The 118,528-nt window shown below is 45.2% G+C and overlaps 5 protein-coding genes across 5 annotated transcripts; all 5 read right to left on the bottom strand.

The window, feature by feature from the left end:
- Window positions 1–22,900: 22,900 nt before the first annotated feature.
- LOC128306871 (phosphatidylinositol 4,5-bisphosphate 3-kinase catalytic subunit beta isoform) lies at window positions 22,901–29,607 on the bottom strand. The gene is made up of 4 exons (XM_053044504.1): window positions 29,274–29,607; window positions 23,535–26,507; window positions 23,304–23,423; window positions 22,901–23,208 (listed from the first exon to the last, which is right to left on the bottom strand). The coding sequence occupies exons 1-4, from the start codon at window positions 29,541–29,543 to the stop codon at window positions 23,080–23,082; spliced, it is 3,492 nt and encodes a 1,163-aa protein (XP_052900464.1). The 5' UTR covers window positions 29,544–29,607; the 3' UTR covers window positions 22,901–23,079.
- Window positions 29,608–48,362: 18,755 nt separating this feature from the next.
- Window positions 48,363–49,337, bottom strand: LOC128306613 (uncharacterized). The gene has a single exon (XM_053044172.1). The coding sequence runs from the start codon at window positions 49,335–49,337 to the stop codon at window positions 48,363–48,365; it is 975 nt and encodes a 324-aa protein (XP_052900132.1).
- Window positions 49,338–53,761: 4,424 nt separating this feature from the next.
- LOC128306868 (neurobeachin) lies at window positions 53,762–79,351 on the bottom strand. Its single transcript, XM_053044500.1, has 23 exons — window positions 79,184–79,351; window positions 77,128–77,359; window positions 76,852–77,048; window positions 76,501–76,622; window positions 76,171–76,417; window positions 75,953–76,099; window positions 75,559–75,876; window positions 74,709–74,849; window positions 74,472–74,608; window positions 74,327–74,396; window positions 74,115–74,258; window positions 72,347–72,933; window positions 69,118–72,223; window positions 68,853–69,024; window positions 66,337–67,086; window positions 65,389–65,498; window positions 64,260–64,514; window positions 58,571–61,493; window positions 57,839–58,179; window positions 57,666–57,762; window positions 57,388–57,584; window positions 57,136–57,287; window positions 53,762–57,072 (listed from the first exon to the last, which is right to left on the bottom strand). Exons 1-23 carry the CDS (start codon window positions 79,340–79,342, stop codon window positions 56,982–56,984), a joined length of 10,695 nt encoding a protein of 3,564 aa, XP_052900460.1. The 5' UTR covers window positions 79,343–79,351; the 3' UTR covers window positions 53,762–56,981.
- Window positions 79,352–82,713: 3,362 nt separating this feature from the next.
- Window positions 82,714–85,160, bottom strand: LOC128306874 (protein peste-like). The gene is made up of 3 exons (XM_053044509.1): window positions 85,050–85,160; window positions 83,980–84,151; window positions 82,714–83,918 (listed from the first exon to the last, which is right to left on the bottom strand). Exons 1-3 carry the CDS (start codon window positions 85,158–85,160, stop codon window positions 82,714–82,716), a joined length of 1,488 nt encoding a protein of 495 aa, XP_052900469.1.
- Window positions 85,161–86,545: 1,385 nt separating this feature from the next.
- Window positions 86,546–117,510, bottom strand: LOC128306870 (protein sevenless). Its single transcript, XM_053044502.1, has 14 exons — window positions 117,244–117,510; window positions 103,223–103,285; window positions 96,954–97,013; window positions 96,522–96,866; window positions 96,209–96,451; window positions 91,657–95,767; window positions 91,357–91,576; window positions 90,594–91,289; window positions 90,327–90,519; window positions 90,154–90,261; window positions 89,452–90,077; window positions 89,230–89,375; window positions 89,069–89,128; window positions 86,546–88,680 (listed from the first exon to the last, which is right to left on the bottom strand). Exons 1-14 carry the CDS (start codon window positions 117,508–117,510, stop codon window positions 88,223–88,225), a joined length of 7,596 nt encoding a protein of 2,531 aa, XP_052900462.1. The 3' UTR covers window positions 86,546–88,222.
- Between the last annotated feature and the right edge of the window lie 1,018 nt (window positions 117,511–118,528).

A 118,528-nucleotide genomic window follows, 5' to 3' on the forward strand; every position in this document is an offset into this window, starting at 1 on the left:
TCGGAAAATACCTGTAATGTCAGCCAAGTTGTTGAAAGAGTCATAACAAATGAATATTTGTTAAAAAAAAATAAAATTTTTATATTAAATAATTGTTCCCAAAAGAGCATTCTCTCAATTATCTCACATTATAACATTGACAACTGTCAATTGAAAATGTTCATTATAGTTTTGTACTTGAAACGCTAAAAAAATATTGCCTTTGCATGCAACAATTTTCATTCAGCTCGTCAACGAACGATTGTACTCATACTTCAGTGATTTCAGTTTCAGTGAAATCCCACTGCAACACAGATGAGATGTTTTCAGTTTTGTTTTACTGCTGCCTTCTCCTACCGACGGCTGTCAACAGCGGGGGAAAAAAAACGCTGGATAATTTAACCCTGGCAAGAGGAAAATGAATGATCTTACCGTTTCCCAACCATGCGGAGCCCATTGTGTGTGGTGCTCGAATGACCGTACCTATTATTTCGCTTTGAGCCAAATGCAAATAAAAAAAAAAGCTAACCCAAAAAAAAGCCCTACAGACGACGCGTTTTCTTTTGCGCCCTTGCAGTGGGTGTTGTTGGCGGAGGAGGCCGGACCGTAGAACTATGGGATGGAAACCGGGAGCTCACTCTATATTGTCGTACGGGTTGGACACGTGCGATCGAACTACCGTACGAAAGAGTGCGGGCGTACTCAAACCGGAAGGAGCGCACACACTGGGCACTGAGGGGGGGGGGGGGGGGGGGGGGGGGTACAGAGATGGAGAGGGAGCAAACGCGTTCTTTATTTCTGTGGCTCCGATGCGATGATCAAATATCCCCGCTGCCAGCAATCGGGTTGCGCCCATGGACAATCTTCGAATGCATTGCGCCCATCGTGCCCCGGAGGGTGCGTTACGGAGAGCGAGAAAGAAAGCTGCACCCGACAGCAAACAGCACACGCGAGACCCGAGAGCGTACAGAACGGAGAACAGCCAAACTGGCATTAGTGTGAGCGGAACGGTACGATGTGCCCTTCCCATTGCTCTCTTTTCTCACCCACTACTAGCCGCGTTGCACAACGGTTCGGTTTGGCTTTGTAGGGCCGGCGCGCACGATCCGTACCCCCGAAATGGGTATTATAGGATGCGCTCCCGCTCAGTCACACAAACCGGACCGAATCGTGCTGGCTCCGCTGGCCGCTCTTTTACGTCAACCACGCACACACACTGTTTGCTCTGCCGCATGCGGGTGGCAAACGTACCGCCCCGCGTCCCGCCGCGTTCCAGCACCGCATCGGCCATCTCGCTCGATGCCCGCGCATTCGCTCTTTCCCGCCCGCGTTCTGCAGTGTGCGCCCATTTTGTTTGTGGAATACTTTTCTGGGGGGTAGGAGAGAGGGGTTGAAGGGTTGAACGTAGTGGCATCCTCCTGCCCTAATGGTGAGCCTTATGGTGGTGATGATGATGGCGCTGGAAGTGTATGTCACGGAAATGAGCAGCGGAGGTGCACACACACACACACACCTGGCCCCATGCCACACAGCCATAGTGTACGGAGCGATACAGCATTTCCAGAAAATGCGCTCCGTGAAAAAGTGTTGTGAGCGCTGACGGACGCTCGGCTAGTCACAGTCGGCTGTTGTTCGCTTTCGGCACCGGACGCATCTGTCCGGAGCCGGACAAAACCCCGAGACTTCGTACGCGGCACACTACACACTTGCCTGCTCTGCTCGGTCGACACTTAGTCATCCTTTACTGCTGTGTGTGGGTGGATGAAGTTTCTAGTGATTGTGCATTTTGTCGTGCGTGTGTTTGTGTGATCTTTTTTTTTTGTGGTGGTTCTTCCTTTATTTTTTCTTCCGGACGCAATTAGGGCAATTCCCAGCGAATCGTGTTCCGGCAATTCGATCAACTTCGTGGTGTTGTCTAGCGTTTTCTGGTAAAGATCGATGCAGCTAGGAAAGCAGTGGGTAAACTTTCTGAACGTTTAATGCTAATTAGCTAAAGCGCCCTCCACACGAGAGAGCTCTCTGTAAGATAATGGTGGAACGCGTGTGTGTGCACCGATATGGCGACCGATTCCTGAAAGGCACGTACCTTGATTTCTTCAAAACTCCAACAAGAGCAAGGAAACTCAGGCAATCAATACTCTACACACAATTTTCCAGCACCAGCAGATATCAAAAAACCGTCCATACCGAACCTACCACCCGCGCTCAATCGTCCAAATGAGAGGTTCTTTGTTGTATCTTCTATCTTAACCTTCCGTAATGTGCAAAGCTGACTGCCGTCAACAGTTGTTTGATGGTTACGAGTCGTTCCGACCCTTGGCCAGCTGAGTCTTTCCCAGCCGGGAGATCGCTCTCTGACTCGGTGAGCGCTCGTAAGGTACAGCATCCCCCACAAGGATGATGTTCCAGGATGCAATTCCGATTGGAGTCCGCCACAAGCCTAGTAGAGATGCTAGTTAAATTTCGTGCACTGTTGGAAATGGTTTAAAGGTGGCTGAACAACAAAAAAAAAACGATATATCTGTGGCGTCTGTCTGGGGGACAAACTGTCGCCAAGTTGTCGCTTTCGTTAGTGATCCTAAGCGCAATTCTGCTCTTTGGGTAGCCTTTGGATGGGAGAGCGTGTGTAGACCGTAGAATTACTACAGAGGCACTGGTTGCGTTGAGAGAGAATTTAGAGTTACCGAATTCTTTGTCTGTTTTGTTTTGCTTCGATTATGCTACTAATCAGATAATACACCGTACCTGGGTTCTGAAGATGCTAGGCTATATAAACAGAGGGCACGTTTGAAGATAAACAGCAGCTGCTTGCGGGTTAGAACATTTTTTCCCCATCGCCACCTGGAGATATTTCTGGACGTTGCGAATCGAAACGGTAAACAACGGTCATACGGCACATACTTCGTAGCTGCTTCCCCCATGTGATACTAAATCGGTCGCACTCAGGTGATGCTTAGTCACACACCGTTACTGCAAGCAATTATTAGCATTTCAGAGCAACAGCGAACGTTGCATCACTCCCGGCAGTTGAAGCAAACGGTCTCTTCGGATTCGGAGCGCTACCTGCGTGTCTACGACCCTGATAACAATGGACCTCCCCACATGCGGCCAGCAATAAAGTGGTGCCAGATATTCACGGGGGCAAAACGATATCCACCAAGAAGACTCTACCAATCAACCACTCAAACAGCGGGAAACAAAGAAAACCCATCCCAATCCCGCCGCCCTCCATAACAAAACAAAAAGAACACCGAAAACTCCCAAGTAAGAAACAATAATCCATCCGCTGTGATGGTTCGCCTTGGGGGATGAGGTGTATATCATCTGTGTGCTCCAAAGCCCATGTCTCACTCTCTTGTTAAAGCGAAGGTCATCAAGCAGGCAAATCCCTATGGCCCAGAGTCATGCGATTCTTGCTTCTAGAGCGTCAGATCACTTTTACGGAGACAACACCGAACGTGACAATCTAGCAAAAAGCTGTAAATTACCATCGGTTGGTCTATCGATGGACAGGGGGGTGGGTGTGGGGGGGGGGGGGGGAAGGCAATTGTGAACCTCTTCCCTGCTGGAACAATTTTCCACCGAGGAGAGGTGGTGGTGACCTTTTTAAAAGTCTTATTTTCATCCCCTTATTGGGGTGCCCTCTTCCCCCGCGACTTCTCCAGCATGTTAGGGGAAGTGGTAAGACATGGCATGGCACACACAGAGACAACACCAATCGAATGTATGCGGGCCACCAAATGTACCAATTTTTATGTTCCTTTGTTTGAAATCTCGCACTTCGAAGCGCTGTCTGACTTCCCACCCCTTGGGGTTGGTCTTTGAATTGCCGTTACCCGTCGTGAAGTCGCTTCCCATCCTTCTTGCCACACGGCAACGCCACAATTTGATTGTCCATGTTCCGTTTTGTTGTTTTTTTTTTTTGGTGAGACTTAATTTAATGTTAGTGAACTGTGTGTATTTGTGTAGCATATCTTCCCCCCATTCTATCTTTCTCTCTCTCTCTGTTTAATACACTTACACACACACATATTCTGGGACACTTTCTTTGTCTTTCGAGCGACATCTTCCGTACCCGCAGTAGTACCCTTGCAAACGCCATAAAAAATACGTTAAGGGTTGGAATGGGGGAGGTTGGAACGAGCGCGTCTTATTAGTTCTCCATCATTTCAGATAATTTTCTCCACTGGTCCAATTCTCCACGCGCAACACATCATATATCTCCCCCTCCCCTACTATTCCCATATCCTTAGCAACAGTCGGGACCGGGTTTTGGACGCTAGATGGGGCAACCGTTTTTGATATCCACAGATAGCCCACAACACCACGCTACGATTGCCGGAGCGGACGTCAGCGATTTGGCAGCGGCACATATATTTAATAGTGTCCCGAAATAGAAACCTCCCCCCCCAGCGGTTTCGCTAAACAATTAGAGCACCAGAGCGCTCACCACGCTGCTGGACTTTTTTTTTGCGCGCGGTGCACATGGAGATTAAGAGGAAGTCGAACACCGGAATGGTCCGGAGGTTCCGGCGGCTGAATATAGATCGATCCGCACGCTCTACCGCCAGAGGGTGGCGTTGCTGGGTGCTTCCAGCCGGCGCTGCTTATATAACTGCCGGTGTGTTGGAACAGAGGCAAGCCGAAAGAGGGTAAAGTACGTGCTCGCGAATATAGCGATCGGGTGTCGAGGTTGGAGCGAATAATCCTCCCCTCGCACCGCAAAACCCACACTCCCACACGTGCACTCGCAGACATAAAGCGCCGATTGCATCAGACCACAAAAGCACTCATGGCCACAGCCGCTGGTTGCGGTTTTGCCGGGATTGGTGTAGCGTTCTACTGCACTAGGAACAGCAACACAACAATTCCCGGTGTCACGCGTCACGGCGGCGGAACTCTCGTTCTCGGAACTCCCGCGCCGTTGAGGTTCTAATCTATCTTCTTCGATGAGTAATGGCCGAAAACCTGACGGTCACCTTCCGCGTCCAATAGAACTCCATCTTTCATGCCAATCCTTCTCCGGACATGCAACATTTAGCAGCAACTGATCAGATACGTGGGAGTTGGTGTACGTGCTGGAGTACGGCAACCGTACTTGGAGTGGCGATGACTCGTTTGGTTGGAAGACTACACCCGAACAGTATTCGTATGACAGCGATGATGGTGTGTACCACCGCCGTTTGCTTTTTAATTGGCACTGGTACACAACTCTGCACCGAAACGAACACCTCACGGGATCGGTTTCCACTCCCACTTGAAAACATCAATCGTTTGCTTCCTCCCCAGAGACAAAGGGTGACGAAAGAACCCTTAAGAACGCGCTCTATCAGCACATCGTTCGAGTTCGGGCTGCAAATTCGGAATTGAACGTATAGCAATCGAAGTCTTCATTAAGGTTCTATTGCTAAGAATACAGTCATTGCAGGGCTGAAGCATTCGGAACCACACATGGAGTCACATATCTGTTATTTCATCTAAAATGTATCTGTATTGATATCGAAAACCCAGCTTCTGCTTGCCATATCCAACTAGATCTCATCATTGGGTGCAATACCGTTCATGCAATACAGTGCCGCGCGCTTCCACTGCAGGCCTCTCTGGATCTCTGCTCCAGACTCGATACAGCATGGGGCCCATACTCGCATGCAATCGTTTCAAACAAACGCGCACGGCGAGCGTTCTACAGGAAAGGGTTCAATCGAACATACCATTCCGTTTAACAACAACAACAAAAACCACACACACACCCACATAAGTCTCCCTTTTTTTTGCGGTATCATTTGACCGCTGCTGGGAGATGGCAAACCAGTTTTCTTTTGCCTTCAAAACTTGCCCACACCCCCGCACAAACAGGCACCCCCAAAGACAAACCACATCGCAAGGGAGTAAAGAGAATGAGAGAGAGAAAGAGATAGTGCGATGATTCTGTTGCGGGTGAAGAAATCTGGATCTGGCAAGGCATGCACGGGGTCTCGGAAACCAGGTCACTAGATCTCTGGTTGACTCTCATACCAAAACCCACCGATTTTTAAAGGTTGCCGATGGGTTCGTGCCCTTTTCCAACTCCCCCTAAAACAACCATTTACGGTAGCCATGTTTTTTTTCGTCTTAGAATTTCGGCATGAAGCGTATAGGGGGAGAGTGGCGTTGCGTACACAGAAATAGCGCACTGCCGCTGGAAAATGGATGCCTGTTGCACGAGAGGGGAAACGTTTAAAAATATCCCCACCACCACCCCGTCCAAATTTCCCAACTCTCGTTTCGCGTTTCCCTTTTTTGGGTTTTGGTGGGCAAAGTCGGGTAATTCCGCATTAGACTGGCACAAGAGATGCCGCACCGCACCTACATACTACAAAGGATGAGAAGTCGGGCATACTCTTTTGCATCATCCGAACGATGATGTCATGCGTACGCGCTCTGCCAACCAGATGTTGGTACTTGATGGTTTTTCTGCTCCCCACACATTTTCTTCCATGTAGGTTAACTACCGCACACCAAGCTGCAACTAAAACTCTATCACTCTCACTCACTCTCACCCCATCTCCGGCTCCACAAGTGTCCAGCAAAACTCCAAAGAGTTGCATTCCAAAATAGATTGTAAACATTAGCTTCTTAAAATGTGCGAGTTCCTCAGAAATAGCTTCTTGCAGGCGTTTTAGTTGCCGATTTAGCTCGTAAGTCGAGAGAGAGTCGTAATATATCCATCGCATCTTCAATATTGATACCGTTATACGTTAAGAGGTCTTTCTCGATAGAACAATCCAGTTAGACGAAGCAATCTTCACACTTGTACGCAAAACAGAAGAAAATAGCACTGCTCGCCCAGAGCACTACAAATTCTGCCCGGTATGCAAACACACCGCGCACCTTGGGTGTATTGTTTGGTTAGGAATTAGGAAAGCGGCAGCGGCATAAGGCAGTCACAAAGCTACCGTACACGGAATATTCTTTCGTGTCGACTTCCACCGCTTATCTTTCACCTCGTGTACCGTCCGGATGTATCTCCACCGTGGTAGTAACCGAAGCGCACCTTAGTTACGCACCGCTGACGCTATTGTACAACGCTGATGTGTGCGGAGCTTTTGGAAGTGGTGCAGTTCTTGGAGAACGAAACGGAAAAGAGAGCTCCAGTAAAGGCGCTTTGAAGAATTGTCTCAAACTTTTTTGTCTAACGCATTGGACGTACTGAATTCCAAGTCTATTGCTATTGGACATGTCTTAAATCATAAAAGCTAGAAAGAGGCTTTCGTTGGTGGCTAAAGTGTTCAAAACTCAGACACAGTAATGAGATATTTATTCTTATTCCCTATATTCTCTTGATTGTTGCCCAAGTGTCTAGGTTTCTATACTTATAATTCCTCAAGTATGAAGACTTTGAAAATCCTCTGTTATCAAACATTTTTATGACACTTTGTCTAAAACAAATACACTGGTGAGGTCAGAAAAATCCTTACACTGCCTAAATTAAGAAAAAAGGTATACCGATACCGAGACACCACCATACTGGGTGGGCTGGAAAAGTCCCTCGCCCGGATTGCGGTTTTGTCAAATATTCCATCCGTAAACCAATAATTTATTATACTTTTAACAAATTAAATAGAGAAAAAACGAAAAGAACTAGCATTATCATCACGATTACACTCATTTGGAGTGGTTTTAACCGTCTTTGGTATTTCAATAACATTTGGAATTCGTGTCCATCGAATGTCCTGCTGCGTTTCATCCAGCAAAAGGCAGGATTGCGTGATGTACCAGCCCGGCCCGGTTCTTAAACACACACAGGCACATCCCTTATTAGTCGTGCCAGACTGGGGATGATGTCTCGTGGGAGTTACATCGTACCGTATATGTTGCAATCAGCCTGACTGCCCGGGCTATCAGTCACTCCCTTTGAAAGCACACACAGCCACATGGTGGCCTTGTACAAGGGGCTTAATTGGAATGAAAAGTGAGTTGATTTTACTAGCGCTGCCTCAATCTGCCTCCTTCCCAAAAGCTTCAATATCAATTTAATTAGCTTACACGGCTGTTGGAGCGCATATCGAAACGAAAAGGGCTGACGGATGGTTGCAGGCAGAAGATTAGTCCGTAACGTTTCCTTTCGTTACGGGTATAAGCTCTATCCGTGTGTGTGTCGTAATCCGTGGTCCTTTTGCGTCCAACGAATTCGTGAAACACAAAACAATCCAAGTATGTCGAATTTTTATAGCTCACACCCCAAAACCTCAAATTCCTCACAAGATAACCTTACCAACAGCAGCGGGAATATTTTCTAGGTTCGAAATGAACAGCCTGATGTGACCCGTGGTTGAGCCCTAATTTAATTAGAAGTGCGTATCTCTTTGACATTTCTTACAGTCTCTACTATCTGCCATCAAGTCGCCACTTCTCGCACTGCCCCAATATCTTGATTGAAGGTTTCGTGTTCAAAGCAAACTGAAATAATGGGCTCGGAATGGGACTTGGCGCGAAGGTAAAACAAACAAGGTGCGCCACAACTATCTGTCCCACATATTACACACCTCGGTGTATGAAAATGTAGTCCCTCACAGCAGGGTAATACAGAGAATGAACTGTGTGCTGATGTACTACCATGCGATTGTAGTATGGCGTGATGTTCGAACGTCTAGACATGCAGGACAGCGAATGGTCTCAAAAGCGTCCACCTGACAGCGGTCAACATTGTGTCCGGCATCATGTTCTATTGCTGTAACTGAAGCGCACTATACCATCTATTACCGAGTGAATGATGGACTTGGACAAGCGGATGTACTCTTCTTCTCCACTCCAAGACTCACTCGGCTAAAACAAGTATCTCGCATCATTGCATGGGCGTAAAGACCATTGTATTTGACCACACCTGGAAATCGTGCAACACCGCAGGAGGAGAGAAAAGAAGTGTGCATATTAATGTCCTAATTAAATTATCGCACAGGAGATGGGGCGTTTATAGAGTGTCGTCCGCTTTCTGGAACCTTACAAAAAAAAACACACCCCACCGCAACAAGACGGAAGCCAATAAAACGAATTAGTTCAAGCACTTTGTTTTTGCTGCACGAAGAGCCCATACACAGCGTTAATACGCGGACAACATCATGCAGAGTTCCATCCTTCTTCTGTGGCAGAAGAGCGGTAATGATAGTGTGGAATCGCGATACAGCATGTCGGGGCACAGCTTGACAAGATGTTTTGAGGTCGAGGATATGGCAGAAGTATCTCTTTTGTAGGACGACAGCAGATCAAACAGATCGCTTATCGATTTCTACAGATACGATCGCAACGAGTTCTTGATATTGATCTGCAAATGCCGAGAGACTTGCTATTCTCCGAGTGCAGCGAGTAGGTTAGACTCGGAAGTTATTGCAAATACCTTACCACAGTTGGCTTTAACTAAAATAGACACTTCTTGACTCAACGCAGTGACTACACCATAGTTCTATAAGGTAGTGTTCATCTACATCTTCCAATACCCTGAATACCCGAAATATCAAAGTGTGTTTCCACCATTAAGATTCTATCTCTAAATGTGTGTGCTTTTTTTTCCCCTCTTTGCACCTACGCAACTGACCGTGTCCACGATTCAACCAAAAGCCGATCGCGGTCAGCTATTCTCGCCGGTTCAACCGGAAACGGAAACCCTTTGTGCTGTCAAGGTTTGGGTTTGGGGCGATGGTGTAGTGCCTGCATATTATTGTTGATGTATTTTTTGTCCCCTTCGCTGCTGTTTGTTACTCTTCTTCTCTTCTCCACACCACATCATTTTAAACACTCACACACACGCATTAGTGGGCCCCATTGTACTGCATTTCCACGGGCACAGTTGCAAGTTCGCCATCGGCTCGTTTGGGGGAGAATTGAAGACGACGTGGGTATGGGTGAGGATTTTAGCAATATACTCTCGTCTATTCTGACTAGTTATGCAACACTCGACAAACAAAGCAAAATGACGTGGCATTACAGAGCCCCAGCGGGGGGGGATTGTTGCTTATTTTAATTTTTTTTTACATCTAGCTGGATGACAAACCTTCCCCCGCGCCCAACATATAGCAACAGATGTAATCAAATCAGCAGGTAACACACATTGGCCACCATTGTGGAACGAATTATATTCGGTAGCGTCTGTTTGTTTGTCGCTCTTCTTTACCAACTTCTAGCGTCATTTACCACATGCAGTTGGTGAGCATATGGTGCCCTGGTTAGTGACAAAACCTCATTATAGTGGTTGAGCATATTTAGAGAGTAGAAAAAAAAGCGATGGGTTAATTGGACACACCTACGCGCACTCTTTGGCTATCTGTTCCACTCGCTATAGTACCGTCACATGGTTGTTGCACTTTGCTGTCATCTTTGCATTCTGGTACTCAACTCTTCGCGAAGCAGATAGAGGGACGTCTAACTTATCTGGCAAAAGCACTCTCCATTAATTCATGTTTTAATATGTCTGCTTCCAGACTGCAACAAGTACAGAAGACAAGGAAGGTAATCTGCAACTCGGTTAATCGAAGCAACAGATTGGTGGTAACAATCGATATCTACGTATCTACGCGAGAGCTATTAACAACGGATCGATTCATATACGGCTGATGTACGGTACGCCTCTATACAAAAGCTGCACTAGACGACGCGTTGTAGGAGATGAATCAACTGATTGAACCTCTATTAGTGTCGTATAGGTAAGATCCTAACCCTCGCACTCGGTCTCTCTCACAGACACTATCTCTCTGTTTCAGATCGCGCAATATAGATCAATTCTCGTTAATTAGCATACCTCAACGTATTTCCACACTCGTCCGAAAGGCTTCAAAAGAGTACCAGAGTAGAGTCGTCGAACAAATCCGCATAAGTATTTTCCCGTATCTTCAACAAGAGAAAACGATTCCTCTCGGCCCAGCCTGAAATTTGCTAAACCTGATGAGTTTGAAACCAAGGTGAGCAAATATTCAGGTGTGTCGACGAGCGGTCACAATCAACACAGACTAGAGCGCAGTGCAATGTGGCGAGTGGGATGCTTTTGCGATACTTGTGGTATTCTGAGAAGGTTTTAAGGTAATAGCGTCAGGTAATTGCATAGCTCAACGGTGTGATAATACAATTAACTCAGTTTTGTTGTCATTTCCCAACTTTTTTCTATTTCCAGGCTAATATCTCCCATTGGTTACCCAGCCGGTGCATGGTCTATTTCTCTCTCTCTCTTTGCAAAACGGTCACATTTGCAGGAAAAGTTATTACAAAACGATCAATATTGAGAAGTTCCTTTTATCGTTCCTGATGTCGGAATATGGCGCGTCAGCTGCAAGTAGGCAAGCCGCTTTATTACACCTTAACCACTCGATGTCCCTGGCTGGCAAGAGATGGTGTATGTGGGCCTGCGTAATATCGGCACCGCAAATAGCATTCCAATTTCCTATTTCCGGAACTCCCCAGTACCTATTGCTAGATCACCCATGCGGAAGAACCCAACTAAGCCATGGAAATGGGAGAGTTTCTATCAAGCGATGACATTACTGTGGGGATTGGCTTTGGGGAGCTTCAAGTAAACGCAGCAGTGTCACTGGAATTGTACCCAGCGCTAGGACCAACCTGATGCGGTGTAACCCGCTCAAGAACAGGTGCTTGGGAAGGTAGATGGTGGAGGTCGTTAGAAAAGTAATTTCCGTCCTCGCTTGCCGTATGTTAAGAATGTTATCTTGTTAGGCACATCAGCAATGTGCATCAACTGAAGCCAGATAGTTATACAGAACACGTAGACCCCTCACGGATAATTAAAATATTGGATAACGATTAGAAAATGGCACAGATATACAGCGTTAACAATGTGTTCAAGAATATCCTAGAACTTTCATCGAAGTTAAGATTAGGGCCCACATGTATCGCCACCCACGGTTTGCGTTTATAGATGACCTTTAGGTTGACACTATGCGTAAGCAAAATTAGATTAGTGAATGGCGTAATTAGATTAGAACAGCAAACCGATTTTATCATCCCAGCGTGAAGCGTGAAGAAGCGTTACCGTGCAATGGTGTGCTTACTTTCTAACAAGTGAGAAGTTGAGTCACACAATGTTATGTTATTACCCAGTCAAGATTATGTAAAGATTCGTTTATAGCAATGCGAAAAAGTGCACCAACCCGAGCCATTGAAGAGTCGTGGTCGTCCTAGCCGTCCCAGAGTAGTCTCAGCTAGACGTGTTTGCTGGTTGTATTGATCGTAGGGAAGTCACTGCTGTCACCAAAACCCGGTGACTATCACGCCGAATGTGTGTCGTTGCCGTATGGTGAAACTGCACTATTTCCCAGCCTATCGAGAACACCGCTGGATGCGCTTGATTGTTGATGGAAAAACTTTCGCAACACCGATCACTTCCCTGGCACTACAAACGAGCGGTGCCGAACAACTGGTTCTTCCTAGGTTCGTTAGGTTTGCTACCAACCGCACTATGATGCCTTTCACAACACCGTACAGTGTACACACACCGCAAACCTACGCGTAGTAACAAAACAGGTGTTTTATCACGACACAACAACACAAAACCGGGAATTGACAAAAAAACGCAACTACATCCGTAAAGATATGGAACCGTACGGATGCCAAACAAGCAGCACGCGCTTGGTAAGTTACAGAAGAACCACAAGGAAAGTCACAACCAGTTGGGTCCGCGTTCGGGGCACTAATAAGATGCAATGGGTGAACCGGGTTACTACGCGCCCTAGGGCGTCCCCGGTACACTTCAAACCCAAACGGACCGAAAAGTCCATTTCAGCGGACCCGGTTCACCCATTGTTCACCCGGAGCGGCCTCCTCTTCTCGTCATCGTATGTTCTTAATCTAATTATCTATGCACTGTCGAACCCCCCCTCCCGTAACAAACGCACACGCTCACACATATACATGTAGTGTGGCGACTCTCGTTTCAGTCAGCCCCCTCGGCGGGTGTCCATGTCCGCCACCGGCAATCCATGTTTAAGTCCATGCGAAAACCCTGCTGAGATCTCTGGTAATGGTAATGCAAAAAGAAGAAAAAAAAGCACAAACAAAAGAGGGAAGAGGCCGTTTCCTTCGTCAACAAAATACAAAAAAAAAACCCCCGCAACTTCCCCACCGAACAACGCACATATTGCTGTTGCGAAAAGTAACGCATTTTGGCATTACCCCAAAATGGCCGAACCGAAATCGAAGCCACAGTAAGTCCGTAACAAACGGCTAAGTGCGCGAGCGCACACCACCATCGGTAATTTACTAACTTTTCATTTGCTTAACGCCAGGCAGGCGCAAGCAGGTAGGTAGGTGGAAGGGGGCACAACTGGATGGTAAACTCAACAGAGATGCACACAGGCCATAATCTTCAAATATGGTTTTCTGGAGGAAATAATAATCGTGAGGTCCAGTCATCATCTCAACGACGAGTGCCCATCCCTCTCTCTCTTAGTCAGTCAGATGCGAAGACGAACGAGAGTTTTACAAACAATCTCACCCTTACGACGCCACAGGGTTGTTAATCAATTTAAACCACGCCAGCGAAGACTAAGGGGCCTAACGCTTTTTAACCCTGGACAACCTTTAAATTTTAATTATAATTAGACAATTCTGTGTGCGCGTGTATCCATGTGGGTACGGCATTAGAGACGGCAACAAAACAACTGCCCATCACAGAAACATCTGGCTCTACACATGTAGCGGGGTTTAGATGCTTTGAGATGATTTGTGATCCCAAGCACCGATCGAGAGGTTGTATGTGAAATTTGAAAATACAATAATTTGGGGAAAGAAATTTCCCAATGAACATTTCATCTATTTCGGTCTATCTCACATTATTGTTATAAAATCCTTTACATAGCTTTCCAATAATTAGCACAAGTGTTTTAAATATATTTATATAATGACACTGCGACACTCTTAATGTAATGGAAATTTGGTATAAGCATAAGGGAAATTAACCTATTTTGCGAAAGTAATAAACTCTTTTCTAAGCTGATTCGCGCTAGTGGGTAGTGAAATGGCTTGAGTTAGCTCCATGAAACTTGTGCCATTTGTCTGCAGACATCCGAACCTGGACCAACGCAACGCGTTTTGTGCCCAAAATCCAATCAGGCAGTTGCAAGGATTCTATAAACGGATTTACTGACACACGACACCTTGCGCGACAAGTGCCACCGTCGGGGTGGGGGTCGGGCTCACTCGCTCTGCAAGTGCTGCCACATTGCAATGGACGCACACGCACCAAACCTGATCAGGCCCGTGCGTGACAACGGGCAGGTAAAGTTGCACCTTTTGCTGTAAAGCGATCATTTACATGTTAGGCTGGTGTGTAACCAGAAACCTCACCACATCCCCCACAACTTGGCGAGCAAGACTCGTGCAGCATACGCAAACGAAATTCAATCAACTGCTGGTTTAATTCGTTTCTATACACTCCATTTGCGCTGATCAAAACGCTCCGCACCCGCAGCATGGCGAAGGGAGAATGAGCTAAACATTTAAATAACGGATCAATCGCAACAGGTAAGTGAGAGTGGTTTGCTTCGAAATGAGATCAATGTCAGGAGCAGGGATTCAGGAACTAATCAGGATTTGTCTGCGTTCTATCGGTTTTTGAAGGACGATCTATGGAATACAATTCAACTTAGACGTGGGGCGACGCCTTTAGTGCCTAATGCGATATTACCGGAAGAGTAGGAACTGTAGCTTCTGCAACATAGTGTACACGAATAGCGACAGGCTGGACTATGCTAACTTCAACAAAGATAAATTAGAGCTGAGTACTGAGGATTCGTGTTCTAAATGCTCTTATAGCCAATACCAGGAGTACATCCATGATTATGTACTGACTGAATTGCGACACTCGAAAAACTGGACCGTCTGAGAAACAAAGAGTTAGTTGACGGCGTCTACTTAGTTAAAGCTAGTTAAAGTGAGATAGATGATAAAGAGAAGCATCTCTCTCTCAAACTCCACGCCAGCTGATACAAAGTCCCATAAAAACGAGTCGTTTTCCGATTCCTGATACCAGGAGGTAACTTTCTTTCCCATCTTGCGTGCACATAGCCGATCCGCTCTCGCATGTTATCAGTGAGCGTGATAGCAGCAGCGTGGAATAAATTCGCCCATCACTATTGCATTGCATGCTATCAAACTCGTGAGAGCGATCGCTAGTGTAAATAAGGAAGATGGATGAAACGGAAGGCATCCTTCACATCTCCGATACCAAGTGCAAGTGAGTTGGATGAAATGGGAAGCATGATACCCAAGAGGTATGATTAAAAGAAGGATATACATTTAAACGCAGATCAAACAAAATCAGTCCCCAGTGGAGGATCAATCCTTTTGGAGGCCCAGGGCGGAATTTTTAATAAGGGCCCATAATTTTGCTACGGCATTATCGGTGTTAGGGAGATGTACTTCAAACATGATTTAACAACACCAGCAAAGTCTCGGAAAGAAAGCTCCCATGCGTACATCTCAGAGTTCTGTTGCGTAGCCCTGTAAACGGGCCTAGTAAGCTACTCTATATATCAACGTTTGTATGCGCTAAGGAGAACCATTACGCCACTACTTGGATCACATTTTCTACGATTTACGTACATTTACGATTCCTGATTAGTCCAGCGCCTGCTACGATTTTTCGCCTAAGGTACAGTTTTCAATCGGTGTACTTTACGGAAACATTCAGAGAAATTTCTTAGAAACCTGTTTCGCTCATGTTGAAGATTTAGGCGATGAACAACACAATTGTTTTCAGATTTGCGAAATCAGGAAAGCATGCTTTTCAAGAGGTGACACCTGCAGTGTGGAATAAATTTGCCTATCACTATTGCTATTGCATACTATCAAACCCGTGAGAGCGATCGCTAGTGTAAGGAAGATGGATGAAATGGAAAGCATCCTTCATCTTGCTCAAACTTTCCATTACCTGGTATGAAATTCCATACAAACCCGGCTGTTTTCAGATTGCCGATACCAGGAGAGCATCCACGGAAGAGGTAGCATCTAGTACAGCAATTTTGGTCGAAAACCGCCGAAAAGTATGCAATATTTAAACACTAACTTTCCCGTTGGTCGTGAAAAATTTCTTCGAAAACTACCAGTTTCCGAATTTAAAGTACCAGGAGAGCATGCACGGAAGAGGTAGCTCCTGGTACTGCGCCGTAAGGTATGCAATGTTTATACACTAACTTTGCAACCAACCTGCAACGCAATGCGCCGTAAGGTATGCAATGTTTATACACTAACCTTGCAACCAACTTGCAATGCAAGTTTGGTGCATGCAAGAAACTTGCAGCAAGATGGCGCCCAACTTCGTACTTGCATGCAACAAACTTGCATGCAAGCTTGCATGCAAACTTGCATGCAAATTCTTGCAAGCAAATTCTTGCATGCAAACTTGCATGCAAGTTTGTATGCAAGTTTGCATGCAAGTTTGTATACAAGTTCTTGCATGCAAACTTGCATACAAACTTGCATGCAAGTTCTTGCATACAAACTTGCATGCAAGTTCTTGCATGCAAACTTGCAAAATGTTTGTTGCATGCAAGTACGAAGTTGGGCGCCATCTTGCTGCAAGTTTCTTGCATGCACCAAACTTGCATTGCAAGTTGGTTGCAAGGTTAGTGTATAAACATTGCATACCTTACGGCGCATTGCGTTGCAAGTTGGTTGCAAAGTTAGTGTATAAACATTGCATACCTTACGGCGCAGTACCAGGAGCTACCTCTTCCGTGCATGCTCTCCTGGTACTTTAAATTCGGAAACTGGTAGTTTTCGAAGAAATTTTTCACGACCAACGGGAAAGTTAGTGTTTAAATATTGCATACTTTTCGGCGGTTTTCGACCAAAATTGCTGTACTAGGTGCTACCTCTTCCGTGGATGCTCTCCTGGTATTATACATTCGGAAACAGGTAGTTTTCGAAGAAATTTTTCTCGACCAACGGGAAAATTAGTGTCCTGGTCCTGGTACAATTTCGTTTATACTTTAAAGTCACTAAGTCGATATTCTTCTGTGCATTTAATTTATCACATCGAAACAAATGTTTTATATAACCAAGGAAGATATTTTTGATAAATTTTTTACCTTGTAAATTAATTTTTTTTGCTATAAATTAACTTTGTTGTTAAATTCCCAAAAATCGCACAATCGGAACAAATGTTTTGGGGCCCCAACACGGCGAGGCCCTAGGCGACCGCCTACTCCGCCTACCGTTTGATCCGCCGCTGTCAGTCCCAGCAAACATGGGCCAAAGAACCAGCGGAAAAATAAATGTACAAAAAATAAGTTGAAATTGAAACAAATTATACATTAAAAGTTTAGCTATCCGGCAATCCGGGTTTAACATAATAGCATAGGTTAGTTAAGGTTATGATGAAAGGTTTATATGATCATAAAAGAGACTATGACTATATTCAGCTCAGTTAGATTAAGCAAAGCTAAAATTGCCAAATATTAGATGGAGTGGTGACCCCGAAGAAGAACAACTCAATGCAGTTACAATAGCAGAACTCGGTCGGTGCATACGATCGGTCCTTGAGACCATTTTAAAAGCATTTTCATTTGCAGAATTTCCTCGACACACTGTACTTTTGAAAATGTAAACAAATTCAAGAAAATCACGGTACGAATATAATGAGAAAATGTTTCATTTGTATGATCAGTATTGGCACACGAGGATTCACAGCTGAAAGATGCATAGATGCATATTTGATTAATGGTTTCATTCTCTTAATTTGATGAAAATCCACAATGTCCACAATGAGACTCAGGTTGTTTCTTTTGTGAAAAGTACAATGATTTTATTTTTCAAGTTCAAAAACCGTTCGGTCCGTTATCGGTTTGTGTACCACGCAGGCACACACACACACACCACATACAATCATTCACTGACACCACAACAAAACATCCTCAACATTTTAGTGCTTAATCTCATTGTTTTTTTTTTTTGTTGTTGTTTCATTCCTGTCCTAGTAACTCTTTCTTTTGCAGTAATTATCATGATCACTTTTCCCTTCCCAGTTTCGTCTCGTATGCAGTTTCTCTAAGCTGTTGACATATGATTTACTCATTTATGGATGCACAATTGTGTGCTGTTTTGTGTGTATTTTCTTTTAGATTGGATAGTGTTAAATGATAGCACACTCTATATGCCTAAATACATTAATCCGCCTCGAATTAATCCATTCCCACTCTCTTCCCTCCCATTCCATTCCCTTCCTCCTTCTTTTCATGCTTTTCGTTTTCGCTGTGAGGGGGCGTAAGTGTCTTTGCTATATCTTGTTGTACTTAGCAATCACTTGAAATATTTTATACTTATACAGCGTTCCTGACTGCGTTTGCACCTCGTCTGTCTCTCGCACCCCACACAAACATGTGATGGAGGGGTATATGGGAGGAAGGGGAGGGCGTGGAAAGGGATCGGTTATATCCAATTAAGTTTGTATGGTTTTTTTTTTATAAATCGAACGTCTTTTCATCGTACAAATTCACCTCACATCTTCCATAAGCGTTTAATATTTAGCCATAATAGGATACGTCTTACGTGCTACGAGTAATATGTAATCTATAGCATTGTAGTTGTTACTTATCTGCGTTAAACATAATGTGATACCACTAGTAAACCTGCCCCATCACACGCTTACACACCTATACTTAAGCGCGCTGCTTGTAGTATGTTTGTCGCTTGTTTGTTTCTTTTTGTTTGCACACACGCACACAAGTACAGTCAATATTTATTCGTGTAGTTTAGCTTTTACGAGCACCGTTCGAAACCGCATTCCGGCAAAATCTTGTTCATTTTGTGTTTTTCACTTGACTTCACAGCCGATTCTAGTCCTTGCTGCTAGTATCGCTAGTGTAAACGCAGGTTTTGTTTTGTTTTGCTGATGGGTGGCTTGGTTGCATATGTGAGTGTTATGGGGGGGCTTGTAACAAAAGGTTTATCGTAATCATTTCTCGAGACCCCATCGGATTTAATAATTTCCTTTTTTAATTTTCAGCTTTCTTCAGTCCGTTTTCATCCGTTCCTGCACTAGACCACAAAGCATAATACGCGCTCCCACACACCCTTGTTATGCTGTACAAAAACAATCGCCATTTTAACCTTCATTTCAATGGGTGCACCGTTATACTTATACACCTTTTATACGAGATTTTACACTTTTCTGAGTTGAAATACGTATACAGCCGGTCAAAGCTGTAATAATGCTTCACATTTTGAGTAAAGATGCATCAGAATTGCTGGGAAATTCTATCCCATTCATCTACTAGCGTAGGTCATACATTTTGTATGCGAGTTTACACTTGCATGCGTTAAAATGAGGAAAAATTTGATTTTAACAGTAGCAATAACTAAAACATATGAAACCATTACAACGGATAAAACTGAAACGATGCACATTTCAACGCAGAAAAGGGCAAAACTTCCAAACACGGTTAGGTCGTTAAAGATGTAACGGGTACATCGATTATTGAATTGGCCTGCCAATCTAATATTGGTCCCGACACGCATACGGATCAACACCATCACATCACTCCATCTGAATTGGGGCCTACCACGCCTCCTCTGTCCATGTGGACAACCGAAAAGGACTTTATCGGCTTTCTCATGACGTGCCACCGGAGCCTGACGAGTCTAATACGCTGTACGAAAGTAAGTTCACCGTACAGCGCATAGAGCTCGTCGTCATTGTAGCGACTGCTCCATAGTCCATCCACACATACGGGGCCGAAAATCTTTATGAGCATCTTCCGCTCGTCAGTTTTGGCGTACATATTCCATGACTCAGAGGCGTATGTGAGTACTGGAACTATATAAGATCTGTATAGTTCCTGCTTCGTTCGTCGCGACAGTTTTTTTGAGTAAAGAAGTTTCCTCAGACTGTACGAAGACCAGCTGGCGTAACTGACCAAACAATGCTAATTTTGGACGACTTCGAAAGTGCGTTCACCTATTTGTACGTCATATATTGAATTAAAATTATATTTAAAAAAAAATTGGCAAAAAAATGGATTTTTGCTTACACGATAAAAACATATTCCTATAGCATATCGTTCTGGCATTCCTCAAATTTCACTAGCCGGTAGCTCTATATTCTATTCTAGATGTTATTTAAAATTAACATTGCAAAAAACATACACGGGAAGGTGGTCATTGAAATGAAGGTTAAAACGTTGGGCAGTTACGTTGCGTGAATTCAAAATGATCTTGTGAGAATGTAGGCTGTGATTGTATTGAGTCTTATACTGGGGCTGGTCTATCTCGGGTGGTTCCCGTTTTACCTGCATGCTTTGCGTTGCGTCGTCTCAACGTAACACCAGAAAGCGGATGCCTTACATTTTTACTGGGCTGTGTTCTATTTTTTTTTTGACTTTTTTCCCACACTTTGGGGTGGCACGGAAAGATCTATTGAGAGCCCGGCTACGTGTTAAAAATAAATCTTTTAAACCATTCTATGATCAAAAGGAATGGTAGGTTGTTTCCTTCTCGTACTACAAAACAAAAACAAATTGCTGCGGTTTCAAATTTTGTTTCTCCCCCACAGCAACAATAAGGTATTGGTAATCAAACATCTTCCACGCAACAAACGTGTGCCCTACAGGGGTGTGGTAATATTGGTCGTCCCATTTTTTTTTTTGCGTTCTTTGCTCTGCATTTTGCTCGAACTGTCTCTTTTTGTAATCGTTAATTGTAGGTTATTACTACCACCGGTGGCCAAGCTGTATATGATCTATATCGTACGTCAGGACGACTGTTTGTTTTGAAGTGACAAATATTCCTTCCGGATAAGTTTCCTTCCTCGTACGTAGTAAGACTGCCGGTAGTTGTAGATAATAGCAAGGAAAGCCAGAAATAATAGTTCAACCCACTCTTGAGGTTGCACAGCGCCACAAACGCTATTATCCCCTCTCCAGAGCGGATTGCGTGCCATGGATTACAACGAAACGACTCACAACGCACCAGACACATGTTGGTGAATGGCAAGACGGGTTGGGGGGGTCGTCTCACCATCGTGACCATTATATTGCCCTACGATACACATATATAGACCGGCAAAACCTGTACCGGGTTTTCTGGTTCTGGTTAATGTACATATAGATGAACCATACCACCAACGTCGCTTTTTGCGCATATCTCTCTCTCTCCATATATATATATAGAGCACTACCCATGATCGCTCCTCTCATCGTATCGATGATTACTATTCAATTGTATGCTATGCGCTTAATGTCCTTGCATTATTTTTCTTCTTCATGCTGTGACGTATGTGTTTGTTTTTCCAATGATCGTATACAGACAACCTAGTGTAGCTCTTAAATTAACAATTTAAAAAAAACACAAGCTTAACAGCTATTTCAATTTAAAAACATGCTACACACGCACCTAGATGTACATAAACAAAACAGTATAGATTTATCATTCGGAATACAGTACGTATTGGGTATTGAAGGGGGAGTGTATTTTAATGCGAATGTGTATGTGTGTGTGTGTGTGTGTGTGAGTGGGCGATAAAAAACACGTAGAGAATAGTACAAAAATGCTGCTATTCCTACATTAACTCTATTGAACGTAGAGTGAAACGGAAGGTAAAACAAGAATTGGATCATTAATTTGATGCTATTATTCGTAACACTATTGGAACAATTACAGACACATAAACACACACACACACACACAGCACAATGGAACAGAGATTGTGATGCTATAAATAAGTTGGAAGTCGTTGCTCCAGAAAGTATGCTCATACTACGGTTGTTTTAGCCGATGGCTAGTTACGTATGGATTTGTTTCTTGTGTATATGTTCCTGTCTGTCTGACTGATGAGGTTCTGCAATAACACAAAAGGAAGATAATGTGTGTGTGTGTGTGTGTGTGCGTGCATATGTTGTAGAACAACTTAGTCTAAACTAGATTAAAAACAAAACATCACCACCATACAGCTTGTCTATAACAGAAAGTAAAAACAAAAAAAAAAACTATTGCACGACAATTTTAACAATAAACCTTTTCTTCGTCTACCTCTGTTCACTAGTTTTTTTTTAATGATCGTGCCACATGTGTCACACACACCCCTTGCTTCTCGCAACACATGTGATCACTCTGGGGTTCTCTTTTCTCCAACGTGGCAAAAAGAAAACAAATCATAATCGACAATCATACGTGGCACATCCGCAAACACACACGCACACACACACACATGCACTAACTTGGTAATTTTGCATCTTTCAAATCCTTCACTAAATGTGCTCTCATGCACACAGTTCTATGTTTTGTGTATACACTATGTATACTCCGCGTAGGGAGGTTGTGAGTAAAAGCGTATGAAACAAATTGATCACAATTCGTGTTTACATGAACAGTGGAAAATTCAGTACTATTTAATATTGTTGCTGTCATTTGATAGTTCATATAGTCGGTTTGCCTTATTGGGGGGAAATAGGGAGTTTCGTTATTACTAATACTAGGCCCCATTACGCCATTCGCAGTATCTGCGTATATAGTCAGGCTTTAGTTTCATCCGTATATTGACGGTCCTAACCAGGTTAGTTGTACTGCGTAGTGTAAGCAAATGAATGAATGAAACGAAATGAACACCACTAGAGTACGATAATTCGCCAGTAATTTCAATTCGAAAATATGCACGATAGGGGTGTTAAAAGGAATAAAAAAAAGCCTAGAAATCGAAAGAAAAATTCACTGCACTAACGAAAAACTACCATATTCCTCCTCTTTTGCACGCAATTCAAGCGTCCCCTCTCATTACCTTCATCTTCCTTTTGTATTAACACTGCTTATCATTAATAGAAGTTCGCTTATGATATTATAAAGCTATATCGCACGCGCTGGTCGATACAAGAATACATGTGTTAGGAAAGGAATACAATTCAAAACGAACCCACCACCGCCCGACCGGGACACACATACATTGCCCGCCCCCCCACGCCCCCAACAATATACCACAGGTCGGAAAGTCTTGCACCTCTCTCGGCCAACACACTACTTTTCTCCCTCTCGCCGCCCCACTGCGGAGAGGGTTGTGAGAGGTTGGGTACACTTATGACTACACGTTTACCACTACATCGTTTGATGGTTGCGCCCGGCATGGGACTGCTGTCACTGGCGATTGTTCTTGGAGAAGTTGTGCGATGCCCAGTTGAGCGACGTTTTCCACGAGTTGGCAAGCGCTTCGCTGAACTTGTGCTTGAAATGTGTACGCGCTTCCTCCTCCGTTTTGTCCAAAACCTGCGCGGCGTAAGCGAAAAAGTTGATTAGATATAGGATGACAAGACACAGGGAAGGAGGACACAGGGTTCCCGGTGGGACTTCTAGTACGTTACCAGTGTTTCCCGCAGATAGTTGAGATCCTTCTCCGATGACAGTTCCGGCAGCCCGGTTGAAATCATCATCGAGAACAGCGACAGTATGAGACAGCCGTGCTGGCGCAGAATAAGAAACGCCTAAAAGAAGAAACAACCGTGTTAATTAACAATGGAAGCGAATTGAGAACTCGCCAGCGAAAGCAATGGTGAGCCGGTGTGTTAAGGAAAAAAAACCATCATTAGCCGTACATCTTCGCAGAGCTTCTGGAAATGGCAAAACTCCTGTGCCTCCCGATCCGTCCGCCCATTGTTGATCACGTACACGAAGTCGTGCGTCAGCACGAACGGTACGCGCTCCCGCCGGAAACCGAACTTCTCCTTGAAGTGGCCAAGGATGTGGCCGAAATCGATGTGGAACAGCTGGCCCGTCTTCTTCACCATAATGTTGTCCGAGTGCCGATCAGCAACACCCAGCACGTACGTCGCCACACAGTAACCGGCGCAGCTGAGCGTAAACTCCTGGATCGCCTTCGCCAGCAGCTCGTCCGTGTTGTTGTGCTCGCGCAACCATGCCAGCAGCGAACCCTTCTTAAACGGGGACGTCGCCGAAAACATGCCCCGCTCCTTCTGGATGTTTGCGATCGTTTCCGCACTCAGCACGACCTCGATCAACCCGAGCTTATGGTCGGTGCTGATGCAGCTGTACGGGTTCAGCCGGAAGTCGAGCCCGTGGCCCTTCCAGATCCGATCCATGATGCGCAACATCTGCAGCGTCAGCATGTCCTGGCGCAGGTCGTCACCGTTCTTGAATATCATGTGTATATCATCCCCGTTCGGGTCGGCGTTCTCGTACACCACCCACAGCGGGCGCATCTTCGAGTCCATCACCTTGCAGCGCTCCGTGCGGACGCTCTTGCACCGAAAGCTGGGATTTAGCGGACTGATTAGATCGCTCGTCAGGTGGCCCTCCTTCGCCAGCTGCTCCATCAGCAGTGCGCGCCCCTTCTCCTTGCTACCCTTCTTCACGTTGTCCGAGCAGATCTTCAGGTAGCGGAGGCACTGCATCTGCTTCAACAGTACGCCCACGTGTTCCGGGCTACCGAGCAGATACGCTTCCAGTATCAGCCCGAACCGCACCTGGACCGACGGCACCGACAGCTCCGACCGCAGATGCCAGAACAGATAGTGACCGATGTGTTGGTTGTGGAGGGCACGCTGCAACAGGAAGTACACCAGGTCACAGTTGAGGTACGACTCGTGCTTGAGTGCCTGTACCAGCTGCAGCAGATAGAGCAACAGCTCGTCGTCCTCGATCGTGCGCAAGCAGTCGACAGCGTACCGGCGTACGTATTTGTCAGCGTACGCGTAGTCGAGCAGCTCGAGGGCCCGTTCGACCAGCAGCTTCGGCCACTCCTGCAACAGCGACACAATCTCCGACACCTCGTCCCGATTGTTCCACTCGACGCAGTACAGCAGACAGGGCAGACCCTGCGGCATCTGCAGCATGCAGTCGCGCCGCTTCGCCCAGATCGCGTTACGATCCTGCTCGTGGATATCGTTCAACCGGTCGTTGTACATGTACGCGGACATGATCGCCTTGATCGAGCGCGTGTCTTCCGCACTTTCGCGATTCAGGTGCTCGTTCCGGTGGCTCAATTTGGCCGCGTGCGATAGCAGTTCCTCCTCGCCGGGATAGACGATGATGCGACCCTCCGGTCCGTACGGACCGAAGCTTAACAGCACCGGCACCATATTGTCCCCCCGGCTCGGGTTCGGCTCGACCGTCCCGAGCGGATGCAGAATGTCCTCGAACTGGGCGTCCTCCGCGTATTCCCACGTGTACAGCGTGACCGAGTCCGACTTGAGCTGGTTCTTGTAGTCGTACACCATCGTGTTTACCCAGGCGATGGGATTGATCAGCCCATCCTTGGTGCGGCGCGTCCGTATCCCGGTGCCCTTCGCCGTGCGCATGTTTTCATACACCACCAGACAGAGGCGTGCCATACGCGGCACATTGCTGACGCTGATATCGAGCAAGATCGTCTCGTTCCAGCTGGCAATGCCGCTGTGCACGGTGGCCATGCGCGTCCGCACCGTTTTGCACAGTGATTTGCCACCGTGAAACAGACCGAGCTGGACACCCAGCTCCTTTTCCGACTCGATGTTTAGGCCCCGGATCTCGTGCACCGTACACTGCAGCTTCGAATCCACCTCCCAGCTGGTGACGTACTTCACCTTCCGCAGCGTGTGCGACTGCTGCGACTGGCTGCTGTAGATGCTGCTGCCGGTGCTACCGCTACTGACATTGCTGTAGGCGCTGCTACTGTTTCCAGCCGCAATACTGTTGCTGTGCTTGCCACTACTGGCCGAACTCGATCCCGTCGACACCAGCGATATGGTCGACACCGACGCACTGGCGGTCGATACTAGTGCCGACGTGGTGTTGGTCGTGGAGGTCGTACTCGACCATTGCGTAAAATCATCCCGTGCATCGTAGATGTCGTTCTTGAACACCTCCACCGAACGGACCAGCCGCGGCACAAACGTGGGCGTTTCGTCACGCGACAGACAGTCCTGCACGTACTGGAAACTAACCATCGAATGTGCCCCGTATATATACTCCTCCCTGCCGCACACCTTCAGTATGAAGTCGGAACTGTTGTCCATCCGGGCCTTCAGCGAGATGCGCTTCTTCTCGAGTATCCGGTTCAGCACCTCGTCCGGCGTGGCCAGGCACGGTACCTTCACCGTCACCTGCATGTCGGTGCTGATTGCGACCATGCAAAAGTTGTAGTCACCGCTCGCGAGCCGTCGGCTGATCTGCTCCGGTACGTGCAAACCGCTCACCAGCTTCGCCGGATACTGGTAGGCGATCCGCTCCATGCGCGTCATCGCCGACCGCCTGCAACCGATCTCCTCGCTCAGCATGCTCATCTTCGCGCGGAAATCGTTCACCTCCGGGTTGACGAGCGTCTTCACCGGCAGCTTGCTGTCCAGCAGGATGCTGATGTTTTCCATCAGCTTCGTATTCTCCGACACGTTGCTCTTCTCGACGAAGCGCATTATGCCGAGGGCGGGCTGCACATCCATCAGCCGCGTCGCTTCATTTTCGTGCGTAGTGTTACAGTTCGTCCTTCCCGACGCCAGCGTGCTGAAGCAATACTTGTTCTTGTCCCCGAGATGGCAGTACAGCGGATAGCGTTCCGCTTCTTCCCAAACATCCTGCAAAAAATGGAGTCGACGATTAAATAAAACTGTTCACATTGATTTTGCTATTTTGTAGCATGAATATCATTGCCGAAATATTTAGCCCCGAAAATCTTAACTCCCGAGAACCGAATTTAATCCTTATTAAATTATCAAAGGATTTAAAACAAATTATTGGAATTTTAAACATTAGACACGTTTTATAAAACAAAAAACAGATTTCAACCGCAAAGACTATTTAAAACTTAAAATTCTACTCAACTGGTTAAAAAATTATATAAAAGGTAAATACATTATAATCATTAACACTAATCCATCCCACCATACACTGCAACATCTTTGTTTGATCGACACTGCACTGCGATCAGCTGCTGCGAAGCAAACACCAACATTAAAAAATACCTCCGAAAAGTTGCAATAATTCCACCTCAACAAAACCGGATGGTTTTTCTCAGACTTGGCTTTCCATTTCCGCGAGATGAACGACGGTATCGGGATCCACGAAAAGCACTGCATCTTACGCGCTTCGCACCGGAAAACTCACTGTGTGTTGCGTTGAGCTGCAGCGACACGATTGAGTGGAAAAATTGTCCGTTGCCAGCTTTTACGATGCAGTTTTGCTGCCTTGCGCCTTTCCGACATGCTTGGCTATTCCTGGGATGAGTCGCTCCCTGGTAGCCATGGATGCGGGTCATCGCGGCACACAAATGGCTGACGGCATTCGATCACAAGGAAACGAAGATAGAGTTTTATTCTCCTGCATAAGCCAAAGGAAACGCTAGGAACAGCTATAAAGAATAGCTCCTCCACTCTTCACTCGTTTATTGCATTGCCAGGGAAAAGACAGGGAAAACTCAGTGGTTCGAGCGATCGGTGCACACAAGACAATGACTTAGATAATTAATCAATTATATCCCAGCGTATGAAATCTTTTAAAACCCTGCATTTACTAACCGATAACGATAGGGTCCAGCTTGCTTTTAATGGTATCAGAATGCAATTTTAAAAATGCCCGGAACAGTTGGTAAATTAATTTTGAGTCTTTATCGTGTCCGACGTTCGGGAAAACTTTAATCGAAAAAATGATCATCAAAAATATGTAATTTAATTTACTCTAAATTGATTAAACTTGTGATAAAATGTTGATAGGCAAGCGTTTACAATACATGTTTGATAAAAACTCGAAGAAAATAAAGAAAAAGTAGGACTATTGAATGGGAAAATTGAATTTTTGTCCTTTAGATATGTCGCGTACTACTTGAGTACCCCCTGGGATGTAATGGGTTAGAAAAAAATCTGTTTAATATAACAAGGATCTTTAAGGTACGGTTCTCCTAATTGGCAAACGACAATAATGTTAAGATGAACAATTAAATAATATAAATAGAAAATTTTTCTCTCTCCCTGCCGCTACTATCTCCTTCTCTTCAACCCCAAAAAATCCCCCACGATCCTCACAAATATGCTTCCTTTAAGCCGGATACACCTTTATAAAAGCTGATCCAATTATTTCCATATAATAGCCTCATTAGAAACGAAGAAACATAAATAACAAAAAAACAAACAAACAGAGCTCATTGATATGTTACAACAAACACAGTCTACAGATGCAGATAGTGGTGCACACACAAAGGAAAGATGCAAAATAACAAACACCCCGAAGGAATGACATCCTTAACACAATTGCACGTGCAAAGACAAATCATGCTTCGCGGACTTGAAGAAAACAGGGAAGTCTAGAATTTAAAGCAATCACAAACGCATTTGCAGAACAACATCGAGCAGCAATTCGTTTGAATCGATTCTCGACAATTCCCGTCTAAACACAATTAGCTTTTATTTTTTAAATATTAAATACGCTGCTGTGGATTGGTTCTGTCGACACTGCTGAAGACGGGGTCTCTTTAATGTCCTCCTTCTGAATTTAGCAAATAGAAAATAGAAAACAAGCAAAAAAAACTCAATTGATTGCTCAGATGATGCTGCTAACATTCTCTTCGCTTTGGTTCAGCATTTTAATCATCCTAAGCTCGTTAATTTGTTTTCCATGTTCAATTGTGCTTGTGCTTATTGTTTTTTGAATAGATATTCAACGCTTTCCTATGTTAGGTTATAAAGATATTTGTCTACAAAACGTACGCTTTCATCGAAATGAAGAAACCAATCAGAGGAACTTTTAACCCCATTTTGTGCAGTTTGATGAACTAGAGTTCCCTTGTAACCCTTTCCTGCAAGTGTGAAGCCGCTCTTTCGCGTAGAGCTCTCAAAAAATTAATCATTTCAATTGCTCACCACACTAAACCGACCAGGACACACAAAGAATCGTATAATCTGGCGGGGGAAAAAAACAATCCATCTACATAGTTTATGTTTCCTGCATGTCGCAGACCCTTAACCCACAAGCAATACCACCCAGAGAGCGATGGCTAAGGATGTCCCATTTTCACCCATTTGCATACAGCAACGAGCGGGCGTTGGTAGGTTCCAACGTATGGTGCGCAAAAGCCGGGGGTCGTTGTAATCGTAAAATTTTATAAAATAAACAATTTCGGTACGGGTTTTCGTATAACATACGGCGCCATATCACCGTACAAATCGGTAGAAAACCGTATGGTCACGTCCAATAAACAAAATTACTTTCCCGAGCATACTACAACCGGAAGATCGTTCTCGTTCTCTTTGCGCAAAGCATAAAGTGGAGCCGGGTTTTGGGGGGGGGGATAATAACGGGGGCTAATGTGTGCTAAAAGAACGCCCGCTGAATGTGTGTTTCGTACGTACCGTTTTGAGCTCCTCCAGCGTTATATGAATCGGCATGCACATCGTGATCATCACCCCGTTCGGCATCAGGAAGTGCAGCTCCGTCGACTCGTCCGGATTCTTCCAGAACTCATAGTCAAACAACGGTCGATGCTTGTGTTGCTGTTGTGGCTGCTGCTGTTGCAAATAGATCCGGTGGGGAACTTGCCACCCGGAATCGTTCCCCGGTACAGTGGAGTGTTGTGCGGTTCGCTTCATGGTGGTCGTCACGTTGTTGCGCCCTTGCTTCATTGCCGTCCGTTCCCGCTCACACCCGCTATTTTCCTGTCCCTTTGTTTCCCTCTTCCTGCAACTTCCTAGCTCCTACCTCCCCCTCCCCCCCCCCCCACCCCCCCTCCACGGGTCTGGGGGGATGATCTTTTCGCAACCCTAAGCAGTATCCCGCCGCGGAAGAGAGTGCTTGTCCGAAAAAAAGGCTGATTTTCCCGGTACGGAATGGAAGTGTCCAAAGCGTGCAAGCTAAACTAGCTACCTTATTTCTAAAACCTTTCAACGCGCGGCTCAAATGGAATGGTTTGTGAAGGGGTTTTTTTTTTAAACAACAAAAAAAATGTTTATGAAAAACGATGTTTTTTGTGCGCTTAAGAAAAGCAACTTTTTGTTGGCGCTCCTTCCCGGTTTTGCAAAAACACGCCAACACAAAAACGACGTTTGGTTTGTGAATCGTTCGTCCACGGTGACGATTGTTCGTTTGATTTTTTGTTTTCTTTTATGAAAACGTACACCCAAAACATACGTACTGTACAATTTTCTATCAACGATCAATTCCAGCTGATCAATATTGTCCCTCAAGTCCCTCAATAGATGGACTTTCACGAACGTTGCTTTTCGATTATCGTATTACGTATATAGCCTAGCGTTTGTAGCATAATGTTCATTCTAATTCCTATTAGATGCCTAACCTAATCACACTGTTTCATTTTCTCTTTGCACATTTTTAGCGTAACCGGGTTTTTACACATTTTTTCCTTGCAATTCTAAAAAACAACACACATATTCTGCTTGCACGCAATATTGCACTTGGTTTTTTTGTTTCTAGCCGCGCGACCAGGAAATTGTCCTTGAATTCTTGGGGTAGAAGAACTTCGACCAAATTTCCGTTACGTTGGTTGTGGTTTGCGGTTTTTTTGTAGAAACAACTTTTTAACTTACTAGCCTTAAACTAATTACGTCGATGTGGTATATTACAATCTATTCTTCGCCACCATCCTTCCGGATAAACTGATCCGAACACGTTCACACGATTTAGCTTCCCGCGGGTTCTGCTCGCGTAGTAGTCATGAGCTACACCGCCATAACTCGCGCAAGGGTTTTGGCCGACTGAAGGCAATACTGATACCTAACCTCAGATCGATATGATATCCAGCTGCTCGGAACACTTGCGACCGTAAGGTGGCGCTCCTCCTCCACAGTTGTGTGCTGTGTTCGGCTCAGTTGCTGCTACTGCACGCATTCCATCGTTCTGAGTTCATATGTTCTAAAAAAGAAAAAAGAAGCAATAAATTACAAGCGTATAACAAACATGCACACGCATGCACACGCAAAACAAAGGAATTCGCTGGATGATGGAACGATTTAAAAGAAACGTATTGTTTTCAGAAGCCCGGACGTCGATGATACGCAACGCTTGCTGGCGACAAAATGACAAACGTCGCGAATCGGGCGAATGACGCGACGCTTAGAAATTAAAGCCATATTCTATTAGCTTGCACACTTACTTGCGTCGCATTCGGTACGATTCATTTGTTTCAGTGAGCACACGACAGTAACATTATGTATCGATATGATAATCAGCTGCTCGGAACACTTGTGACCGTAAGGTGGCGCTCCACCTCCTCAGTGGTGTGCTGTGTTCGGCTCAGTTGCTGCTACACAAGCTCGTACTTAATCGATGAATAGTTTGTTAATGAGTAATTAGCTAAAATTGCCGCACCTATCGTTTGTCACCATCATTGTTATTTTGATCAACCAGAATTTACCCAGATTTCACTTCAATCTACAGGTATTTGATCGATTGTGTAGACCCAGTAGTTGGCAAACTTTTTGAAGTAAAGAGTCAAATATCATGAGGACACAACAAGGTTTTCTAAGTTTATAAAGGGTATTCCATAGTTTAAGTAGAAGCAGTTTTAGAGTGTATTGTATACAATGTTCTTTTTTTTCGAAAATTGGAAAAAAATGCGCTACGTTAAAAATCACGCCGCGAAAAGAGTTTATGGAAACACGTTTGAAAATAGCCTCAGCAGCAAGTGCTGACCGAAGCTTTAATGTCTCATCGTGGATCTGGGGGGCTACTGTTCCTCGCCGGTGTCAAGGGCAAATTTCCTGCCCGGAAGGATGCAGATAACACAAAATCGTACAGAGTTTGCCAGGAAATACATTGCTTATGTGTGCAAACAGCGTGATTCGATAAGACCGAGGGGTTGTAAACCGGAAGAGGAAAGCCTAGACATAAGTGTTTGTTTCCTTTGTGGAAACAATACGAGGGTTACGATCGTCTATGATAGCCAGATCTAGATTTTGGGCCACTAATCATTTTTTCCTGCTTGGTGTGATACGAAGGCAATCAGGTTGGAACACCATCATTTTTAAATGTTTATGTAGCTAACAATATTATTGCTTCATTCTAAGATTTTGTTTTGTAATTAAAAGTATCCAACTATAAACGTCTTTGTCGTATACAGCAAGGTGCGGCTACGATCGTTCAGTCCCCCGGTAAAGTAAGTTTTTGTTTTTGCTAAAATTCCATTCAAATCTGATAACAACGCTCGCCTCTATGCAGCTGACGCGCATTTTTCGTTTCCGTTTCCGTCCGTAAGCAATATATGGGCAATAGGAGCTAAAAGTGGAACTTAACCTCGCATTTCCTGTCGATAAACAAGAGAAGCGGGATTTGCACATTTCTGGTGACGCACAGCATCGGCGACACCACCGATTGGCGCGCGGGCGATGTGTCATCGATTCATGATTTGCCGGATCACGGCCAGGTAAGGGCCGCGCGCGCGAGAGAGATGCATTCCATTCGATGAGTGGGAAAGAAAAAAAAAAGACAATCCGAAAGACTTCAACAGTGCCGAACGTCCGCAAGCGACGAACGGGTAATTTAATATTTTAAGATTTAATTTTTACTACCCGCCACATCCAATCGCCATTAATTGGATGTTTCTCCATAACAAAACCTTCGCCCGGTATCTTCTGGTGTGCCCCCTCCCACTCTCCTTTCGTTCCGGCCATTCCAACGACGGTCGCGCGATTGTCAATCTGCGCTGCGAAATAAAGCAATAAAACCAATGATGAGGGTAATATCGGAAGACGACTTCATTAGTAATGACTGCTATTCCCCTTCTATTCCACACCGCACAATTAGTTCCCCCTTCACCGGGTGTGATATGAGAGGACCGCCAATATCATATCTTCCCGACGCGCAAGTGGTGCATTTGACACACGCTTCCCATTCACCAGTGGACTCATGGAGAGCGGGAGTTGGAAAGGCAAGAGAGGTGTGTTCAGCATGTTTAAGACCTCTTCCCCCCTTTGTTTTTATGAGCATGTTCATGCATGTTCAAAAAGCAGGAGCGATCGTGTTTCCCAGCGCAAGTGGTGTGCATGGCGAGCGAAGAAAAAAAGTGTGCAACAAACCCCCCTAACACACAGCTGGACTGTAACGCAACTGGTCTACTCAACGAACGCTTCAAGAAAATGAGTCGTGTGGTGGCTCCATGTATATTGATGTCATACTTCCAAAAAAAACCAAACACTCTCCGGGTGTCGTTCGATGGACTAATTCCTGATTAGTCTAACATCATATTTGGGGAGATTTGTTTCTAATAGACCACAGACGTTAAAAGTCACGTCGTTATTTCCTTCACCAAACGATGCTGCTGTTTGGCGTATCCGACGGTTTTAGGCGCCACACATTATTAACGCCCGCCGAAATACAATACAGCACGCGCACCGGCGCGACGATAGGCGTTCATAAGTTGCTTACCAAACAACGACATAAAATCATGCTCAGCTAGATCCCCCTCTTGCTTGGCTTGGTCCAAGGCCCTTTGCTAGAAAATTTGATACGGACTTGGGACTTGGAGCCGACCAACTCACAATTACACTCCGAGGAACCGCGCTGACGCTGGGGTTCACATTCCTCTCGATAAATATGAAAATTTCGTCGCCTAATATCTGGCCGATTTTCTATACGATCCTCAGTTCGCTAAGTTTATTTAATGTTCCAAGCGATTTGCAAAACTTAAATGCTCCAAATTTGCATTTGATTTGATTAAAATTCATTTGCTCCGGTGCAACGCAGATATGGAAAGGGTGCCAATTCTATGATCGGACACACCAACGGAGCCGACGACTAAAGGGAACGTAGAACGTTTAGAGTTCACCTCCTCTAGGTTCGATGCGCCCGGTAGTCAATGACCGATTCTATACGATCCTCTCAGTTCACTGAGTTCACACCCCACTCGATGTTCAAGCGATTTGCAAACCATTAAAATCATCTGCTCCGGTGTATTGACACCACCCACACGGGTTTGATAGATAGAACGCAACGTATAAGAAAGGGTCCCACTGCTATGGCCGGACACACCAACGGGGCCTTTCCCATGAAGGGATCGTCGCATGTTTAGCCCGGTAGTCATAAAACTGTGTTGCCCCCATTCTACCGCGGAACCGATCAGGCACGGTCAGCGCACGGGCGATCGCACAAGCACCCGGGGAAAGCAAAGTGACCCGATCGTCCAAGCGATCGGAATGAGGGGGGTGGGGGGGGGGCGTAAAAAAGATTTACGATCGCTTCTTTGACGGTGAGAATATCCGTGTGTCACTGCCCGCCCAGTCGGTTCATCAGCCCAGCTAGGATCTCTCTGTGTGCCTCGAGCTACTTTTTTTTCTTGGTGTGTGTGTGTGTGTTGGTGCCGCTAAAAGGGTGGTCCAAATATGCTAAAAATGAAGAAGCAAAAATGTATTTTCTGCGTAAAATTTTGAACGATTTTATGTGTCTGCCTGTCAGGCCCTCTCGCGGGACGCTGTCTTCCTTGTATCCTAATCACCGTTCGGTTTCCTGGCTTTTGCATGTGAAACTTTCCAAGGTCTGCGTCGATGGCGTCGACAGTATCGTCAGGGCTTATCTTCAAACGGTGGCCGATGCCTTGGGAAAGAAAAGCTTCGGTCGCCACAAACGTGTATGCCAAAGGGGTTCATACACTAAACAGCTTTGATGCGTGTGTATGTTTGTTTTTTATTTTTCTTTAGCTTCTGCTAGACTGTTTTTTCGTTCGCCGTGATCTGCGAACGTATGCAGAACGCACAACAAAGGGGAGCTATTTTTTTACAACCGTCGAGAGCATTTTTACCTCGCGCAGGAACGAAGAGGATAAGCACAACCATGGGAAAGGGGGGAAGAGATAACCGTCCGGGGTTATTTACTCAAGTAAGTCCTTGGTAAAGTGTCATAAATGCCACTGGCGGCCGTAAAACATGTTTCAGTTCCACGTATGGAAGATTTTGGTGATTAGCTTTCAGCCCTCCTGATAGCAACAACAAAAAAACATTGCAGACGACAACTGGAGATCATATCGCGCGTCCATTTTGCTCAATTTTCTTTGCGCCTCAGAAGCAAAAATTCCTGCCAGGAAGAAAACTGGTTTCCATGGGTTGAGCGAGGCGTCATTCTATCCATCCTCAAAAACACAGCAAGATTATCCGTACACAGGACACGCTAAAACAAAAAGTTGGATGTTTTAGTACAAGCTGTTACATTTTAGTACAACGGGCTGTTGCAAAGATCAAATGATATTACACCAAAACCGCACTTCAAAAAATTAGATAAATATAATATTTTGTCGTATATGATATACGTATACAGGGTTTTCCCAATAAACGCTGTGTGCTATTTTAAATCCTCGCAATTGCGATACGATCAGATCGCGAGCTGATGCAATCGAACAAAACTGGGGGATACGGTGCAGCATCCTATTCTTAGATTACATCCTGCAGAGCGTGCGTAGGTGTGTGGTTCAATTCCTGTTCGAATACATCCCCCCCGGCTGTGTGTGCGCACATCCGCATCATCATGTGAAGATGAGCCCTTCGCATCATAAATAAACACACAGTTTGCCGCAAAAGTGATAATTACCACTTTCCGGTGGGTTCCAAACATAAATAAAGCGCAATTACATGAGAGTAAGTGAGCCATTTTAGATCGTGATTCATCATACTTTGAAGTGTTTGAGCTGAGGAACAGACAACTTTAGAACGAGAGATCTATATGCGGAACAAACGTTAATACTGCACCGACGACTGTTTAATAGGATAACGCAAATGTACGCCGGGAAATAGATTTGATCGTCCCGTATTATGTCCAAGAGGTCTGGCTTTGTTTATCCGTTGCTGGTGAGTCATTCACGCTGGTCTGGATGGGATTTTGGACCGATCCTGTCGCGTAAAAAGACCCGGTTCCGCTATCAAATATACTACCGAGCAGAAGGAAATAAAATGGTTTTGAAAAAGGATCCATTCTACTCCATATGTTGACAAGCAATGCAACACTTTACAGAATTGGTTCAATTTGTACGCATCACAGCCATAATCACACATTATCACAGTTCCGTCTCAGCGAGATTTCTCAGCACTGTCCGCAACGGAATAGCGAAAACTTCGTTTGTAAAGCCGAATGGACCAAAGAATGTGTTTGAAATCATTGCTTTACGGCCCTAGAGTCCACTGCAATATAATATTCTTTCATTTTTATGTAATACTAATCTATCAATTAACACTATTTAATGACAATGGCGCATGGTAAAATACGAAGCAGTTCAGGATTATGCCCTCATCCCCACCGGGCTGCAATTCTTCATCGTTATTGATGATAGGATAGGGACACTGCGCATGCGTGACAGATTCTGCAACATCAACGCATTGATTTTCACGCCCCCAACGAAGACAGGAACAAAATAAACCAAAAGCCATTGTAGTGGGACCAAAAGAAAAGAATAGAACGATACCAAATAATCTCAAATAGTCTCCACCAGCAGGGCGCAGAAAGAAAATCTTTGAAAATAATTAATTTGTGAAGAGACATTCCAATTATTGGTCTGAACCATTGTAAGTAGTTTACATAATAATAGTGTAAACGTGCATGTCTCTTTGCATTTATCGCCATGTTAGACTGCCTGACTGCATCTGCGCGCGTTTCACTTAATTTCGCTTCTTATCGTTCGTTCTTAAAAAAAATGTTTTTCATACGATTGGTGTAAACGAAAACGTTATTATCAGTAGGAATCGATTATCAGTATCGCATTAATAACTCCTCCCCTTTTCTTAATATGCTGCGCGTACATCTAGCAAAGCCAAGTCTGGCTAAGCCAACTACGGTACGCATATGACCCAGTAGACACCGGTTACGCCAAGAAGATATTTAAAACATTGGCAATGTAACTTTACTATAAAATGAAGTTTTTGTTATTGTTTAAGTAAATCAAATAAATTCAACTATAAAGATGGGGCTTTGATTTCATAAAATCTAAATCCTGCCAAAACGGTATTGAAGGCTGTAAAATGAATTGAGGGAATTTTAAGTTACACATACGGATGCTCTCCAGTAATAAAAGTAACATACGCATGAGGCAGGGAGTACGATAGCGTATTAGCACCAGGAATTAAATAAATATCTCTATACAGCTATCATTGTGATCTCTATTCCATTGGTGATCGAAGGGCGATCAGCAAAACGAAGGTTTAAAAATCACAACATCAAACCGAAGTAAGTGCCAAATAAACTTTGATATATGAAAAGTGGTTTTGATTGACACGCGCATAAGAAACAATTGATCTAATTCGTGCAAACTACTCATAATTTTGTTAAATGTATTGAAGAAATCCCACTTGTGGTGATCATTTAGTACTTCTAGGAAGTTGATTTGTCTTCCTTATCATCGTTAAACTCGGCACACGTAATAATATCATTCCGGACCTTGGAAGTTTACTTGACGGTAAAAGGTTAGCATGCATTACCGTTATACATCTGATAAAGGCAGGAATTATTTGCCAGGATTTACTATTATCATCACCTTTAGCGACTTTAGCGGATGTGCGATCTGTTCTTCGTCGGGACCTTTGATTCTGTATCAGTGGACGCCATCGACAAAACTTAATAGAATTGCATCGATCTAACGTGGAATTATTTGCTGAGTACAAAACAACAATACCATGCCATAATTTGAGCAATATGAGCCGTCGTAAAGCTCCCTCCTTGTGCTATCCATCACAGTAAAGTGTGAACAAACTATATCGATTGCAATAATTTTAATTCGCAATATATAATTGACTCTCTTATCTTTCTATAATTGAAACTAGAAACATAGAACGCCTTCCAAATAGCAATAGCGCTTACACTCTTAGCAGTGATTCGCTTACCGACTACTAACTAAGTGAAAAACATTCCATGTGTAATTTTCATTTCGCGTGTCAATCTCACACAACACCAACAGTATTTTTACGTTCAACATCAGGATACTATGCAACACACATAAAACGAACGAACATAAAAATAACGCGAATCTTTGACATGTTGACACATCACATACACAAGAAAAGCCCCCAAAGAGTTATACGCTAGCCCGTGCACTAAAGATTCCACCGACTAAGAACCACGCGCGCAGCTCCACACCCAACGAGCTCGCACAACAAACTAATCTTCTCCAGATTGTCCTCAAAATTAGCCTGCGACGTGATACGCGATCATGTCCAAATCGTGCAATCCACCCACACCACCACGGAAAGGATCCCGAAGCGCACAAAAGGCACACACCGGCGGGAACCACCGGCTTGTTCCCACAAATTTTATGACAGAGAAAGCAATGAACTGTTCTCTCGCCGCAAACAAACGTAGAGCAAACGCGAGTTGGGAGTTTTTTTTAAAATGTATTAGAGACCATTTCACAGGAGAGGCTATTTTTTACGTTTCAAAAGAACCGATCACTCAAAAGTGGTCATCCGTTTTGGAGGAGGTGTGAAACCGCTTTTTCGGCATTTGATATACAGAAAGGGGTTTCGTTTTGTAGAACTCGGTACCATTTCCGCCATGCAGGCAAAGCTGTCGCGAGATCCTGTCCGTGGGCATTTCTCCGTTTGTGTGGCACTAAATGTGTGGAAAATTAATTTTACACAGCTAGTATTAGTATTTGCACATTAGTATTTGCGATGTGTGTATATGGTAGTATGTTCGTACAGATAACTGTACTTCGTCGCCGATTCTAGTTGCCGACAACAAAATGTTATCCTGTTGATAGTGCTGATAGTAGAGTAGCTTGTTGCTCGCATGCTTGGAAAAGGGGGTGTTACCTCACAGCTCACAAACACGCATACAAAATAAAACGGTATTAACTATTATAAAAAAACTGTATAATAAATTCTCTCTTTTTGAAATGACAAGAACTCTCAACCGAAATAGTTCAATAGAACGATGGTGAGCAGATTTTGTTTACGATTTAATGCCTGCAGGGTTACACTAGACGGGCATAATTGTCGTCAATATAATTATGATTTTTTCCCCCCAAAACGAGTGTTTACGGAGCTTTTCAGCGATCAGCAAATAATTCCAAACGCAACCGGTCACGGCTGCGGTCACGTGTTTGTTCATGGAATTGGATTGGTGTAACAATCGAGATGACCTATTCTCCACATATCGGACTCGAACATCTAGCGCAAGACTATCGAAATAAAAGTGATAACCAGAATAGACGTGGCAGATTAGAATCGATTAATAAATGCTTGTATGTTCAAACTAAAGAAAGAGATTGCTCGTGTTGGGTTAAACAACTAGTCAGCATCCCACAAGCAGCTATAAATCTGATGGCAGACAGGAAAGCAATCTGTCTACGCCATGAAAGAGTGTAGAGTGACAACACAAATTGCAGGAAAAAAGGAATTACTTTACAGTGCAATCTTCCGAATGCGGAGATAGTTGCAAAGTCTGGGACAATTATTGTTGCCTTTGGTTTCATTATTGGAGCAATATTGATCACAAGTCCTAATACATGTATTGGAAGACGAACGATATTGGTGCCCTCTATCCTAAATATCTTGTACACAGTGTAAACAAAATCGTAACAAGTTATGATAGCTCATCAGGCAATTAATTAAAAACAAAAATGATGTGAATACATCACATTAAAAAAGAGCAATAAAAGTGGGGATTGAAGCAGATAGGTAACCAATTTCATCATTTAACTCCTGCAAGATCTAAGCTTTTAAAATGAGGACCTTGGCATCCTTCCAGGAGGTTCGAGACGCCTTTTACGACCCTTTGTGTGTGTGTGTGCGGTTGATTACTATTTTGCTCACCCTGCGGTTTAGAATTTTGCTCGTTTTTTTTATCTTCACCCGGCTAGAAAACCACCTTAAAAGAAAGCAATATCGTTCCAACATTATGCGAAAAAAAAGAAAATATAAAAAGGATGCATCTCACCCGTCAGCAGACTTCATTTATATCGGGAAGGGGATATATATTGTTGCGGTGAATGTCTTCTCCTTTAATGCCACCTAGTGGATCTGCACCTTCGCCTCATCGGGAACCTTACGCACGGTTGTCTAAGCTGCTGGTGGCGGGGCAGATTTCTGCAGCTTCTCCGGTACGACCGCATGTTGGATGCGTAAAGCAGCACACACGCGCACATTGTTACAGATGGTTTCAATGGGGCATATGCTGAACGCGATGGTTGTGTCGGGTGGACCGGTTGTACTGCTGCCGGTACTGTGTCACGTGGTTGTACGAGTCGACCGCAACGTCGCGGGATTTTTCAATCATCATCAGCGGGGTCTCACAGGAGACTATCCCTGAAGGGGGTGGTTGATCTCGTCGTCTCTGTGTTTGGGAGTGGTCTGTTGTTTTCTTTCCTATTCGCTTTGATAGTGGTGTGGCTTTTGATTGTTGAGCACGTTCGGAGATTGTTTTAAGGAGTGTGTTTTGAGTGGATAGGATAGGAAAGATTAGATACACGTTTTCGTCGGCGATTCCTTTTCGAATTATTCGAGTCCTCCAAGTTGTCACGCGAGGCTGGGAAGATATTGATAGGAGGCTGTGAAGGTAAACCGTGGTGGGGCGTTCGAAAGCCCTGCTAAAATGCGTCTTAGCGGACGCCGCTTACACTGTCCGACGATCCATCGCTTGGCCGTCCTTATTCACACACACACGCACGATCTGTTCACTCGCTCTTTGTCCGGCTTCAGGCTAGCAAATAGCACACATGCATGAACCGAGTGATGGCCATACGGACGCACGCACCCACGCAGCACACATACATCCGGGTACACGGGGTCGCACATAAACAAAAGGATAGCACTGAGTGAATATCTCGCACGAGCCCGCACACACTTACAGAGCGTTTTAATTTGCAGGTAAATTGGGAACAATAACGCATACACACTCATGCGTACATCATCCTCTGCGTTTTAATTTCGTGTACGGGAGCAATCACACTGCACGATAATCCGATTCCTGATCACTTGATTTGCAATTTCGTCGATCGTTTCGTCAACATCCGCTACCTGCGTCTAAAACCTGTCCCGCCTTTCGCGATTGTTCGTCTTTGTCTGGAAACTTAGTCCTCTAGAACCTTGTATCGCGAATGGCGTCCCGGGGCTTCTTCACACAACCGAAACAATTTCTGTGGCCATTTTTTGCCGAACAATTGTACCTGCGATGTGTGCAAATGTTGTGCCATTTGATAGCAGATAAAAGATTATCATTCGAAGCCAGCCAATAACAGCCACCACAACACATCATGCACGCACACACCGGAACACGAGAGCGACGCAGCGACTCGGATCTTTCTAGGTGTTTTTGTTGTGTCTGGTGCGTAGACGGTTCGCTTTTTTTTTTTACCGGCGTGCGTTTACAGTTCCGGTTCGGTTTCGCCGTGCGATTTCTTGTTTTGGTGCAAACCCAATGGGTTGGAGGTGGGGTTTTTTTTTGTATTTTTGGTAGCAGTGGGAGGGTGTGTTGTGTGATAACCAATCACGGTACCCTTCTACTCGATGATTGCTTTGCGTATTTTTGTCATTCATCCACTAATGACAGTTTCCGTAAGAAAATTCCGTACTGTGGTATTTCCACTCTTTCTTCCACGTTATTGTTTTGGAGGTTTTTTTTTCTGCTGTGCCGTTGTTGTTTCTTTTTGTTGTTGTACCGTTTCCCACCTGCATCACATGCTATTCCGCTTGTGCGCGTATGTGTGAGAGTGCGTTTTGCTTTACCTTTCTCTTTAACGCTCCGGTGTCTACCACACGGTATCGGCTGTGTATGTGTTGATGCAGCTGCAGCTTCTTGTTTAGGGGCAGCATATACTGCTTGCTCGTATTCTCACACATGGTACGCAAACACACACACACACGCACACACACACACATACACACACACTTATTGCCAAGAGATCACCGCATCACTGGAACGGTGCTGCGTACACCGCCGCGGCCCTTCTCCTCCTCGTCCTGGTGTGACGTCTTCTCCACGTTGCTACAGCAACCATCGACCCGCCCATCCGTAACAGAATTGGTGCAGTTGATTGGGGAAGATGAATATTTTGGTGATTGAATGTCACGTTTTGCGGATTCACAAATTCAAGAAACTCCCCTTTACCCACCCCGTTCACAACACAACACGCACACACACCCGAGACACCGGAGATCCGCTGCGTGTATCACTCACCCCCGGTGTGCTGGCGTTCTTTATTAGGAGGAAACTTTGGAAGGTTCTTCTCCACCAGCTCTGTGCCGTTTTGATATGTAGGATATCCGGAATTAAAGGATCAGGATCGAGGTGCCACTCTTCCCCTGTGTGGGTCGCGCCAAGATGCAATCCACCGTGCACGTTATGGCCAAAACACAAAAAGCACAACACACTACGAAAACCCCACTACGGTAGGGTTCATCATGGCTTGTCTCCACTTTTCCTTGTGTTTCGGGGTTTAGCTTTTCCCAACGCGGGTGGGCGGTGTTTAAGTAGTTTGTCCAAGGGAAAAATAACAACACCACTGGCGAGGGGAAAAAATAATGCGAGAAATGACGGCGAAGGGCGATTTCGACGGCGGACAATGACGATGATTTCGATCCAGATACTCCTGTTCTCTGTCCTAATCCCTTCACTACCTTCCCTTCTGCTCTATGAACTGAATATATACCAAATCGAAAACAAACGTTTCTCGTGTTTTTTGACAGCATCGTTTCGCCCCGAGTTTTTCGCTCAATTCAACACCAATGCACATCGTATGTTTCATCAATTCGCCTCGGCCTTGATATGACTGGGATTGCGCATTTGTGTGTGTGTGTATTTATGTGTAAAGCTATCAATCAGAAGTGTGTGCGGCAATAAAATAATACATATTGGAATTATTGTAGATGATTTAGAACCCTCCAGAGGGCGCCATGATTGCTGGCATCCTTCCTGATATAAAATCTGCATGCAATATCAAATTACCTGAGATCCTGTCCAAGGATTGTTGATGTGAGGACTATTCGTCACATTCGCCACCAACGTCCGGGTACGGGAACGATCCTCTCGGAATAGGCATCTAGTCGTCAGCTGAAAGAAGTTAAGCAAAGTCACATATCGCGAGGCACAACTCTATTGAACACACTCCTGGCAACGTACTTGGTAAATAGTGAAAACGAATATAAATTCTAAACCATTCACCTCCGCCCTCTCCTCAAATCGCATTACCGCTTACCTACCCTCAAGATTCGTCTTTACTTAATTTCCAATTTCCCAAATCCATCAACAGGCGTGAAAGACCACGAGAATCGAAACCACTTAATTATGTAACAACATCTTCCGGATATTCTACAAATCCAAATTCTTCCATATTATGATGATAGCTATGGGGTGATAATGGTAATACAAACTACTGGTACAATGAGTTTACTACTATGAAGATATCGTTTTTAACCTAAACTTATCTTTATTTATCTTATCTTCTTGTAGAACTTCACCTTAGGTGTTGATCTACATAGAACTTATAATTCTATAGAAATCCTTTTGAACGTCTCTCGCGTTTATTGTATTTACATGAGTCAGAGTGCATAAAAAGCTATGTGAAGATCAGATTTATTGTATGAATTGAGTGGGTTGCAATCGTTTAAATTCAGTGTAATTTGATCAGATACTAACTTTTAACGCAGCTCCTTTACATAGTTCAAAATGATGTGAATTACAGAATCGTTCAGGATATATCGAGCGCGCGAATTTGCTTTAGTATAGTAGTCGGCCCTCATCATTGATTCTATACATTATGAATCCAATCGACTTATTTTCCTTATAATTTGTCGTTCAATTAAAAATGTTTGCCTAGCCTAGAGTTACATTTCATTTAAAACTTGTAAATTATATAGTGTTCACTGCTCGTGCTATTATTACAATCGCATGAACAATCGAAAAGACAATCGAACAATCGAAATCGCATTAACGGAATGCCTTCGCTCATAAGGAATGTACGGTGTGAAATTCTTCTGCTAGTCGGCACTGCAGCTGTACATTAACAGGCTTAACGACTAAAGTCCTAAATCAAATAGCCATACGGGGCCACATATAACGTGTGTGTCGCTCTGCTATATGTTTAAACCTTATACTAAAAATCTTGAATGATGTAATATTGTTTTTTCAACTGATGATTCGTGTTGTGCTATTTCACATATGTTCGAGCCTGAAGTGTGATTTCTTATTACAAAGCTCGGGTAAGGGCAAAACAATGATGATGATCATTTCAGATTTTGAATTGAATTGAATTGAATTTAAGCAATTTTGTTATGGGTGAAAAATTGACTATTGGTTGAATTTCATTCACTTTCAGGCATTTGCAGGATTTATTCTAAAATTATTCAATAAGCTTTGTTGTAACGGCAGTATATTAGATAAGATCGGTATTCAACACTGCTCCTGTACATGTTTAGAACCTAACAATTCTGATTTGATGTTTTTGTTGAGCTACTGGAATCACCGATCGCTGTATTTCTGTACATCCATAAATAAACCATATTACATTATTGAAAGTGTTTTCCTTCCTCTATTGATAAAGTACTTCTCTCGAACATGTTACAAACTAAAAATTGAATTCGTAAGATTGACAACTAAAATATTTGATCGATATTTAACACAGCTCCTGTACATGATCCAATCCTCACAACTCGTCCTTTCAAATTTCATATTGAGCTACTGAAATAATCGATCGAACTTTATTAGTCCTCTTAAGGCAGCAAATAGAATTCTTTAAATCAATAAACAAGTTATTTGATTGACATTCAAAACAGTTCCTTTACACGATTCAATCCTACTAACTAAACATTCCGCATTTTATGTTGAGCTACTGGAATAATCGATCATTTTATCAAGATATTCGAAGGTATGAATCTCTTCTTGATGAAGAGTTTCTAATTAATAAGTTAAAATCTTAATATTGGACGTGTTTAACTCGAAAACTACCTTATTGATCGATATTCAACACAGTTCCTGTACATGATTCAATTCCAACAACTTATCCGTTCAGTTTACATATTGAACTACTGGAATCATCGAACATGTTACACTATCAAAATATTTGTTTTGCTTCTTCTATTGATAAAGTACTTCTCTCGAACATGTTTCAAACTAAAAATTGAATTCGTAAGATTGACAGCTAAAATATTTGATCGATATTTAACACAGCTCCTGTACATGATCCAATCCTCACAACTCGTCCTTTCAAATTTCATATTGAGCTACTGAAATAATCGATCGAACTTTATTAGTCCTCTTAAGGCAGCAAATAGAATTCTTTAAATCAATAAACAAGCTATTTTATTGACATTCAAAACAGTTCCTTTACACGATTCAATCCTACTAACTAAACATTCCGCATTTTATGTTGAGCTACTGGAATAATCGATCATTTTATCAAGATATTCGAAGGTATGAATCTCTTCTTGATGAAGAGTTTCTAATTAATAAGTTAAAATCTTAATATTGGATGTGCTCAACTCGAAAACTACCTTATTGATCGATATTCAACACAGTTCCTGTACATGATTCAATTCCAACAACTTATCCGTTCAGTTTACATATTGAACTACTGGAATCATCGAACATGTTACACTATTAAAATATTTGTTTTGCTTCTTCTATTGATAAAGTACTTCTCTCGAACATGTTTCAAACTAAAAATTGAATTCGTAAGATTGACAGCTAAAATATTTGATCGATATTTAACACAGCTCCTGTACATGATCCAATCCTCACAACTCGTCCTTTCAAATTTCATATTGAGCTACTGAAATAATCGATCGAACTTTATTAGTCCTCTTAAGGCAGCAAATAGAATTCTTTAAATCAATAAACAAGCTATTTTATTGACATTCAAAACAGTTCCTTTACACGATTCAATCCTACTAACTAAACATTCCGCATTTTATGTTGAGCTACTGGAATAATCGATCATTTTATCAAGATATTCGAAGGTATGAATCTCTTCTTGATGAAGAGTTTCTAATTAATAAGTTAAAATCTTAATATTGGATGTGTTTAACTCGAAAACTACCTTATTGATCGATATTCAACACAGTTCCTGTACATGATTCAATTCCAACAACTTATCCGTTCAGTTTACATATTGAACTACTGGAATCATCGAACATGTTACACTATTAAAATATTTGTTTTGCTTCTTCTATTGATAAAGTACTTCTCTCGAACATGTTTCAAACTAAAAATTGAATTCGTAAGATTGACAGCTAAAATATTTGATCGATATTTAACACAGCTCCTGTACATGATCCAATCCTCACAACTCGTCCTTTCAAATTTCATATTGAGCTACTGAAATAATCGATCGAACTTTATTAGTCCTCTTAAGGCAGCAAATAGAATTCTTTAAATCAATAAACAAGCTATTTTATTGACATTCAAAACAGTTCCTTTACACGATTCAATCCTACTAACTAAACATTCCGCATTTTATGTTGAGCTACTGGAATAATCGATCATTTTATCAAGATATTCGAAGGTATGAATCTCTTCTTGATGAAGAGTTTCTAATTAATAAGTTAAAATCTTAATATTGGATGTGCTCAACTCAAAAACTACCTACTTGATCGATATTCAACACAGTTCCTGTACATGAGCCAATCATAACAACTCGTCATTTTAATTTTCATATTGAACTACTGGAATAATCGAACATTATAAAAAGCGTTTTTCTGGTTTTATTCATCAAGTACTTCTCTCGTACATGTTGACCTCTTACCTCTAAAAATAGAATTTTTAAAATTAGCTGCCAAAATATTTAATCGAAATTCAACGCGGCTTGTTAATTTATACGTTAAACCTAAATATTGGATGTGCTTAACTCGAAAACTACCTTATTGATCGATATTCAACACAGTTCCTGTACATGATTCAATTCCAACAACTTATCCGTTCAGTTTACATATTGAACTACTGGAATCATCGAACATGTTACACTATCAAAATATTTGTTTTGCTTCTTCTATTGATAAAGTACTTCTCTCGAACATGTTACAAACTAAAAATTGAATTCGTAAGATTGACAACTAAAATATTTGATCGATATTTAACACAGCTCCTGTACATGATCCAATCCTCACAACTCCTCCTTTCAAATTAGATATTGAGCTACTGAAATAATCGATCAGCTTTATTAGTCCTCTTAAGGCAGCACATAGAATTCTTTAAATCAATAAATAAGTTATTTGATTGACATTAAAAACAGTTCCTTTGCACGATTCAATCCTACTAACTAAACATTCCGCATTTATGTTGAGCTACTAGAATAATCGATCATTTAATCAGGATATTCGAAGGTATGAATCTCTTCTTGATGAAGAGTTTCTAATTAATAAGTTAAAATCTTAATGTTGGATGTGCTTAACACGAAAACTACCTTATTGATCGACATTCAACACAGTTCCTGTACATGATTCAATCCCAACAACTTATCCGTTCAGTTTACATATTGAACTACTGGAATAATCGAACATGTTACACTATCAAAATATTTGTTTTGCTTCTTCTATTGATAAAGTACTTCTCTCGAACATATTACAAACCTAAAAATTGAATTCGTAAGATTGACAACTAAAATATTTGATCGATATTTAACACAGCTCCTGTACATGATCCAATCCTCACAACTCGTCCTTTCAAATTTCATATTGAGCTACTGAAATAATCGATCAGCTTTATTAGTCCTCTTAAGGCTGCAAATAGAATTCTTTAAATCAATAAACAAGTTATTTGATTGACATTCAAAACAGTTCCTTTACACGATTCAATCCTACTAACTAAACATTCCGCATTTTATGTTGAGCTACTGGAATAATCGATCATTTAATCAGGATATTCGAAGGTATGAATCTTTTCTTGATGAAGAGTTTCTAATTAATAAGTTAAAATCTTAATATTGGATGTGCTTAACTCAAAAACTACCTACTTGATCGATATTCAACACAGTTCCTGTACATGATCCAATCCTTACTTCTCTTCCTCGTGGTTTTAATATTGAACTACTGGAATAATCGAACATACTACTGCTATGGACGACTTTGCGAAGTTGTTCAAGGATGGTTCCACCTGTGATTGAAGTTATATTCTATGACTTTATATTCTAGAAGACTTTTCACAAAAAAACTAATAACGTTTAACTTGGGATTATTATTGATTGATGGTTGCTGCGCATAAAAACCTGTAGAATAACATTACGGTATAACAGTAGAGTTCTAGACGGGTTTAACAAGGGATAAATTATGTTGGAAATGTAAAAAGTTGGTAACAAAAAAGTGCATACAGTCAGATCCGAGACCGTGGATACAAAACTCAGCGAGGATAAGTAATTAGGAATCATTGGACCACTTTATATTGAGACCCCCCCTATCTTTCTCTCTCCCTCTCTTGCTCTCTCCTTTTTGGGATTCTCACATTTCATCACAAGGTATCTGTTATGGGTAGTATTCTAATAGGCTACTTAACTGTTCATGCAGCGTCCGGATATATGGCAAGATCTCTTCTTAGGTGGCATCCTGCTCGATTGAAGATAGGCTACCAATCTCCGGTCGAACCATGTTCGTCACCTGGTAGCAATTGATGATCTGGTTGATGAAGGACAACTCCAACTGGGCCAGTCGCCACAACATGCTCATGGTGACCGTGCCGTCCAGTAACATATGGATTAGCTGCACCCCGCACAGCTTCTGCAGCCTGTCGTACTGGAAGTATGTTGCCAACTTCAGCAACTCGATCAGTACCGGAAATTCAATATTCCGCCAAGGTATGTAGTTGGTGCATGAGAGCTGAACGAAAAGCGACATCGTCTGCCCAATTTCAGGGGAAACCATATCCGGACAGAACACCTGTCTTTCGGGAAAGCGGTTGTTCCAATCGTGAAACGGCGACCGGGGATCCAGCGTTTCCAGCAGTGCCGCCCTGTTCACGTAATACTCCTTCCCGTCACGGAACGCGATCGTGCAGTCGGGTTCCCACGACACGACGCGTTCCCCGAGCATTGGCCATTGTACGGATTGCAGTATGGTTTTGTTGTTTGCGAGGAAATTTTCCAAGTGCGTACTGGAAAATCTGTACGCCAGCGTGGTAGTTACGCGCACATGAAAGCAACCCTTCGGCAGATGTCCACGGTCATTCGAGGATCGGCGCTTGTAGTACGTTTCCGGGAACAGACGCATCTTGAGGTACAGGGCCTCTCCCGGCTGTATGAAGTACATCTTCGTCATGTTGCTCATCACGTAACCGTTGTTGTTCACGATTTCACCGTGCAGACCAGCCCACAAGCCGGACCACTTCTCCTTGTAGTAGTCCAGCATGAGCGCAATCGAGACCTCGCCCCGGTGGAACGAGCTACAGAACGTCCACTCCGCGTTGCGTATGTTCAGCTTCTTCATCGGAAGCATTTGGCGCGGTATGGCGGTCTTCACCGTGATGGTATGGGTGGACCGGGTGAAATTTTCACTTATGCACTGCATCATCATTTGAGTAGCGGCACCATCAACACTACGACACAGCACCTTCAACAACACACAACCAACATTTAAAGGTCCTTGCCTAGCCGCCTCCGAACACGCACTCGAAAGACTTTCGTTAACCTTCACTATTTGCACACACAGCACACACGGAGACGAGCGCAGGAACTTTCCATCTCCTTGTTCAACTACATCACACACATTGCGAGGAAATGTTTCACGACAACCGCAGATAACAGGGCTATAAAGCACACACAAAGGAAACAGCACATTACGATAGTGCTTGAGCTGGGTATCGTTTTCCCGGTAATTTTAGTATTACGCACCGCTTTTCCTTCGCACCTTCGTATAACTGATCACACACCACGCACAGCCGACTACATGTCACCACAATTCTTGGAATTCACAAGCTGGAACATGCACAGCACAACGGTAACTGTCGTTGGCAAATTCCTACGATACATTGCAAAATGGCGGATTAGGTTTTTACTCTAAACGGTGCAAAAGAGTAACGCGTTGGTTCGACGCACAAAGGAATAATTTTTGTTGCAAACAATGGCGATTATTGTTTTAACAATATTCAGTTAAGTTAACATAATTCACCTTACACGTTGAATATATGCTTGGAAAACCCTAACCAGTGCTTTTAGAGATGCTGGCACAATCGCGAAAGCAACACTTGCGTTACGAGGAAAATCCTTTATCAGCCACTCGAACACGTGCGCACCGGTTGCGTTTTTATCTATTCCACTGCTGTGCCACCGATCACCCTCTGATTCCTTTCCTGCGCAGGAAGCTTAAAACAGTTTGCAAAGCTTGCTTCCAACCGCGCAAAGCGTTACCCACGCGGGGAGACGCTTCAACATTCAACTTCACTATCAACTTGTTCACAAAATTTTCGCGCCTTGCACCAAAATGCCACAAATGTTAGAACAGCAAACACCAGTGTTCAATAACACAATGAACATTGCTCAGCCAAATAGCACAACGTTGTTCACTTTTCCACGCCCAACAAAGAAACGCTGCTCGTTTCCCGTATTTCAAAAGATAACCGATCGCTTCAACGGCTTCCGACGGAGTGATCGTCGCACCGAGGTGCAGCACAAAATTTGCCTTACTCGCCCCAATGCGCGATGGAGCATTCCGTTATAGACCAGGTTGGATCACACTGCATTCGTCACACCGTCGTCCGTTTTGCGCGGTTGCATGCGTCACACGTTGTTTGTTGCAGCATCGAAATGTGACGTTTAACCGTTATGTGCACAACCAATCTACAGGATAAATCATATTTAAGGTTCTATTTTTTTGTTTTAGTAGTTAATCGCGGAATAATCGAAAGTTTCCAGTTCAGCCTCGTTAGTTTGTTTATTTTTGTGTAGTTTAGCATGTTTAGCACATAAATAAAAATATAAAGCATGCTTTAAAAAATTAAGTATGTTTATGAAAATGTTTTAAAGCATGTTTTTTGCATTCTATGAATTTGAAGTTCGTACACCTTCCGAAACGAAAAATATTCCGAAAATAAAAGTTCCAAACTTACTCGAGTAAGTGGTTGCTAACATTAGGGTTAATGTAAATAATGTTTTATTACAGCAAGTCTCCGCAGTACGCAATACTCGATACACGCGATTTTGCAATATGAGACTATGAAGTCATAGATAATCAATAGAATTCTGCAAACGTCTGTTCTCCAAATTTGAAATGCAATGAAAAAATATAAATAATGGAAAGTTTATTAGTTTTTTGCATAGAAGGAATGAAAAGTAAGTCGATTCTTCTTAGTTCAATGTAATTTGAATAGGAAGTTTTCTCCGACCCCTTAAACCTGGTTTTAGCTCAACTCTTCAATACGAAATATAAACAACGTTCGGTCGAACGACAACGACAAAGGGTTTGGTCCCAAACATTAGCGTATAGCGGGGAGTTGCTGTGTAATGTTTTATCGTTATTTTAATGTTTAAACTTTGTTGTGTTGTTTCATGTGTCAAGTCAACGGTGTTCCTTCACTTAGATGACACAAGGATGCTTATCTGTATTGATTTTGCACATGGCCGCCAATGGTATCAATTGAGCGGGCCTGCTCGTTAGACATGTTGCAATGGATCGTCTGTGAATGCAAAACGGAAGGGGAAACTCTCCCCTTCCAAAAGGGCCACGATCAGACGTTTGAACCAACATGGCTGCGTTGAAATGTTTCAGGGCGATATGCAGTGTGAAATATTTCACGTAATTTGTTTTAGTACAGGAGCAAAGGATTTAAGCGGAAAGTATCGCGACGTATTGCGTAGGTGAGACGACGTACCGCAGGCTACAGCATCGCTCTACAATCATGCTTCCGTTCTCACACCTCACTTTTTGCGCAAGGAATCTGAAAGAACAATAAAAATATTAAATTTTGCCCTTAATCCACATCACCTTATCCCAATATCCCAATACCCAATATCACCATAAACCAAACAATAGTCATTTATCAGAAAAAAACCCATTTGTCTTGCTGATGTCTTGATTTGCAGCAAGCAAAGGAAACTAGATCAAGAAAACAGAATAGTTTCTTTTTTGATGAATGAAGAAAGAAAGTTTTATTTTCTTATAATTTGTTTTTGTTGTGTGTTAGCTTGCTTGCGATGCCCTTTTTACGTTTTCATTATAAACATCTAAACCATACACGTTTTGCGGCCATGAGAATATAAACTAATTAAGTATCTTTTCATTTTGTTTGTGTGTGTATTTTTTTTTCTTGCCCAACAACCGCTTCCACTTAACATTTTATGCTACAGAAATGTCCCTCGGATGTAAGTTTACCGTAGTATTTGTTGGATTAAAATAGAAGGAAAACATATTTATAAAAAGCAGTCATTTAGAAGGAAAATATAAAGTGGAATGCCACGAAAGTATTGGAAACAAACCCTCAGACTATAAAACAACCTAACAAATAATACATTTAAATAGTTCTATACGTATTCACTAATACACTCGAATGCGCTTTGCTTGGCCTGGGTTCTGGCACGCCATGGTTTCCATTATTTTCACGCAGTATTGCTGCCCAACCCGCTGCATTATTTCAATTTACGTGCTTAAAACATACCATTTTGCCAATTTTACCCCTCTTCCCTTTTTTTATGCGCCTCCCTACGGTTTACCATTTACAGGTTGCAAATAGGTTGGCAACAGTGCTCACTTCTACCACGATGAGGGGGTTTTCCATGGTTTTTGTTTTGTTTTCTTTTGCTGTTCGCACAGAGGAACTGTGGACTTTAAGTAACCGTACCATAATACCAATCAATGCTTGTTTTTTTAAGTACCCAAAACATAAACAATTATATAATTGAGGAAAACATGGAAAGGAAAAATAACCAATCGTGAAGGGTCCTGACTAGCACACCTTGATTGACGCCGATACACACATACACGTGGCGCGTCGTGGACTTTCCATGGGGTTTGGATGGGTGATGTTGTAGAGGAAGAAGCAGGAGGAGGAGGAGGAGGAAGAGGAGGAGATGGAGTAGGAGTAGTGATTTCCTTCGTGCTCCTGCTCACCTTTTGCTCTTATACCGTGCAAGTGTTTTGTTGTTTTGATTTCTGAGGGGTTGTAACATATGAGCGAAGGGTCCTTAACAATCCTTACACAGCACATTTAACCCCGCTATTGCTAATAGATAAGCTGTTTTTTTTTTGTTTTCATTCTCCTACATTTTAAGATGGCTTTTACGAACTCGCTCCATAACTAGGCGCGTGTGCACACTGCCCGCAAACACAACTGCACGAAATGAAACAATTCTAAAGTTAATCATACTAATAATAATACCGCAAATATACACGCACGTGCACGCATCCTACCCTGAAGGAAGAAACATAAATGTCCTTCCCTATCCCCCAGTTGTGGACCACCATTGGACCACATTTAAGTGTGGGTGTGTGTGTGTAACAGGGGATGGCTTGATTTTTGTGTCTTTATCATCCGACTACTCGGTTTTTGCTGTTTTCCCTTATTAGCTTGGTTACTTTCTATCTCAGTGGTTTTCTTCTGCTTCATATTTAATAATTAATCTACAAATGTCCAATAAGTGCACAAACGTGGGTTGCACATAAGTTCCTCGGTATCAAATGCTAGCCTGTATGTTTTTTTTTACTCTCTTCTCTTGCTTTTTGTTTTGGTACAAGCCTTTACGCGCTTTTACACTTTCATCACTTCCACTTCCTATTTTCTCTCCGTTTTTTTTTTGTTATCTCGCTAACCCTTTTACTGCTTCTATTCGTTTCTGTTCGTTTTTTTTTATATTCCCGTCCCGTAGCTTAAGACGTTTAATTAATGTTTTTTTTCTTTTTTGCTGTTTTAAGCGTTATCAAACTTATGTTTTTTTTGTCATTTTTTGTTTTGCATTTTTCCATTAAGTACTTTTTTCTTGCTGTTGTTTAAACACTACACGAGCACATTTAGGCAGGATTTTTGTTTTTTTTTTGTTGTTGTGTCTTTCATTTAATGTTTTTTTTTTGCTTTGCGTTTTGAGTCTGTTAGTTTTTTTTTGTTGCATGCTTCCATTTTTCCTCTTTTATCTTGTATGTGTTTTGCTGCTGTGTTACTTATTACGTGTGTTTGTTTTGCTGTTTGCTCACCCCTAATTCATAGCTGCTGATTTCTTTTTTGATGTATCGCATCGCCGCCTTCCAAACGTTCATTTGTGTATTGTTTTTCTTTTCTTCTTTTTAATATTGTTCTATTTAATATTATTTTGGCACGTGAAATAAGGTTTTGCGTTAGTTGCATGTTTTTTTTTCTTTGCGTCCTCTCTATTACACAGTTTTCTCATTACCGCTCTCCTTTTCACTTCTACTACGTTTCGGTCTTACGTTTTTAAGTGGCGATTTCGGTATGTGTGTGTATGGTTTTTTTTGTTGTTGTTTGCTTTTTGTTTTGCTTAGTTTACCGTACGCGTACTTTTGTTTATCTTTGTTTGTTTTTAGTGACAAAAACAAAAATAGTGCGCACTATTATGGAAACGCTAAACAATATTCAAAACAACGAAAAGAAACAAACACCACATTGGCGACCGGGTTTGGAGAGTACTGCCATTTTCTCTGCGCACGCACTGAGCACCCGGTTTATTAATTGCTATTTGCAAACACGACTTTTCGGGCCTAAAATGGGGTTCTGTATGTGTGTGTGTGTGTGTTTTTTTGGGGGAGTGTTTTGTAGGTTTTCATCATATTAATATTTTTTTTACGTTTTTCACCTTTGGTTTCTTTACTCATATGTTGTTGTTTTTTTAATCCTTTGTATGTAATGGCTAATGTAAATATTCGCGGACGGATAACCTCAGAATGTTGCATATCTCTCTATCTCCTGCGCACCCATCGTTTACTTCTCTATCCCCTCCCTCCTTTTCCCCCCCATTTTGACGTCTGTCTCATTGCCTTTATAGTACTCTACTGACTCCTTGCCACTAATTACGCACTGTTGCATCGCCCACATCACCCCAGGGGTGGTAATGCATTTTGGCGTGGGGATGTGTCACGCGCCCACAATCAAAACACACTCACGCACAGAGGATACGCACGAGGAAGTCGGAACTTTCCAACCTTGCGCTACTCAGGCCCCCTGATGGGGGCCTTTGCGTTCTTTTGTGTATGTGCTGGTATGTGTTTGGGTAGGATTGTTTTTTTTTTACTATTCTTGCACTGCTCTCACTCTTGCGTCCGTTTAATGTAAATGCAGCGGTTTTTCATTTTTGTTTTTTACTTCCTTGGTTTACCACTAGGTGTACCAACTTTTCTCGAATTCCCGTCATACTAGCGGCAACCTCCTGTTAGCTCAATATATATATATATATGTATATATATATATACTTATTTGTTTGTTTTGCTTTATATTCGATTTTTTTTAAAAGGCTGTTATTAAAATCTTTACAATTTGGCATTCATGTACTCAATGAACTTGCGTAAATGTATTCGGTGTTCATGTGTGGGTTTGCCTGTATGTGTTTGTGTGCTATGTAGTCTAGGTAGTTAATCGATAATGATTACAACTAGGTTATTGCGTTCTTTTAATTTCTTTCCTCCTCCCCACACTTCACCCACCGTTGCTATAGGTATCACCGTACCCGTGGTAAAATCAAGTCACACAGAGGACAAGCAAGCCCCAATACGCAAGTTAGCCCCAACCCAGAGACCACCCACGGGTTGTTGTTGTGCGAAATAAGAAGTAGAACCTTTTTTCCCCCATCCGTCCCGCATTAGTAACGATGTAATTCGTTTTTTGTTTTTTCACGGTAAGCCGACAGATTATTAAGCTAATTGTCACACGTTTCGAGTGTTATGAGTGTTTGCATATATGCATAATATTACACCAACACAAATTGTACAAAACATTTATCCAATCCCTCGCCCAGAAAAAAAAAAAACCACACACATTATCACGATAAATGGGTTTACGTGCGGGAGGAGGGGTAAAATTGGAATGATAAAATTACATTCAACCACACAGAAAGAGTTGCTGTGTCCTATGATGCATTTATACACACATACGCACACAGACACACATGCATGTAGTTGCGATAAAACGGTCCCCATATGGCGCTGAGGATGTGTAAAACAATCAGTGGTGTTCAGCGAAAGTTCACCTAATGCAATGCAAGATAAATAAAACAAAAAAAAACACAACGTACGGATACACGCACGTGCAGTCCCAGCAGCACTACCACCCACACAATCAAGGCGTTGCGTTGCACACAAAACTACACTGGCCTTACTACGACAGCTGACATCTGCTGCAAACCTATCCTTCATTTACCCATTTTCAACTCCTGCCAACAACTTTTCTCTTAACTATTTATCTTAAAGCCGCTAGGCTTGTTCTACTTTACCCGGATGATCAATCGATCCGAACGTTCAATGCATGCATCCAATAAAGGCTGGCCTAAATTTTTTGCGCCCTTTTCGCAGTTTCGTTACTTTGTGTTATGTTATTGTGGGAGTGTATGAGTGTGTTTTTGTCATATCATTTTCTTTAAAATGCTATTTCAGTGCAGATTTCCACAACTGACGCGTCTGTTGCTTCTAAGTGAAAGCAATTGCAGTAAAATTGCATCGGCGAATGGGGTGAGTGGTGACCTATGTGGAATATTTGCATATTATTATGCTACTCATAACCTCTTTCCTCTCTCGTTTTTCTCCGCGCAGCTCGCACTTAACTGGAATGCATTCGTTTCCTTCCTCACGCTGCGTCTGCGTCTTAAAGTAAGAATTAAGTACAGCATCAAGTACGCTGCCGCGCCTGGTCGTTCACACTTCGTATCTTCGCTTCTCACATGTCACACATGCTTGGCTAAAACTATCTCAGCGTTTAGCGAGGGGGTTTGCAATTAATTGAGTTTGGCAATTTTCTAAGTGTCGGTGCAATTACTGTGGCGGCACACTTAAAATCAGTACAATACGCTGAATATCGTAACGGGGGCTCAGCGACTGTGAGATAGAGAGAGAGAGAGAGGGTGAAATGGGACACCCCACGGAATGGATTCGTTTTGTTTTTCTTTCTTGCCAGCAAATAGGATTGAACTGTTAGGCACAAGCGACCGGCGCACTCTGTCGTCGCTGTTGCCGGTTTACATCCAGTTTGACTAGCGCGTACGGTACGGTGCCGAGGCTGGTTCGGTTGCTTCAGTAGCGCTGCTGGTACTCGTGGTGCCAGCGGTTGAAATCGATGTGAAACACGATGATGGATCCAGTTGCCAGACCGGCTAGCAAATACCTGGTGAGTTTAAGGGACAAAAACATTACTATCGCATTCTACAGTTTAACAACAAACACTCACTTCTGATCGTGCGTGAGAGCTAACGAACGTATTCCACTGTTGCAGGCCGGGAACGCGTACAACGGTGCGAGATTAAACGTTCGCCACACTTCCACGATGCCCTTGTTACCGGCAGTCATCAAATATTCGCCATCCCGCGACAGAAGCATGCACTGGGGTTTGGTTGAATTTATGAAAATGAACGAATGAGTATAATGATTTGGTTACGTTTTATGATAAGCAAACAACTCCAATTGAAACTGTTCACAGTACCTGTAGGTTATCGTTGTGTGACTCATAGCGCAGCAGCTTCCCGTTGATGGTGTACGCGGCAACGCTACCTTCGTCGTAGTTCACCACGATGAAACCCTCGCGCGATAGGGTAATGTTTTCGGGCGAGATAAAATCTTTTGGTGCTTCTAGCGACCGCAACAGATCACCGAACGTCGTATGTACCAGGACTGGTCCGTCTGCAACAAAAAAAAACGGTACGAAAGCAGGATGATAAGTATAGATTGTGTCCCCGAATTCGACAGACAACGCAAACGTACTTATTGAACCAGATACAACCAGTCCCAGCTCAGCACTGATCACCACCGACGTGACGGCCGTTTCGTGTCCTGTGAGCGTAGCACGCGGTGTTGGTATCTGTGAATGTATGGAAGAGCAGTGTTAACAAGCTGCCACCATCGAAACGATGATTCGTTTTGATTTTCGGTCATACCTCACCCTCACCAACGATTGACTGCGTGCGTGCGTTCCAGTGCCACAGCAGTATTGTGCAATCAGCCGAACCGGACGCAATATAGCAATCGGACGTAATGTTACATTCGGACCGTGACAGGCACGTCACTACGCCGAAATGGCCGAAAATGATCTGCACAATCTTTGCCGTTTCGGTGGAAAACACGCGAAAACTGTTGTCCCAAAAGCCGCACGCGATCAGGAACCGGCTGTCAACCGTCGTAACGTAGCAGTTGGATTTTATCTGCAACTTCTGGCTAAAGTTGTCACCGAGATGGCGCCGGTTCTGTTGGTTGCTGCTGTTGTGTCCATTGATTTGAGCTGTTTAGGGGTGACAAAAAGAAAAGGAAAATTCAATTAATATAGCTTTTTAATCAATAGCTCGTATAGGCCCCGTGAACTGACAAAAGCAGTGAGCATACTCAATACTCTTTAAACGCATATCGCTCTTTCTGGCTTTTCTTTACGGCTGGTTGCTCGCGCTTTTTTTTATGCTAAATTGTACATGCAGAACAAATCAAACACTAAACAATTATTTGCAAACGAAATTATTACCACGTTTTGAGCAAATGTCAAAATCTGTTCAGCGCTTTTGTCAGTAAATTTGAAGAAAGCTCATAACACAATGGTAAAAGCTCCGATTTGATAAATTTATCTGCGTTTTGTCAGCTCTCGTGGCATCTAATGATTTAATTCGCTCGGAAAAACTTACATAACAAAGGATCCATCGTGAGCGGTAGATTAGCGTTCATGTTTTGCGTCGATTCCGCGTAGCTCGGGCTTTGGATGCTGGCGGTGTACTGACAGTTCCAACGGTTTACCGCAAACTGGTGGCCCGCGGTAACGGTAACAACCGATGGCAACGGTAGCTGCGGGTACGTGTTGGCCGAGATGTGTATGATGGGCGAATTCAGATGGAATTTGAGCGACATGCACACATCGTCCGGCATCGTGTTGAACATCATCGGCGACAGGTGCATCGCCGACGAGCGTGGCGGATGCGGCTCCATTAGCAGCAGGCTGGGCGTTTGACCAAAGTTGCGGATCTGATTTTCGATGGCGTCCCGCGTCACCGGATCACCGATCGTGTCCAGATCGACGCTACCCTCGTACGTGAGGTAGTAGAACACGTTCGTCGCACGCATCGCTTCCGGGCCGCGCTGTTTGTAGCCGAAGATTAGATCGATCCACTGGTGCAGCTGGCAGGAGACAAACTCGGACTCGAGTGCCATCCGGTTGATGCGTACGAACTCTTCGGGCGTTTTCGCCCACGGCGGTAGATCCACATCCCCAACCGTGCTGCCATCATCGCGCTGTCCCAGCCGATAGTCGGACGCGTTGTAAAACATCTCGGGCAGGAAGTACCATTCCGGTATTAGCTCCTTCACGTCGGATGTGTCGCGCTGACAGTTCTTCCACGACAGTGCCACGGAGGAGAACAACCGATCGGGATGATCGAATTTGCCACCCTGCAGCGCAAGGAACATCGTCGTGAACGGTTCGATGCGTATCAACCAGTTCAGCACGAACGCGGCAGTGGAGTAGTGCGTGCCGTAATGGAACGGTGGTATACCAGGCGTGTCCCACGTTTCGTACCGCTCCTCGAAATACTCCCGTCGGCTCGGATTTAGCGCACCGATCGGTTTCGAGAGGTCGCGATAGTTTGACGGTTGGCTGAGATCGAGCTCGCGCGACTCGTAGTTGGTGATGACCCACGGGAACACCGGATACTGGTTGAGATCGTTGTACGTGCGGCCCGCGATCGTGTTCAGAAACATCAGATACTCAAAGTTGGAAATTTCGCGCCGCTGCCACTTTTGCGTCATGTTCGAGTTGCGCATCAGCTGACGGGGCGACATCATCGATGCACGGCGCGTCTGCGGTATGCCATACTTGATGCCAACACCGACCCGGGGCAACGCTTTGATCACCTTCTTCACGGTGTGCTGGTCCGGGAACGCGAACAGTATCGATGTGCGACTGGCGAGAAAGATCTCGAGCGCTACGTTCTGCAGCAGATAGCGCCGGGAAAAGATGGCCCGAATCTCCGAGAAGTACCACTTGCCGTGCAGGTGGTCACAGTACTTGAGCACCTCCTGGTCGATCTGCTGAAACTCACCGTTCTCCTCGTCCACCTCGAAGTACATCTCGGTGGAGGTAATTGACATGGTGCCGGGCGCCACCAGCCCGGGTGCGATCAGTTTCGCCTTCGTGCTAATGTTCACCGGTCCGGTCAGGTCGAGGTCTAGCTCGCGGTCCTCTATCAGCAGCTCGGAATCGTCCAGCAGGTCCGGTTGCTGCGAACGGGGCACCGCAATTTGGGAGTAAATTTCCTCCCGCGCAACACCGGCTGGCCGGGCACCACCGGGGGCGGTCGTTTCCGCACCGACCGCATCATCCGTACCGGTCGGAGCAGTCGCTGACGTCGTTGTTGAGCCGGACGTCGCAGCGGTACCATTTTCAAGCGATGCTTTCAGCGTCGCCTGCGGGTGGCTGGATCCGCGCGGGTTCTGCACCATGCGTTTCCGGCGTCTCGCATCGTCCTCCCACGCGTCCAGCTTCCAGAAGATCTGCTTCTGATAGTTTGCGTTCATATCGCCCCACGCCCCGTGCCGATTGCCCATTATGTTGCGCACCTTCTCCAGCAGCCGGCTCGCGATCACGTTGTCACGACGCCGTGCCGCTGTAATGAGATGGTCGCACATCCGTTCCTCCTCGCGCCGTTCGAGCAGCGTCTGGGCACACTGGGACTCAAAGTCGGCATGCTTCAGCACATCGTCCGCCCGCATCCGGTTCAGTATGAATTCGGCCTCGTTTGCCACCCGCACGATGTGGTCCTTCATCGCGTGCGACAGCAGCCGGCCTTCGTTGATCAGCTCGATGAACGCTAGGCCGGCGTGCTTCTGGAGGCTGTTCTGCCACTCCTGCGAGCAGAGCAGCATCACCAGCTCCACCACCGAGTGGCTGTTCTTGAACGTCGTCAATCCCTTGCCCTCCATCAGCAGCTCCTGACCGTGGGAACCGACCAGCGTTTTCGACAGGAACGGTGCAAAGTCAACCATAATTTCGCGCAACAGCGGACAGACGGGTCCGAGCGCTATTTCCAGCTTCTGCGTCAGGCTGGCCTCGCGTGACGGTAATGCCAACGGGAGCTGGCTCACGAACGGTGCCTTCAGGTTCAGATCCTCCGGTCGGCCCCGTACCGAACCACCGCTCGGTACAACCTGTCCGCCGTATCCGTCCGGTACGCGCACTACTGCGATATCGGATTCCAGCTTCACACCACCAGCACCACCAGCTCCACCGCTGCCGAGATCGACATTCACACCGCCACTCACACCACCGTCCATTCGACTACCGAGCGTGCTGGCCATGGAACTGAGACGATCTCCACCGGTTCCACCACCACCACCACCATTGCTACCCGCAACACCACCCACACCGAGCGCACCGTCCGGACGCGGTGGTTTCAGTTCGCTCGCCACATCATCGTTTAGATTCACATCCGTCCAGCTTTCGTCGTTCGAGTTCGTCGGCTTGTTGTCATCCGGCATGATCTCGCTCGATGTTTCCACCTCCTGCGGGTCGTTTTCGGTCGAGTTCAGGTTCAGCGAACCTCCGTCAGAGTCCACACTCTGCGCAGCACCCAGTGCAGGACAAACATGCAAGAAGATACGAAGGGTAACATTAGTGAAACATTGCTTTGGTCGCGGTAGTTCTCCCCCCAACCCCGGGAAAAGATGGTCGATATCTTATTGAGTATATCGCGCTATCTCCTTTTGCATGATGGGTGCACATTTTGTGGCAGGTGTAACACAAGCATCTCAGTAACCGCACCAGGTCTAGAGAATGAAATGCTTTCTCAGCTAGGGACTTTTCACACTTGCAGATGGCACAATTATATACGATTTTCTCGACAGAATAGCCGAAGCGGTAGACAATGTTGATGGATTCGTCTAAGGTGACATATTGGAATTGGAGAACTTTATGTATTTTAGCACACATGCGTTTGCTGCGTACAGAGTTAACCAGATTAATACGATAATAATGCCATTAGCGTTATTAAAGATTATTTTGAATTTTGTTACATGCAATAAACACATGTAATATGAAATTTAGCAACTGAACTAATTAGTGTTGTGCTTAATGTATCTTTTGAGAAAATTCAGTCATATAGCTCTTTTGCGAAGAGTCATTCAAATCAGGAATCAGGAATTCCAAGACTACATAAATCTTAAAAGTTTCATTCTTGAAAGACATTTTGAAAAAAAATAAGTTTGGAATTCGCTTTGTCAATATTATTCACAATTATATTTATCGTTTTTGCTATTTAAATAACAGGTGGGCTGATAATTGTTTGGCCTAACACATTTATCGCGCTAGAAGATTTTTATCCATATCATATTTCGTTTGTACCAACCTTCAAACGAATTCTGTCCAAATTTGACAGCACTCGGGCCACAACCTAATGAGCTAGAGCATTTTGTGTGACGCAACTTTTGTGCTTTGAGTAATCATGGAAAAGAAGGAATTTCGCGTGATGATAAAATATAAGTTTTTGAAGGGGAAACATATAGTTAAAGCCAAAAATTGGTTTGATGAAGAGTCTTTGGACACTGCTCTACCAAAATCAACCATCAGATATTGGTATGCTAAATTTAAAAGTGGTGAAATGAGCACTGAAGGTGGTGAACACAGTGGACGCCCAAAAGAGGCGGTTACTGACGAAAACATTTAAAAAATCCACAAAATTATTAAGAACACCCATAATGTGAAGCTGATCGAGATAGCTGACACCCTAAAGATGTCTAAGGAACGTGTTGGACATATCGTTCACGAGTATTTGGATATGAGATAGCCCTGTGCAAAATGACTGCCGCGCGAGCTCAAATTTGACCGAAAACAACAACGAGTCGATGATTCGGTGCAGTGTTTGGAGCTGTTTAAGCGAATTTAATCCGAGTTTTTGCGTCAGTATGTTTCTGTGGATGAGTGTTGGCTTCTCCACTTCACACCAAAGTCCAATAGACAGTCATCCGAGTGGACTGGACGCGATGAACTTGCTCCAAAGCGGGGGAAAACGCAACAATCATTTGGCAAGGTTATGGCCTCAGTTTTTTGGGATTCGCAAGGAATAATCCTCATCGACTATCTCGAAAAAGTAAAGACCATTAACAGCGACTATTACATCACATTTTTGGAGCGATTGAAGGACGAAATCGCCAAAATACGGCCGCATTTGAAGAAAAAAAAAAGTTTTGTTTCATCAAGACAACGCACCGTGCCACAAATCAGTGAAAACAATGGCAAAAATTCATGAATTAGGCCACGAAATGCTTCGCCACCCTCCGTATTTCGTAGATCTGGCTCCCAGTGACTAACTCCATTTCTCAGATCCCAAAAGGATGTCCTCTGAGAAGAAATTTTCGTCGGATAAAGAGGTGATCGCCGAAACAAAGACGTTTTTTGAGGCAAGGTGCAAATATTACTATAAAAATGGTATCGAAAAATTGAAAGACCGCTATAATTGGTGAATCATCCTTGAAGAGACGTATGTTGAATACAAAAAAAAATTTGGCCAAAAAAAAGTGTTTTACTGTCATAGGCCAAACAATTATCAGCCCACCTGTTACTTATAGCTTCAAAAACTGAGAAAACAGTAGCAAAAAGAATAAACATAATTTTAAATCATATTTCCGGAGCGTTTTATAAATTTTAATCATGGCTCTTTGGAATAGAGATTAACATTATTCAGTTCAAAGATTCATTAAGATTTATGAATCTGAATCAGATTCACCCAACACTAGTACTAACGGCAATACTGCACTACAGATGAATTAATTAGATTATAATAAGCTTGTTAGTGTGTGTGAGGTTTTGCACGTACGATAGGCTCCGATGCGTTGTTTTTAGAAACCAATGTCGCCCAAACTCACTTGGATGACGCTCAGGGGTGCTCAGCAAAAGTGGTATATGTTAAAGGAGCCTATCATCAGTACAGAACCTTAAACCACGCACAATGAATAAAAAACATACACCAATACTACACCTCTAAACAACATGAATTAAGCATGAAAATAAATACTAGAGCTAAGGTAAGGATTGTGTGGCCGCAAGAGAAATTCGAAGCAGCTATAAGCTACATCAGCTACAGGAAACGAACAAACAAACAAATGTAACAAATGAACCATTGCAACCACCGCGAAGCACGATACGGCAAGCGGACGAACAGTGAAGGCAGGGGATATGTATACACTCGGGACTTGTCGCAATCTCTAGCGAGCTGCAATCGGGTCATCGAAGCGCACAGGGGTAGGAGAAAACAACAACAACAAAAACATAAAACGGAACCGGATTGGGTGCTGTGCCATCTCGCTGTGTCGCTGATTTGTCCCATTTACCTTCGGTTGGCCCTGCGCCACCCTGTGGACAACCTCCGGACGCTGTTCGTTCACGGCAATGGTAGCGGTGGTCACGGTCGGTTCCACTGTGGCCGTGGTTGCTGTCAGACCGGAAGATAGCATCGGCTGCTGGTAGCAGGACTGTAGACGAAGATCGCTTACGGTAGCAGTACCAGCCGCCGAAGCAGGTGACACTGGATGGTCCGGTTGTTTGGCCATCGATGTGCGCCGCGAGTTGCTTGCAGAGGTAACGGCCTTATATGGGGGATTGATGATGATGCAACATTCATTTCAACAGGGTAAAGTGTAACGGTTATAATTAAAGGTTTTGGAAAAACGGAAGGGGGGAATTCGTGTAGTGAATATTGGCGGGGATAAAGAAGAAATCGTTATAGAATGAGTTTAAGGTAGAAAGAAAGAATTAAGGGACGGTTCAAGGAAGAAGATAGGGGGAATATAGGTTAGGTGATCCAAATATTGTTATAACTATGGCGGGCATCATATTCTCCATATATCATATTTCCGAAGAACATACGGAAATACCCAATATTCCCAACTCACATATACATGTTAATACCGTAAAATCGCTATATTGATGCCATATTATAACCCTAATTGGATTATCTAACCGTAATTAAGAGTAAAAAAACAATTATCCATTTTACGTTACTAGAGCCATGCAGCGTAAACGTTTTGTTTTTTTGTTTTGTTTAGATTGTTTCACATTAAACGCCTCAATAAAATCATGCATTTCAACGCTAATGCAACAAAACGTAAAAAGATTTCCAGTTATAGCAAAATGGTAAAATAAAAGAAAACAGTTAGCCACAAAGAATACAACCGTGAACGTGAAACGTTGAGAAACACAATCAAGCGATTGCACTATTTTAACAATCGATCAAATCAATTCACTACTGGATGAGTTAACATATTGTTTAAAGTTGGTTAGTATGATTAACGTTAGGGAACGCGAGCCATAAGAAGACGAGCGAAGCAAATATTCCGATCCGCACAAGGAATATGTATAATCTTGGAAGCTTTCAGCTGATGCTTTTCAGATCCGCACCAGGGACCGATCGTGCCACGAGCGAGTTTGCCGCATTCGATCGATCCAAAAAAGAAGCCTCACCTTTATTGACAGTGGACCGCTGGAGTGTGAATCGTTGTCGGCTATGACGGAGGAATTGTTTTCGTCCACCACGATCACCTCATAATCACCTTCCTGCATCGATTGGGTTCCTAAAAAAAAAACAGAGAAGAAAAAAACCCCGAATAGCATTAGCGAGATGGTTTTTTGTGTGGAAATCCTGCAATTTGGTAAAGAATCGTGTCTTAATAGAATTTACTTCTTCCGTTTCATTTTTTTTTGTAAGTGTCTGGCCGGTCGTATAAATTGAAATTGAAAATCGGCGCAACAGTTTAAAAAAAAAACACGGGAAGTAAAAACACAACAAACCACAATGAAAAACGCATGAAGAAATACAACAACATAATGGCAGATAAATCAGGATAACAACCAAAGAAACACGCAGCGAACGAAAAACTTCTAAATCAAGAAACGCAATAAGCAGAAGAAAATAGAAAGGTACGAAATCAAGGGGATCAAACGAAACTTGCAAAACAAAACCACGTACGGAGCAGCAGAAGAATGGTAGGCAACACAGGTTAGTAAAAACTAAAAAAGTAAACAAAATGGCGCTTGCAACAGAAGTGTAATGGACCGAGGCTCTTGTGCGGTGGTGGTGGTGTGTGGATGTGTGACGGCGCATGAGTACAGTTGTGCGTGCGGTTTAGTGTACAATATCACACTTAACAGTATTGACATTTTACATTGTCCTGCCATCCGATGTTGGATGGCGATTTCCGAACCCTTTGCTTTACTACAGTGATTTTCATCGATGTTTTCTGCTGTACATCGACAGAAAATTATTGTACTAAAACAAATCAAAAAGGAAGGCCGTGCGCGTCTTTATGTGTGTGTATATGTTTGTGCCGTGAATGTGTGTGTATTTTGTATGTTTGTGAAAAAATAAAAATCCAGATAAACCAGTTAGTGTAAGTGAGACAGGAACCGTGCCTTTCGATAGCTTGCCACCAACGGTATGGCCGACGACGCCATTGTGCAGACCGGTGGTCGCAGTGGTTGCGGTTGCCCGTCCGACAACACCACGCAAATGCTGCTGTGGTGCCAGCCCACCGACCGTGGCACCGCCCGCACCGTATGCACCGACGCCGCCCGCATTCACCAGCGCCGTCAGCGAGTTGTTGTTTAGACCGTGCTGTTGTTGCTGTGCGTACTGTTGCTGTTGCTGCGGTGCCGGTTGTTGATGCTGATGGTGCAGATGGCCACCGGCGATGGCGGCGGATGCAGCTGCTGGTGAGTAACAGTTGAGCATTTCGCTGGTAAAGATACAGCTGCCGGGGCCGGCTCCGAAACTTTGGCTGTTGTTGTTGTTGTTGTTGTTGTTAAGCGTGTTGTTGGTGGTGGTGGTGGCAGCATTTGTTGTCGTTGCACCGACCGCTACATGCCCGTAGTACATCGGGAGTGCACCACCGTTTACGCTACCACCGCCGACATCTTTATGGTTCAGACCGGCCAGGTTGTTGTTGTTAATAAGATTGCTGTTGTTGTTGTTGTTCAGCAGGTTGGTACACCCACCGGCCGACGACGAACCGGACGAGGATGAAATGGTTTGCGACGAGGAGGATGTGATGGTGTTGCTGCTACCGTGCACTACCGTCGGCTGATGGTTCGGATGGGATCCGGGCAGGAACTGTGGGTAGACGTGGTGCGACCATTGCGGAAACAGTGGCCTATTGCTCGACTCTGCATACATTGCCATTCGTATCGCGCGTTGCACAGCGATCGTATCGCCGGTAGCGACAGTTTGGTTAGTGTTTTGTAGCAGCAAGTATTAGTAGTATGTTTCAAGCATTGGCAATGGTGGATAAGTACATTAGCGTTTATATATCGAGCAAAAGGGTTTTTTTTTTAGTAATTTGTAAGTGGCGTGAAGGTATACATGGTAGCATTGTACATAATGGACCGCATGTTTCGTTATGATCGGTTTCGAACAATGGTGAATTGCAAATCGTTCGTGGTAACGATGGACGGTCACACGGTCACCCAGGATTGGTTTATATACATATATATTTTATATATATATATATATATATATATATATTATTTTATCAAAGCAGCATGAGAGAAAAAGAGGGAAGAGACAGAAGAAAAAAAAACACAAGGGGAGAAAGAATATTTTCTTGTTTTAGGTTGGCATGTAGAAAAGCTAGAGAAATTTGTTTGATTGCTAGCAGCGCGGATTTAGGTTGAATGCTTATTGGCTAAAAGGCAACAAAACAATAAAGCTAAAACTATTATACATTGGAAGGCTAAAGCAAAGAATACTTTCAAATTGCATTTATCGAAAGAATGGTTGCCTTTCTATTCGACACGCTTGGTTTTTGGATCGTTTGACTAATGCGTCTTCTGACTACGAAGGGGTATGGTCGTGTGTGGCCTTTAATTAAAAGAAGAATGGGGGAAAATGTCTACTTTATTAAAATATATCCTCTACGCAGTTTACTTTAAAGCTTTTGTTGGTGTTGTTAATATCCTTTCAATTTCTAAAAGCTATTTGCTGTTTTTTTTTTGTACAATTGCATATCGTCTCTTACGTACACGAGTAAGACTTTCTGTGCATCATATTAACCAAGTCGGGTATGAACAGTGCACGGTTTCGATCCGCCACTTCCCGTGTGTTATCAACTGTTATAAAATATAAAAGTGTCATAAAATCAAAGAATGCCAAATGAATGGAGATTTGGCTGTTGACCTCAAAATGCTAGCTATTACTGAACATATTTTCCCCCAAATGTACTACTCCCCTTTCTGCACGGGAAAATACGGTACTTGAAATCCGAAATCAATTGAAACGCTTGGTACAACATAACGAAGGCACGGTTCAACAGACGTAACCTGAATCAGAGCTCCTCAATAGAGCGCGACACTGAATTTGAAGCAATAACAGAAAAGCTGAACATGAAAAAAGCTTTCCATACATGCAAACACACACACACACACGCGCGCGCGCAATCGTCTGCAAATGGTGCAGGTCGGAGACGGTGAGGTTTAGCGGGAAGCACCTATCTAATGTCCTGAGTGGTTCATAAAACTCTCACTGGCACTGTCTACATCGGGAACTGGTATTCCCAGGCGGAAGTTTCATCGATTAAGTTTGTCGTTTTTTTTTATGCGTACGTTATTCTATTGTTCTGTGTTTGTGTATATATATAGTTCGTCTAAAATTTCCATTTTCGATGGAACTGCCTCCAGGGACGGATGGTTTCCAGTGTACACAGTGATTCAGAAAAAAAACTCATCATAAAAAGCAGCGGTCGAACGATGTTCGTTATTTCGCACGACCCATTCCGCTTCATAACGAAGCTATCGGTAACAGAAACAAGGCACTGAGCATGAAAACAGAATCAAAGAAATTATCATAACCGAAAAAAAAAACGATAACCCACAACAACAAAAAAAAAACAAACAATTGCCCATTCTTTTTTTCTCTTAATTACCCGTGTACCTACCCTGTGTGGGCGTCGACCGGTGGATGACGGGCGACGAGTTGCGGTGTATCTGCAGCTCAACCGGCGGTTCCAGTATATCGCGATACTTCGACACCATCAGCACCGAGATGAAGTAGACGATCGCGAGGGAAAGGAACTGTGCCTGCTTTGTTTCCTCCTGAAAGAGTCGTTTCTTGAGATTATAATTAGTCGCACTTGACGCCAGTCGACTAGCCAGCCCGTGTTAGGCGGGCCATCGGGTGTCCCGGTGGTGTCGTACACTTACCACATCGCGGTAGATGACCGCCCGCAGCCGGTTAATGTCCATGTCCTGCAGCAGCTTCTCCGGATCCTTTACCGGGCTCATCGGGCCGGACAGTGATTCGATGATTGTCTTCGAGGTGGACTGTGCGCCGCGGATGAGCGCCTGCAGATGGACGCCACCCGGGATATCCTTCAGCGACATGCCGTTGTAGAGACCGCGCGTCCGTTCCTTGCACTCGAGACAGTTGCGCACCGCGCAGGTACACACCAGCCTCAAGCACTGCCGCAGTATGCCACCGGACGACATGTTCTTTTCCGCCTCGAGTTCGCTAAAGTTGAGCGAACTGGCAAATATCAGCACATCCGCCATATTGACGAGCCGCTGGAGGAAGGAAACGGCCACGTCGAGCGGCATGCCCTGGGTCGGTTCGAGTACATCCAGCTCGGAGTTGGGCGACGTGGCACTGGCAAGCAACGGCAGCAAACCACCGCACGCAATGATCAGATTGTCGGCGAGCTGCGAGATCAGATGTACGGTGTTCACCACGAAGATGGCATTTTCCGCCGAGTTGACAAAGTCCAGTACGCTTTTGGTGGAGTGGCTGCGCCACACCTGGATATCCGTTTCGAGCGAAAACAACACATCGGACAGCAGGCGCTGATGAATGTAGGACCATTTAAACTCCGGTATGCGGAACGGGGGCCGGGTTGGGCCGGGCGAAAACATTGGACGTGTCGAGGCAGATTTGGAGCGCTTGCTACCACCACCGGCCCCACTACTGCCCTCATAACTCATCGATTGTACGGCCGCTTGTGAGGCGGTAGATTGTTGCTGCTGGTGTTGCTGTACCGGTTGGCTTTGTTTTGGGTGCGATTGTGCATCGAGATACTGTTGCGTGTTGGTCGACACACTGACGGCACGTTTCGATCCGGCACCGATCGTACTATTGCTGGCCGGCGGCTTCACACTGACCGCTGTACCAGTGGGACCATCCTTGCCGGTATCGTTCGTACTGTTCGCACATTCCTCACCCTCATCGGCCGGTTCGAACCGTACCTCCGTTTCCGCCACCAGCACTTCTCCATCATCCTCTTCCTCTTCCTCTTCTTCCTCCTCCTCTTCCTCTTCCTCGTCAACTTCATCTTCCTCCTCCTCGATCAAACTGCCACCTGCAGTGCGCTGCTTGTCATTGATTGCCATACCTTCCATCGCATCGGACACAACGGAAATCCGCTGATGTTCCTCACCCTCATGCGCATGGTGATGATGATGGTGATGATGGTGATGCGGATGGTGCCGATGGTGATGATGATGGTGATGCATACTACCACCCTCCTGCTGTCCAGTTTGCTGCTCGTTTCCTTCCCCACCTTCACCCACGGTCGTGCCCGACGTGCCAGCCTTTTCCACCTTCTCGACCGCGTCGGTAATGATCGACTCGACGACCTCCTGCATCTCGGTGGCTAGTGCGCGCGTAGCGGGCACATCGGCGCTACTCTCCTCGGCCGGGAAGCACCGATCGAGCAGTTCGTCCACTATGGTGCCAACCGCAGCGTTCACCTTCTGCGGATCCGGTTCGTTTTGCAGTACCGGTGACATCGGCGTGGGTCTATCATTTGATTTATCACTGACACAGGCAACCGAGGGCGAACTACTAACAGTGGATGATTCCGATGTACTGCCGACCGTTTCCACGCTACCCCTGGTCGCCGGATCGTCCCCTATTTTCTGGTTGTTGTTCACGTTGTCAACGGGCGAGCCACCGTCCAAACCGACGTCTTCGCCCTCCACAGGCTTCAGTGCGTTCTGGTTCATTTTAACCACTTCGTTAACCGCTAGCTCGATCTCTTCGTCCTTAATCACCGGCGAGGATGTAGGTTCGGCCGGTGCCTCTTTGCCATGCCGCTCGTCATCGTCTTCCTCCTCCTCGTCGTCGTCGTCGTCGTGCATGGATGCTTCACTGTGCTCCACCAACATGTTGGCCGATTTATCGATAATTTCATCGACAATTGTTTTCACCACTTCACTTTCGGTGGTGGTTGCAGTTGTTTGGCTTGCAATGGTGACGGTTTCGTTGCGTGGCTGATGCTGCACGGCTGCACCAAACTCACCCTCCTCATCACCGTCGTCCTCATCCTGCTCTTCGTCTTCCTCTTCTTCCTCTTCTTCGTCTACACCGTCCGCATCTTCTTCCACTTCGGCGTGCGGCGGCAGTTCGTCCTCCTCCGTTAGATCCGCCTCGCCGCCCCGCATGTACCCATTGCCGGTTGGTGCGTCCGGTGCCGAGCTTGCAAACCCGATCGCTTGCTGCTTCGCCATCACACTCGTGTCGATCATCGTTTCACCCGTTTCCGGTTCGCAAACACAACCGGGCGTTACCGTAACGCCGGCACCGGCCGAACCCGGCCCAATCTGCTTCACGCACTTGCCGTGCATGTCCAGCTCACCGTCCTTCCCGGCGCCGGTTCCATTGCTACCGTTCGCACCGTGCTCCCAGCCACTGATCGTGCTGATTGGACGCTGCTGGCGGAGTGCCGGATCGGTAATGTTATCCGTCCGATGCTTCTCGTAGTGTTCGTACATCTGGGCGAACTGCAGCTTAAACTCCTCGTACGACACCTTCGAGTGTACGATTGCGAGCGTATCGACCCACACGCGCCACCCACCGTACTCGTACTTGATGGCATGATGCAGCAGCATGCGGAACAGCGAGTACACCATATCGGACAGCTTCTGTTCCTCCGAGTTTTTCGGGTGTATGTACGCCATCGCGATTAGCCACTCCTGCCATACGCTCATCTGCAGTACGGTGCGCCGGTTTTCGCGATTGTTGTTGCACAGCAGTGTCATATCGGAAAGAAACAGCTTCTTCACCTCGATCAGCTGCTCGGACTGCTTCGACTGACGTATTAGCGTTGCGACCACCTTCAGTATCATGGGATTCTCCAGCCGGTAGTGACTTTCCGGCTCGGGGTGCTTCGCGTACAGGATCTGCTGCGAGATGTGCTCGGTCATGATCTCGTACAGCACGTTGTAGGTTGGCAGCGAGACGGACTCTTCATACAGCAGCAAACGTTCGGCGAGCAGCGTATACAGATTGTGCGGCGACATTACATCATACTTTCGCCTGGTTATTTTATTTTGTTGTAGCAAAGGTAACGGAGAGTTGAGTCCAAAAAAAAAAAAGGAAAGAAAAACATATTCATATAAATATAGTTGATAATCGTGCGGGAGGTAAGGTCATCCATACTTATGCGTGCTGCGTGACAGGAAGAAGCCGAGCAGCTTCAATGCCTGCAGCCGTATCAGCTGGCTTTCGGCGGCGAGCAGTTTGAAGATTGTGCGCACACCGTGCTTCACATCGAACGCCGGCACCATCGAGCTCGGATGTTCGGACATCAGCGAGATGAGCATCTGCAGCACGTCGTGCAGATTTTCATCCTCGTGCATCGTCATCAGGTAGTTAAGGATGCTCTGCAGCTCGTCGTCCTTCACGCCATTACCGATCATGATGAGCTGCTTGAGGAACAGCAGTATGTAAGCACGGATCGCCAGTATGTCCTTCTGGGCCGGTCGGGGACCATCGAGCCCTTTCGGCGTGATGCCGCTCTTCGCGCGCGGATTCACCACCCAGTAGTAGAATTTGAGCGTGTGCACCGTCTGCAGGACCGTGCTGACGCGGCGCACGTTGCTGTAGATTTGCGTATCGCTAAGAAACTCCGTCGCCAGGTACGCGTACAGGCGTGCCTGTACTGTCGCCGGTGTGTAAATCCACAGCGAAGGATTGAACAGCACGTGATCTAACAGCTGCCAGGTGAGGAAAGAGAAACAGAAGAGCTTCATTTTAACTTTGAATTTCATCTGCCCTGCCACAAGCCGATTCAATTTAGGCATGCAGCAAGATTTATAAGATAAACATCAACGTTCCAAAAATACAAAACAAACAAAAAAAAATAGATTATCAAACTAAATAAAATAAAACGAAAGTAAAACGACGTACAAACATTCTCTAACAAGACGAACAAATCACAACCAAGGCACCAAGGCGAAAACATACAGTTGTGCTACATAATATATATTCACCGGCACTAAATCAAAGCATTTGTAGAGCGATGAAACACCAAAATAAAAGTCATTTCAATCGGTTACCGCCGAGAAACTCCACGATCATACAACAATATTCCATACAAACTGTATATATAAGTGTATTGGAATATACATGAAAACTTTAAATAAAACCGATACCTAAGTAAGAAAAAGGTTACACAGAATCGAACCAACACAAGTAGAAGCATGCATGCGTAAAACGAAAAACGAGCTGTTGTTCACGTTGGAAAGTTATAATTTTTCTTGCTCCGCTTTACATTTTCTTTGAGATTTTTGATTTATCATTTGGGTTGGTATACTTTTTAACTCAACCTATTTATCAACGGATTAACATGGAAACCTAATATGCAGTAAATATGAGCTCTTTTTAAAAATTGAACGAGGAACAACAATCAATAATAATCGTTAAAATATAAATAAAAGAATACAAATACGACGGGAAAATGGTGGATGCTTATTATGAGTATAGCTTATGAAGAACAATCATATTGAATCATGCATAATTTAATAGATCCGTTGCTGCTGGAACTGTGAAATGGTATGTTTGTTTTGTTGTTTTTTTTGGGGTCGATACACGATTAATTGCAAATTTCTTGTCCGGTTGGTCATGTCGAATACAATCACGAATGTAAGCTAAAATGTTCATGCACTTTTTGGCATAAAGTTTAGATTTAGAAAAAAAAACACATGATTGTGTATTGTACGGTAGCGCCTCCCTCCTACGATGAAGGGTAAAATGCTAGTGGCATATTTAGTGATTTTTGTTCGTTCTTTTCTCTTCCTGTGGATCCTGTGATGATGATTCCTTTACTGACAATATCTCGTGCTACGCGTCATCCGAAGATTGGGCACCGCGAGAGCGGGAAGAAAGCCGTACCAGTTGCCGTTAACGGAGCCTGGGCCAGACGTACCTGTTTGAGCAAGAGATCCGAGTTGGCGGACAGGCAAGTCACCAGATACTTGGTAAGACTCAGAAACGATCCCAGCACGTCTAACGATAGGTGATCGCGGGAGGAACGTTGCAGCATGAAGGATATCACCAGAAATCCTCGATTCTGTCCGTGAGAAATGGAAAGCAATTCATGAGCGTGCTGGTGGGTGCCCTTTGTATGCCCTTCCCTACCTGTATCATGTGCTGCTGTACCGTTTGTGAGCTTTCGACGAGCTCACAGATGAATCCAAGCAGCTTGGCGCTGGTAAGAAAAAGGAACACAAAACTTTCGTTAGCTCGCCTGTTAAATATTATATCAAGAAATATTAATACTTACCATAGTGTTGGATCCTTTCGCACATCCGTGCCTTCGTAAGGCATGTCAAGTTGCGAAAACAGTGGAAACAGCACCTGTATACCGCCGATCGAGTTCAGCGTACAGTGGATGGAATGGGTAACAACAGCCTTTACGTCCTATAGAGCGAAGAAAACGATGAAAAAATATTACATCATGCACGAATATATATCCATAACACTGGCAGAGTTACGATGTTATGGTTACGTATATGCTTACCTGCAGCATAAGCGAGTGCGGCGTGTGGACGAAGTACGATAGATTGCCCTTGGGAGCCGATTGTAAACACAGTTGACCGTCCGTTGCGACCGGATTGTACATGAAGACGATGGCACTTGAAAGTTTCCCGTCGTACAGCACCTGGGGTGGTTATATTGATTATTGCGGCCAATGGCAGCAGAAGGATAAGACAGAAACATGTATTGAAATATTGAAATTCGTTGCCGTGATTAGGGCGAATTTGACGCATGTTTTTAAGGAGGGGGAGCGGAGAGAACGGATGAAGATTCCCTTTGCAAATCAACTTTCGGCACCGCTTACGAATTCTGGGGTATTATTTCAAGCGAAAAGCTTAGGAATCAACCGAAAATAGAAACAAACAACGGGGAGGGCACGAGCACGATCAATGTTTGCGGGCATGGAAAGGGGGTTAGAATCCGGTTCGGCATGGCAGGGCAAAACGGAAAAAAACGGAAACTAAATTCATGCATTCCACGAGCGACGTAGACGAATATCGTAATTAATTTTTCATATACCTACAATTTTGTTAAAAGGGTGGGGTTGTAAATAAAAACAAAAAAAAAGGTCACCATCAAACAAATCAATTCGCTCGATACGCACAACACAGCACACAAGCGCTAATGCTAAAGCGGGACGAAAACACGAAGGGAAAAAGGAATAATGGAATACACATACGTAAAACAAGTTTTGGAAAACAAACTTTCGAACAGTATACAGCGCCTGCACTTACAAACTAAACACTAGAGAAAGTGGGAGAGAAAGAAGTGGAGAGACGGAAAAACAGAATCAACCATATACAGAACATAAAAAACAATAAAAGCATGCTTACGGATACTAAATCAAACGGTTCGCCACCGGAGCCCGGGGCAGCGGAAGCAAGCGCAACACCGGAACTGGCCGAAGCCGCGGTCGAGGATGAGGAAAACGAGGACGGGTGGTGGTGGTCGGCAGCGGCGGCACCGGTAGCAGCAGCAGCGGCGGCAGTAGCAGCAGCAGTGCTGCCGCTAACTAGATTTCTATGGATAGTTGACTCGGTCGGAGCCAGTGGCGTTGGAGAAAGCGACGAAATGATGGCTTTCGCCTCACTCACCCGCTTGTGGTTGTCCGGCAGATTCAGATAGCACTCGTTGTCGAAGCGAAACTGGGACTGTAAAACAAAAAATCACAAGCATATGAGCACAACATTGCGCATCGGATGCACCGCGTTGCAGCTTCCTTCATACCTTGTAACCCGGCCCGAGTCGATGCATTGCACAGATTTGCTGCGTGGTGAGCGCCTCCGAGAAGAGATAGATTGCGGCCATCTGCCCGCAGAACACACGCTCCTCATCCAGTTCCGGCGTGGCACCGACGTAGCACTTGTCGAACGGCTGCGGAACAGTATAGAGCGGATTAACCATGGTGCTTTCGAATGGTTGAATTGCTCAGTTAAATGTCTTACATCATTCGTTGACACTAGCCAGGCCATTTCCGTGCTCGACGCTAGCTGGCCATTCACCAGGCACTTGATCTCACTCTTCGTCCACCGGTTGTAGATATATACAATGGCAATCATGTACCACTTGCGCGGCTGAAACTCATACTTCACGCAGTGCTGGAAACCCTTGCCCTTCACCTTCATGGACGTTAGTACCAGGCAGTTACCCACGAAGTGTGCCGTGTACCCGACTCCTTTGGACGTTTTAAAACTAAGTGCGCGCGTGTGTAAAAAGGAAAACAAAAGCAATTAATCGCGAAATTCGAATTTAAAAATAAAAATAATTCTACATACCAGTATAGGTAGGGTTTTTCACGCTCAATGTTAACCGAATTGATCGGATCCAACCGGAACCAAGTGCTGAAGGTAAAACCGTTCTCGTACGGCCATTTTGCCAACGGAGGCAGCACAACAGCCTACGTAAAAGTAAGATTAAAAATAGATTAGACAAAAATATCATACCAGGCATACTCGGATAATTTGTAAAGACATAATTATTTGTAAGGCGCACGAAATCTTCTTCAGTATGTTTCATCTAACATATTTTGCAAGTTAATAATACAACTATGCGACTACATGTTTATGTTTGAAATTTAGACTATTTGAGCGACAGGAAGCCTTTTAGGTAAGCAACGGTTAACCTACCGAACCCTTGCGTCCGGGAAAGCTGAAAAACACATCCGGCCCGTTTCGGTGGGGCATCTGTTTCAACACGTTAAGCAGTTTGGCCGAATGGCGGGGCCATTTGCCGTTGACTGCTTTCATAGCGCCGAACAGTAGCTTTAGCTCCTTCACCGTAATACTGTAGCTAGCGAGCACACCGAGCATCTCGATTAAGAGATCTGCAAAAGTGTGAAACAAGAGATAACGTTTGTTGGCGTTTGTGTTCTGCTCTGCGTTTGAAAATCATCGCATACGTACCGGCCACGATCGGTTCGGCCTGCTGCAGCCGTGCCAGCACATGCTCGATCAGCCCGATCTCGGTACACGCCTGCAGGTTGCGTACGCTCTTTTTCAGGATCGCGATAAACACGCTCCACACCTCAGCCTGCAGGTTTGCCGGACAGTGATCCAACAGCTCGAGCATGTGTTTCACGTTTTGTGCGTCCTGCACGACAAAGTTCAGCTCCATGTCGAATTCGCCACCAACAAGCTGTAGAATAAGAAAGCGAATAAGAAGAAAGATCGTTAATAAGTTGGGCATTAAATCAGTACGGGGTGCCACTGCTCCATATCTGCTGAGCAAGGTGAATACTATCGTAATAACATTGTAACAACGTCACGGCAAAAGCTCATAGCCCCCAACGCAGGGTTTTTACCCTATATACGTTGCGCTTGTGGACGACTTATCAGCAAGGTTCCTAACGTAACGTTGTTGAACATTGCAATCGGCATACAATTTGCAACAATATGTACCATTCAACTGTTTATCCTGTGCAATTGTTTGCCGTACAATCAGTCACGGTAGTTTCATTGAAACATTATGCATATCGCACAGGTAACTCGTATGGAAATGATATCTTTTCGATGTATGCACGTGTTTTGAGTGTTTGTATCGACGACAATGGAAATCATAGTCTCAACGTTCAAATTCAGACGGTCTGGCAGATTGCTCTGCGGGAAGAAAAATAGTCAGGGAAACCAAAAAAAAATACGAAACTCAATTTCTTTTTGCTTGACAACCGCATCGCAAGGGCATATCGTCTTTGAATAGGTTAGAGATAACAACGCTCACAAAAGTCCGACAACTACCGATAAACAGGCAAAGTGGGACGATAAGGTGTCATAATATTAGGCGAGAGAGTAACCACTAACAACACTTGACTTCGTTTCCACGATTGAGCGATATGCAATCGAGATTAAACCGATGTGGAAATCAAAACGTTTTTTCTTGGATTAATTACGTTAGTATGTGGAAAACCACATACAGGTTTTGGAATTATACTAGAACGCGTGCAGTAGGTTCATGCCAGCTGAACCAACAACTTTTGTTAACGTTCTAATAGATCACGTTTGCTGTGTGTAAATCTAGACAGTTTTCTTCCACGTAGTCTTCCGATCAGAGAGGAATCGTAATGCGAAACATTGATGCGTTTTAATGTTGGTAATGATTCCCTGTGGCAATTTGGAAATTGTTGATATTACTGAGCTTTCGGAATTTCATCATTGAAATGATGAATAGAACGAATTATTTTTGTTTTAAAGATTAAAAGACCCCACCGCTCCATACGACAGTGCCGGTACCAAGTTCTATGAGAACCATTCTCACGTAGTATGAAATTGAATCTCCGGCTACGTGTTAAAACTAAGTCAAATAACCCATTGGTGGGAAGCATGATCTAGTAGGTCACTACAACAAGAAGACTATTTCATCCAGATATTTTGTTTGAAACGATCCAGTGTATATCGGTAAAGCTATCGCTTTCGTGGTTTTTGTCGTTTCCAGTCGACTGCCATTCTCTTCTCTATGTTGAAAAGTGTTTCGTTATCGAGTTCATTCTAATTGTTTCTAATTTAATTTGGCACTTCTGGCACATTATTTGCTGAATTACATCTGTCGGTATTGGGGTTCGATGCCGCAAAGTGTGTTTGGTGTGACGTTTCTTGTTAGCACTATTATCGTTGTTATTTCGTGTCTGATGCTCTATCGCTTTGCAATAGGTAGCATATTCATGGTAGCATGAATATTTCAATGTTTTTACATAATGAGAAAAACAAACACGATAATTTTACACTGCAATCATAACGTGACCGTCGGTTCTATGTGTTTCTTTGCATGTTCATATGCATGTAAGAAGTGTAACTGAGATAACCTCCTATCAAAACATTGGGGTTTTGAGTCTAACCAGATGTAACCAGAGTTCCAGATGGATATTGGTTTTTTCTAAGGACTATGGAAGAGCCGCAACAATATCGAACCCTACTAGCTGAACGATGAACTCGCTGTCGTGCAACGAATTGCCGTGTTTCTTCTTACCAGATGCAGCACCGTGTTGACCACCTCCCGGTTTGACACCTGGCCCACCTCAATTAGCCCGATCAGGACCGCGAACTTGAGGTTGTCCGTCATCGACATTTTCACCACTTCCTCGGGTCGCTTGATGTCACACAGGGGCGGCCTCGTTAGATCCGCCATGGTGGGTGGCGTGTTCTAAAATGGTACAAGAACAAACAGGCTACAGTAGGCGTTGATAATCCGGATTTTTAAACCATGCATAGAAAGAAGAAGAAGAAGAAGCAGATTATTGTATCCAGAATGGAGGGAGGGGGTTCCATGTATGCGATGCATGGAGTGATCAATGGATGATAAGTGTTTTCCTACGTGTACTAACGGTATTGTTCTCCCGGATACGTGATTGTTTGCGTAGAACGTTTATACCACTACTATCGACGAAACGTTATTCAGGTGTACCTTGCGGCGTTAATATTGACGTTTTTTTTTTTTGCAAATGTGTCGTTTCCGTCACCGCGACAGGTAGATATATGTATGTGCAACATATATCGTACACATGACAAATGATAAAGCAAACACATTCCCCCCTGCCCTCACATTCTCATGTATACAAACGCACACACGGAAAAACAACCCCCAAGTCGCTATACAACCCTGAGATAAAAATCACCCCTTTCCCCACTCTAAAAAAAACTGCACCGGTTGGGGGGATGGTGCAGGGTAAAGTTATTATCACACACACACACACACACACTCAGGTACTGGGGGCGCACGGGTGTCGTACGGAGAACCCTTACGTCACCACAGCCCGAAAGGATTGAATGCTATCGGAAATGGTCCGAAATAGTTGGTTGTTGATAGTGTTGATTGTGGTTGTTGGGTCGGCTAGTAGCAACGCTGGGCTTCTACTGTGCGCTGTTGGTGTTTTCGCATACATCAAACAAAGGGCCTGGAGAGTGCCCTACCGTGTGCAGTCACCCGGTGGCGGCTGTTTCGTAAACAGAGGCGCCTTCTCAAGAAGCACTTTAACTCTCACACACACGCACAGCATAACCAAGAAACGGGGTGCATGCGTGCGAGCTTTGTGGCTGATTGTGGCGAAACGATGGATGACTGAATGAGAATGAGTGCGTGTGCCAATGTGTGCATGTGTGTGGATGTTTGTGTGCGATACACACCAACGCTCAGGCGCACACCAGCCCATCCCGACGATGACGGTGCTGGGATGAGGTTTTTCCTGCATCTTCTTTTCTCCCATTTTCTTTTCGCACTCGGATAATTTTGGTTGTACGCAATCTTATTATCGGCAAAGATACACGTCCATAACACCCACCCCCTGTGCGAGGGTTGGCTTTGGGCGATAATGCATTGGAAAGGATGACGTGCTGTAAAAGGATCCTTTTTCAGGATTTTTTTTCCCTTCCGAACAGGAAGCTAGCGAAGGGAAGGATGGGTGTAGGGAGGGGAGGCAGTACAGGGGTTGGGAAAGAAAATTTCTCATGCACACGTGCGCTAATACACAAGAACACACACACACACATATATACAGACAGGATAGCACACGTACATCGTACATACACACAGGCGCACGCGCACACCTACACTTACAACACACTTATGTCACGGACACACACATACAAGATATACGATCTTTTTTCCTGTGTATCGCTTCATTCATTATTCTTTTCCATTCGTCACTTTTACTTATTCCAAGTCACGCACTTTTCAATGACAGTTCTCTGTTATTAGAGGGGTGGGTGGAGAACAGAGAAAGTTGGCAAGGGTGAACGTGGGGTACATGATAACTATTAAACAAAAAAAAACCATCAGACAGCATTAGGGCGGATGTGCCACTGTGTGTGCGCCTGTCGGTGTGCGCGGAAGAGGATGATAGCAGAGAAAGAAGGGGGCTGATGAGGGCACAATTCTTAGCAGCCGGTATGAAGGATTTTCACTCGCTTTTCCGCGACTTGGGAGCCATCAAAGGGACATTTAGATAATGGGTTTTCGATAAAAAAAAAATGAAAACCCGGGCCACGCAGTAAGTCCAGTGGACGGAATTTGGGCTTGACGGGAGAAGCTAGAGAGGGAGAGATTACGGGAGTTTTACAAGCTCCCAGGTTGAACAGTGAACATATAAAGGAGGGCCTTCCGTTTTGCTGGAACGGTTCTGGAACTTCTCGTTCCGCCGGGAGAACCGTTTTCCCAGCTGCACAACCTTTTTCCGCTTAGAATTGTAAAAAGATTGCACCACCTTGTTTCCGGTTCGCACCAAACGCTTACGTTGTGCATGTGCAAGTATGGTGGGTGCATTTTTCCCGTTTTATCCGTAACACTCTGCACATTTGTTGTTCGGGACAACACGGAACAACGGAACGGTTCGGTTACCATTTTGCCCTCCAAGAGCTGGGGGCTCGGGAAGATGATCGATTTTCACTTTTTCACAATGCTTCTTCTTCTTGCTCCTCTCCCTCGTTGGTGGTTCTGCTGACGAGGGGGTTTTTTGTATTCCGTTCCTATGGGTTGATACTGGGATGGATAGCAGACAACACGACCGAGAATCCCCTTTACCTGGTCTAGCCGATGTGGGGGGCGACCCGCCGTGCCCTGTTTCCCTTCTGTTCGACCCACTGGTGCACAGCTGTGGCCACTGGGTTAGCCAACATGTAAAACTTTCCGACACACTTGACGCTATTACCTTCCCTAATTAAAGGTCGAGATTTATGAAAAAAAGCTATCGCGTTTCGTTGACAGCACCTGTCAAACTAGTTTTTTTTTTCTCTCGATGGCACTGGGTGCAGGTTCCTTGTACCGGACCGCGCAGAAGAGAAAAGCGAGCAGGGCGAAAAAGAAGAGTTGACAGATCAGCGCCCGTATACGTACACGCTGCGAATGTGTAGGTGAGCCGAGTGCTACGGCGAGTTACAGGGTTTGAGAAATCACTTTCCCATTAAGGTTAAAATCATGACGTTTAAATTAATTTTATTCTTGCTGAACGAACACTAGAACACGGGACGGCTGAATGGGGATTCTATTGATCCTTTTCGCTAAACAAGGATTCAAAAACAACTAAAAATACACCAACATACATTTATACCGATTCATTGAATAGGAATGATTATCTTAAAAAAGCGTGCTACGAACCCTGTAAGTTTGTATCATCACACCAATTCAATCAAATGTGCTCGAAACGGCCGCTGTCAAATTATTCCTAACATGACGAAATACAGAACTTTATTTTTGCATTATAAAGCAAAATATTCCACTTGTAAAGGTTTGATAAGGTGTTGTTGTAGTAATATTGTATTTTATTATAGAGACAATTCATTTTCAGAAGTGATGTTCACGGACGTATCCGTTAATAAAGTTGCGAGTTTGCTGAATACATTTCCCCTTTACTGCTCGAAAACCGAGAAGCTTTCAACGCTGCTCGAATTCTGAAAGCATTATGTTCGTAAAAGTTTTTAAAAGCTTTTCTTGCGAACTTTTATCAACAGTCACGTTGCTTTAAGGATGAAATCGGTAACGGACTTATAATGTTTAATGTTTAATGTTTATTTCATCAATTGATCACTCCGTCCGTCATTGCGTAGCTGCATCCCGATGATGCTGTATTCGTCGTTGCGATTTTTGCTGGGTTTGCGTGACTTCCAGCATGCGTATATTGCTGTTAGTAATACTAAAGTAATACCGACAGCGCATCCAGCAAGCGCTGCCTGATGACCAACCTCTAGTAGATGTAGCAGCTGCCTAAGCTTGGCAGCTTTCGGCTCTCCCAGTCGGTAGTAACGGTCGAAGCGAAACAGCGGTACGCGAAGTTCTGGTACGTTCTGAAACAGTGCGATATGTTCGTTTGGACGAAGATCCGTGTGATACGCTAGACCGATGTATGACTCTAGCACCGTCCCTGTCGTAGGCTCCAGGACGTAGTACAGTTGACGTCTATTGCCATCTGACTGGTTTGAGTAAGAACCCGGCTCTGATTCGTACAACGGCAGGCCGTTACATTCGTTCGAGTTAAGCATGCCGTACCTGCCCAACCGAATGGACATTTCCGGACAGCTGGTCATGCCGCTTGCTTCCACCATTTCGGTGCTGAACGGTCGAATTAGATGTGCCGTGTAGCGGTAACCCATGATACCATCCAGCAGCAGCTCTTCATCATACTCCAGCGTTAGTCTTCGGCACAGTTCCGGCAGAACAATCGTGATCGGTTTACCGCGATCGAGGCGAGACGGAAATAGCTCTCCGGTAAGATCTTCAAAACCATCACAGGGCTGAATTGCGTTGCTCGCCTTACGATGAACTGTTGAGCCCCAGGAGCGCACTATACCGTATGTCGAGCGATCATGCATCCCGATGTCCATGCTGTAGATTTCGCTCGGTCGTCTGCTGACGTTGAACGTACGGAAGTATGCCAAACGCTCGTCCTGACACAGCGCTCCGAGATTCTTGTCGGTGCAGAGCAGCTTGCGCATCTGCTCCAACATCGGTTCGCGCTGCCCGGAAAACAGTAGATGCCCGATCGGTCTAGTTACCGTCACGTCCTGACGGTAGTTGTGCAGCAGAAAGGACATCTCCCGTTGCAAGGAGTAGTCCATGTTGCGGGCCAGATGGGACGTCAGCAAGGCGACAAAGTTAACGCTGGTGATCACCTGCGGTTGTGTGCCGATGAAGTTACGCCGGAAGAAGGTTCGCTTGCGGTATGATAGAGTACCATTTCCTTGGTGAAACTTGACGTCTATAACTTCGGTGTATTCTGCAAATAGCAAGATATGTTGTTAGTATGAGAGATAGACCTCGCGGGCTCTACAACACACCATTATACGTATAGGGTCCCAGCTCCTGAAAGCTAGCCGTCGATGCCTCCTGCGGAATACTTAGAAATGCCTGTGCGTTACTCCAGTTGTACACGTAAAACTGCCAGCTAGGGTGCATCGTGGGTCGCCGCCATTCTTTGTAGAGTGCTGAGCCCGGCAGTAGAGATTTCTCCTTCGGAAAGTACGACACACGAGAGGAACATTTATCAATTGCAGGAAGTTAATTGGGAGAATTTAATGACACCGTTACGCCACACGCCAAATAAGGTTTGACCCATGTACGGATGTTTGTTTTGCACGGTAAACACCGTCCTCTAATAGAGATACCGGAACTATCAGGAGAGAGAGAGAGAACAACCTGATCATCGTACACGGTTGACCCTAGGTGCTCCGCAGGTGTCAATATGGGTTTTTTAAGATGCTGTGACAACCGGGCGCCATTACTGCTGCATACAGAATGAAGCTCGGATGTCGTCATTTTGATCTGGTTTTGAAGTTTGAATTGCGCATATCACAGGAATAATTTATTGCTTGTGAATCCCACCCAGACCGGATGAACCCCATTGTTCTGGAAGAGTTTCATCAAACTAACGTACTTGGACATCCAGTTATGAAGAACGCAAAATATTCCCCTTTTGAAGTCACTTCTGCTCGAGTAGCGGCTAAAACACCCAGTTAGTCGTTGTTGTTGAACAGCGAAGAAGTGTTCGAAACCGATAGATATGAATGACTTCCTGAAGTCGTAGCGGCGTCGAGTAATTCGCTTGCAATTGACGATTCAAGGTAGGCAAACCTGTTGACCACCGTGAACTCAACTTGGTGGATGCTAACACTTTTTATTAGACGACTCGGACCCTTGTCCGTGGACTAATGATGCGTGTGTATCATAAGACTTGGAAGGTAGATTTGCATATCAGTTGTATGGACGATAGTCATACGTGAGATACATCCTACTGGTGGATGAAGATCCTTTATCACACGTGATGGTTTAGCACTTGCCCAATTCGTGTGCTCTGCACGTTACACGTTACATAATCGCAATCCCCGCCGAAATGGATATCATCACTTACCTCAGACACGAGTATGTCAAAGATGTTCGGCCATGCCAGTATAAATATTAATCCCGTTGCAGCAGTACCTAATCCCAAACCCACCACCAGATACCACCGGCAACAGCCCATCGTTGTCCAGAACACCAAGTGTAACACTTCCCGGCAGGATGTAACACCGCGTTACGTTTGAGGTTGGCTTACGTTGCTTGATGGATGCTACAATCGAATGATCGAGGTTGTTGAGTGGTGTGTCCAGCTAGATTTCGCACAAAACCGTTTCGTGACGCTCACTCATCGATACCACACAGTCGAATGATACGCTCAGCCAAGAAGTGCTTCCAGCAGCAACCGGGCAGCAGTGCAACTTTCGATCTTAACCGGGTGACGCGCCGATGCACCATAGCGGCAAGGTTGAGTAGCGTTTTTTTCATCCCCACCGGTTCACCTGGTACGAGCTGTCCCTGCAATGTGCGTCATATATCGAGTACAATTTTCGTACTTCGACTTTCATACTGTGTACCGTTGACGTATGTAACGATTGTTGCCGATGGATAGAGCACTTGGCTGACTACCGTACTATCAGAAAGATAAGCAAGAATTCTTATGCCTTTCCATATTGTTCATTATCGGAATTCTTCATCAAACTGTTGAACTCCGGTCTGTAGCATCTTAAATAGGGGGCCCTCTTTAGGTTCTCGTATCTAATGCCCGGAAGCGGTACCAAACGGAAGGTGTTCCCAAGGCGTCCGCATTGGATAAACCTTGATCTAGTGTGTTGCGCCGCTGCAAGTGTGTCAGTGATTATCGAACATGCTCAAAGCGAGATGTGGCTCTCTCTCTCTCTGTTTCTTTTCTGCCTAATTTTTTCCTCGTTCCAACAACTGGCTAGAGCTACCGTGCAACTGCCGTACCAGATCCTGCCGACCTTGTCACCGTTCTCACCATAATGGTGCCCCTTCTACGCTGTTTACCGATGTCGCTGTGCTTGTATTAAGCAATAATTATTCTTTCTCGCAGCCGGCTGTCCATTCTTGGCGGCTGAAAAAGGGAATTGGAACTAATTTTTGTCAGTTTGCACAGTGCGTTCCTCGTCGCTTATCATCGATTGTTGTGTTTTGTTGTTTTATGTTTACAAGTTCGTTGGAAGCTAATAGATCATTTAAAGGGTTTTTTTCAAAATGATTGCCTCTAAATAATCGCGTCCTCTTTCATCCATCCCATCGACGCTCCAGGCTGTTTGTGGGGTTCGGTTTCGTAACACAAGTGTTTCATTAAACGTAACACATTATCAACGCAACACCAAGCGGAGGTCAAACGCAAACAACAAAACAAAACAAGAGCAAACTCAGATATTCCAATACAATCGTCAACCGGTAAGAGAACCGAACAAAATGGCTATGCGTTATCAAATCTTTTACAGCAACTTCTCCTTCTTTATCAGTAACACATAAAAAAGCACTTACACACAGGCAACAAGCAGATAATCAATTGAAGAACAATATTTATTTGGGAGGAGGGGGAAAATTAGTACTGCTGATCGTCTTTCAAGCAGTGAATTAATGCGCTGTGGCGTTTATTTCGTAGGATACACTCGTGAAATTCGCCATCGCTTAAGGGCTGCTTTGATTACACTAGAACGGTCTGTGTAGCTTTACCTAACATATAAATTATCGTACATCTTCACGGATGAAGCCATACATTTGTCGACAAGCGGAGGAAAGAAAGCACAATGCTAATACAGCTGTAAAATAGATTTCGACATTATTTCCGACCGCCATTTAATTCCTACCATCGACTGCTTCATCTACACTGGGTTCGTGTTTATCTTCCGATTCCTTCCGAGCGAGCACCGGCGTGCGTCGCCTAAACGTAATACTTGCGTAGTCAGGTGTAAATAATAGTTGAATAATATATTAAAATCGATAGGAGCGACAAAATAATAATTAAACGAGATTCTATACGTAAAATGTAATTAAAATCAAATACACGCAAAATAAAACGAAACGGGAAACTGTTCATCAGAGAGCTGCCCGTCTATATCTATCTCTATATCTTTTTTAAAAATGATTCATTCCTAAGAATCTCCGGTAGAGAGTCATTCAAATCATGAGTCGACTTTCAAAATATTCATGATTTATCATATATTTATGATTCCTCAAAGATTCATAAATCCTCAATAAATTTAAAGATTTCATGAACTTCTCACAAAAATTCATGGATCCTTAAAGTATCGTGAATCCTTATAGATGAATCACTAAGTTGTCATGATTTTGCATATTTTGTTATATTTTCCGCTTCTGAATAAGAATTTATGTTGAAAAATAATATGTGATTTCGTACCGATTTATGGATCTTTCAGATTTTATGAATCTTTGGGGTTTGGTAAAATCCTTAGGAGGTGATGAATCTTCCGAATTAATATTCAGAGTCATTCATGCAGATTCATCCAAAACTACAAAAAAAAAACTGAACCTCACCTACTGGAAGCTCTGTCAATATATCTCCACACAGTTTGTTTTGTTTGGCACGCATTATAGTATACTGGCGCATTTGGACGCGGCTAGGTAGTTGTCCGTACATTCGTACCGTTTTGAATACACCATCGAGCTAAGCGTTTTTGTTTTATGATTTCTGTCTTCCGCTCTATCCACCCTAACACATGTGCTCAAGCTAGACGTGTGCTCTATAATGAGTATTTACATAGTGGCATAGTCTTCACACTAGAAGTACAATTAACAGACCCGTACGATAGCTCTGTCTGACGTGGTTGTTTATGGACAATGCAATGTCAGTGCATCTCAGGGGTTCAATAAAATATGAATTCTTCAGCTCGCTAGGTGGACAGTTAGAGGGACACCTAGCGAGCGACTAGTCGTTATAATTGACTCACTAAACGGTAACCCAAAATCCTTGATTTTGTTGGATTCGGCAAGCACTAGAAGGCACTGTCATACTATCACTGTTCATTCGTACTGTTTTTTTTTTCGCATGGGCATTGTACCTTGGCGACGTTATCGTTTTTGATTTGCCTCTGCCTGCATGTTACACTGTCTCGCTCACTCTAATCCATATCTTAACTCATATGACTGTTCACTAAGTTATCTAAAAACCAGTCGTTGTTCCCTGCTTTACACCGTACCGCTATCGATCCTCGCAGCCAGGGTCTTCCCATCGCGCACGGCGCACCAAGCTCAGCTTCTTGCCTCGCGTTCCTCGCGTTCGATAATACTACTACTGGTAGCAGCATCCGGCGCGTCTGATTCCATCTGCTGATGGCAGTCTCGGTTGACGTCCGCACTATCCGGGAGCAGAACCGAGAGGTTCGGTATGAGCACCGGCAGGTTGGGTTGGCCCAGGTTCGCGTGGCGTGGCAGGCTGTTGCTGCTGCTTGCTTCGACGAACTGTCCACGGGTGTCGGTGATCGGTATCTCATAACCATTGTCGGTGGGCATCGATGATATCGGACTGGCTCTGTCCGGTGGTACGCAGAAGCCATCCGGTTGATCCTGGTCGCCACTGTTCTCGTACACCAGCTCCAAGTACTTTGGGGTGTTTGGTCCGGGACCTCCAGTTGCACCGCTGCTGCCACTGCTGGATGTCGGCGGTGTGGCGATCATTCCGACATCGTTTCCACCGTAGCGTAGTGAGCCTGTGTAAACAGAAAGTGGAGATGAGCTTCAGGTGGTCACTTGTCACAGGCATCACCCCCGAGAAACGTATTGCTTTATAAGCTTTAAAGCATGGTAAGCATTACAAGCAGTGTTAAACAAGCAAGTGAGGTTAAAATTATTCAAAACTATTATCTAACGTCTAAGACCTACTACTTGATATTGTAATTTAAGTATGCTCTTGCACTCCATATGGATTGTACAACAAGACTATAACTTCCAGAGACAATTAGAAAGCCATGCAGAAGACATGTTTGGAATGCCTGAAGATGATAATGACTACGAGAACGCATAGTAAAACGCGTGGATGATTCTGTTTCCTGGGGAAATAATCATGAAGGTGTGAGGTGCAACGCTATCGCTATCTACCTGACAGTGGTGAAACCTGGCCACTTTCGGACCCCAAGTATGTCGGATTCGATACGGCCTCTGTAACGAAATGGATGAGTTTGCTTGATTGGCGTGCAGTGCTTAAAAGTGCGCGTGTGGTTTTATCTTGTGAAAAGCGTTGTTCAAACGTTCTTCCCTACCTTGCTGCAGTTTTGCCGGGAACGGTGCTATGATCTGCGTATCCTCGCTTGTATTTTCACGCAGTGCTCTCAACACCTCCAAACAGTATCGGAACGTGGGCCGTTCATCCGGTGAGAATCTCCAGCAGTACTGCATGAGCTCGTACCTGGGAAAGAGTCAATCGTACGCACGCTTACAAAGTTGCTCAGGGTGTAAAAGCATCTCCAACTCCTATATCTTACATCTCGTTCGGGCACACCTTCGGTCGATCGAGATGGCCACCCTCGCGCACATGGTTCAGCACCTCGACGTTGTTCTTCGCCTGATACGGTTGCTCACCGAGCGTCATTATTTCCCACAGCAGCACCCCGAACGCCCAGATGTCCGACTGGGACGTGAACACACCGTCTACCAGACTTTCTGGCGACATCCACCGCACCGGCAGCAAACCTTCACCTTCCTTCCGATAATAGTCGTTCTTGTAGATGTCTCGTGCCAACCCAAAATCTCCAATCTTTACCACGCGATCGCGCGGATCCGTTGACGACACCAGACAGTTGCGGCATGCCAGATCGCGGTGTACGAAGTGCATCTCCTCCAGATACCGGCAACCGGACGCCACGTCCTGGCACATCGAGATCAGATCGAGCATCGTCAACCGTGCGGCCTGGCCCGGCAGGGACCGGCTGCGGCGCAGATAGCTCAACAGATCGCCACCTTGCATCAGCTCCATGATGATCAGTAGTGCATCCGCCTCAAGGCACACACCGAGCAGACGCGTAATGTGTTTGTGTTTAAAGTTACTCATCAGCTGTGCTTCTTGTAGGAACTCTTGTTTCTCGTGCAGTTTTGCACCTTTTTTGAGAGTCTAAGATGCGGAGGAAAGGGAGAAAAGCATGAATATCAGCATCGAAAGGATCCGGTCAGGTTATGTTGCCGCTTACCTTTATGGCCACCCGTGTTTCCGCCTCGCCGTCGACGCCTTTTACAACACCCTCGTATACTTCACCGAATGCTCCACTACCCAGCAACGAGGAACTTGCCATAAAGATCTAGAAGAGGGAAAACCAGGTTTTGTAGATGTGCCAACTACTGTATATCTTCTGTCTGTAAGTACCTGGTCGAGACGTATACGGGGCAACAGCGTTATTTCCGCGTCTGTCATTGAGCCGGAACTGTACAGAATGTTGGTGGTTTGCACAAAGTTACCACGGCGCGGAAGCTCTCGCAGGTTTGCCAGCTCAACATCGGAAAGTCGTGCATTGGCCTGGTTCATCTTCTTCATTCGATGTATTGCGCGCAACACTAGGCTCACCGTAAGAGGGAGAACGTCATCGAATTAAGAAAAACAGTTCGGTTGTGGGTCCATGATAGCTAGCTATACTCACCTAATACTACCAGCAGTGAGACGAACATTATTATCCCGGTAATGGAAAAGACAAAGGTCCCGATGTAGACGAAGGTACGCTGCACCTGTAGTTTTCCACTGGTTGCCCGGCTTTCATCACTGTATGGGCCCCAACCGTACGAGTTGCGTGCCCGTACCCGAAACAGGTTGCTCTGGATGGTGTGCTCTACCGGGATGAACCAGTACACATCCGTACCGTTGTACACCTGGCTCCAGTGTTCATCATATGTTTCGACTTCAGTAAACGATTCAGTAGCATTGCTACCGTTCGTACCAACCACCAGTGAGTTCACCACCGCCGGTGGCATCACTAAACGAGCGGCCCGCTTCGACTGGGTTACGAGTGCTTCCAGGGCGTACTCCTCAATGGTGGCACCATTTTCCTTTGCCGGATCCCAGCTAACCTTGTATATATCCTGTCCCAGTTTTGTCACTGTGGGGCGACCGGGTGCAGAAGGTTTGTCTGCCTTCGTTTCGAAGAGTATTTCACGGTCGTTCGGCCACTGGTACGGTTCCGTTCGGTTTGGATAGTACAGCAGAATCTTAAACCGATATTTAGTCTTCGGCAACAACTCCTTCAGCTCGTAGTTGTACCAGATTGATGACAGCGTTGTCGAATCGTACATCGTCGTCCAGATGTTTTGTCCAGCGATGGAGTACTGAATCCGGTAGCTGTTGAGAAAGATTCCATGTTGCGTTTAGTTACTGCGTACGAGCGGAATATCCGAATGCTACATACCTCGTACAATTGGCAGGAGGGGTCCACTGCAACCGAATGCATGTCGAGTTGATCGTTAGCAGCTGTATAGCGGTCGGCTCCGGAAACGTCTGTATCTGGACCATCTCACTATCGCTAAACGCATGCGAGGTGGAGTGCGCCCGTACCCATAGAATGTACGTCTGGTTCGGCTGCAGTTTCTGAATCTCCGCCGTCATCAGTTTGTTGACTTTTTTATTAACTTTCGAAAAGAAACAAATAACGATGTGACATTAGTTCATACAGTTCTTGTACTCTATTGGCAAAAGTGCTCCTAAATACCTGTAATATCGTGCAGTTGTCGGGGCGTGCCGTCCAGCTCCGCACGATATATCTCATACCACAAAAACTCGCTGTTCATCTGGCGCGGTGGCAACCAGCTGACGAACGCCTCGGTTGGGCTGATCGGGAACGCCGTAATGTCTTCGGGGCGCGATGGTGGCCCGACATCCGTTTTGAACACGGCCGGCATTTGTAGCTTGGGTGTTTCGGTCGTCTCCGCAACGACAAACAACCGCTCGGTCAGTGTACCGCTTGCTGCGAGGTAGTGGTTGGTGAGCGATATACCAAACCGGTAGCTAGTGTACGGCCGAAGGTTACCGATCGTGCGGCTCATCTCGTACGAGTAGTCCACGTACAGATCGGCAGTTGGGTCACTCTCCAGCTGATACATGATGCGATACCGTATTGCCGGTGGCCGTCGTTTACAGCCGGCGTGCCGTTCCGGTTCGGGCAGACCGAGTGTGATGGAGTTCTCGGTGCTATTATTCTGCTTAGGCAAATACTGGATGTGGTGTACGACCGGGACGAGGCACCGCTCGGGAGGATAGCGCTGCTGTTGCTGTACAGGCAGCAAAGCGACAGCTCCTGCTATCGGGAACTCTTCCGCCTCGGTGGTGGGTGGATCATCGCGGGCTCGCACATTCACCGCACCATTCGTCCCGATCCAATACAGATAGCCCTCGTCCTGCACGGTATCGCGCGGTCTACTATCGTTGATTTCGTGGCCGAACTCGTCACAGATCTGCTGTATCCGTTCGTCTACGGTCTCTACCGCACAGTTGAAGGAGACCGGTTCCCGGTCCGGCTCATCGAGCGAGATAAGGTAACCGGCACGGGATGAGCGTGACATTGCCAGCAGCTCGGCTGCGTCCGGCAAGAATTGCAGCAGATCGATCGTGCTTGGCTCTGCAGGTAGACTGAACGTGCGCTGGTGCGGCTCCGAGCCACCGCTCTCGTATCGATTAAGATCGTACGCATGCAGTGTGCTTCCATTGCCGGAGGATGTGTGAGTGCGGGCGTACACAGTGCGCGAGACCCAGTCGACGGTGAGAGCGGTAACGTTCCCTAGTACCTGTGCCAGCTTACGCTTACCATCCGCATCGTCGTGCATGAACAGTTCGTTCCTATCGTTCACCCAGAACAGTTTACGCTCGTGGCGTAGTTCGGCGAGATGTTTGGCCGGTACGGGTGTGGCCACGATTGGCGTACTGTTGCCCAGATCAAGATCCAGCAGCAGTATCTGCTCGTGGGTAGCAGCGTACAGCAGGGGCAATGGGCGACCGTCGCGCAATCCAATCGAACGTATTTCACTCGGATCACCGTTGTGGTCGACATTGCATACACGCACCTGCAGATAGTAGGTCATGTTCGGGTGTACCGCTTCCGGTATCAGTAGCTCTCTGTTGTGCACCTCCACACCATCCAGTAGCACCCGGCGCTTCGTGTCATCGTAGCTGGACCAACAATCGACACGGTATGCTACGATCGGTCCATTGGGCTCGGTCGGTGGTGACCAGCGGAATACAATGCCGGTGCTCAGTTCGTGTGTGCCGGGCAGATAGTAATGTTGAATGTACGCACGAGGTGCAACCGGTACCGATGGTTTGCCTGCCGGTGTGTGCCGTCGCACACTTGAAAAGCCCGACGATCGCCAGTAGGTGAAGGCATGCAGCGTAATATCAATCGGTGTATACGGTGCGATCGGTCCATGTTCAACACTAGCTGCATCATTACTATCGTCACTACCATCATCATCACCAGCGGCACCGTACGTGAAGAACGGCACAGTTAGCTCCTGCACAATGTCCCGTGCGTCCGGCAGTTTGAGCGTGAGCTTGTAAAATACGGTGCTGTAGTTGACGTTCTCGACCGGTGTCCAGCTGATGTTAAAGCGTCTCCAATCACCGGTGACGCGGATCGTACTAGCATTCACACTGGCAGGCAGCACGTTGATGGAGGCGGCTTTCGGTGTCGGATCGATCAGCGCTAGCGCTCGCGTACCGTTCAGATGGTGATTGCGAATGTACGCCAAATTTTCACCCTTCACATCACCGACCACAACCTGGCTCTCCTTCAGCCACAGCAAACGATCGCTGAAGTGTAGCAGAGGGCCTTGCGGCGTCTGGTCGGTGAGTTGCAGAGAAGGAAGCGTGCCGGATCCAGCTCTACTGCCACTAGCGGCCGGACTCCCAGCGAGCGGTGCCCAGTAAAGATGGGAGTGGGAGTAGCTGCGCACGATCCAGAACAATCGTTGCCCGTCGTGGTCAAGCGTCATGCCGATGATCTGTTTGCCGGTGAAGAGTTTCTCGCTGAAGTACTGCACACGGCTCTTGCCGTTAAGCCGGAACGCCTCAAGTATGAGCCCGGACGAGCAGTAGATGTAGCCACGGTACGCATCGAACCGTATCTCGCGCACGTTCATCACACTGTGTATTGGTTCGGGCTGTTCACCGAGCAACCCTGACCGTACGATCAGCTGCTGGGCCGGATTCGAGTAGTACAGTCGTTCGCCGATCCAATCGATCGCAACACACTCGACCGATTCGAGCTCGCGCAGCTTCGTCCACTCGCCACCGGGAGCGCTCGGTTCGCGGTACAACCGTAGCGTGGAATTGCTCACCACGTACAGTACGCGGGCGTGCCAGGCAAGGCTCGTGACGGCTGCACCGTCCAGTTCGGCTGAACGCGGTATGAGCGTAGCCACATGCTCACCGATCACGTCACTGCGCACGATACCGTCCGTGCTGGCCCACACCAAATGGTGCTGACTCTCGGGGCGCAGTGTCCGTACGCGGAACTCCCGGCTCCATGGTCCGCGACCTGCCGTGGTAAAGGCGGCCGCCCGCACAGTGTATACCCGGTTCGGGAGCAACCGGCCGGCAATGTCGCAGGCGTAGCTCGTACCATTGACCGTAGCGACGTGTAGCACACCGTCAAACTGCTCGTCATTAATCTCCACCAGGTAGCTCCAGCTCTGCCACGCACCGCGCCCTTTCACGCCGAGCAGATACGGCACATCCCAGGACACTTTAAGCTTATCCGGTGAGGCAAGTGCTTGCAGGTTGCGCGGTGGATTCACGGGTACCGGGATCGGTTGTTCCGCTGTCAGGTTAACGCTGATGCTGAAGTACGTATTGTTCGCCGCTATTGGGAATGCGTTATGGTAGTAGCTGTTGTGCAGCCGGTGATAGTCCTCGGCAAACACCTCGGTACCGTTCGTCCAGTAAAACAGCCCATTCGCACGCGCCAACGATTTGACGCGCTCGAACCGTGGCTGTTGCGTGTTGTTGCGGATGTCTTCCTGCTTGCTACCATCGAACGATACCGCCAACACCGTGTTATTGCCCTGATCAGCTAACAGCACACGAAAGTTGGCATGATCTAGTGTAAACGCACCCAAATTGCGTCCGCTAACCATCTGCAGGGGTCGGATTTCGTGACGCACACCGTTCGAGATGTCACCCAAATCTAGCCGGAACAGTCCCGAGTCCGGTCCGGTACCACCAACAACCCAGAAGAGATAGCCATTGAACGGATCCACTGCGAAATGGTCCGGCCTGCGTTGGAGACCCGCGATCGCCACCGTCAGGTGGCCGCCGCTAAAATCGCAGTACGCAATCTGCCACAGCTTCGTCGGACGCGCCTGTCCCAGCACATACAGATGCTCGTTTAGCCAATCGACAGACAGTAGCGTTGGGCGGAAGTTATTGGCGGCACCGGGTAACAGTATGGCGACCCGTGCCTTCTCAGCACCAGGATGCGATGGAGCGCGATAGATGTAACCGGCATCGTCCGACACGAACAGTAGCCCGCGCCGGATGTGCGTTGCTGTGCCACGAATTTTGTGGTCGACGCTGGCATACACGCTGGTCGGGGGATCGGAGAACAGGGTCAGTGAGCTCTGCGCCAGGATGGAACGTTCCGCACCGAGAATGAGCGTTGGCAGTGGCGCTTCCTCGTGGCCGGTAGGTTTGGGTGGTGTGGCAACGAGTGTCACCGATGCCGGACCTTCGCCAGCGGGATTGCGCATCGCTACCGAAACCGAATAATTACGCTCGGGTTCCAGCTTCTCGAACATGTAATGGCGAGACGTATTCGATTCCGGGATTTCCTACATATCAGAACCGCAGCAGAGAGATAAAGAGAGATAATTAATCAATAAGATATCAGGGTAAAGTGCGACGAGTGTCTCTAGACATGCTACTAGCGACATTCATCAAGAGATGCCAGACATTCAAACACGCATAGAACAACACACAACAAAGAAGATGTATTAGTAAGGACACTGTGAAGAGATTAGTTGTATAGATGTGCTGAGAGTTGAAGGTGTAAGTTGTAAAAGCAGTGAGATAAAACAGTGTAGACGAAAGCATAGAGAAGAACACAAGGCAAACAACACCTGACGAACATCAAACTCAGGCTGTAAACTAGCATAGCGTTAAGCACCAAAGCACACCCGCCCTTGATTGCAGAAAGGGTACGGGTGAGTTGATCAGAATGTGGAAAAGGAAAAAGAAAAAAAACAAATCAATTGTTGAAGAGATGGTAGAACCTTGAGGGCACTGTAGCCGATCGGGTGCAGGTCTTTAATTTGCAGTACGTATGACAGTACGGGACCGTTCGGGAATGGGCCCGGTTCCCAGGAGATGGATATGCGCGAGTGATCTACTGCAACTGCACGGACGATGGTGGGTTCAGAGGTAGGCACACCGGACGGTAGCGTGCTGATGATGACACTCTGCTCAGACGTCAGGACCTGGTCGTGGTGAGGCGACAGCAACAACGCGACGCGAAACTGTGAAGTATACCGTAAGACCCCATGTTGTAAACATCTTCAGCTGCAATATCCTTTCTGGATCCCTTACCCGGTACTTGGTGTATGGCTGCAGGTTGTCCACGCGCACAGTCGAGCTGTCACCCATGCTCTGGTTCCGGTAGTACTTCCAGTCACCGGCCACCTCCTCGTAACGCCACTGTACGAGATAGCTTCGTGGGCCACGGTTACGATGCCGTGCCAGCCGTACCAGACGCTCCGGGATTTCCCATTCTAGTGCGAGTGTCGTGGCGGTAAGGCTGTCGGCGACAAGGGCCGGCGCATGCGGTGTACCGATCTCCGCCTTTAGCCACCGAAAGTACCGGCTCAATCCGTCGTTGCATCCCGCAATGCAGGACCACTCCCGTGCCTCAAGCAGCTCCTGATCGCTGACGTTCTGTACGTAAGGCGTTCGAAGAACAAGTATTATCTTTCGTAAGTCAACTAGAACCTGCTGCTTTGTAATAGATAAGGTGATACTTACACACGCATGCTGACAGCTGGACTCGAGCGCAAGCTCCCATTGCCGGCAGCCAATCGTACACTGGAAGACGGAGAAATAGGAAATATCGAAAGCGTCAAAGAGTGGACGCGCAACCGTGCCACAAAACATCCCGGCGAAAAAAAACGAAGTTAATAGATTTAATGGGCCACCGTCACCACCATCTCTGGCTGCGCCGCATACGTCCCGCCCGTGCTTAATTCAAGCCGGAAAGCGCGGGCGGACTAGCCAATGTGGACGTCCACACGACCACGGGGTATTTGTGGGTTTTGAATTTGTCCAGCATTTTGATTTGCTGTGCAACGTTGGAGGGGAAGGGCGGGAAAGGGCACTTTGGGAGGCGCACCGTATGAAGATGAGCCGACGACTCGTTCAGGGGTTATGCAGGGCTAGGCGAGATGGAGCAAAGCCGCATCTTCTTCACACTCTCTTTGCTAGATATCAGAGATTTGTGCAGCGTTTGATGGGCAGAGTTGGAGTGGAGTGTATGAGCAGTGAGATTTACGTGCCCAGCTTGGGAAGATCTTTCACTTCTTGATTAATTTTCATGGTTCCCAATCTAGATCTTCACTCTGGTCCGATGTTTCAAGGTTTTGCTCTGACCGGGATCCCCGTAGCGGATCCGGATCCCCGGAGCGGATAGGTAGTCCGGCAAACTGTCAAATGTCGTCCTGTCTCAAGTGACTTGTAGAGGACATGCTCCTTAATGTAAGATTGGAGCGGTCTGATACTGTTGTGGTGTGGGCTCTGGTGCTCTGGCGAAAAGTGATCCCCCCGCGGGCCGGGGATTAGGTAGAAGCAAAGATCCAACGCAACCCGGCTAAAGATGCATCAGAGTGGGCGATCTTTGACCCGGACGAACCAATACGTCAGGCGAGATTTTCAACTCTACCCAGCTGCTGGCCGGGTGGCGGCCAGCCTTTGGCACCATCCTGGCAGCGTCCGGTGTTGATGTTTTCTACCGCCTCACCTTCCCCAATACTCCACTCCACCCAATCCACATGCTGCTATCTGCCGGTTATGGTACATGCGTGCGTAATGCTGGCTCTTTAATGTTCGCTCATAAAGCGCGCCGTTAATAAAGGCAATAATTGTAAAACATTAAAACATTCTGCCTCTGTTTTGTTTTGTTTTTTTTTTTCGTTCCCCATGCAACATCGGGTCGGTGCGATTAAGGTTTCGTTCGGAAGGTCGCGGGACTGTACATCCCGTGCAGAGTTGCTTGTTGTTTGGAAACAGAAAACAGAAACCCAAACAACAAAGCGGTAGTAGCAATCCGCTATAACCGCAACCGAACCGAAATGCCCACAAACACCACCAGAGTGTAAACGCATTCGCGAGCGCATAAATGTGCGCGAAAATGTGTACACATACACACCAAACAATCGCAGGAAGTGCATCGTTAGTGGCTTGGGTGAAGAATATGCGCGCGATCCATAAAGTGCCCATCCAAGTGGCGTGCTGTGTGTTTTGGGTGTTTGCCGCTTCATTTCTGCGGCAATATATTCGCTTCAATTGATTTGTATGTGTGCCCGATTGGTCGCGAGCGGGAAGAAACGAAAGAAATCTTTTGCAGCCAAACAAAAACAAACCATCACGTCGAGGGTGGGTGCTTAAGATGCGCGTAATCTCGCAAGCTGCACCGTGACCGACGAGGTACAGGGGGCGCTAATCGAACGGTGAACGATGCTACGGCACGCAAAGCGATAGCACATACGGGGTTCGCAGTCAAGGTCTCAATCGATCAATCGTTCGGTGCATCTACCGTGTATGCCGCGTCAGGTTTCGCGTGTGATGCTGGTGTTGCGTCGGGCGGTTTTTTTCGCAGACGGGTACCACGTGGGAACCAACGAATTCTACGCAATGCCAGTGGACGACGAATGAAATCGATATTCTTCTAATCGGGCCACATGTTCGTCGCAAAATGCAGGGTTCGCTATGCGTGATTATGTTTAATACTCGAAGTAATATTGCCTCCATATTCTATATACTAGATCTGTGAGGTCGTAGAGCAACAAAGAAGGCCCAATAACCACTAGGCGACTGTATTCTGTCATATTTTTGTGTCAGAAAGCTGCCAAACAAGTAGAATGCGATTTTACAAAAAGCTCTCCAAAAAGAGTGAAATAAACCTGAAATGAATAGCTCAGATATTTTGTTATTTAACGCCATAACGAAATAATCAAGATGTAAATAATTGACCAGGAAATGATGTGTTCTTTCAATTTCAATTTCCACCAGCGTAAGCATTTGCTGTTCGACAATGAATTCCAATACCAAACTTACGATTTAAGTTTAATCCTCAGTAAAGCTCCTCTAGTGCTTACTGGAAGGAACGAGATGTAGAATGCAACGAAGTCACCCACCATTATTTGTCATCGACGGTTTCAAGGTTCTCTATTTTGAGTCATTTGATATCATTCATCACAACGGTACGGGGCTTACGCTCCCGACTCATCAAACCACCAGTACACGTGTGCATGCCAATCGGCATTCAGTCATGCTGCACAACCACTGCAAAATCGTATTGCATTTGAAAACGCCATAAAACGTCACGTCATCCAGGTTGTGTGAGTTTTGCTTGTATCTGTTTCCGATTCATGCGCAAGCGATTGTACATTTGTGCCGAAGTACAGCGGCAGTTTCCCATTTGCCCACAACGCGCGACATGGAAAGTAATGATATTCTAACGATAATGTTGAATTTCGTATATTTTTTTTGTTTGCTGAGAACCCTGCAGCATAGAATTCCGTTACGATTTTATGTTGATGCACACACACACATACACACAAACACGCACACAGAGATGCCGAGTTCGAGCGGAGTCAAAGGGTAAACCGTAGCGAAACATTTGTCACGTATTCACCAGGAAGTGGCGTCTCCAAACCTCATCGTCAAGGGTGGGAACTAGAACACTTAAACACGTACGGATCGAATGGTACAGATCAAGATACGTAGTATCGCTGCCGGTTGATCAACAACAAGTCAACAGCGTTTGAGTTGTTGTAGCACCGAGTCTTGCAAGTTGCTAGCGTATCTATTGCTAGACATTGTTGGAAGAAGTTTTCAATGCTTCAGTGATATCAAGACACATTTGAGGCATCTTGAACACTTGCTTTGATATGACGCGCTTTAAAGCAATTCAATATGCATCATTTGAGGGGTATAACTTTAGCTACTTTCTAGAAGAAGCTTCTAGAGCGTGATGATTATATCGCGAGGGTACTTGAAACATCAGACATGAAACCACCTATCAACAACGTAGACATTGTTGCTCAGGTATGTTTAAAAAAAATTCAGCACATCTGCCCCAAACATAGCATCCCATGGTAACACATTTCGCTACTTCAGCTGACCGAAAAATTTCGCTCCATTCTCGGCCCAGACATTCCACCGGGCAGGCTTGCTGGAACCATCGGAATGGCACCAGCGCGATCGTTTGGTTCTAACCCTAGCGCGAAACATTAACCTGCTGCCTAGTTTGTGCCTCATCTGTCCGGCACGTGGTTTGTGGACGATGCGACGGGGCCAAGCGATCAGAACTTTAGCACAAACACACACACTCCACTCGCTACTGGCTAAGCGTGGCCGCATTGCTGGTTTGCTGGTGACACATCCCAACAATTACATCACAATGCAGACGCTATGGGAACTCGTGTTCCGCAACGTTTCAAAATATTGTTCGGGCGCATAAAATTGAAATTGGACGAAGCGGAACGAGGGATAAAAAACTAGTAGCAGATGGATTTTGGTAGATCGCATTAGAGGTCAATAGTGCACAGTTGGACAAATGGCTTCAAATAGTTGGATAAAATCGTTAATCAGCTATTTCGTTGATTAAATTGTTTTGCAAATGATTTGATGACTTTTGTGTTGTTTTTTTTTATTTTTTTTGCCTGGGTATTTATATTAATGGATTGATTAATAGGATTGATCGCGCAATCGCTTAATTTATCCATCCATTTAAAACTATCATTTAAAGGGAGGTTTAAAGGGTAAAACATCTTTCTGAAACAGTGCAAATCATTGAAATCCTAGTTGTAGTTTAGGAAATATTATCGTTCACACTTGCTACACTTATTTGACAAATTTCACAGGTTCGGAACCATTTCTTTAGTTTGATGATTCATTTCACCGAAAGTACGGATTTGCAAGACCACATTTTGTGGCTTTTGTTAGACATTAACAAAAACTTTATCTACTTTAAACCGAAAATACTGAAAGTAACAATTTTAAAAGATAGAAACATTTTTGTCCTGGTTTCCGGCCACTGTGCACTGTGTATGATAGCGTCACCATTTGAGATTTTTTTTTCAAAGCCTGAAACTAATTAGCTAATAGACGCAATAACTTTACTGAGACGTTGAAAGTAATTGGATTTCGTGAGGAAGTTTATGCAGGCGCCTTACCGTCGTTGAACTTATTGGAGATCGATACGCTACGAGAATTCTTCAGAGCTAGACCACAAAGAACCGCCTGAGCATGGCTTGGAAACTTGAATTGGAAACGGCAACGAACAGCTTGCCATGTTGATGTCATGCTGCCCGTATGTGAAACCCAGTAAGATATACATAGGGCAAAACACCAGATAATCCTTAAATCCAGCGTTGGCATTCAAGTACACCACATGATCATTCTTAGCGTGAAAGCCACATTTAAAACAAAAAACAAAATAAAAATGCATCACGCTCATAAACACCAAACGGCCACAGCTTCGGTCGTTCGGTGGCGACGATAATTGAGCGTAATTAAAAAGCCATCAAAGATTACGAGCAGCAGTGGCATAAACAAAACACGCGTGTGCATCGCATCCGATGCAGTTTCGGCAGCGCGGCAGGAAATTGAAACGCTTTTCCGCAATGGTCAAACAAAGGCAGTGTAAAGTGCAGTTGGGCAATGCGGTAAGCCACAGCTGGCCGCAGCACGGGTTTCAGGGATGGGGATTTTGTGTACAAAGATTTGCTTGCTTATAATAATTTCTTTTTATTGCGCCTGGTTGGCAAGGATGGAAGGATGTAGCAAAGAATTCTTCACCCAATTTAATCACCAACAATAAATCTAAATATTTGTCTTGGGCTGAGTCGTCCAAGAATTCATTGCACAACGTGTGCGGGATTGGCGTCGTAGAGCTGCTGTAACTATTGCAATTGGCTTGTAAAGTGTGGTATTACATTACAAAACAATCCTCATTGCAAGTGTTCCAAAGCTGCAGCAAGGCGGATTAGGGCGGAAACAACAGTTGGTGCGTTGGTCTTGATAGGCATGGCGACCTGCATGATGTTGGCATTTAAGCATGTCACGTATGCCGATTACTCTAATATTAGAGTGCAAGAAATTCGTATTCACTGTCTGTTTATGCGATCTCTAGAAAGGTTTCATTCAAATCAGGAATAGGCTCATATCCCTTTGGAGGGCCCTGATCCGCCTAATGATTTACAGCCCAATGTGAAATGGTGGTCGTTGCCGCTTTTGGCATCTGTTGAGGTTGGGGCGAGAGGAGAGGAACATGACGGTCAAGCCAATTTTAATTAGTTCATGAATCTTAGAGGATTCATTAATATTGGAAAAAGCAATGCAAACTAATTCATTCCGTTCAAACAGTCTTTCAGATTCATGAATCTGAATCATATTAATCAAACACTAATTACGATGTATCCTGAAATTGAATGAGTAACCCTGTAAAATTTAATTGTATTATCGTTGTAAACCTGCGATCATAAATCAGCATTGGAGCTTTTACATTCAATAAACAAAGCGATGCAGCAGCTTAATACTAAAATTAGTCGACAACAACGAAATACACCTAGACCACCACTAAAGTCTCTATAGCATACATATATCACATTGATGAAAACTGTCTACAATATCGCTATTAATTCCACACCGTACTAGGTCTAGTACGAGTGTACTCACATGTCAGCAAATATTTCTTGCTGCTTTCCCCCTGGTGCGGAAGTACGCTTGACTTCTCACCTCGAGCAAAATCGTTAGTACGCAACCGGTGTGACGAGGAGCTTCAAATGTGTGTGTGTGTATTCTCTTTTCGTACGCCACACTTGCAACCGATGAAACTAGCAACCATACTGCTCCGATCAGGATGCGTCCGTTACATTTCTACTTTTAAATGTTGGTTCTTCTTATCTCCACCTTCACACCGGCTGATGAAATGAGTAATGGAATGACAATGCACAACACGAACGAACACAGAGACCGTAAAGGACAGCGCACACGGACACCTGTTGTCTACTTACCTGCTTGATGTAACAATCGTTTCCACAGCTGGCGTCGATGTGTTCGGTGAAGCTCGTTTGATTCTGGACGATCCAAAACCCCCGCAAGAAAGAAAGAGAAGAGTTAAGAGAGAAAAGGATTAGAATACGTACGAAGCACCTAATGTGACATAACTTATCAGTGCAATCGGTTCAGTATCAAGCGAGAAACACTAGTGCACGGTTGTGTTTTTGCTGTGACGCCCATCACACAGCATACACAGCACACACACACACGCTAAGCCACGTGTAACAGTCGTTAAAAGACAACAAACAACCCCTAATCGCAAAGAGCGTAGGAATTTCTGCATAAAACTGTGCAGCGGCACAAAATGGCCCTGCCGCTGCACTGTTTACAAACACACAACCGATCCCAACGGCAAACATCACTTTTCGGTTGCGCGAGGGCCCTGGAATTGCAGTGAAAAGGGTCTGGTTTGTGTAGGTGCCTGGCGTTACTGAAGTGTGTCGCCCTAGGTTCCTTTTGCGCTGAGCGTGTTTTGTTTACGCAACAGGACAAGTGCATCAAGTGTGCCGTGTTTTTTTTTTGGTTTTGTTTTTTGGGAACATTCCATTGCCCGAAATCTCCCGCTGTGCACGGATTCCGCCAGGCGCCGAATTATTTTGCCCCATTTACGATCAGGTAGGTTATGGTTGCGTTCTTTCGGCGTTGCGCATTATTGACGCATTTGTAGTTTATTATATTTTGGTTACTTTTTTCGGTTCCCCCTGGTGGTATTTGCGGAATTATTATGCGCAATATTTCCTGGGAATTTAATGAGGATCATTATTATTACGAATGGAAGTGGATGCTCAGAGGTATTTTTGGTCCGGTATATGTGGGATGGACATGGGTCACGAGAACTGGACCTGTACAGTTTGAGAAGTTGTTTTAAGTGAACGAACGAACTCTGTTCATTAAATTATGCTACTGCAGTTCGCGAATAGTAACCCCAGGCCCTAGACCTAGATACGGCAGGTTGAGCGAACTATATCAAATTTAAGAGCATTTAGTATAATCATCTGGAGCACCTGGAGCGGCAGGTTGTAATGAATACACATCTTTTTATGAACGACAAAATAACAAAAGATCTATATAGTTCGTTCAATTCTTCACAAAAGATCGACGTGGTTGGCCCCTATTGAGATGGAGTGATGGTGTTGATCCGTTGAGCGGTCTAGAGGTACTCCTGCAGTAGTTCAAGACCGCGTAGCAGTTGTAGCGCCATATAAGTAGGTAAGTTACTATTATTAGAAAGGTATTAAATTATATTTATTTATTTCAGACTCATACATCCAAAGTTAAAGACGCAATGAAAAATTGAAGAGCATGTCTGGATCCACTATCACTCATAGTTTTAGTAATTATTGTTCAATGGCATATTTGCAAATACATCTTATCAACATATTATTAACGGTGTTCATTTTATTATTTTCCTTGCTTTTCGGCACATTTGATATGCGCTATTGACGTAAATGAATGAAGCCCGACACAGCCCGTTAACGGTTTGCATGGATCTGGTGCAGTTAATGGTAAAAGTGCACTCTTTCATGCTGGAACCCCGACGTGACGGGGCAAATTCGTGTACAAAAAAAAAAAGTTGATCGTTCATTAGGTGGCAATGCTGGTGGCGTTAGCTGCACTTGTAAGCAGCGTCCACATTCATTAAAGCACCGGAAACGTGCCGGCTTCCGGAGATGAGGTACCCTCTCCCCATGCCATCCCAACGATTGTCATCTTTTCATTATTACCTCTTCATTCTGTGTGTGTGTTTTTTTATTCTGTTCCTCTATCCTCCTATATTCTACGTTATTTCCCTTGCGATCTTAACGTCCAGTGCACATCATTAATACAAATTGAGGGAAAATCTCCCTTCACGTCCAAAACCAGATGAAGAGATGACAGGAAGAGGAAGAGAGGGAGAGAGACTAAGGGTGCAGGGTGGGTGGTTTCGAAAGGTTGACCATGTAACTCTTCTCTGCTTCTCGCTTGTGTTTCGGTCACTGTGCAGTCAAGTAGTGAAATACGATCCGATGGTTAAAAAAAAGTCACAATCAATCCCAACCAATCCAGTGAGGGCCAAACAAACCCGAACTAACCGCTCAAATCCTGTCAACTAGAATCCATAGAAACAAAAAAACAAAAGGAGCATGGCCCGAACATTCCAAAGGGATCAAGACGGCGCGCGTCATGCGAACAAAAGCAAAGGAAGGATGAACTAATCCCAACCTAAAAAAAAGTCACAGACGCGGGGCCCAAGTGCAAGACCCACAGGGAGATTAATGGAAGTAGCGGGCGGACACACGGTGAGAAGCCTCGGAAAACATAAAAACAACAGCATAATTCCCTGTGACTCCGGCTTCACTGTACTGGTTCGGCGCGATTATATTTGTATATTACTTGCTGCTTTGATACTCGTGCTATGTTTCTGTTTCTCTCGTACCAGAACTCGTCCTGGGGTTCAATTTAATATGATTGTCCGAGCGAACCAATTCATCCCAATTCTGGGACACGGAACGGCGCTACGGTTTCGTGGCTGATGTAGGTTCCTGGTGGAGGCGAGCCTTGGCTCGACAGATACCCGGAAACCGGAAGCTAGCCAAATTGACTATGTCAATGGCAATTAGAAGGCACAGTTCCAAAAAAAAAGACAACCAATTGACCTATGGCTCAGAATGTCAATTAGTCAAAGGTAGTTGTGATTTGAACTTGTCGACTATTTGCGGATTGATTTTCACCAAACGATTTATGCGTATTCTACACAGCATCACTGCTTTGATAATAAGTAAACAAACAAAGCATATTGTCAGCTTGAGTCGACTACTTTTTTAAGTAAATCCACCGACTTGACGTGACAGTTATAGAATTTGAAATTGTCTGTTACTGGCATATTATTTTCACAGTGGCGATAGAACGTCCATGAATGGGAGAGTAAAACAACAAACAAAAGAGTTGGAAATGAGGAAAACGAAAACACACACACATACACGAAGCGAACGTAATGAGAGTGGACACTGAGATGAGAATAATAAGAGCAACAGTAAGAATAATGGGGGAGAATGGATGAAAAAATAAAAATTACAAGTGAAAAAAGCTTCCAGCACACAGTCAACGTGCACCGACGATCGTTTGCATTATGATCTCCATCTCTTTTCGTTCTCTCTCTATCTCTCTCTCTCGCTCTGTCTCTCTGTCTCTCTCTTCCTCCCTCACTCATAACTGGTATGGCGGGGATTGACGAGTTGGCGTTTGCGCGCCCATGCGTTATAAATTCTAATTGAGGCCCTAAACTAAACCTTCCGGTCTGGGGCTAGTACACCCCGGAGGGGAACCACTGTCCAACTGTCGGATATTGCACTCTCTTTCGTGCGCTCCAGGGCAATGCGTAGTGCACGAAACAAACCGGGCAAGAAACGCAAACAAAATGCAATAAAAAGCACAAGGTGGTTTTTTTTTGTTTGCTTCTTTTGTTTTGCATGTGACCGATACGATATATTCCAGCAGGCTGCAGATCTTCGCCCGACGCGCTGTCTGTCAGTACCCAACTGGTTTGCGTTCAGCTACCGAGCCGAATCGTTCGTATCTGACCCGAAGGCGGCGGGGTTGACTGAATTGTTGACTGAATTCGACATTCCGGGGGCCCGCTGCTCGCCATTCCAAAACCTCGCCACGGATGCCGGTTTTGACCTGTATTTAGAAATAGCGAAGAATGTGCAAACAATTCCAACAAAGCACACACGGGGGATCCGGCAAATCTGTCACTAGGATATAACCCCATGCGGCATTTCATAGTGTGAAATTTTTCGCGAATTATTATTGTTTTGCTTGCCACTCGATTCGTATTTCGCATTTTTTTTGTTTTGGTTTCAAATGCTGTGCTCTTTCTTTGCGTTTGGGTGACATTTTTGCACCGCAACCGATCTTGCGTCACTTGCAGTAATTAGGACCATCGGTGGGACCTGGGGGGTGTAAACTGATTGGGGGTTAAGAGCACGCAAACGCTAACCGACACAGTTTATGCATTTTTACGCGAATTTTGCGCCATTTCTATTTTCCTTTTGTCGTTGCTGCTTCATTCTTCCTTTAAATCGTGCTTGGGTTTTTTTTCTCCTACGGTGCGTTGATTGTTTCAACTTCGTTCTATTGCTTTTGTTCTTCACGGGAGGAAGCACAGTATGAGATGGAAGGAAGACAGGCTCTCTCCCGAAATTCGCATTCAAACCTACCGGTATCCCCATTATTTATAGATTAAAGTACGCGCAGGGGAAAAAAAACTCAGAAAGACAAGAAAAAACAAAAATATGGCGTGCAACAAGTCCCCTCCTCCCAAAAAAAAAGAAGATAACACACTTGACAGAGGCAAAACAGTGGGCGCAAAGTAGAAAACCCTCCCCACTGATGGTTCGCGTTATTCCCTTTTTTAATAATGCTTTACGCGCCTACTACAAACCGGGCCGGCCACTACTGCTTCGGTCGTGCGGCACGCGAATGTACAGGCAGAGCGCAGGGACATATTTGCAAACATTTTTGTCTCGTGTCGATGCCTGCTGACAACAACACCGTTTTGACGATTTTGTTCTTGAGGAAGGATCCGGAATTGGAGCCAGGTAGTGTAGCAGTTGGCGCGGAGTGTCATTGGCTTCTAATCGCCAAGATCGTGTCGGATAGCTTTCTTGATGCTTTTATTGAACTTCTTTCTTTCCTCTCACAATCGCTCGTGGCGTTGCAGTCGCGAATGTGAATGTGGTGTTGGCGGATGGAAAATGAAATAGGAGCCAAGAGCAAGTGTATAAAATCTGCTCACCCGAGACAGAGCTCGATCTGATATGAAAGATATTATTTTTAGCGCCTTCATTCGATTGCAGTGCATTCCAATCTGTCATCTCTAGCGTCAATGCATGATGGCGGGCGGATAGCACTGATAACTGTCAAGCACAAGTTCGGAACAATTTTTGGAGTTGGTTGGGAAGAATTAACGGAGGGATGGCAGATTACTCGCTTGGCGATACTCCTGGGAATGCGGTGGACATTTAACACTTTACACGCCCAATTCCGGCTTTGCGGTTAGCAAACGTCCGATACCGTACGGGTATCGATGACATGCCAAACGTTTACGTCCGAAACGTCACGTGAAAAGATCAGGTGTAGTAGCAGTGCATCGTCATACGAGACAGAGCATACCTTGCTATCCCGCTTCTGGCCAGTGCGTCAGTCCTTACCTTCCCAGGCTATCAGATTCAGCTGGCTACACGGAGAAGCATCTATTTCAACGCTATTAATTCAAGTCGTGGCGAACGGTGCCCGAATGTGCAAGAGCTTCCAAGCGTTGCGTGCTTGTATCTGTGCGCAATATAGTTGCCCGGCCAAATAGCCAACCGGCTGGATGTGCCGTTTCTGACAACAGTGTTTGATTGAGATTTCCGTGAACTCAATTTGCAACTTTTCTTCTCGTGTGCCGCCACAACGCCGTGACTGTTTGTGTGGCGTTGTGGTACCGACGTCCACTGTCGCTGTTCACGTTTTAGCTGACTCGTTCATATTCGTTACTTCTTCAGTCCCGCAAACGAACTTATCTCTTCGGCGCATTCAAAAATCCGCGAACATGAATGATTTTGCCATGCCTTACAGCGCCAGCAAAAGCCGAGCTTCTTATCTAACCTTTAAAATCTACCAGCATACTGTCATTTGACACTATTCCCTTTTTCTCCTTCTCGCTTTTATCCTATCGTCTGTTCTCTCTCTCTTTCTCGTAGTGTAGTTGTTGTGCATACTATCCATTTCTTTGTCACAATCGCAGCAAACGCAGCGATCATCGTGCAATCGGCTAGTGATCGTCGCCGTCGACACCGCCAGTTCCAGCACGCGAACAGTATAGTCGATTGTTAGTATGCCGGCTCCGAGCCTGTCACAACCGTTTCCGATGTTGGAACGGCATTCTATGAGGCTCGACACACACGCATATGTGCAGCGGACCGGAACGACAGATTCGGTGCCATGGAGTCGTGTGATCTTACCCAATTGCTGGTCGCATTATAATAACAAACGATTTTGCGGATGAGGTACGGACGGCAAAGGGTTTTAAGCCTTGTTTCACGTTCTTCGGAACATAGGGCGAACGAGAACAGGGCGAGACACGAGGTTACTTGTGGTTGAGGCGTGCGGTTTGTTTAGACTATTGTGCCTCTGTTACGCTCCACCTTGGCTGGAGGTTATGGATAGCTATGTCACCAACTATGCGTGATGGTGAGATCATCGTGATGGTAAAGTTCCAATACGATCTACTATAGTGCCTTCTTGGCGTACAATCAACAATCACCGCAAAAGTAACGCATCCCACCCATGAAGGTGTTGATGCACTAAAGCATCGACCGAAAACGGTGTGATGCGAATTCACTCCCCGGGACACCCATCAGTGATTTGGTGATGGTTTGTGAAGTAACGCAATCACTGACAGTTGAGCTGACAAGCTTAGCTGAACCGTACTGATACCCGGGGCAATCATGCTGATAGTTACCGGCTTCTGGCGCTTCACCGTCAGGGGTTTACCTTCACGAGGCGGTTTACCTAGCCGGCCATTCGTGTAGCTAGCAGTGCTGTTTGGTGCTGGTGTAATCGGCAGGAACAATCTGCCGCGGGTATGTACTACGGCAGACCGGAACGCCAACAACTACGCTACTCCACCCGGTAATGCATCGGAACGAGAGCACGTATAAACAACTGCTCAAACCACTGACGGAGAGCGTGTAAAGGAGAGCATAAATCTTTAGGCAGCAGCAGTACCTCCGGACCAGTGCCGGAATCACGACGCGCTCCCTGACTTGACAACTTGAAGGGGTTGCACAGGTCATCGCGAGTCACCGAGATAGCGGGTCGGTTGTCCGAACCCGAAGACGGTACACACGGTTGCGTCTGCTTCGTCTTGCCCGACCGGGCGAGATATTTTTCAAACCACGCGTCGATAAGGCGTCAGACGCATCGAACTAAGCAACCAATTACGATCAGTGACTCTATCGCTTACTGGCAGTGGTTGTACGAAGCAGAACATGCAAATCCCTGCAGGGTAGTCAGCGATAGGGATTCTCGAATTCTGGACCGTACGTATATATGTGTGTATACATTTTTTTTTCATTATTATAGCCGTTCAAGGTTTACTGACAACGTTGTTTTTGTAGATGGGGGGAAAATAACTGACATCCCACGCTGTACGTTAGACATCATCTTTCAAGACCGCCGATGAAGGTTCTTGCGAGATGGGCTTTCTTGCTGTGCAACGTCGAAGAAGTGTAAGGGTTTCGAGACAATGTTACGAAGTCTTCGATAATGCTATAATGTACTTCATGGTGGTTGGAGTACTGACAGCTTTAGAACTCCGTCAGGCTGCTTCCGCAAAGGACTGATCGGGGTCCAGATGAACTGTTAATGTACGAACCAACTCGCCAAGCCACAACTTCCGAACTATATGGATGTACTTCTGCAGTGAACTCCATAGACGTTGGGGCATCCACATTAGCCCGCCGATGGGCGATCATCTTCAATCCTTTCCCTTCTATGTCCCATTCGTGATGCATCGGGATAGTGTCGTCTGGAGATGGAACGAATCCTTTCCCAGCCCTGTCCATTCAAATGGTGCCGGTGTTTGCGTCGGCACACGTTCGCATTGCGGGAACCCTTCGGACACTCAGCGACGGTAATATGGCAGTAGTAGCGAAAACCATACACCAGCAGTAACAAAAAACGAATGTCAAAAAAATACGGCAACAATAATGATTAAATAACTGCCGGATGTAGGTTTCCTGCTTTTTGGGGTTGGTGGGGAGGGGGAGGATGGAGGGAGGCAGGGGGGGGAGGGGGCTTGGGAGTGTGGAGGGGTTTTAGGAGTAGTGGGGGAGGATAGCTCAGGCGGAGGAGAGAATGCGCTGAAGATTCCAAACAACTCCGCTCCCGTTCGAGATTTGCCCAACGGACCAAACTCCACCAACGGAGCATCCACTTGCATCGCGGTTAGTTTATTATTTGTTTTATTGTTGCTGTTGTTATTGGGTGTGTGCTTTTTTTGGTTGCTGTTGTTGTTGTTTGGCTTTGTTTTGGTAGGTACGCCGCGACGCGCGGGGTCCAGTAATTGGCCATTGACGAGCATTGCGACACGCGAAATGCTGCGACAAACCGATGGTAGATGTTGCGTTTCGATGCTGCACGCAAATTACTCGCCAGAGTGAATCAGAGCTAGGTAACAGCCCGCACGCTGTCTCAATCGAAAACGAATGGATCGAGGGGTTTTGGAGATGTTCTAGCTCATCAGATCATCAGTATCGGTCGCAAAAAAAAACCCCAAAAAAACATGTATCAGTGCGAATCTCCACATTGGGAAGGAAGTTTGGGAACATACATTCGTGCAAAAAGGGTTGCGGATTAGGTAGTGATAAGAGGTAATGGCAGGTTATCATAGACCACCCGTGTTCTCGCCTTTCGACGTTCTGTTGGGTGGTAAACACATCGTACACCACATGTTTCCAATGGCTGGAACTTGTTTTGGAGCTTTGATTTGTGTACCAACCAGAACAGCCATGGGTCTGGGAAGAAATTTTTCGGTAATTATTACATACATCACTAGATTTAATTTAGAGCGTCGCGTTTTATAGCTTTATTTTTACGACAGTCGGCTGAACTTCGGCAACCCCAAGCTGCGGTGTCAATCGTCATCCATTGATTCGGAACGGTTTTGCGTCGACGCGGGTCATAACCTACTAGTATCACGTTTTCACCATTATCGGCGGCTCTCGGTTAATAGCTTACCGAATATTCTAGCAGCATGGGTCCGTTCGGAACCTGCCGTAATGCCTAGCCGCATCTCAATCCCTTTGCCGACCAAAAAAACCCAGTTCTAGCAAAATATCGGGAAGGTTGGTAAGAAATTAGTTCCGTCGCAAGGACTGGTAATAAAATAGTTTGGAGAAAATGTCAAGTGTTCAAAGATGCGACGAATAATACCCACTGTTCGATACATTCTGCCGCGTGTCTAATCGGAGAGCTACTGGTACGCTTTGACACAACCCGCAAGTGACGTTATTTCAAAATTTGACACGCAACATGTGTTTTCACTTCACGCGTACTCCGGTGAAAGTTCTTTAGAATCTACACCGAGCGTGAGGGCGTTAAACCATCAGAACGGAATGTGGATAGCAGAGGAAAAGCAAAACAAAAAGGGAACCAGGGTAGGAGGATCCATGCGACTGGCGGTCACAACACCGTAAGGCACCGAGATGCTGATCATGTGTCGATGGTATTGTTGCGCAATCGGGTCCAGAGCTATCGATCGCAACGGTTGCGATTGTGCCGCGGCAGGCAGATGCAGGCAACAACAAAAAAAAACCCAGAAAGAAGACTGTTAGTCATAATCGCCGTCACCGTACAGAGCAACCTGATAGAGGCCGCGAGGTCTCTGTGGGAGATGTGCTTTTTTCGCTACAACAAAAATCGATTCTTGGCGTTAGCGATTCGATTTCGACGAATTCGACGAATTTGAATGGTTCCGAAACTCGAAATCTCACTGTTCACTTGCTGCCTTTGCTTATCTATCTAATCTCGTACATCAAACGATTTTAATTGTACGACTGTAGGTAATTGCTTGCATTTAATTGCACATTTCCTTTGTTTTCCGTCAGCCCGCGCATGCAAATCCTCCGATCGGTATGTTTTTTTTTTTCGCTTACTCGTCTTCCAAAATGTTTTACTTCATTTTACTTGAATCGACTCATTTTATAGGCACTTTTTGATTCTCGCTTTCTTTTCCTTCGCGGGTTTTAACTGATTAGCGACGTTGTAGCGGGCACCAAGGGGCCGTATTAAATAAAAGCGCACTATCTAATCACCGAAGTGAAGACGATTAGGCTTCACTAAAGGCCCCGGACGAAAGGGAAGCTGTTTGAAGAGGTTTGGGTGGACGGGGAAAAGAAACACGCTGGTAGTTGTTTTTCGACATTTGTAGCGTAAAAGGATTTTTTTTTTCCTGTTTGCGACTTCCCGAACGATTCCCTCGATTCCCCATCGATCGCGCTGTGGCGAAGCAGAACTAACGGCCATGTTCGAGATAAGGAAGAAATAAAATTGGCTTTTCGTTCAATTGACTGTGTAACTATGGGTACGCTGAACGACATTCCGTACACGTACGTAATTAGAACAAACTAAGTATTGGGTACTGGGCGGGGGACACCGAAATAGCATGGACCACAATTCGTCTAACGCTCCAACCGGGTTGATAGTCAATCAACAACGACATCAGACGAGATGGCTTTTCTACACTGATAGTAGTTGAAGTTAGAGCTAAGTAAACAATGAGGATCCAAAGAGAAGTTCGGGATATGACATCTGACAGTCAACTTCATAAAGTCCTGTCGAACGCTGTCAGTTTTAAAGCACAACAAAAATACTCCGTCGGTACGAGCAAAATTTGCGATTTAAAACAAAAAATACAAGCAAGCAGAAAAGCGACTAATCCATTCATTCTACACCAACATTTGCCTACACCGATGTGCGTTCTGATATGAGCAACAAGTGCGTGCCACATTTCTACTGACATGGAAGAATGAATGGTGTGTTGCGAGAAGGGCTCGCACCGTGCTAGAACCGTGCCTAGAGCACATGCGAAAAAAAAATGGGTACGAAACGGGTAGACAAGATATGTTGACGCCGCAAGCGGAGGGTTTGTGAATAGAAAATAACACGAAAACCATATTACGGTCCGCCGCATGCACCAGAGAGCATGGTGGCCAATCATTTTTCCAGGTCAGCACCAGGTTCCGGTAAGCGCGAGCGTTAAATTCCTTCCTTCCCATTCTTACCCTCCGTGGGTCGCATGCATGTGTATGTGTGGCGGATGGCCGCGAGGTGTTGGGCGAAAGGGCGCACATGAAAAGGGTGGGTGCGAGTGTGACGGTAAAGGAGCAGAGGTACATCATTGTTCGCTTGCCGATTGCGGAGGCGCAACCCGTGCACGGTAGTGGAAACGCAACACCACAAATTGTCACAGATAAGGTCAACAGCAAAGGGGGAAGGTGGAACAGGCGCGAATGGCGCGAGAGTTCGGTATTATAATTTTGCCTCCATTATGAGTGTATTAGCAGCGGCTAAGCCAACGGCGCACCACCATCGCATAAAGCGAACGTTATGCTATGCGTCGCTACGGTCCCTGCGTCCAAACCTTCCAAACTCCAATCCCCGACAAACGATCGCTTCTAGCTGCTAAACGTAAGTGAGATTGCAACAGGGAACTATTTAAGCGTCACGCTTTTAAGGGTACCTGTTGACTAGGTTTGTGTTGCATCCCAAGTAATTAGCGCAGATGGATGCGCATGTAGGAATGCATCTTAACACGCATCTCCTTTTTGCAGCGCATGATTATTGTTGTTTATTTTGACTGTGCAAGCATAGATTGGAAATCGTAGTGATGCACAATGCGGCATGTCACTGCCGCTTTTAAATCATACGTTCAGTTATAAAGAGATAAGACTGGTTCACAATTAACGTATCATTGCGCAGTACGCTTAACGGCCTCATCGATAGAGCGGCCCTTCTCGAGAGAGTCAGGAAAAGCACAGCGCAACCTTGAGTTCGAATCCTATTAAAATAGCAGAATGATAAAATTGTTAACACTAATCCTCTCTCTGAGAGAGAGAGAAAGAGCAAAATAGGATATAGCGAAGAACACCCCACAGTTTCAAATATTTGAGAATTGAGAGTGATGATATCATTAATTTTGAAAGAAGAGCGATCGATGATAGGAAACCGCTTCTGAACAGATAAAACCCGCAAACGCGGGATGGGAGCAAAAGAGAGAGGTGTAAGAGTGAGGAGAAGTTTATTGCGAATGGGAAGCTAAAACGAATGGATGCTTCTCTTTAATTCCGTGTTTTGGTCGCTGGAAGGTGGTAAGCCTTGAAAGAGATTGCACCTCTGGATTGGTTATGCACTTGACAGTGCGACAGACACAGAAACGGACCGTCGGCTGAAGAAGAGACCGAGAAAGGCGTAACCCCTGGACCGTTCATGAATCGATGAGTTACGGATTTATATTCTTGGACAGAACCCAAGACAGGAATGCAACCGGGGGGGGGGGGGGGGGGGGGGGGGGGGGGGCTGTTAAAAAAAATGCTTGAATCGTAAAAGAAATGATATGCGTAACCCTGAATGTTGGTGTGGTCCTCCTGATCACCGGTGAGAAGTTAAGGTGCTATCTTTATTTGATTGTTCTCATTTGGTGGCCACGATTCGCAACACCAATTCGTGTGGTTATTATGAGAACAAAAACCGGTTCAGGGCAAAGTCCATGGGGGTTTGCCACCCAATGTTGATCGGTTTTCATCATCTGCATGAAGTGACGATTTTATAGCGTATTTTATTTTTTACCAAACCGCTCTCATACAACCTGTCAAACATCGATCTGAGAGGATCCCGTGTCCCTCAGACGGCATGAGCTTAGATCTTTATCGGCTCTAGATGCTACGATTAATTTTCCAGCAACACGGTTTACATAATAAAGGTACCTCAGGGAGGAATGATAAAGGTAAGCTACAAGTTCAGCTACAACCCTAAAGGACTGCAGAGGGGTTGTACAGAGTTCGCAAACTCCTTCACCAGTTGCAATTCTTCCCGTCATGATGGATCAAAGTTCAGTATAACTGCATAGGAATCCTACATCAAGGTGCGAATGAAATAGTCATTTTCTGTGCATAAACACGATAGAAATGAAACACTCTAACGCACCCGTACCCTGTGTACGCTGTAACGTTTCCAACCGCTTCACAACGGCTTGTAAAATATTTTTTTCTCTCCACCGATTAGTCACATAGTGCAGCTTCGAGTGGACAGTACGAACGTAGACGTGACGCAATTAACGTTCAAGGCTCATCCATCCCTTCGAGTCACCCGAAACCCCTATTGTCACATTCCCGTAGGTGCAATCGGCGCCGGGGGATTGAAATCAATCGCAACGGGCAAATCAGTTTTATAGCGAAAATTTTGCTCGCTAGAACGCTCATTAAAATCCTACTAACTGTTTTGCTGGGCCGCGTGTGCAAAGTGTGTACCTTTTGTGCAAAAGAGAACGTGTTCGTTCCAGATTGAAGCGTTGGGCAAGCAGTTTTATTGTTGCTGCAAGCTTAGAGCCACCTTAGTGCAAGATGGGTTGAGAACGAGCTAGCGAGCTTTGATTAGTGGAACAGATACCCTGAAGCTTTCGAATTATTATTATTATTATTATACGTAAATAATTTGTCCGCCCAACAAGGCTTAACAAAAGGAATCTTATAGTCTAATCTTAAATCTAACAACGCGTCAGAGGAGATTAAACTAAACATAGTGGATTATAAGAAATCATTAATTAGCCGGGCCCGAAAAGCAGATTTCAATCAAATCAAATCAAAATCAATATGGTTATAATCAAAATGGTTAAAAAGTGCAGTTAAATGATATCATAGCGCACGCAGAAATGGATCGTTTTGGCCGTAAGAAGGTAAGACACAGGACGACAAGGAACATACAGGTTAAGCATAGATAGTCAGGATGGGGCATCAATATTGTGTGAGAGTAATCTTAGCAATGAGAAATAGCTTGCGTATGTGAGTGGAGTGATTTTAGATCTACAATTCCCAGCATCCTACCTACGAATAGAGTAGGGGTCGAATCAATGATCCGATTGCAATTTGAATGATGAAGAATGCGAAGATTACATGGATGTAAATAGTATGGTGGAATATGGGAAGTGAGTCAAATAGATCTATTGCCCTGAGTCATAACCGTTATGATATACTCAATCAGGAGTGGACCTTGAAGTAGAAGATAATTTGTGAGAAGATCAAGCTACTTCGGTCTCATTCCTTCAAGCTACGCGTTATAAAAATAAAGCAGGCGTTAGCTATTGTAGCTGGTATGACGTTATTAGAAGTAACCTTTTTTTTAACAGCACAATATTATGAACATGTAAGGATGTGAGTAATCGATCTATTACCTGATCGGGGCAACGATTGATGCAGCCCGTTTCAAGATCCTGTATAGCCCCGGAATAATCGTGCTCTCCTGCCTTTGTCGCCGGTATGGTCGATCCTTCCGCACCAGTTGATAGCAGGGCAGTTGTCACGGCAAGTGTTACCACCACCAGCAACTGCACGGTCACCGTTGATAGCGGACGGTGGGATTGATTGATGGGCGGTGCCGTACCGCCACGGTTCCGGACCCTTCCGGTTCCGGTTGGCCCCGGGGGCCACGCGTTAGACATTGCGCAAGAAAACACTAGCAAAGCACAGTTCGTTCTCTTCGATAACTATTAGCGAACTATATTTCAGTACAAAGCAATTCAACGACCGTTAAACCATCACCCACAAAATCACACAGATCTCAGTAACGATCGTAACACAACTATCACTTCCAACCACTGCTCAATATGTATCCTCACCACGATACGCGTCGGTTACAATGTTTTATGCTTATTATCGATAATATTTAAAATTATTCTTTTGCACCACTAGTATTACATTGTAGTATTGTTTTGTCCCATCTATTATCCGCACTGGTCAAGTGTTATGTTCCAGAGCACAACCAAATCACAAAACAGAATGCTACACAAGATCACACACAACACACGCAAATGTTTGTGCGAATTGTAAGGCGTGTTTTCTGCAATCAGGAAACGACACGATCACACCAAGAGCACGGAGCAAACTGCGCTCGCGTCCGTCTCGATCAGTTACAACTGCTCGAATGAATTGTTCCCGTTTGAATGCGTTCCCGAACATTAGCGATGTTCATTCCCGTTCGGTGCACGATCCACATTTGCTCTCTTTCTCTCTCGCTCCCTGTCTCTCTCGGTCGATCGTTCCAGCGTGCTTTGCACTATATCACTGGAAAAGAAATGAGCACGAGCGAACACTGCTCGAATCGATCGCTCATCTGGACAATCGTATCGTTCTCGCTCTTTCTCAACGGACGCTTAATGAATGAAGCGAACGCATAGGGTTCATCCCGGAATGGGCTTCATCGGTGTAGGGGTGAATTAAGCATTCATCCACTGCGTCCAGATCTGCAGCGTGCTCTACACTATGGAAACCGCATGGAAACAATAAAACCAAATAAAAGTCAATCCAAAATTAATCCATTCGGTGCGTTGTTTAATTATGAAGTATTACTTGTGTCCATTAATATGATAAGGACGAAGGGATGAGACAAAAGATCCATCATTCACACCCAGACCATCATCTCGATTTTACTAACATATGTGACGCTTCGGTAAGCTGCAG

The sequence above is a fragment of the Anopheles moucheti genome, chromosome X (assembly GCF_943734755.1).
Source record: "Anopheles moucheti chromosome X, idAnoMoucSN_F20_07, whole genome shotgun sequence".
Classification (NCBI taxonomy): domain Eukaryota; kingdom Metazoa; phylum Arthropoda; class Insecta; order Diptera; family Culicidae; genus Anopheles; species Anopheles moucheti.

Excerpts from the sequence above, each read along its gene's own strand:
- LOC128306868 (XM_053044500.1), bottom strand. The coding sequence starts at position 79,342 with ATGGCGGATCTAACGAGGCCGCCCCTGTGTGACATCAAGCGACCCGAG. Across the intron at positions 76,623-76,851 it reads TTCCCGGACGCAAGGGTTCG|GCTGTTGTGCTGCCTCCGTT; the intron begins GTAGGTTAACCG and ends ACTTTTACGTAG. Across the intron at positions 74,609-74,708 it reads CGCACTCGCTTATGCTGCAG|GACGTAAAGGCTGTTGTTAC; the intron begins GTAAGCATATAC and ends TTCGCTCTATAG.
- LOC128306870 (XM_053044502.1), bottom strand. The coding sequence starts at position 117,510 with ATGTCTAACGCGTGGCCCCCGGGGCCAACCGGAACCGGAAGGGTCCGG. Across the intron at positions 91,577-91,656 it reads ACAACTGCACGATATTACAG|TTAATAAAAAAGTCAACAAA; the intron begins GTATTTAGGAGC and ends TCTTTTCGAAAG. Across the intron at positions 89,376-89,451 it reads AAGGTGTGCCCGAACGAGAT|GTACGAGCTCATGCAGTACT; the intron begins GTAAGATATAGG and ends ACTCTTTCCCAG.
- LOC128306874 (XM_053044509.1), bottom strand. The coding sequence starts at position 85,160 with ATGGGCTGTTGCCGGTGGTATCTGGTGGTGGGTTTGGGATTAGGTACT. Across the intron at positions 84,152-85,049 it reads TTGACATACTCGTGTCTGAG|GAGAAATCTCTACTGCCGGG; the intron begins GTAAGTGATGAT and ends TACTTTCCGAAG. Across the intron at positions 83,919-83,979 it reads GGGACCCTATACGTATAATG|AATACACCGAAGTTATAGAC; the intron begins GTGTGTTGTAGA and ends TGCTATTTGCAG.
- LOC128306613 (XM_053044172.1), bottom strand. The coding sequence starts at position 49,337 with ATGATGATGCAGTGCATAAGTGAAAATTTCACCCGGTCCACCCATACC.
- LOC128306871 (XM_053044504.1), bottom strand. The coding sequence starts at position 29,543 with ATGAAGCAAGGGCGCAACAACGTGACGACCACCATGAAGCGAACCGCA. Across the intron at positions 26,508-29,273 it reads CGCTGGAGGAGCTCAAAACG|GATGTTTGGGAAGAAGCGGA; the intron begins GTACGTACGAAA and ends CATTTTTTGCAG. Across the intron at positions 23,424-23,534 it reads TCCAGAAGCTCTGCGAAGAT|GCGTTTCTTATTCTGCGCCA; the intron begins GTACGGCTAATG and ends TTCTTCTTTTAG.